General features: G+C 53.2%; 5 protein-coding genes across 7 annotated transcripts; 3 read left to right on the forward strand and 2 right to left on the reverse strand.

Moving 5' to 3' along the window:
* The first annotated feature begins 9,090 nt into the window (after positions 1-9,090).
* Positions 9,091-35,546, forward strand: EIF3L (eukaryotic translation initiation factor 3 subunit L). 2 transcript variants are annotated; one of them, XM_032836623.1, is made up of 13 exons: positions 9,091-9,201; positions 9,737-9,785; positions 11,447-11,657; positions 14,621-14,700; positions 17,652-17,713; positions 20,832-20,901; positions 21,115-21,188; positions 24,579-24,750; positions 26,762-26,916; positions 27,666-27,836; positions 28,673-29,170; positions 34,397-34,477; positions 35,340-35,546. In XM_032836623.1, the coding sequence occupies exons 1-13, from the start codon at positions 9,169-9,171 to the stop codon at positions 35,376-35,378; spliced, it is 1,695 nt and encodes a 564-aa protein (XP_032692514.1). In that variant the 5' UTR covers positions 9,091-9,168; the 3' UTR covers positions 35,379-35,546. The 2 variants fall into 2 exon arrangements, with proteins under 2 accessions (XP_032692514.1, XP_032692515.1); XM_032836624.1 differs by lacking the exons at positions 9,091-9,201; positions 9,737-9,785; positions 14,621-14,700 and having other exon boundaries at positions 11,579-11,657.
* An 11,484-nt stretch (positions 35,547-47,030) lies between these two features.
* Positions 47,031-73,877, forward strand: MICALL1 (MICAL like 1). The gene is made up of 16 exons (XM_032836627.1): positions 47,031-47,460; positions 51,422-51,470; positions 51,930-52,071; positions 56,132-56,220; positions 57,334-57,476; positions 59,071-59,516; positions 60,176-60,233; positions 61,091-61,479; positions 63,263-63,678; positions 65,753-65,887; positions 66,419-66,545; positions 66,685-66,775; positions 66,965-67,038; positions 69,592-69,706; positions 69,884-69,930; positions 71,096-73,877. Exons 1-16 carry the CDS (start codon positions 47,315-47,317, stop codon positions 71,215-71,217), a joined length of 2,589 nt encoding a protein of 862 aa, XP_032692518.1. The 5' UTR covers positions 47,031-47,314; the 3' UTR covers positions 71,218-73,877.
* Positions 73,878-74,224: 347 nt separating this feature from the next.
* On the reverse strand, positions 74,225-81,465 carry CUNH22orf23 (chromosome unknown C22orf23 homolog). 2 transcript variants are annotated; one of them, XM_032836629.1, is made up of 7 exons: positions 81,306-81,465; positions 80,865-80,976; positions 79,818-79,880; positions 75,774-75,956; positions 75,026-75,157; positions 74,725-74,825; positions 74,225-74,539 (listed from the first exon to the last, which is right to left on the reverse strand). In XM_032836629.1, the coding sequence occupies exons 2-7, from the start codon at positions 80,965-80,967 to the stop codon at positions 74,468-74,470; spliced, it is 654 nt and encodes a 217-aa protein (XP_032692520.1). In that variant the 5' UTR covers positions 80,968-80,976; positions 81,306-81,465; the 3' UTR covers positions 74,225-74,467. The 2 variants fall into 2 exon arrangements, with proteins under 2 accessions (XP_032692520.1, XP_032692519.1); XM_032836628.1 differs by lacking the exons at positions 79,818-79,880; positions 80,865-80,976; positions 81,306-81,465 and having other exon boundaries at positions 75,774-76,460.
* Positions 81,466-81,588: 123 nt separating this feature from the next.
* On the forward strand, positions 81,589-92,354 carry POLR2F (RNA polymerase II subunit F). Its single transcript, XM_032836632.1, has 5 exons — positions 81,589-81,670; positions 83,721-83,790; positions 86,661-86,791; positions 91,606-91,677; positions 92,179-92,354. The coding sequence occupies exons 1-5, from the start codon at positions 81,651-81,653 to the stop codon at positions 92,267-92,269; spliced, it is 384 nt and encodes a 127-aa protein (XP_032692523.1). The 5' UTR covers positions 81,589-81,650; the 3' UTR covers positions 92,270-92,354.
* Positions 92,355-96,008: 3,654 nt separating this feature from the next.
* SOX10 (SRY-box transcription factor 10) lies at positions 96,009-105,971 on the reverse strand. The gene is given in 5 exon segments (XM_032836631.1): positions 96,009-97,956; positions 100,136-100,404; positions 104,677-105,191; positions 105,656-105,913; positions 105,915-105,971. Coding segments are annotated over 5 exon segments (1,803 nt in total). The 3' UTR covers positions 96,009-97,252.
* Between the last annotated feature and the right edge of the window lie 32,113 nt (positions 105,972-138,084).

The raw sequence follows: 138,084 nt of genomic DNA on the forward strand, positions 1-138,084 counted from the left end.
CTACCCATTTCCCCCGCCGGCTCCTGGGAAAGATAACGGGCAGATGCTTTAACCAATCACTTTAAGACGATCTGCAGCCAATCACTAAGGAAAACGAAGAAGCCGCACTCTAGGGATAAGAACAGATACATTTTAAATCAGTGAACATAAAAAAGGACTTCCTGGTGGGAAGTGCATAGTGTGAGTAAGAAAGTGAGAATGTGTTAAAACTTGGGGCTCTGCCGCAATTTGAGGAGTAATAGCTTCCACATGCGAAAGATCCCTTTAGTTAGGGTCCTCTCGGTAACCCTGGCGTTGATCACTGACTTACGAAGAAGTGTAATTCAGCGTCATTGCCCCACAGAGACAACGAGCCAGGTGTCTATGTGTTACGTTCCGGGCGCAGCATCAGGCTCGCTCGCTGGGATGCTCGCAGCCCAACCGGAGAGGACGGAGCCGGAAACACGGAAGGGCTCCCTGAGCGGCAGATGAGCTTCGCAAACGCTCTCACAGCCCACTACCCCGTAAACACTTCTATAAGGTGGACGGGGAGGACCATCCCTACTTTACAGACGAGGAGCTGAAGCAAGAGAGGGGACTAGTTTATGGATCCCCGCTCCCTTTGGACCAGGGCTTTTGTCCAGGAAAAGTTCTTCCTTCTCACTCAACCCAGTAAAAATGTAATCTTTCTCTGACAGTTGAAAAACACTTTCAAAATTTGTAGTGCTCTCAGAACACCACTGTGAGGTTTCTCATGGTACGGTATGGAGACAAAAGCTGTGTATTTTTTTTTGTCTCCTCAGCCCCATAACCGGTAAGTACGCATATGCCAACTCCACTGGGAGCTAAAAGGAAACCGAGGAAAGAAATGAACAATGAATATGTGTCATATTCCGTATACCAAGTGCTTGATATATATTATACCATTTACTTCTCCCTTACAAGAATCTTAGCTGGTAGATTTAAAATTTTTTTTTTAATTTTTTAAAATAAATAAAACCTTAAAAAAAAAAAGAAAAGAAAACATCACCTGAGGGGCGCCTGGGTGGCTCAGTGGGTTAAGCCTCTGCCTTCAGCTCAGGTCATGATCTCAGGGTCTTGGGATCAAGTCCCGCATCCGGCTCTCTGCTTAGCAGGGAGGCTGCTTCCTCCTCTCTCTCTGCTTGCCTCCCTGCCTACTTGTGAGCTCTGTCTGTCAAATAAATAAGTAAAATCTTTTTATTTTTTTTTAATTTTAAAAATATTTTATTTATTTGACAGAGATCACAAGTACCTGAAAATAACTTCATTACTCATTCCTCATCTTTTTCCATGTAATAGCCTCCGAAGTAGTCTTCATTCCTCCAGTCTCTCTTTGTAGAATTTAAGGTGCACCTGCTGGCTAAGGCACAATTCTCTTCGTGTTTGTGGGATTTGCCTACCTACTGAGTACAGGTTTAAAGTGCAAACCCTTTATCCTAGCAGTCAGCCATTGTCTTCCTCCTCCTAGCAGGTCTGGTCCTCAGTCAAATCTAATCTACTAAATATGTGTGCATTGTCACAGTCTTTTCATCTGAACAGGATCTCTAAACGTTTAGAGGAGATAGTTCTCATTTTAAAATCAGCTTTGTTGAAGTATGAATTACATAGCCCAACCTTGTGTGTTTCAAGAACCACTTGTTATTTTGGATTAGGAGAATAGGAAGTGGGTTGAGTATGAATCCAGTTAGCCTCAGCCCCAGAGCTTTAGGACTGGAACTTGAGCCATATTCCCCCATAATGCCTGGCTCAGCATCTGGCTCCACGACCTTGTTAACTGTTTGACTGACTGACTGCCAGATTCCTTGAATGAATGAATGAGCAAAGATAGTATAGTAAAGTGGCTAAAACCATCAATTTTGGAGTCATAAATATGTGGGGATATGGCTTTGAGCAAGTGACTTTACTTTTCTAAGCCTCAATGGTGGTAATAGTAGTACCTATGTCATGTGATTATCACAAGACTAAATGATACGATGTAAGTAAAGCATAGAGCTTGGCACAGAGTTAGTGCTCAAAAAATGGTACCTCGTGCTATTATTATAATAAATAAGGGTAGAATGCAGGATGGGGCCCAAGCAAATCCTATGCAGTGGTGGGCCCATCGCACTGACTTTAACTTGACCTAGGGTACTGCAAGCTTTCATACTAGTCATTTTTATTTGGTTAATCAGCAAATAAAACATGAGGCATTTGGTGGGAGACAAAGAAAATGCTTATAATGTTTGTCTTTTGGAAAAAGCTTCTACCTGGGGATCCAGGGACTTGGGTTTAAAGTCCCATCTGGCCCAAACTCACCTCATGGTATGGGGTTAAGTGTTTCCTTTCTTTAGGCCTCAGTCTTCCTGCAAGAAGGTATTGTTCTAGATCAGATATGGGCACTGGGTCAGGCTAGATGCAGAAGGACTTTCCTTTCATTCTTTCCCTCATTCTGTCAGCCCTCACAGTATTTTAGAACAATTTGAACTGATTGCCAGCATTTAAAAGTTGAGAGCTTTCACAGACATTTTTTAAATTTCCAGATTCTCTTAAAAATGGGGAGATGCGGCAATACAGGACCAGCCCTCCCACGTGGCCGCAGATGGCTGGAGACGCCAAGCACCTTTCCCCTTTAGATGGGACATGGTTGTGGTCGGCCACAGTCCCCACCACTCCCCGTTGAGGCTTAAAAGCAGTTGCCATTTAGCCATTTGTTGCCTAATAAGGCGACTGTTGTCTTTCTTAGGCAGAGTTAACGGAAATGAATATATTTCTTGTCTTCATTAAACATGGAATAATGAAAGCTAGTGTGGAGGGAAATGATCTCGTATCTGAAAATATGCCATAGGGTGATTGCATGACTTTTTAATATCAGCCTAGAGGGTTGCTTGTAAACCCATAAGAGCCATCTGACTCTCTGAGGAAATTTAACTTTGACTAACAATTGATTAGCATCTGGTGATGTTTTCTAACTCTGTAAAGTTAGAAGTTAGCTTATAAGAAGCTGAGAAGATGTAATAATTTTTGCATATCTGATGAAGGAAATAATCCCAAAGGTTACAATTGTATTATCCTATAGGGGACCAAAGATGATCAGCAATCATAACTCAGTATTCTTTACTCCTCTCAAATTCTTTCCAAACCACCTCTGTCATACTGGTGGTTCCTTAATTAGCAATTAAATAAGCTTGCTCTTTATTGGTATGGGAGTTATTTCTTTAATTTCTTAAAGGTATTACTCTTTTGTCATCATGTAATTTCCAAAATTGTTTTGGTTAATTATTTTTTATTAATGTTAATTAAAATTTAAAAATCAAATTTATTGGGGCTCCTGGGTGGCTCAGTGGGTTAAGCCTCTGCCTACGGCTCAGGTCATGATCCCAGGGTCCTGGGATCGAGCCCCGAATCGGGCTCTCTGCTCAGCAGGAAGCCTGCTTCCCCTCCTCTCTCTCTCTCTGCCTGCCTCTCTGCCTACTTGTGATCTCTCTCTCTGTCGAATAAATAAATAAAATCTTTAAAAAGAATCAAATTTATTGAGGTATGAACTACCTACAATAAAAGCTCTACATTTTGGGGCACCTGGGTGGCTCAGGTGGTTAAGCATCTGCCCTCAGCTCAGGTTGTGATCCTGACGTCCTGGGATCCAGCCCAGCATTGGGCTCTCTGCTCAGCAGGGAGCCTGCTTCTCCCTCTCCCTCTGCCAGCCATTCTGCCTACTTATGCTCTCTCTCTGTCAAATCAATAATAAAAATCTGTTTTAAAATTATCTATAAAATTCCCAAACTTGTTTCTTTTTAAAGATTTTCTTTGTTTATTTGACAGACAAAGATCACAAGTAGGCAGAGAGGCAGGCAGAGAGAGAGAGAGAGGAGGAAGCAGGCTCCCCACTAAGCAGAGAGCCCAATGCGCGACTCGATCCCAGGACCCTGGGATCATGACATGAACCGAAGGCAGAGGCTTTAACCCACTGAGCCACCCAGGCGCCCCAGATTCCCACATTTGAAGTGTGCACGGCTGATGATTTTTGACAAATGTATATACTTAGGTAACAACCACTGCAGTCAAGATAGAGAACATGACGATGATATTTTCAACAATGTGAGAATTGCTCTTTTAGGCTAGAGATGGACCTGCATTTTCAAAAAAGTAGGTGGGGGCGCCTGGGTGGCTCAGTGGGTTAAAGCCTCTGCCTTTGGCTCAGGTCATGATCCCAGGGTCCTGGGATCGAGCCCCGAATCAGGCTCTCTGCTGGGCAGGGAGTCTGCTTCCTCCCTCTCTGTGCCTGCCTCTCTGCCTCTTTGTGATTTCTGTCTGTCAAATAAATAAATAAAATCTTAAAAAAAAAAAAAAAACGAAAAAGTAGGTGATTATTGGGGCGCCTGGGTGGCTTGATTGGTTAAGGGTCTGACTCTTGATTTCAGCTCAGGTCATGATCTGGGGGTCTGGAGATCAAGTTCCATGTCAGGCTCCATGCTCAGTGGAGGGTCTGCTTGGGGATTCTCTTTCCCTCTCCCTCTGCCTCTCCCCGCCACTCATGGTCTCTCTTTCTCTCTCTCTCAAATAAATAAATTTAAACAGAAAAGTGATTATTTATGGAGTTAAAAAAGAGACAAGAGGGGCGCCTGGGTGGCTCAGTTGGTTAAACGTCTGCCTTCGACTCAGGTTGTGATCCTAGGGTCCTGGGATCAAGTCCCACATTGGGCTCTCTGCTTAGCGGGGAGCCTGCATCTCCCTCTCCCTCTGCCTTCTACACTGCCTACTTGTCCTCTCTCTGACTCTCTATCTAATAAATAAATAAAATCTTAAAAGAGAGAGAGAGAGAGATACAACAGAACCCAAAGGGACTCACTTGTGCTAAGCCCCACATCACACACCAAAACTTAATACCTAGGGGCGCCTGGGTGGCTCAGTGGGTTAAAGCCTCTGCCTTCGGCTCAGGGGATCAAGCCCCGCGTAGGGCTCTCTGCTCAGCGGGGAGCCTGCTTCCTCCTCTCTCTCTGCCTGCCTCTCCGCCTACTTGTGATCTCTTTGTCTGTCAAATAAATAAATAAAATCTTAAAAAAAAACAAAAACAAACTTAATACCTAAACTAATTGCAGTTTCGACACCCCCCCCCGAATCTAGACTTTAACCAGTTACTATAAGGTTACCTGGTTAGCACTAGTGAAAAAATCTGCCAGAAAGAGCCCTTCCGTTCCCCTTAAGAAAGAGACTTTGCCTGCAAGTGTACATTCTCAAGCAAATAACTTTTATCTGCCCCTTAAAAATTTTTTTTAATTTATATTATTTCTCTTAAAGTTATAAATCTTACCATCTTTTTTAAAAAAGATTTTATTTATTTGAAAGAGGAGAGAGAACACAGCTGGGGGGAGGACCAGAGGAAGAGGGAGAAGCAGACTCCCCGCTAAGCAGGGAGCCTGATGGGGGGCTTGATCCTGGGGTTCCAGGATCATGACCTGAGCCGAAGGCTGATACATAACCCACTGAGCCACCCAGGAAACCCTATTTTTTTATTTTTTAAAGAGATTCATTTAAACAAGATGGGATTGGGGAGGGAGACAAACCATAAGAGACTCTTAATCTCAGGAAACAAACTGAGGGCTGCTGGGGGTGGTGGGAGGGAGGGGGTGACTGGGTGATGGACATTGGGGAGGGTATGTGCTATGGTGAGTGCTGTGAATTGTGTAAGACTGATGATTCACAGACCTGTACCCTTGAAACAAATAATACATTATATGTTAATTAAAAAATAAATTTAAAAAAGAAAAAGAAATAAAAAGATTCATTTATTTGAGAGAGAGAGTGCATGCGTGCACACACACACGTAGGTCGAGGGGGAGCAGAGGGAGAGAGAATCCTCAAGCAGACTCCTGGATTAATGTGGAGCTGACGCGGGGCCCAAACCCAGGACCCCAAGATAATGACCTGAACAGAAATCCAAAGTTAGACAGTTAACCGAGCCACCCAAGCCCCACCCCTCTCCTCTCCCTTTTAAAACCTTTCCTTGTCTACGGCTCAGCGGAGCTCTTTTCTATTGCTAGATGTATGTGTGCCCCATACATGAATTGTTGAATAAAGCCAACCTGATCCTTAAATCTACTCAGTAGTTCAATGTGATTTGTGAACAGTGGGAAAGAACAATAATCTTTTTTTAAAAGATTTTAAAAATTTATTTGACAGACAAGAGATCACAAGTAGGCAGAGAGGCAGGCAGAGAGAGAGGAGGAAGCAGGCTCCCCCGTGAGCCGAGAGCCTGATGTAGGGCTGAATCCCAGGACCCTGGGATCATGACCTGAGCTGAAGGCAGAGGCTTTAACCCACTGAGCCACCCAGGCACCAGAAGAACAATAATCTTCATGTCTATGGCGAAAAAGGGATACAACTTAGCATGTCAGGAAATAGCCTGCTACTTCGCTGTTTTTTTGTGGGTGTTTTTTTTTTTTTCTGTCTAGTGGACTCCTTGTACCAGATGACCCCTATCGAACCTGTAGTTCTGCCTTGCAGAAACTGAGCTACTGCTCTCCCAGGGCACACATACTACTGCAGTAAACGGGGCTGTCAGGGATTTGTGAGACCATGCTCAAGAGAGCAAAAGAAGCAGGACAGTAAGTGAACTACAGACAAATGAGGGTTTTTCTGGGAAGAGGAGCTTGAAATGAACCCCATTGAAGAGACAAGGCAGACTGGAAAATGGAAGTAATGGCTTTTCTGAGTCAGAGAGTTTCCTGCCTCAAATCCCAGGCAAAAGAAGATCAAGAGAATCAGGGCAGCTTTTCAACTGCTCAATCCTCTCAGTGACTCCCCCAGGTAAAATTATTCCAGGAACTTTGGTCTGTCCACAGTTTCTTTGCCTTTGAAGTACAGCTGTTCCATTAACATGGGAGTCTTGCAAAATCAAACACTCTGTGATCAGACATTTCCTAGTCTACAATGGGATTCTGGCTGCTTTCAGGTCAGGTTGCACTTCTTTCTTCCTTCCTTTATTTTTTTCAAAGTTGTGTTTCTAAGCGGGCTTAAGGGGCTGCCAAGCAATGGCCTAAGTTTCATTTCAAGTGCAGTTCAACAAATATGGGTTGAGAATTGCAAGCAGGGGAGGTAGTATTACAACATTAACGAGATGATAGTGGTTTGGACAAGAATGATAGAAACAAGATGGTGAGAATTGAGAGGGAATATTTTGAAGGCCGAGCCAGCAAAATGCAGATGCACTGACATGTGTGGTAGGAGAGTCAAGTCCACGGTGGTTCTGAAGGCTTTGGCTTGAGCAACTGAATGAATTGAAGTTGCCCTTACCTGAGAAGGGGAATACTGTGGGAGGAACAAGGGTGAGAGGAAGAAAACCAGAAGCTCCATTGGGACGTGTGAAGTTTGAGGTGCCTGCAGACATACAGGAACTTACATTGGCCACTGAGCCCACTTCCGGGGTGGGATCTGGGATGGAGATATAAATGTGGGGAGTCAACAGCATATGAGTGATATTTAAACCTGCTGGACCGGACAACCCACCCAGAAAGTAAAGGGAGACAGAGAAGAGACAAGCCCAGGGAGAAGAAGTACTCCACTAGTTAGTGATTGGAGAGAAGAGGAGGAATCAACAAAAGAATGTGAGAAAGAGTAGCCAGCGAGGAAGGTGCTCATAGAGCCTTTACTATTCTCTAAGTTGGAGTATGCACCTTAGAAGAGGTAGAAAGTAACAAACACATGTACATGAATATGTACAAGAATATATAAACTACACACACACACATACATACATGCACATAATTAGATGGTTATAAACAAGGGATCCGAGTTTTTGGTGACTGAAGCTTACCTGAGGAATAATAAAGAATCAGAAATTACAAAAACTAAACTAGGTAGGAAAGAGAATGTTTACTTAGAACAAGAAATCACAACACAAATTGTGGGAGAAATCAGCCCATTACAAATTGCAATTTCAAAAAGCTGACAGATAACACAAACATCACAAAGTCCAGAAAAGAAACATATCTGTTAGTTTTCTTAAGCACTTCCACTTTTTATTTTTTAGGTTGAATATGCTTGGATCACCTCTTTATATGACAATTTTGTATCCTCATTTTCCATAATATGAATGGAAAAATAATGTCCTCTAACATGTTAGATCAACATTTTTATTATATTTCATTATAAATTCCCAATGTAGTTAACATAGAATGTTAGATCAGCTTCAGGTGTCAAAGCAAAGCAAAAAAAGCGACCCAGGGGGCGGGGCAGGGCATGTCAATTCTAAACAGGATGCTCAGAGAACTGAAGGTGACAGAGCCAGCCTTGCAGATATCTGGGAGGGCTGCATTCTATGATCTATACCAGTAAATGTGAATGCGAAGACCACAGGCGGCCTGTGCCTCACAGGGAAAAGATGGAAGAGCTGTTTTTTGACAAGAAGCAGAGGAGACTGGGTCCTAAGATGGGTGAGACAAGTTCCTGGTCACAGCAAATCAGTAGCAGAGCAGGGACTGGAATCCAAATTTCTATTAGGTGTTGTGCATGAGCAGATGACCGTACGAAGGTCCCTGTGCCACGTGCTGGTTTCTGGTGGTTTTAACCCCATCCCTAACTCGAGGGTTCTCCGGGAGACGAACCTACCCCACCTCCCACTGCTCCTGGGCCCCACACCACAGCTGGCCGCACACTGCCTGCTCCAGCCTTGTTGTCCAAAGTTGGCAGGAGCCTTTTCTCAATGACCTCTCGCCTCAGAGGACCAGGTCTCAACTTTTACACCAATAAGTTTACTCTTCTGAGGTCGAACATTCCAAGACACTTCTTGCCGCAGGCAAACTGCTTACACCTAAAACCAACAGTAGGCCCCCATACCCGAATTTCCTTTCTCGCGAGAAATCGCCAGAAGAGGCTGCCAGCCATCTTTTGTGTGGCATTATTTCTGGTGTCTCTTTGCCCATTTGTTTTGCCGAAGTGGTTCAACGGTATTTCTGAATTTACGCAAGCGATAAAGAGTCACCCTTCCTTGTAGAGCCTCTGTTTGAAGAAGGAAGAAAAATTCAGAGGTTTGTCGTCTTCGCCCTTCTTAACGTGGCGGTCTCCTATCGCTAGAGGCTTCCTAAGGACTTCCGGCTTCCCAGCAGGCCCAGGGGCCCTGAACTTCCAGCCTCACGACGCAGGCGCGGGCCACACTTTTCGTTCTCTCTGGCTGTGTTAGTGAGCCGCGCAGCCATGTCGTATCCGGCTGATGATTACGAGTCCGAGGTAAGCGGGCCCTGCGCGTGTATTGGGCTCCGTGACGGAGGCAGCGTTCTCTGGATGCTGGGTCCCGCTGTGAGACGGTGTCCGGGCCCCTCTGGGAGCCTCCACCGGCCGCAACTAGCTACGGTCTGCCTTCCGGCGTGCGCGGCCCTCACGCTGTTCCCATTGCTTGCGTCTCCTCTCCAGCCCAATCTCTGCCCGCCCACTTCGCGTCTCCGGTCTCCTCCTCTCGTTTACCGAGATCGGAGACGGAAACTGGTCATGGGGTTTCTGTAACTTAGCTCCTGTGGGCTTGGTTCACTCTTGTCGGTCCCCGTTGGTTCCCACAGCCTCTTGTGCTTTGCTTTACCTTATCGCACCCGTAACGTTGTATTGTCATCTGCTTATTCGCCCTTCTCACGAGCATGTTAGTTTCTCAAAAGCAGAGACTCTGTTTTACCCACTTTTGTATCCTTAGTACTTTTACTTGGCACATAGGTCGAACGAGCATTTTGGGTTCACGAATTGGTGACTGTTCCTATGTCTGTTTCGTTAATAGGCTGCTTATGATCCCTACGCTTACCCTGGTGACTATGATATGCACACAGGTGAGACTACGGGCTGGCTAGCTGGTACTTCTAGGGTTTTGCAACTTTTTGAATGTCTCGGAACAGCTCTTGACGGGCATCTGTGAAGCGCTGCTTCTCCGTGGTCCAGGTTTGGAGTCAGTTATTAGTTCTCAGAAAGAGGGTGGTACAGCGCCTAATAAATGAAGCCTCTTTCATGGTCCTCCTCAAAGTCCCAGAAGGGAAGGTGTACCGTCCTGGCTGTGGTTTCCTTGTTAAACTGCTTGCTGAAGAAGAAAACCTTGTTGTGAAAAATTAGTGATTCCAACCAAGCTCAAATGAAATCTTTTTGGAAGGTTTTGAGGTTTCCTGAAATGTTATAGTGAGTTAGTTTGACTTAGCATTTTGTAAGTGCCGTGCATTGTTATAGGTACTCTGTGCGAAGTATTTCCTTTAATCCTTAAGAGAGCTCTAGGAAGTGCCTAAATTAATGTCTCCGTTTTCTCAGATGAGAAAACTGAACAGAGAGGTTTAGTAACTAGCACTGTTGTATAGGTAGTAAATGGCAGTCATTCATTCAAGAAATACTAAGTGCTGGGACACCCGGGTGGCTCAGTTGGTTAAGCGTTCAACTCTTGATCTCAGCTTGGGTCTCGATCTTGGTCTTGAGCTCAAGCCCCCTGATGGGCTGTACGTGGGGCGTGGAGCCTACTTTAAAAAAATATTTAAATGTATATATTTAAAATACATGTACAGAAGGTGCCTCCTACTTACCTACCCTTCTGACGGTCTTCCCTTCTCTTTCAACACACTTAAAACTGTTTTAGGTGCTGAGGGTGTATGAGTACAAGACAGACAAGGTTCTTGCCCTTAGAGGATTTAAGTTCTAGTGGAAGAAACCTATGATAAGCAAATATATAATTGTAAATAGTGGTAAATGTTCTGAAGAAACAGGGCGATGGGATGGAGAGTGAGTTGGGGATAATTTTATCTTTGAGTGTTTATTTGTGTTTTTTTTTAAAGATTTTATTTATTCATTTGAAAGAGAGGTAGTGAGAGCATGAGCAAGGAGAAGGTCAGAGGGAGAAGCAGACTCCCCGTGGAGCTGGGAGCCCCATGAGGGACTCGATCCCAGGACTCTGGGATTACGACCCGAGCCGAAAGCAGTCATCCAACCAACTGAGTCACCCAGGCGTCCCTGAGTGTTTATTTTTAAAGTTTATTAATTTGGGGCGGCTGGGTGGCTCAGTCGTCTGCCTTTGGCTTAGGTCATGATCCCAGCGTCCTGGGATCAAGCACCGCGGGAGGCCTGCTTCCCCCTCTCCCACTCCCCCCGCTTGTGTTCCTCTCTGTCTGTCTCTGTCAAATAAATAATCTAAAAAAAAGATTTATTAATTTATTTGACGGAGAGAGAGAGAGCATAGGTAGGGGGAATAGCAGGCAGAGGGAGAGGGAGAAGCAGGCTCCCCGTGGAGCAGGGATCCCGATGCGGGGTTCGATCCAAAGACCTGGAATAATGACCCAAGCCAAAGGCATGCTTAACCAACTGAGCCATGCAGGTGCCCCATCTTTGAGTGTTTAAAAGGGAATCGTACCCAATTTTATAGACTTGAATTTTCTTTGGGGGATGGTCTTGCCCTTCTGTTTTGTAACGTGTGAGTTTGAAAACACTTGATAAAGTATTTATTATATCTGACCTCTAGGTGATCCAAAGCAGGATCTGGCTTATGAACGTCAGTATGAACAGCAGACCTATCAGGTGATCCCTGAAGTGATCAAAAACTTCATCCAGTATTTCCACAAAACCGTCTCAGATTTGATTGACCAGAAGGTGTATGAGCTGCAGGCCAGTCGTGTGTCCAGTGATGTCATTGATCAGAAGGTGTATGAGATCCAGGACATCTATGAGAACAGGTACAGAGTGCTGACTGAAATGACCGTCTTTCTGGGTGGGACTGGTTTACTGATACAGCCCCTAAAAAAGGGGTCTGTTAGTCATTTCTCTGTAAAGAGAGTGCCCAAGGGGTTTCTGTGATTGCTCATAGGGAGACATGTTATTCTGTTGGAATATTCTGTATTCCCAGAACTCAGGGCCTAAAATAATATCATTATCAGTAGTCGTAGCAGTAACTAGTATGTCTGTCCAGTATAGATCAAACAGTGTTCAGAACGCTTTTCCTGTATTTACTCATTACTCTTCACAGTGACCTCGTGAAGTAGGTAGTATTGTTTTCTTTATTTTACAGATGAGGGAAACAAAGCCTAGAAAGGATATAGCTAGTTGAGTGCGTATGTTGAGTTTTGAACTTGCATAGTTTGACATCAGAGCCTAATTTTTTAAAAAATATTTTATCTATTTATCTGAGAAAGAGAAGGAACAGGGGGAGGGGCAGAGGGAGAGGGAGAAGCAGACTCCCCGCTGAGCAGGGACACCCCACCCCTCCACGTGGGGACATAGGGCTGGATCTGGGGTCTCCAGGATCATGACCTGAGCCAAAGGCAGACTCTTAACTGACTGAGCCACCCAGGCACCCCCAGAGCCTAACTTTTGAGTTACTGTACAAGTTAATGCGTAACAGGGTGAGCCAAGCTTTGAGTGGCTGCTTCTGTTTTGGGGGGATTGCCCTTGTTTTATTGGCATTAGAAATGAGACCAGTTTGTTAGGGTTGAGAAAGTCAGGAAAGACTTCACCAGGGATATAGAATTTAAAGAATTCCTGGGAGAGGTGCCTGGCTGGCTCATTTGGAAGAGCACATAACTCTTGATCTCAGGGTCGTGAGTTCGAGCTCCACCATTTAAAGTAGAAATTACTTTAAAATAAGTAAATAAACTTAAAGTAATAATTAGTTAATTCCTAGGAGGATGGGTGGACAAAATGAATAGCCAAAGGCTTTTTGGATTAATGAATAGAATTAATCCCTGAACTGTTTTTTTCCTGCATCTGCAGGTCTTTCTAGTAGAAATGTGTAGATCAGTGCTGTCCCATAGAAATAATAATATTAGCCACATGCGTAATTTAACTTTTTTCATCAGTTATGTTTAAGAAATGTAAAAGGAGGGGCAGCTGGGTGGCTCAATGGGTTAAGCCGCTGCCTTTGGCTTGGGTCATGATCTTGGGGTCCTGGGGTCGAGCCCCACATCGGGCTCTCTGCTCAGCAGGGAGCCTGCTTCCCCCCTCTCTCTGCCTGACTCTCTGCCTGGTTGTGATCTCTCTCTCTGTTAAATAAACAAATAAAATCTTAAAAAAAAAAAAAAAGTAAAAGGAGGGGTGCCTGGCTGTCTCAGTTGGTGGAGTGTGCGACTCTTGATCTCAGGGTTGTGAGTTTGAGCCTCATGTTGGGTGGGTGAGGTTGGATGTAGAGATTACTTAAATATAAAAATTTTTTAAAAACTGAAACAGGTGAAATTAATTTTCATGACATTTCAACATCTAAAATATTATTACCACACATAATCAGTATTAAACTGTTAATGAGTTATTTTACTTTTCTTTGGTATTAAGTCTTCTAAAACCTATCTTTTGTATTTATACCACATTTCAATTCGTGTATGTTGGAAATACCTGATCTCCATTTAGATTTCATAGCATTTACGATAGAAAAAGTAGATATCTAAGTAATTCTAAATGTAGCTGAAAGTTCGCAGTAACCAAGTATTGGGTTTTTTGGTTAAAATTAAGTAAAATTTAAAATTCAATTCTTGGGGCACCTGGGTGGCTCAGTGGGTTAAAGCCTCTGCCTTCGGCTCAGGTCATGATCCCAGGGTCCTGGGATCGAGCCCCGTGTCGGGCTCTCTGCTCAGCAGGGAGCCTGCTTCCCTTCCTCTCTCTCTGCCTGCCTCTCTGCCTCCTTGTGATCTCTGTCTGTCAAATAAATAAAATCTTTAAAAAAATAAAAAAAATAAAATTCAATTCTTTAGTCACAATAATCACATATGGCAAAAGGTTACTGTTTGTGACAGTACAGGCGGATACAGACTATAGTTGAAGCCAAACATGTGGTAGAGCTTGCTGTAGGAGAATGTGTGGTGAGAAGAATGGCTGGTGCCTTGGAAAATCCAGTGTTATTGAGATGCTTTATGTTTTATACTATGTCCTGAAGTGAGGACTTGAGCATGTTTCTATGCTGACCTGAAAAATCCGGAGAAGGGGCGCCTGGGTGACTCAGTGGGTTAAAGCACTCTGTCTTTGGCTCAGGTCATGATCTCAGGGTCCTGGGATCAAGCCCCGCATCGGGCTGTCAGCTCAGCAGGGAGCCTGCTTCCCCCTCTCTGCCTGCCTCTCTGCCTACTTGTGATCTCTCTCTCTCTCTGTCAAATAAATAAATAAAATCTTAAAAAGAAAAATCTGGAGAAGAGGAAAGGTGGGGCTTGAGGAGAGTGGAGGGCAGTTTGAAGTCGCTCCTGAGGGGATCAGGGCTGTGAGTGTTTGGGTTGGATGCCGTAGTTCTGTAGCGGCGTCAGACCGCCCCAAACAGACTGATTGGCTTCCAGATTTGGATGGGGGAGGAGGCACCGTGCTCTGGGAAAGTAGGGGGAAATTGCTAGGGGGAAAGCGTGGGTGTCTAGAAAGTAGTTATCAGATGAGGGAATAGCAAGCTGTCCTGTATGAGTAGAGTTTCATGATACAGAGGCAGGAAATGATCCTGAAGAGCATTGGCGGTTGCCTGACTGGTAGGGAGGAGTGTTCACTGGATTAAGAAAAGTTGAGGTGCAGAGTTCTGTTGAGGAGAGTTGTAGCCTTGGAAGGCTCTGGCCCTGACTTTGTTTCTGTGACCTCTCCCTCTTTGTGAGCCTGGGTCCTTACGTAAAACGTGTGGTTTGCCTCTTCTCTGTTCCTTCCTGTTTCGGAGTTTAGAATTTTTCTGCTTGGTTTTCAGCTGGACCAAGTTGACTGAAAGGTTCTTCAAGAATACACCGTGGCCTGAGGCTGAAGCCATTGCTCCACAGGTTGGCAACGGTAGGTATGAGTTCCGTGTTCTGTACGCTGGATGGGATTCTGCGAGTGACGGGTCCTGAGGAAGCTCAGAAGAGTCCGTGTGTGTTTTACTCACCATTTTGTTTCCCCAGGGTTTGGTGCATAGTAGACCCTTAGTAAAGAGCTTGCTGAGTGACAGCGGAATAAATGAAGAGGGGACAGAGACCTCTCACACGTGATGAAGCTGAAACAGATCTTTGTCCTGACTTGTTTCCATCCCCCTGTGATTTTGGGGGTCAGTACAGTCACTTGGGAATGAGCTGTCTGGCTTCCTCCCGCCTCTCACCTTACGATGGTGTTTGTTGTATATGGTGTAAAGTAGGGAGATCCAGCTTCATGCTTTTGCGTGTACATATCTAATTGTCCCAGTACCAGTTTGTGAAAAGACTATTCTTTTTCCATTGGATTGTCTTGGCACCTTTGTTGAAATTGGTGATTGTGTAAATGTCAGGATTTATGTCAGGACTCTGTTTAACTCTGTTGGTATCCGTCTATCCTGATGCTTGTGCCGCACTGTCTGAATTACTGTGGCTTTGTGGTAAGTTTTGAAACCGGGAAGCATTAAGTCCTCCAACTGTGTTGTTGTTCTTCTTGTTTTCTTTTTTTTAAAGATTTTGTTTTTTATTTGACTGAGAAAGAGATCACAAGTAGGCAGAGAGGCAGGCGGGGGGTTGGGGGGGAAGCAGGCTCCCTGCCGAGCAGAGAGCCCAATGTGGGGCTTGATCCCAGGACCCTGAGATCATGACCTGAGCCAAACGCAGAGGCTTAACCTACTTAGCCACCCAGGTTCCCCTGTGTTCTTCTTTTTCAAACTTGTTGTTGGTTCTTCTGAGTCCCTTGGATTTCCATATGAATTTCAGGATCAGTTTGTCAGTTTCTGGAAAGAAATTGGGATTTTGATAGGGATTATGTTGCATCTGAAGATAAACTAGGGGACTATCGCCATTATATTAAGCCCTCTAATTTATGGACATGTGATGTCTTTGCATTTATTTAGGTCTTTATTTTAATATCATTTTACTGTTTTCAGTGTACAAGTCTTGTACTTCTTTGATATAGCTAGTGTTTTTTGGACACTTTATTTTTAGTATTATTGGTACACAAGTTAGAACTCACTTTGTAGGAGGTGTTATTTTCTGTGTTGCTCAGACCTTATGCCCTGTTTAATATGTTGCCTATAAAGAATCATATTGTGTGTGTCAACAACAGTTGGAGTCTTGAAATATGGTTGGCCCTTGAGCACATGGGTTTGAACTGGGTGAATCCACATACACATGGATTTTTTCCGATACAGTATAATAGTGTACATGTATCTTCTCCTTGTGATGTTCTTCACAGTTCTCCTCTTTAGCTTACATATTGTATACCATGGTAACACAGTGTATAACATGTATACCACGCAAAATAAGTGTTGACTGTTATTGGTAAGGTTCCATCAACAGTAGGCTGTTAAAGTTAACAGTTAAATATGTGGGGATTCAAAAGTTAAATGTGAGGGGCACCTGGGTGGCTCAGTGGGTTAAGCCTCTGCCTTTGGCTCAGGTCATGATTTCGGTCCTGGGATCGAGCCCCGCATCGGGCTCTCTGCTCACCAGGATGTCTGCTTCCCCCTCTGTCTCTGCCTGCTGCTCTACCTGCTTGTGATCTCTCTCTTTGTCAAATAAATAAATAAATAAAATCTTAAAAAAGTTAAAGGTAGGTTTTTGACTGAATGAGGCAGGGGGGATCTGTGTCCCTAACCCCCCTCTGTTTAAATGTCAGCTGTGTATAATTTTAAACAGGTAAGTAATGACAGGGCTTAACAGTATAAAAGGAGATTTGGTGTAAAAATCCTCTTCCCTTCTTTCCTCCTCAAGCCTTAAGTTTCTCTAGAGCCATCTAGCGGTAACACTTTCTTTTTATCCCTCCCGTGATAGTCTGTGTGTACCTAAGCAAGTAGGAATGGCCTGTTTGTTTCTTTTTACATAAAGCAAATGCCATTTTCTTCCCTTTTTAAAGTTTATTATATTTTTGGAGAGTATTCTGCATCTCCAGGATTCCCAAGACCACCCCCAGGTTTGATGATTTGCTAGGAGGACTCCCAAGACGCAGGGTGAAGGGAAGGGGCACGCAGAGTGGAATCCAGAGAAAACCACGTGCATGGATGTTATCACCAGTCCTTTCTTGTGGAGTCATTTGGGATGTGCTTAATTCCTTGAGCAAAGAATTGTGATGTGTGAAAAGTCTCTCAGAGAAACCTGTACCACATCCAATGTCCAAGGATTTTATGGGGTGCTGGTCATGTGGGCACACCCCCTGCCTAGCACGAACCAAAATTTCAGACTCCCAGAAGGAAGGCAGGAGTTCAGGATAAACCGTAGTGTTGCATAGTTTAGGCTCAGCAGATCACTCTTGTCAGGATACTGGGGGACCCTCCTGAAGTTCAGGTTCCCAGATGCCAGCCAAGACCCAACTTTACTAGCCAAAGGGTAGAAGTCTCAGACCTACTTTCTTAATTCTTTTCTGTACAGCATCAGTACCCAAAGACCTTTTCTTCCCTCCTTTCTTTTTAGTGGTTGTATCATATCAATAGGATAAATTCTTTACAGTAGAATTTCTAAGTCAAAAACACCCATGTGTTCGCAATTTTGATAACGTGACATTGTCTTTTTTAGAGCTGTTACTATTTATTTATGTGTTGGTTTGTTAAGTGACTGGATGGCAAAAATCTCTAAATGTTAGCAAAGGGAAATGGGCCTGAATGGATTAAGATGAGGTTGAAAGACGAGAGATGATTTTCTTTTTGCATGTATTCTTGGGGTGTATTGGAATTTAGATGTTATTTTGTATCTTAAATCATGTTTATCCCTCTTTTCCGTTCAATGGGCTAAAACTGCCTGAAGACCCTAGTTGCTTTGTGGATTACTAAAGCAACTCTGTGCCATTTCTTTCAGATGCCGTCTTCCTGATTCTATACAAAGAATTATACTACAGGCACATATATGCCAAAGTCAGTGTGAGTATCTAACTGTTGCTAGCTCTGTGCCATTTTTGCCTTTGGAGCACAATCATTAGTTTCTGTTGGTTCAGTGTCCTGCAGTAGTTGGCATGTTTTCTGAGTGTTCAGAAATGACAGAGGGAATGCTTGACTCCAATAAGCTGCATGTCTGTCCCAGACAAACTTGCTTGGCATAGCTTGTGTGTCCTTTTCAATTTCTCCATCCCCACAGTTTTCCTGACTTGGCACTCATCACGTCGACTGGGTTTCAGGATGCCATCCTAATGGTGTGTTCCCAGGCTCCTACTGCTTCAGCTCGTGATGCCCTTACTTTTCACTTTAGTGTAGGACTGCGAGCCTTCTCTCTGAAACACGCAGGGAGTGTCCCTGTGTGCCCAGCATAATGCTTGACACCTGGCGGGCATCTCTGCTCTAATCCTCACAGTGGCCCTGCAAGGCGGGCAAACTGGGGTGCAGAGGGGTTGCTTCTTCTCAAATTTATGCAATGAGTAGGTGGCAAAACTCCTTGAACCCAGGCCTGGCTTACTGTGATGCCAGTGTTCTTTCCACTGTACTCTCCCAGCTTTGGGCACTTGTTTGATTCTTCTCTTGTTTCTGAATTTTAGAATGCCCCAAGTTGCTTAAAATAACTATCTGTACTATTTATATACACCATGACTGAAAATCTCTATCTTTAGCCCCTGTCTCTCCAAATCTGTACTTGTATATCCAGCTCCCTATTCCATTATCTCCACTTGGCTGTCTGATAGTCACCTCAGATTTGGGTGTTTTGTTTTGTTTAAGATTTTATTCTGGGGCACCTCGGTAGCTCAGTTGATTAAGCATCTGCCTTTGGCTTAGGTCCTGGTCCTGGGGTTGGGCCCCATGTCAGACTCCCTGCTTGTCAGCGAGTCTGCTGCTCTCTCTCCCCCGCCCTGCCTTGTGCTCTCTGACTTGCATGTACTCTCTCGTACAAATAAATAAAATCTTTTAAAAAAAGATTTTATTTGAGAGAAGGAGAGTATGAGCAGGGGGAGGGACAGAGGGACAAGCAGACTCCATAGTGACCAGGGAGCCCAACATGCGTCTTGATCCTAGGGCCCGGAGATTGTGACCTGAGTCGAAGGCAGATGCTTAACTGACTGAGTCACCCAGGCACCTCAAGTTTAGCATACTCCAAACGGAAGTCTTATTTTCTCTCTAAGCCTGTTCTTCTCATGTCAACCAACTCAGTAAATAATACGACCATTCAAACAAAAACCTTGGTGGTGTTCTTGACTTGACTTGACTTCCAGCCTTGTAACAAATCCTGTTCATCTCTGTCTTCAGCATGCTTTTTGAAACCACCCGCTTCTTACCTCCATCACTGCTGCTGCCCTGGTTCAAGGCGTTGTGTCATCTCTTGCCTAAGCTGAGCAGCTGCTTACCTGCTCTCAGGTTCCACTCTTCCACTTGAGTTTATTCTCAGCCTAGTAACTGGCATAGTCCCTTTGAAACAGTCTTGTCACGTCACACCCTCCCTCCCAATCCTACCCTGACTTCTCACCATCACACTTGGAAGAAAATCCCAGGTCTCAGTCATAGTCCTGTTTCATCTGGCCCCTGACTCCCTTGCCAGTCTCCTTTTCTACGACTTTCATTCCTTTCTTGGGCTTCTTGGCACTTTGGAGCACACATCACTCGCTGACATTGTGGTATTTGTTTACTTGGGCTTTGTCTGCTACTTGCACTAGAGGGTGTAAGACTCCACCAGGGCATGGACTTCGTCTTGTCGCTGCTATAATCTGGTGCCTGATCCTCAATGGTGACAAGTTAATTGTTGGAGCTCGTATGTGCATGTGTAAATGAAGGAACCTGGCACCATGATCTCTCCATAGAGTATTTCTTCTCCCAGTCAGCTCTCATCTCTAAAGACCACCTGACCTGGCTAGGGCTCCTGCCTTGCCACAGGAGCCACCGTTAGTGGTTGCTGGAGGAGTTCCTGTTGTCAATGCGGGGGGCCATGTTTTTCCGGCATCCCAGTGAGCTCTCTGTCCTCTCTGTTAGAAAGTAAAGGTTTCCTCCTACCATTGCTATTCTAGCTCACGTACTCTGTGGCCTAGGTTGAGACTCTAGCTAGCCTGTATAACATCTCTTCTTTGGGAAGACCATGGCATCACAACCCATAGTACAGTTGGTTGTACCACTTCTAATCTTCCCTTAGGTCTGTGATGAAGATTCAGCAGAAGTTTATTGACTCTATGACCTTTTTGTTAGGTACCAGACAAAGTACTTTCATATATATGACCTGTTTGGAACCTTGTCGGGCGGGGGGAGTTCTTTGAGAGAGTATTTGTTATATTGGGCACTTCAACTACATAGTCTCGTACTATGGAGAGATCAAATACCTTGTCGGAAGCTCGCAGTTAGTAAGCACTGGAGCTAAAAGTCCAGGGCCGTGTTCTTTCTAGCTATTCACAAATAGTAGCATATTCTTTCCCAGCTCAGAAATCTTCAGTGGTTCTCAGTTGCCAGCAACATCAAGTCTAGATTGGGGGGGGGGGGGCTCAGCAGCCTTCTGTGCAAAGGGCCAGATAGTTGTTTGGCTTTGAGGCCATAATGGTCTCTTTTGAATCTATTCGGCTCTGCCTTTGTAGCAGCCACAGACAATGAGTGTCTATGACTATATTCCTGTTGAGCTTTTTATTTACAAAAACCAGGTGACGGTGGACTTGCTGATCTCCGTGGCCTGGATTCCTGTTCGGCACTGAAAGACCCCTGCATTCCTAGCCTGTTGTAGTCCAGTCTGGCATAGCCTAGTGTAGCGCTACCTGCTCTCCCCATCCTTCAAGCACCGTGATTTTACTCCTTTGCTTTTGTTAGTACTTCCGTCTTTCTGCTTCACCAGATCTGCCTGTATGTTCTCGAACAGTCCGTTGAGGTTGTTGCCATAATGCCTAATCGTTGTGGTCAAGATATTCATTGTCCTTTCAAATGCTCTAGCACCTACTGTCGTGCCTCTGGCCTGAGTGCTGTTTGCATACTAAGAATGCCAGAAGAGGCATTGCTTCTCACGTGTGTTCAGCTGTCGTGGCAGACCATGAGTAAAACACATTTAAATTAACTGTCAGTCCTGATGTCTCTGTTCTCTTTCCAGGGAGGGCCTTCGTTGGAGCAGAGGTTTGAGTCCTACTACAACTACTGCAATCTCTTCAACTACATTCTTAGTGAGTTTGAGGTTTGGCCTGGGGGTGAGGCTACAGTGAGGCCTGATGTTAGCCTCCAGCTCTTTTTAGCAGGGTTATAAAAAGGGTGGGAAGGAGGGATGTCCTGTGATTCTTAGTTCTTTTAAGAGAAAAATTACAGAATGTACTCCGTATGCTTACTAAGTGAGAATAGTCATTGCTTTGCATCTGACTTTTCTGTGATCTCCTGCACAGATGCCGATGGTCCTGCTCCCCTTGAACTACCCAACCAGTGGCTCTGGGATATCATTGATGAGTTCATCTATCAGGTATCTGGCCAGCCTTGGTCTAATTTGAAATAACTAGTCTGACAAAGGATTAGCTGTTATCATTGTTTGCATTGTTTAAAACATGCTTGGGATAAAAATGTCCCATCACTGTGGGAAGGACCCCACGATGGTGGTCTTTGATGTTTCAGTTTTCTGAAGAGTCAGGCCTAAGAGCTCTGGATATGAACTTGGAAGTCAGCAGAGTTGAGCTGACTTTCACTAAGCTGTTACCTGATCTTGAGAGTTGGTCTGGTTGGAAAAAATAAAAGCATCATAAGCTTTGGAGTCGGTTATTCTGTTTTTAAGTCTACTCCGTTTCTGAAGAATAAACCTGAGGGACACCTGGGTTCTCAGTTGGTTGAGCGGCCAACTCTTAATTTTGGTTGGCTCAGGTCATTATCTCAGGGTCCTGGGATCGAGCCCCATGTCTATTCCATGCTCAGAGCGGAGCCTTCTCCCTTTGCTCTCTTGTGTGCCTCTGCACTGTCTCTCTCTTTCCAAATAAAATCTTTTAAAAAACCCACAAAAAAAAACAGAATAATTCAGTTTGGAAAAATACTTGTTTTCCATGAATTTTAGGGGGATGGTGTATCTCTCACTGGGTATTTCAGGAGAAATGAGTTTCTTAATAAAGCCGTCATTTGAGCTGCATAGACAAAACAGACCTAAGAAGTGCTGGCAGATTGTGATTGGTATGCTGAGAAAGCCCTCCTAGAGCTGGCCTGTCGAGATGGAGGCTTATGAGGGTTCAGTGCCTTTGTGCAGAGAAGGCTACAAACCACGCTGGCCATGTTTGCCTTTTCTGGCTCCTTGGTCTGTGGAAGCCCTTTCTTTGGCAAATTTTAGAAGGTTGGCGGTCCTTTCAACTCACAGCAAGCCAAAGGAGGATCATCCGTGCTAAGGTTCTTCATCCTGCTTAAGATTATCATAATCTCTTGGGTTTGGGTTTAGCTGGTGTTCTCTTAAGGGGCTTAAAGTGCTCTCACTGTAACAAAGACCGGCTGGCAAGAGCCAGGTGTGACTCCTCCCGGCCAGGTAGATGTCACATGGGGTAAGTGGGTCCCCCACCCCTCGGCTTTCGTTTATTTTTATCAGTACGGGTAATACATGATATGTCATTAGTGTTTAAACACTTTGTCTTTTTCAAATTGCAGGTGAAGTTTGTTTTTATCTCTCTTTTTTTTAAGATCATTTATTTGAGAGAGCGAGCACGCATGTGCACACACAAGCCAGGGAGGAGAGGCAGAGGGAGAGGGAGAAGCAGACTCCCCGCTGAGCAGGGAGCCTGACATGGGGCTTGATCCCAGGACCCTGGGGTCATGACCTGACCTGAAGGCAAATGCCCAACCGATTGAGCCGCCCGGGTGCCCCCAAACTACAGCTAAAGTTTAAAGTGTCTTCCTTCCTTGCCTTTGTGGCAGCATCAGTTACTGTCTGCAAAGACAGGCGTTACATTCACGCTTCTCAGGAGTTTATATAAACATGTACGTATCAAATACACCGTCTAAAAATGGCATAATACTATGTTGTGTAATTTGTTGTGATATGGAACACTTAACATGTCTGTGTAGAGATGGCTTTATTCTTCTCTGCCGTGTACACGATACGGATATACCACCCTCTTGGTGATGATATACCACCCTTGGGTGTTGAGTTTGCACTATTACACATAGTGAGTCCCTCAATAGTCTTGTGTGTGTTACACATTGGTCTGTCTCTAGAGATCCCCAGAGGTAGAATTGTTGTTTGAAGAATTTTTGCTTTTTAAGTTTTTTTGTTTGTTTTTGAGAGTAAGGGAGTGCCTGCGGGAGGAGGGAGGCAGGAGCAGTGGGAGAGAGAGAATCTGGAGCAGACTCCATGCCCAGCGTAGAATTGACGTTGGGCTTGATCTCACAACCCTGAGATCATGACCTGAGCTGAAATCAGGAGTCATGTTCGGTTGTTTTTAAAGATTTTATTTATTTATTTGATGGAGATCGTGAGAGAGGGAACACAAGCAGGGGCAGTGGGAGAGGGAGAAGCAGGCTTCCTGCTGAGCAGGGAGCCCGATGTGGGGCTCGATCCCAGGACCCGGCAATCATGACCTGAGCTGAAGGCAGACGCCTAATGACTGAGCTGCCAGGAGTCATGTTTAACTGACTGAGCCACCCAGGTTCCCCGCTTTTAAGTTTTTTCAGATCAGCTTTATAGAGTCAAAACTTGCATACCATGAGATACTGATTTTTAAGTGTGCTGTTGAAGAGATCGAACAGATGGTATCCACTCCACAGTCGATGCTGAACATTTCAGTCACTTTGGACCTTAATAAATGGTAATACATTGTCCCCTCTAAGGGCTTATCAGATTACACTGCTGTCAACAGCATTTGAGAGTTTTTCTCTGCTGTGGATGTGATTAGTCTAATTTTTGTCTGTTTGATGGGAAAGAAATGGTAATCTCATTTTAATTTGCATTTCTCTGCTATGTGAAGAGCTCAGGTATTTTCCCTGTTAATTGGCCAGTTTTGATTTTCTTCGAAGTGATCCTCATTATCCTTAGTCCATTTTTCTGATGGATTATCTTGTTCTTACTGAGTTATGGGAATTCCTTCTATATTCCTGATGCTCTTTTGTTTATTATAAATCTGGAAACTTTTTTCTGTGTTCTTAGAGGAAGGTGCTGATACGGAGTTGAAGAGCATTCTTGGGTCATGTCATCTAGGACCTAGATTTCTAGGTCACTGGTTTCCGAACCTGGTACCAGAATTGACCAAGGATCTTTTAAAAACCGGTTGAGTGGGTAGGTCTCTTGTGCTGTTCTCTGGGTGACTGATGGAGTCGGCCCATTGCTGGTCCCAGATAGAACCACTGCCTTAAGGATTACCTGTGGCATGGGCCCTAGATGTGCCTTCTACTTGGTAAGGCTCTGTGGTTGGTACGGAGGTGACCCGACTGGGTTCCTGTCCCTGGCGAACAGATGTTCGGCTCCAGTAGGCAAGACACACTTGCAGACACTACCCTGTCCCCATGTGTCTTTATTTGTTATCCTGACTCGGCATGGCACAGCCCAAGAGAAGAAGATCTGTATAAGCCATCCGGTTCTGACAGCCAGATCGACTGCATTGTGAAGCCCAGAGACGTTAAGTGACTCTAGGCTGTGTTTGGCTCCAAATTGAATTTTTTTTTCACAAACTACCTTTCATCTTCGAGATTTTTTACTTAGCTGTGGAAGAAGTGACATGCTCCATAATGAACACCATTCAGTTTAATGAGAGACGGCTTTGCAAAAATAAGTAGCGTACAGAACAGTTTAGCATGAGACGGTGCCGCGCGCCCCACCTGACCCCCGCGCCGCTCTCCCTCCATTTCAGCATCGTACGCAACTCCTGCCTCTCTCCCTTCTTCCCAACAGTTTCAGTCATTCAGTCAGTACCGCTGCAAGACTGCCAAGAAGTCAGAGGAGGAGATCGACTTCCTTCGCTCCAATCCCAAAATCTGGAACGTTCACAGTGTCCTCAATGTCCTTCACTCCCTGGTAGACAAGTCCAACATTAACCGGCAGCTGGAGGTGTATACAAGCGGAGGTGAGTGCTGCTTGCCATCTGTTCCGGGAGGGGAGAGAGGCCCGGGGAGCGCGGGGGAGCCACTGTGGCTTAGGTAATGGGCTGCTCTTCTTTGGTGCTGGGTGTGAACAGCAGCCAAGTGCGGGTGCTGAGGGCTGTCGGGCTCGGCCGTCTGTTGGCCGACACGCGGAACCAGCTGGCACTCACGAGGTCTGATTAACAGACGCTTCTACTGTGTCTCCAGGGCTTTCGTGTAGATAAGCGCTTCTCATGCTTTTTCGCGTCAGGATGGCTTTACAGTCTTTAAAGACTGAGAATCAGAGTTTGTCCATATAATAGGCGTCAATGCAAAATGAACAGGCCTTTAAAAAATGTTTAAAGGAAAGGGCACCTGCAGCAGTGCCCTTTTTGCAAATGTGCCGGGAATATACAAAGAGAGCTGAATTCTCATTCTGCTCCTGAGTTCAGTTTGTTGGAATTACAATATGCGGTTTGGGTTGAAGTATATGAGGGAGACCTGGCCTCGCCTAGACGGGGAGTTGGGAAAGGGAGGAGTGTCTTCACAGCCTTCTCAGGTAATGGGGGTTTCATACTGGTAAATTGCAGTGAGAAAATGGGGGTTTCATACTGGTAAATTGCAGTGAGAAATCTGAAACCTTAGCATTGAACTTTTTTTTTTTTTTTTAAGATTTTATTTATTTATTTGACAGAGATCACAAGTAGGCGGGAAGGGGGGAGCAGGCTCCCTGCTGAGCAGAAAGCCCAATGTGGGGCTTGATCCCAGGACCCTAGGATCATGACCTGAGCTGAAGGCAGCGGCTTAACCCACTGAGCCACCCAGCTGCCCCTTGAATGGATCTTTTTACCCCTGCACAGTTTTGTAAAATATTGGTTCATTGAGTTATAAAGATTTCCTAAATGTTGATGTATTTTATTATACAACCTAAAACACCCACTTTGATTATCAGCTTCATTAGGTAAGTCTTTATTTGGAAGCTCATAGTGGCAAATACAGGTTTTTAAAATTAGAATTTGCTTAAAAGCTCCTGTTTTCATTGGCAGTGAGCACTGTCCGTTGTCTTTATTGACATGCAACAAGCTTACCCCGTTTGTTTTTGAGAAAATGTCTGCTAAACACCCAAATCTAAGTAACCATAATTTGTGTGTCAGTCATTCAAGTAAAAATGGTGTTTTGTGAAAAAATGGGTGGTTCTTTCGCCACGTTTGGTGGGAAGGAATACAGTAATTACTGATACAGTTTGCTGCCACTGCCTGGTTTATGCTGAGTTGTCAGTTTCACCCACTGTGTTTGCACCATCAGTGCAACGTGGCATTTCGGTGAGAAAGACAAATAGCGTGTTAGTGTTACTAGGAAAGTAACTTTGACCTCATGCACTTCCTGAAAGCAGTGGCCTTGATGAGTAGCTGCTCCTGATAAAAGGGGTCATCTCAGTAATCTTGGTGTCTTGGAACCAACCAAACAAAAACCTGCCCGCCCCCCGCCCCCCACAACTCCTCTTGGTAAAAGATTAGTGTGAGGCCAAGGACACTTGGCCTGTTAGTTGGTATGGGGGTTGTGAGTTCGAGACTCATGTTAGGTGTAGGTTACCTTTTTTATTTTTTTATTTTTATTTTATTTTATTTTTAGGATTTTATTTATTTATTTGACAGAGAGACAGAACACAAGGAGGCAGAGAGGCAGGCAGAGGGAGAGGGAAGCAGGGTCCCTGCTGAGCAGAGAGCCCGATGCGGGACTCAATCCCAGGACCCTGGGATCGTGACCTGAGCCGAAGGCAGAGGCTTTAACCCACTGAGCCACCCAGATGCCCCAGGTTACCTTTTAAAAAAAAAAGGAAAAAAAAAGGTCAGGCATGCTGCTTCTGGGTAGTCCTCTGAAGGCAGTTACTCCCCATTGGCGGGAAGCTTCAGAGGCCGGTAGTAGGTGGAGAGTCAGCTGAGTGACATTCAGGGATTAGGCTCCCCTTCCTTCACGTGTCCCTGCTGGAATGGTCACAGTGTCTGTTTCTCTCAGGTGACCCCGAGAGTGTGGCTGGCGAGTACGGACGGCACTCCCTTTACAAGATGCTTGGGTATTTCAGCCTGGTGGGCCTTCTGCGTCTGCACTCCCTGTTGGGGGACTACTATCAGGCCATCAAGGTGCTGGAGAATATCGAACTGAATAAGAAGGTGATTACCTGTTTCCCCCTGCCCCCCTGCCCAGAGCCAGAGTCTGCGTTAAGAGAAACTCTGATCTCAAAGGACAAATGTTAGGGATCAGAAAGAGGAGTCTTCCCCAGGCCAGTTGAAAAATGAGACGTGGGGGAAGCACTGTAGTGAACGTCTGCGCATAGGCAAGGTGCTTTCTCTTTGTTGCTTAGTAACACTCGAAATGTTCGGCAGTCTTTGATTCTATTTTCAAGACCATGATAATGGCAGATTTTTACTATTCAGATCTCACTACTTAAGGAGTGAGACTTAGTTCTGAGGTAGTATAGACAATGACGATTAGCTGTGGTGGTTTTTTTCGGCCACAGAAAAATCGGTACTTTTTTGTTGTTCTGTGTGTGTGTCTTTTTATTTCAGTCTTGTTATCTGTTCCTTTATCGGTTTTATCTGGAGAAGGAAGGAGCAGAAAGTGAGGAAGAGTACACAGCTGAGGGGTGGAGGGATTTGGAGTGGAAAGAAATGTTAGGGTCACCTGGTCTAGTCCCTTCCTGTTACATCTAACAGTGTGGAGCTCTCTGGTCACAAGACTTAATCAGTGACTGGTGTGGTCTGCGCTCTGATCCTCTTAACTCCAGAGGACAGCACTTTCCTGCTGGGTAGTTCGGGGCCTCTGTAGAGGGCTTCTGCTCGGCTGACACTGGGCTCTGCCGGCTTGCAGATTATCTCCGGGATGACTTGGTATTGGGACTCACGGATGCTTCCATCCACAGAGCATGTACTCGCGGGTGCCCGAGTGCCAGGTGACCACGTACTACTACGTCGGTTTTGCATATCTGATGATGCGTCGTTACCAGGACGCCATCCGGGTCTTTGCCAACATCCTCCTCTATATCCAGAGGACGAAGAGCATGTTCCAGAGGACCACGTACAAGTACGAGATGGTAAGGAAGCTTCTGACCAGCTTGACCCCTTGGCACATGTGCCGACAGTTTTTGGTAAAAGCTCTCCCAAATTTTGCTTTTTGTATGTGTTTTCAGTAGGGCGATTTCTTAATGGCTGGACTACTCTTAAGTTTCTTTTGTTGTGCCTGTTACTTCAGATCATTAATTCCTTGACGATAAAGACAGTATCTTTTGTTTTACTTTCTCCCCCCAGCAGTGTCTACATTTATTCAGCAAGTTTTCTGAGTGTTTACTGGGCTCTGGGTAGTTAAAACTGAGGGAGGTGGAGGTACCACCCTCAAGCAGTTTGCCGCGGAGGAGGGGGAGGGTCCAAGACGTGCACAGAATTGGGAGGTTTCTAGGCAGAGCAAAGTTTCTAGGAAGAGACTTGGAAGCATGGAGATGTAGCAGCACAAGGAACAGTTTTGCTGGAGGGCCGTAGAGTAGTCAGATTGGGAGGCTAGGTTCTGGGGTAACCTTCACTGTCTAGCTCAAGTATTTAATCTTTATAGGCCTTACAGTGCCATCAGAATTTCTGGGTGACTCAGTCATGATGGTGTGGGAGGGTCGATCTGCCGGTGAGGATGGGGTGAACCAGGAGGAATGAGGAGGAGGCCCTAGTAAAGAATCCAGAAACCAGCTGAGGAGGCCCCGGAAGCGGGCTGGAAGTTCAATAGAGCTGGAGGGCAGATGTGGAGGGACTTCGGGAAAGTTAACTGACGGGTGCAAGACCAGGGAGAAACCAGAGGCCTATGCAGCGTGTACTTGGGAGGGTGATGGGGACCTCAGAAAGTCCATCTCGTTTGACCCTGTGCCAATTGGTCTCGCCCCTGCAGATTAACAAGCAGAACGAGCAGATGCACGCGCTGCTGGCCATCGCCCTCACCATGTACCCCATGCGCATCGACGAGAGCATTCACCTGCAGCTGCGGGAGAAGTACGGGGACAAGATGCTGCGCATGCAGAAGGGCGACCCGCAGGTCTACGAGGAACTTTTCAGCTACTCGTGCCCCAAATTCCTGTCGCCCGTGGTCCCCAACTACGACAACGTGCACCCCAACTACCACAAGGAGCCCTTCCTACAGCAGCTGAAGGTGTTCTCGGACGAGGTGCAGCAGCAGGCGCAGCTGTCCACCATCCGCAGCTTCCTCAAGCTCTACACCACCATGCCCGTGGCCAAGCTGGCCGGCTTCCTGGACCTCACGGAGCAGGAGTTCCGGATCCAGCTGCTGGTCTTCAAGCACAAGATGAAGAACCTGGTGTGGACCAGTGGCATCTCCGCCCTCGATGGCGAATTTCAGTCGGCCTCCGAGGTTGACTTCTACATCGATAAGGTACAGCTGCCTTCCAGCCTGGGCAGTTGCGGCCTCTCTCTCCATCTGTTCAGCCGTCAGGGTGTCCTCGGCACCCGCCACTCGGAGCATTTGAGACTTGTGGTGCACAAAACCAGCAGAGGTTTCTGCCCTCACACTGATCTTCTCATGTGAGAAAGTAGACAGTAAGCACTACAGTGAAGCAGACCACGTAGTAGGCGTCAGTGCAAAGTGAACAAGCCTTTATTATTTTTTTTTAAAGATTTTATTTATTCACTTGACAGAGCTCACAACTAGGCAGAGCAGCAGGCAGAGAGAGAGGGGGAAGCAGGCTCCCGGCCGAGCAGAGAGTCCTAGGTGGGGCCCGATCCCAGGACGCTGGGATCGTGACCCGAGCTGAAGGCAGAGGCCTCAACCCACTGAGCCACCCAGGTGCCCCTGAAAAAGCCTTTAAAAACACTTTTAAAGGAAAGGGCACCTGGGTGGCTCAGTCAGTTAAGTGTCTGCCTTTGGTTTGGGTCATGATCCCAGAGTCCTAGGATCAAGTCCCACATCGGGCTCTCTGCTCAGCGGGGAGCCTGTTTCTGTGTCTCCCTCTTCTCTTCTTCACTGCCCATGCTCGCTTGCGCTCTCTCCAATCTTTTAAATTTATTTTTTTATTCTTCTAAGAAAAAGAGTTTCATTCTAGTCCGAGTCAAGAGAGCTGCCTGGGGTACACAGTCCTCACAAAAAGGAGACTCCAGGGAAGGGAGGGTTGGTACAAAAGTTATATATGGTTTTGCTTTTGTTTTCGTTCTTGTTTTACGTAGAGTTACAAGTTGCGATGAAGGACTTTCCAGAAAGGCTATACGACGAATCTTATGGGAATCAGTGAGGTTTTTTTTCTTACGTTTCTGTTTGGAATGGTTTTTTTTGGTGGGTTTTGTTTGTATTTTAACGAAGCAGATGTACAGTGTGTACTTGGGGCAGGAATAGAGCCCATGTCAAAATGACTTCGCCAAGTCATTTTGACCTTGGGTAAATGTTTTACCAGGAGCGGGGCCTACAAACATGAAAAGTGGAACGTTTCCTTTATCATGGGTTAGAAATTGCCAAGTGCTGTGCAGTTAAGGGTAGGAAGGCAGAGGTGGCAGTATTGCACAGGTGCTCAGGGTAGCCTTTGTTGAGGAAGCGAAACTGCAGCTAAGACTTGAAGCAAGTGAAGAAACTAGCCAGACACGTTTGAGGGAGCAGCGTTCCAAGGAGTGGGCGCTGTAAGGACAAAGGCCCTGGGGCAGGAGTGAACCCAGTATGTTTGAGGGACAACCTCATTGTGGCTGCAGTGACCTGAAACAGGAGCCTGGGGCAGAAGAGAGGATCAGGGAAGAAAGTGGGAGGGTGTGGCCTAGAGTGTGGGATGCAGTTTAGCCAGTGAGAGCCATTGTCCTGACTTGTCTCACTCTAGATGAGTGCTGCCTACGTTTGGACCTCATGTAGCGGACTGACACAGCATGTGCTCTTTTTCTTGTGTCTGGCTTCTTTTTCTCGTGTTACATTTAAGAGCGGCACCATCCAGCATTTTTGTGCACAGCAGGAGTCGTCCCCTTCAGCACCCGGCCAGCTGCTGCTGCAGGAGTTGGCTGTGATTTTCGCGTTCTAATGCGGATGCGCTTTTCAGTGGTTTTGTGTATTACAGAAAGTGTCCGTGGTTTTGGAGAGTGGCTCTTAGCGGTTCATTGAAGTTGTTGTTGTTTTTTTTAAGTGATTCATTTATATCTGCTTGTGAATGCAGAGTTATTTCTGGAAGGAGGCCCGAGCAACATCCTAGGCTCCTCTCAGGAGGAGGGCTAGTGTTCGTTTGCATTGCTGGATTTTAAGTTCAAGTTAACATTTTGGTGTCCTAATGAGGTTTTTAAAAAGAACTAAGTTCTGTTTTGTAGGTGAGTTTTTTTCAGATGTAAAATATGCTAGACTCCTAGAATTGCTTTTTCCATGAAGTCACACCCTCTCATCATCCTTAATGTGCGCACACTCAGAGACGATATTCTGCTTAACATATGTGGAATGCTGATACGGACTTACAACAGTCTGTTAAAATGAATAGACTGATGTCTTTCTTCTGGAATGTTCTTGGCTAATATCTTTTACTTTATGTGCTCTGTTTTCCTTCTGGAGTTCTTACTTGATGTATATTAGACCTCATTCTGTTTTCTGTGTCTCTTAAACGCTTTCTCCATCTTCTTTAGTCTCTGTTCTGGGTAATTTTCTTTTGATTGATTATTCTATCCTCGTTAATCTCTTCAGCTCTGTTTTTACTTTCTCTGATTTTTCTTAAATTCATGGTGAAGTGTTTCCATAAACGTTCTTCGTTCCTTTTGTTTGTTTGTTTACTACATACAGTTTATTGTCTTTGAAAAACTTTGTTGACATTTTTTGAAGTGTAGGATGAATATTCATTCTTCTAGAAGGGATTTGCTTTTGCCTCTTCAAGGTGCCTGGGGAGATTACTGGTCTGGGACCACCATAGACTCAAAGCCTGGGGTCCCCTGGACCAACCAGGAAACAAGCCCAGGCTACGGATTGTCAGAAGAATCACCTTGTGTTTATAACGTCCGGGAATGTGTCTCTTTCCTCTTGTATGTCCCTCCCCCAACTTGGTGAGCATTGCTTAGTGTCTGGAGTGGGATGGCTGCCCAGTCCCCGTTTTGCCTTCAGCTTGAGGGTGTAGCTCAAGGGATCCAGCACTGCAGGGAGCATCTTCTGTCAGACTGACCCTGGCCTTGGCTTGTCCCTCTGTGCAAGTCTTCTGGGATTGAGGAGCAAGTGCACCCCCCGCAGAGCAGGCTTCTGTGTTTCATTTGGAATGGTTTATTTTCTCTTAAGTAGCTCTTTAATCTCTTGTCAGCTCTTCGATGCGATGAGGGGATTTTTACAAACTATTTATTTTGTATTTCTAGTTGCTTTGAGAAAGTATTGGTCTACACATAACTTTATTTTTTGGCCGTGTTTTAAAGGTATAACCGTGTAACATAAACTTCACCATTTTAAAGGATGAAATTCTGTGGTTATTGTTATATTCACAGTGTCACACAGTCGGTTTCCCCTAATTCCATGACATTTCCACAGCTCCCTACCTATGAGCAGTCATTCCCAACTCCCCTTGTCCCGTCATCCTTGGCAAACCAGTAATCTGGTCTCCATCTCTGTGGATTTGTCTGTTTTCGATATTTGCTATGATAAACATGTGGCCTTTTCGTGTTTGACTTCTTTCACTGAGCACGTTTTCAGGTCTTGTCCAGGCCGTGGCGCGTATCTCTCTGTTTTCACAGTGGCGAAGGACCGTGCTGGTAGGGGTGCGCTGCTTTGTTGACCCAGTCATTAGCTGATGGACAGTCAAGTTTCCACCTTTTGACTATCGCGGGTAACGCCGCTATCATGAATTTTTGTGTACAAGTTTTTGTGTGGATGTCTTCTCTTGGGTGTATACCTACTTGGGGAATTGCTGGGTCAGTTGGTAGTTAGTTTTGAAAGCTCATCTTGCTAACCTGAACCTTCTCACTTAGAGTATATGGCTTTTGGAAGACTTGATGTTTGGCAGAAATTGGCTGTCTCTGACACGAACGGGCTCACTGAAAGTAGAAACATGTCACTAGGGGAGTTTTCCAGTGTTGTTTTAAAAATCAGAACTGTCCCTTGTAGTATCACTTCTACTACCTAAAGTCCTTTTCGAATTTGTTCTCAGTGCCTTCCTGACATAATGTTTGGCAGTATCGGTAACCTGCTCCATCCCCTGTCATCACTTTGTAACCCCGCTGAACTGGTCCCAGTTATCTGGATGGTCTTTAACAAAATACTTCTGGGAAGCCTGGTGGGCGCAGTTGGTAGAATATGTGATTCTTTTTTTTTTTTTTAAAGATTTTTATTTATTTATTTATTTATTTGACAGAGGGAGAGAGAGATCACAGGCAGAGAGAGGGGGAGAAGCAGGCTCCCTGCTGAGCAGAGAGCCTGATGCAGGGCTCGATCCTAGGACCCTGGGATCATGACCTGAGCTGAAGGCAGAGGCTTTTACCCACTGAGCCACCTAGGCAGCCCCCCCCCCTTTTTCTTTAAGATTTTATTTATTCATTTAAGAGAGAGAGAGAGCCAGGGGCAGAGGGAGAGAGGGAGGGAGACGCAAGCTCCCCCCTAAGCAGGGAGCCCGATGTAGGGCTTGATCCCAGGACCCCGGGATCGTGACCTGAGCCAAAGGCAAACGCTTAACTGAGCCACCCAGGCGCCCCATGAAAATGTTTTTGATTGCATGTTTTGGGGGCATTTTTTTAAATTATTCCTCTTACTGGTTCACTTTTGTCTTTAGCAAAATGTTGCTTTCTGGGTAGTGGTGGTGGTTCTTTTGGTAAACATTGCATTTTTATGTAACTCCTGACCCAGGGATCCAGAGTCGCATGTTCTGCTGACTGAGCCGCCAGGCATCCCTGCTTGCTTTCTGGCTTTTTTTTTCTTTTTTTTTTTTTTTAAAGATTTTATTTATTTGACAGACAGAAATCACAAGTAGGCAGAGAGGCAGGCAGAGAGAGAGGGGAAAGCAGGCTCCCTACTGAGCAGAGAGCCTGATGCGGGCCTTGATCCCTGGACCCTGAGATCATGACCTGAGCAGAGGCTTTAACCCACTGAGCCACCCAGGCGCCCTGGCTTTTCTTTTTTCATCCTTGACTTGAAAAAGTCCTGTTAAAGAGATCCAGAAAATTCTTGGGCCTTGACCTAGATTATGCAGGAATTTACAAGTAAAATGGTGTTCAACCACATTTGAGTTAAAAAACAAAGTTTAGAATCTGGATTCACTTGTAGCCTCACACTCCTAAACAGTGTGTGAGAATAAAATGCTGTCTGAAATGTTTCTATTGCTGAAAGATGTGTGTTCGTTACAAAAGACTTGAAAATAAAAATGGTGCCTGGGTGGCTCAATGAATTAAACCCTGTCTTCAGCTCTGGTCATGATCTCAAGGTTAGGATCAAGCCCGCATCGGGCTCCATTATTGGCGGCGGGGGGAGGGTCATCTGTCCCTCTCCCCCACCTCAAATAAATGAATTAACAAGGAAGCAGAAATCGAGCATCTAGAAAGAGCGAGTTGCCGTCAGCCGGTAAGGCTCTCCCGTGGGGTGCCCCCCGCCCAACGTTTGCGTTTGCAAGGCAGTGTGGGGCTTTATGTACTAAGTGCCCCTGCCTCCCTGCTCGTCTCTGACTCTGCTTTGCTTCTCCCATAGGACATGATCCACATCGCAGACACCAAGGTTGCCAGGCGCTATGGGGATTTCTTTATCCGGCAGATCCACAAATTTGAGGAGGTGAGAAGTTGGGGAGCGGTGTTGGGTTGGAGACAGAGGTTTGGAACTGGTGGGGAGTTTTTACTTTTTTTTATTTTTCATTTCAAGAAAGCCCAGAGTTGGCCCTTTAAAAAGTTTCTGAGCAAGACTGGCTGGCTGCTTGAGGTTTGGGGAGTGGGGTTGGGCCTGTAGCAGTTGCTGTGTCAGCCTTCTCCAGAGCATCTCTTTCCAAGATCTCTCTCTGCGGGTGGCCAGCTCTCCTCTCCCTCCCTGGTATTTCCTAATATGGGTGGCTTCACTGCTTGCTCTTACCCATCCCTCCCCGTTTGGCAGTTACTCTCCGATGTAGACAGGTCTGGCCGGTTCTTGCAGGCAGAGGACAGGAAGCTGGGTTTTGATAGACTTGGTGCATTTCACATCTTGCCCTGGGAGAGGTCCTGGGAGTTTGCAGGGTGTGTGCGCGCTTTCTGTGTGTGGCCGTAGCTGGAACCGCTTCGTCCTGGTGTTCTGAGTTCTCCAGCAGAGGTCACTGCTCTGCTCTGGGCCAGCCACGGGGCTCCTCCTGCAGGAAGAGCGCAGCCCTGGCAAGTTTGGCTTCTGTGAGCCGCGTGTCTTATAAAACACGGACAGAGCAGTGTGGGTGTGGCGTGTGAAGGGCAGGTAGAACAGTCCGTGTGAATTGTGCAGGGCTGTGGGAGTGTCAGGAGGGGGGGCACCTGACTGGGGCTTTCTGCACACAAGGTGGACACCGGTGCCTGCATCAGAGAGACCCTTCCCGGACTTCAGAGCGGTGGCCTGGGGGTCCGACCGGGGGATCGTGCACACTGGAGGACAGGGGTCGGTGAGATCTCTGTATCTAACTTGGCTTTTCTTCTTCTCCTAGCTCAATCGAACCCTGAAGAAGATGGGACAGAGACCCTGAGTACCTTCACATTCTCGTTAGGAGCGGATTCTGAGGTCTCTGCAGGCGGGGCGTATTTTTGTCACCGTGAAGCCTTTATCTAGATCAGCCATCCAGCTGAGTTGAAGTTTATTTGAATTAAGGACTGGAATGTTTTAAAAAGGTCTCAGTAAAAGATCTTTGGAGCCATATTTGTCATCTCATCATTGTTGGGGGTGGGGGGGATCTGTAGTCGGGGCGACAGTACGTTACTTCCTGTGACACTTTGCTCCCGATGCAGCTGTTTTTGATGTTTCATTTGAACTTGCGGTTTGCAGGACGTTCTCACATTCAATATCTCATTCGCATCTCACAAGAGTCCTGTGAGCATTAAGTGACCTGCCATGATTTCCACGCATGTTAGCAGAGGTGCTGGGTCTCAGGCAGAAACTCGAACCCCTCCTGTGGCCATGAGCTGCGCTGGGAGGAAGCCAGGTCGCGCTGACACCTCCCGGCATGCGGTTGGCCATCGGATCCCCACTTGCTGAGGAGGATACGCGCTCAGGCTGTAAAGTGACTGCTTGAGGCCGTATAGTTCGGGGGTTTTTTGGTTTTTTTTGTTTTTTTTTTTTAAGATTTTATTTATTTGTCAGAACGAGAGAGGGTTTCTAAAAAAGCCAAGACTCGGTTTCCAACGACTACTTACTTCGGGTGCCTTCTGCTGCCCATGTCTTCAGTGCCTCACGCTGACAACTTCGCGTGACCAGTCACGACTGAGTTGTGTGCTTTCCACTCTCTGCTACTCCTTCCTTAAACGCCCTGAGGGGCTCTGCCATCTTGGGGACTTCCCTGGGAATAGCCACCTCAAAACCTAGCAAACCCACACGACATACTGTCACAGCCAATTTCTAACAACCTAACAAAGCACAGACGATCCGGATCCGTGATGCTCAAAGACGTCACTGAGGCTGGTTGCCTCAGGCATCTCACTGGTCCCACTCACGCACGTTCGCACATTTCTGGTGCCGCAGAAGCTTTGTGTGCAGAGGTACATCTTCAGCGAGGTCTGCATGAAGTTTGCGTGTTCCCGCGTTTGTTCTGGAGCCAGGTGGACTTGGTATCCTGATTTTCTGGATGAAGAAATCGAGGCTTGGGCTAATCACGTAGTTTGTCCCAGATCAAGGTAATAGTGAAAACAGTTTCCCCGACCTACTTGGACTTTAGAAGGTCCTACCCTGAGACTGGCAGGAAGAGACGAGGCAGCAGTGGATGGCCTGGACAGATCTGCACGGGCTGTGAGCCCTAGGGCGAAGGTGTATTTCCTGGAACTTGGCAGGACAGGACTGGCAAGGCTGCTCCGTGTGTCCTGGTGACAGGGTTGCTAGGAATTCTCGAGCGAGACTTTGTGCTCACCTGGTGTGCGGGGGGTTCTGTTAGAGTCTCCGGATGCCTCCCCCGGTTGTGAGGTGGGGTGGGTGTAGAAGTGCCCTTGAGGGGCCTTAGTGGGACTGGGATGGGAGGCATCTGCTGGAGCTGGGCCGCGTGGCTTCCTCCTTACCCTGGCTGTTAGGGCTGTGCCTCCCACCTGAGGTGGGCGCGGGGATGGCTCTCGGTAGAAGCCCCCCCTTGTAAGTCAGGGGTAGGAGTTAGCAATTTGAATAGGATAGTTAGGACCTGTGGTGGGTGTCATTTGGGCAGATTCCTGGGGGGATTTGGGGGGCGGGATGGCAGCCGTTGAACTACCAGGGGACGTGTTCCAGGAGGAGGAAACCCAAGTGTGCGGGCCATGAGGCAAGAGCGTGTTCCTCGAGTTAAGAGAATGTAGTGAAAAGGCCAGTTGGAGTGGAGTGAGCCAGGGAGGGAGGGAGAAAGGGGCCAGAGACGGGTGAAGCCCCCAGTCATCTGTAGGCTACAAGGACTGTGACTGAGTCTGAGTCAGGTGGGAGACCAGGCAGGTCACAGAACTTGGCCAAGAGCTAGAGTGGAGCCAGGATTGGAACCCAGGTCAGCCCAGTGTTTGAGCCCGTGCTGTCTCTGGGACAACCATCCCACGACGGTGGAGAAAACAAAAGCAGCCTCTGTTCGTATGTATTAAGCCCAAACATTCACGGAGCTCTTGGTAGCTTTCCAAGCACTTACACATCTCTTACCTTGCTGGAACCTGAGGAGTGGCAGAATCAGGATCCTGCCACACGTTTTGATTGCCAGGCCAGTGCCAACCAGACCGTGTGCCTGCGGTGCCAGTCTGTGTTTCCCCGGCCTCCCAAAGGCTGGCCTGTCCAGCACGGCTGTTAGGCTGTCCCCCCCCCACCGTGAGCCCTGAAGTTCGGCTCTGATGACCCAGGAATTTAGATCCACGTGGGCAGCCCCCTGGGCTTAACTTGTTTTAAATCCAACTCCAACGTCTCCTAGTTCATGTCAGTCTCTTGTCTCCATCATTCAAACTCTGCCAGGTCAAGGTGTGTTGTGTCTGACACAGCCTCTCAGCATCTCCTTACTGTGCCAGGAGAAAGGCCATTTCAGAAGCTCAAGGTCACACAGACCCAGTGTGTGAGCGCCTGGCTTGGGGCCACTTCCCAGTAGCTTGGTCCGGGCCCAGCAGCAGTGCTGGGCAGCCAGCAGCCCCCGGGAGGGGGCAGGCAGAGCTGAACTCTGCCTGGTACGGCTCGAGGAATGCCGGGCATTCTGCAGCTGCGGCCAGCCTGTCGGAGTTCTCGTGCAGCTTGCCTAGAATGGAAGAAGAGAGGTTACGATCCTCCCACACAGAGAGGGAGTGCAGGTTCTGTGAGGGAATGGGCAGCTCTGGCTGGTGGCCATTACCAAGTTCTGCACCCACAAGACAAGGCGGCGCAGCAGAGTGTGTGGGCTTGGGCTTGGATCTGGGTTTGAATCCAAACTCCACGTACGGGCTGTGTGATCTCGGGCCAAGTTACTTAGCACCTCACTGCCTCAAACACCTGCCTGAGGACTGTTCTGTTGATTAACTCATACAAAGTTCTTAGCACAGCACCTGGCCATAGTGTGTTTAGGGATTAGCTGGCCGTGATCTTGGAACTCAGGGTGCTAGATGACAGATGCAAAAGGTCCTGTGTCAAACAGTGTGGCTAGTTCGGGGTGGAGCTGGGACTCCCAGCCTCCAGATTCACCCCAGGACTTTCTCCACTGCCTGTTCCTCCGTGCCCTCAAGGGCAGGCCTGTGTACAGACACCCAAGAGACCGGTTCACAGAAAGGCTGAGGCATTTGTCTAGAGGAGCGGGGCCTCATGCAGGGGCAGCAGCAGGCACAGGGGTGGGGGGTGGGGGGAGTGGGAGACTTCAAGAGTGATTTGAGGAGGTCATGGATGACAGGACTTGGTAGTTGGCCGGAGGTGGAGTGGGGAGAGGTGCCCAGTCCTCTGGCTTTTGCAGCTGGGGTGATCGTGGACTCAGTTGCAGGGGTAAGTGTAGCAGGTTTGGTACAGGAGGCGCGTGCAGGTAGGTAGGGAACTGGGTTTGGACATCAGTTCAATGGTCCTGTGGGGCATCCGGGTGGAGATGTCCAAGGTGTAGGAATTTGGGCAGAGGCAGCGAACAGCTGGGGCTGACCCCTGGTCTTCAGACCCCAAGGCTCAAGCTGGTTCCTCGGTACAGACCATCCTCTGGCAGCCTCGGCTGCTTCACGGTGTCTCTGTCCGGCTTCCTCTACACTGGGCTGCAAACCAAAGATGGGGCTTCTCTTCCCAGCCCAGCCTTGACCTTGGGTGGCTACTGATCCCCTCCTCATCTGCCAGGGGAGGTAGTGAGACCAGCTGTCCGAGGGCTGAGGCATTCTGGGTAACATCCTAGAATCCACACGGGCCAGGAGCCCAGGGAACACTTGAGGCAAGAGAGGCCGCCCTCAGGCGCCGTGACCTTGGCAGTAGAGAGAACGAGCTGCATGAACAATGAGTGGCTGAGGGAGGGGAGTGAGAAATGACTGAACGAAACAATGTAAGCGTATGAATAAGTGATGGAGTGGGCCTTAAGTCCTTTCTAGAACAGAGAGGCAGAGAATGAATTAGTGATGAGTGTGTGCACTGTCTAGCTGGTGAGAGCCGTGGCTGGGCCTGGGCTGGCTCCTCACAGCGGCCTCTCAGCCCCTCCGCCAGCCAGCCCACCCCGGAGCCTGGACACGGGCTGGAGGGAGCCACACGCAGGGTCAGGGTGGCTCTGGGTCAGGAGCGCAGCGGGGGAAGGGGGGCATTCTGGAGGTCCAAAGCCTAACCAGCAATTTCCTGATGTTTTCCGGAGGGCAGGGGCTATGGGAAGCTGCAAGTCATCCTCGTTCCTGTGGCTCTACATTCCTGTCAAGCCGGCAGCTGGACGTCCCAGACTGTCCTCATGTCTGGCCCCACCCCGTTCCCATCCAGCCACTTGATCGAGATCAAGGTACCTCCTTTCTGTCCTCACCGCCACCCCCTTAGGTTCCCCTGGGGCCAGTGGGCAGGGGCTCTGGTCATGGTTCAGAAGTGGCAGGGAGCCTAGGTCCCAGTCCTGACACTGCCCCCCCCTTACAAGTGGAGACATTTCTGGCACGTCACTTAATTTTTCTGAGCCTCGACTTCCTCTTCAGCCAAGTGGAGAGAGTCACTGTCCCCCACCTGCCTCCCTGGGCAACTCTCAGTCTTAGCATATAGAGCCGGAGCGTGTGCCGGAAGTGGTGGGTGTTACTCCTGTCGCCGGGCATGCTGTGCTGTGTCACCTGGCAGAGAGGTGCACCCTCTCCAACCCCTGTTCCAGTCAGAGGAAGAAGCAACTGGTGCTCAGAGCTTCCGCGGCAAAGTCTCACTTTCTGTTTCAGACAGGAAGAGCTGCCCTGCTCGCAGTTCCGTGTAGACAGTCAGGTGAGCGGGAGACCAGCAGTCCTTCTCTAGGGTCCGGCAGCCTTGTCAAGTGGTCTGACCCCCGGCCAACCCAACTCTCTCCAGCCAACAGCGCCTCCCTTGTCGCTGGGTCCTCAGAGGAGAGGCGACCGTCCAGTGTCTGAAAGGCTCGGAGACCATTTTCTGCTCCACTTTTCATTTGCAGAGCTGGCCTGGGAGATAAAGAGGGGTCACGGGGAGGGGTTCAGCGTTCCTGTCCCCACCATAATCCCCTGTCATCCCGGGAGAGTCAGGGGATAAGCAGGGCAGGCTTTGCAGACTCAACTCTGAGTCAAGCCTTCCAGTCTCCCTCCTGCTCCTTCCTGTCCGCTTTCTGCCCCGAGCCCCTCCCACGGGCCGTTAGGATCTTGAATTCTGCATCAGCAACTGAGCATGAACCCTGCTAGAAGAACCCCAGTACCAGTCATGTTGATCGCAGCTGGAAGTGAGATGGGAAGTCACAAGTGTGGCCAGGCCGGAGGCCCTGGGGCTCCCTGTCCAGGGTGGGCCTCCAGCCTGGTGGACAGGGCCTCTGGAGGCTGCGGAGCTAAGGCCCCGGGGAGGGTTCCTGCTCACCCAGCTCATGGGGAGAGGAGGAGCGAATCCGTAGTACAAACGAGGTGTGCGGGCGTAAATGGGACACACGGCCTGCTTCAGGATACCGGTGACACATCTTTGTGGTGAGAGGTCTTTGTGAAGTCAGAGCTAGGCAGAATGGCTTCAGACAGGCTTTAACCTCGCAAAGCCTTTTCTTTATCAGTAAATGGGGATCCAGTGACCGTCCCTAGCCTACAGAGTTGCTGTGAGGAGTCAAAGAGGTAATGCACTTTAACAACAAAAATATGCGTGTTAAGGATCTCACAGTCCATTGGGGAGGGACATAGATACACAAATAAACGCCACACCACATGAGCAACTATTCAGATGCCACCTCCTCCATGCGGCCCTCCGGGATGTACCCTGAGTCCCCAAGCGGGAGATGAGAAGTTCCTTCTGGAAGTCCTTGCCCTTTGCTCATTTCTCCTTAGCATCCCTTGTCTTTCTGTGAATGTTTATTGCAATTGTTTACATACCTGTCTTCCACACTCTGCCAGTCCCTCTAGGGGAGGCATGTGGAAATTCCTTCCTGAAATCGGCAAGGATATCCCCTCTAGATTTGATCTAATGGCAAGGGTGGGATTCTGTGAGAAGGCCTAGAGTTGTGTTTCCTATCTGGACCTATCATGGAGGGCTTCAGGGAGGAGGTGATCTCTGAGCTGGGCCTTGAAGCCTGTGCAGGATTTAGAACAGCAGCCATAGGCATTTCAGGGGCAGCTGAAAAGGGTGAGGGACTGGGTAGCCACCTGTAGCACAGAGAGTGAGGATCAGGGAGATGGGGTTCAATCCGTTTCCCCTCTAAGTGCTTCTACCACCCTGAGCCAACACCTTGTCTCCCTGGGCTCTAGTCTCCCTTGTCAGTATTACGAGGGGGCTGTGCTAGCTAACCCCAACAGTCCTCACCAGCTGGGACTCCCCTCCTGGGATAGCCCCAGATGCCAAAGTAGGAGTATTTCCTGGCTCAGAGAGCACCCTCCCAGTGACAGGCAGCTTGTGGCCCTGTCCCAAACTCTGTTCGGGAGAGTTTAGTGGGAAGATTGTTTGGTTTTAGGGTAAGGATACAAGCCCTTGTGCCCAGTCCCGGATGGGTTTCGCCGTACGCGTGTACGTGGGGAGAGGCACAGCCTTTGAAGAAAGATCTGGGAGAGCTGCCTATCCTCAGACATATCTGGGATTCCAGGGAACCGTGCTCACCCTGGCAAGCCGGGGTCAGGGCTCAGGATGCTGTCCCGGCTTGCTCAGGGCGGGCTTCTGGCCCAGTGGGGATGAAGAGCAGGGAAGCAGCTGCCACTTCTGCCACCCGAGCCTCCCACACGCCTCCTGCTGCTCCCAAGCCCCAGCTCTGAGGTCCCACAATGCTCTCATTGTCCACCAGCCCTGCCAGGCTGCCCCCAGGGAGCAGCTCGGAGCCAAGGGCCTGGGCAGGGCCCTGATTCCTGGGGGCACGGTCTGGACAGAAAAGCACAGCCGACAGACCTACATGGAGCTTGGAGAATCATAGGATCTGGCAGAAAAGCTTAGAAGAAGGAAATCATAGAGTGAGAGCAGCACGGGGGCTGAGGCTCCGCGCTCAGGGAGGGATGGCCCGGTTCCATCGCCCCACTCCCTTGTGTTATTTTAGTTGTTCAACTCTAAAGGTTGACTTGCTCCATCTGACTTACCCAGATCTCTCATCTCTCCTGTGATCTACACCGTGGCCTGGTGGACAAATTTCGTCTTGCTCACGTGGGGCCTGTTTTGCTTTAAAATCCGAGTCCGATTTTCCTCTGGCAGGGTTGATCCCATGGCAAACAATGTTGTGTTGGTATGAGAAAGTTAAAGTGAGTTTTTTCAAGTGATTGGTTAATACTGTGACCAGAATAGAAGTTTAAAAATTAACCCATGTCGTATGACCCACTTATAAGAGGTACTCAGTGCAGCCAAACGCCCAGAAAGTAAAATGGAGGTCGAGTGCCAAGCGGTACAGACTTTGGGGCATGATGAAAATGTTCTAAATAGGGGCGCCTGGGTGGCTCAGTCAGTTTTTAAGCACCTGCTTTTGGCTCAGGTCATGATCTCAGGATCCTGGGATCGAGCCCCATGTCAGGCTCCCCGCTCAGTGGAGAGCCTGCTTCTCCCTCTCTCTCTGCCTGCCGCTCTGCCTACTTGTGCTCTCTCTCACTGTCAAATAAATTTAAAAAAACTTTCAAAAAAAATGTTCTAAATAGTGGTGATAATTGCACAACTCTGTGAATGTATTAAAATCCACTGAACTGTACAGTTGAAGAGAGTGGATTTTATGGTATGTGAATTCTTTTTTTTTTTTTTTAAAGATTTTATTTATTTATTTGACAGACAGAGATCACAAGTAGGCAGAGAGGCAGGCAGAGAGAGAGGAGGAAGCAGGTTCCCTGCTGAGCAGAGACCCCGATGCTGGGCTCGATCCCAGCACTCTGGGATCATGACCTGGGCCGAAGGCAGAGGCTTTAACCCACTGAGCCACCCAGGCGCCCCTGGTATGTGAATTCTATCTCAGAGCTGTTATTTTAAAGTTATACCGGCAGTTGTCATAAATTCAAACCATAATGACTTATAAAAAGTGAGTCTGCCATACCCCCAGTCTCACTCCAAGTTAATACCCCCAGCATTTGGGCTGGTACCCTCTCTTCCTGATGTTGACAAATTCCATAGGTATGCTCATGTCAATGTTTCGATACGTAAATATATACAATATGAAATATCTATCACATGCATATGAATTTTGGTTTGCAAAAATGAGACCCTTTTATACCTATTACTCTGCAGCTTGGTTTTTTCATTTCTTTCGGGGATGTATTTCCAGGACATTCTTTTTACCAGTTGTGTGGTTTCTGTCATGTAGCTGGTGCTGGAACGTAATTACCCAGTCCCTTACTAATGAATGTTTAAGATGTCTCCAGTGCTTTGTTGCTAGCAAACAAAGACCATATTTGTATGTGCATCTCAGGGCCCCTGGGATAGTATTTTGGAAGATGGAATCCTCCACCTTTTACAGATGTTGATGTTGAACTTGGGCAGATGACATCTTTGTCCAGGATCTTCTAGCAAGTCTGAGGCGGAGAGGGGTTGGGGGGTGAAATGGGGCCAGCCAGGTCTCCCGTCCCACCCCCGGGAACGCACATACATACATGGAGCTCTCTGGCTCTGAGACAGAAGCAGTCCACAGGCCTCTATCCACCGGCCTCTGAGCAGGTGCAGAATCAGATAAACTCAGCAGCCAGAGGTGCCTCGTGGTCCCCTCTAGGGCAGTCCTTCTCCTTTTTTTCCTTTTTTTTTTTTTTTTTTTTTAAATCTCTCTGTCCAACATGGGGCTCAAACTCAATCACCAAAGATCAGGAGTCTTTCCCCCTGATCCCCAACCCCTTTACCTTTTGTCTTTCTGAAACTGACCTTGAGATCTGCCTGGGAAGGCAAACGTAGACCTTAGGTCCTGGTCAGTCCCTCACTCTTTCATTCCCACCAGTGTTCACCCTCTGGTAGTTTCTCCTACCCCAGTCGGTTGTGGTTTTCCATCCAGTCTTTACCTCCGCCTCCTGCAAGACAGCTTGGCAGAAGAATGGCTAGTGGAGAAAGCAAGACTCTCTTTCCCAAAGAAGCCCGGGAGCTCCCTTGGACACCTTCCTTCCCCTTGCCCTTTATCCTGTTCACTCACCAGACTAGTCTGGCCCTACCACTGGGCCCCCTGCAGCTGTTACCCTGGATTCAATCAGAAAAGATTCCACCTCTGCCTGCAAGGACATCTCTCACCAGCTTGCATTCAATGTGCTTTCTGGCGGGATGGGTGGTTGTTTTTTTTTTTTTTTTAAGACTTTTTTTTATTTATTTGACAGAGATCACAAGTAGGCAGAGATGCAGGCAGAGAGAGAGGGGGAAGCAGGCTCCCTGCTGAGCAGAAAGCCTGATGTGGGGCTCCATGCCAGGACTCTGAGATCTTGACCTGAGCCGAAGGCAGAGGCTTAACCCACTGAGCCACCCAGGCACCCCTAGCTTTTATTTTTCAATTTTTGATGAGAATGTGATCCCTTAATTGGTAGTTAAGAAAAAAAAAAAAATAAAGAAAAACACTAAATTAAGGGCCCAGACCCCTCAGTCCTAATCCTGAAATTATGGTAGGATTTGGGGCCAGTGACTTGACTTGCCTAGCCCTCTGAGGCTTCTGACCTCACCCCACCTGTAAACACAGTCCCAACTCCCTGTCCCTTCCCTTCCCCTCCTTCCCCTCCCCTTCCTTCCCTTTTATAAAGCCCACAAATGGGCTAATGGGGACGCAGAGGGCTGTGCCGTTTAAGTTATTATTATGGCAACAGGATCAAGGTCTGATCAGGAGCTATCTTCAGGGACCTGAAGGGAGACCCTTAGGCTGTTGAGGGCAGAGGTATAATCCCTCTTGGGTTTTAAGGAAAGAGTCCTGATGGTCTTTGAAGGCCAAGATGGGTCCTGAGGCTGAGTCTCTGATTTAGTAAAAGAAACCTTCCTTTCCTGGAGTGGCTTTCACTCCAGAGACAGGCGGGTGAGGGGCCAGGAGGGCTCACTGGGCCACTTGGCCCATGGCAGCCACTTCCTAGGTGGCCGGGGAGAGTCCACATTCTGGGCCAAGAATGTGCCTTCACGCCTTGAACAGATCTAAGGTGGGAGGCTGGCCCGGTTGGGGTCATAATGGCATTCTGGGCTGGGGCTTGGTATGTCCTTTAGGAGGTGGGAAGCCCCAATTGGGCTTCTCTCCTCCATAATTTCCTCAAAAGGCCCACGTGAGAAGCCGGTACAAAATGTTTTCAATCCATTTTGCCTCATGTTTAAATACCAGGTTACCAGGTAACCAGAGTTAGAATTTGTGGGTGATGACTTCAAGGTCAGGCACATTATATCTTAATCCTCTCAGCCACTTCGTAAAGCTAGAATTATCCCTATTTTTTTAATTGGAGAATAATTAACATGCGGTGTTATATTGGTTTCAGGCGAACAACGGGTCAACAATTCTATACATTACTCAGGAAGTATCCCTATTTTTAAGGCATGGAAACTGAAGTTCAGGGAGCCACAAGATCCCACAGCTGAGGGAGTGGGGAAAGCCAGGATTCCAGCCTGGGTGCTAGGAACTCCCAAGACCCTGCTCTTTCCGACCTCCAAGGGCTGAGGGGTGACAGAGGTGACTAAGATCCTGCTACTTCCCTGGGGGGGGGGGGAGGGGGAGGGGAGAGGTGGAGCTGCAGACCCATCCAACTAACTATTCCATCGGTCAGAGTGACGTCACCACTGGGGCAGCGGAGTGGAAGGCTGATTCATCTGAGGTCAGGAGGGACCTCTGGGAGGAGCGGCTGACCCAGGTCTTGGAGAGGGGAGCAGAATGAGGCTTGGGGGTTCCAGGGCCTGATTCTCAGAGCCCCAGAAGAAAAGGGCTGCTTCCTATAGGTTCTGCCCCCAGGGGCCCCACCCACCACCATTCTGATGGGGAGATCGCTGAGCCTACGGGGGAGCAGAGAACTCTGAAAGACCAATTATCAGGCTCAACACTTCACTGGTTGCGCACCTGGACCGATGGGGGTGGGGTGAGAGCTTGAAGTCTCCCTGGCAGGCGATGGGGGGAGGGGCTGGTGGCAGAACTGTGGAGGTCAGGGGCGTTTTGGAGTGGTGAGACTGGCTCCGGGAAGCTGGTGGCCCTCTGGGGGTGCTTTGGGGTCAGCGGGGGAACTGCCCGATTGGCCTGAGGCGCGGGAAATGCCTGTCCAAAGTTTCAGGCCGAAGAGGTGAGTGGGTTTAGAGAAGTCAGGGTGGGGGATCTGGAGGTCCTTAGGCCAGAGTGGGAAGAAGGCGGCCTGGGAGAAAGAATTCCAGGTGGGCGGCGTGGTGGAGGTCGTGGGGTGGAGAAGTCATTGTGGGACCGGCGAGTTGGCGTGGGTGAGGGGTCCAGGGGCTGTCCCGAAGTTCTTTGAGGCGTTCCCGAGGGAAAGCGGTGACCGCGATCGCCCAGCAGGGGGGCTGCGGGGTGTCGGGCCCTCGGGAGGGCGGGGGCGCGTCTGGGGGCGGAGCCGCCGCTGGGTGGGGCGCCAGGCCCCCGCTCCCGGCGGCGGCGGCGGCGGCGGCGGCGGCGGCGGCGGTGGCAGCGGGCGGGGACCGAAGCCAGCGGGACGCCCGCGCCCGCGCCCGCGGCCGGCCCACAGCGAGGGGGGCGGGCGGCGGTGAGTAGGCGGCGGCCGGGCCGGGCCGGGCCACGCGGGCGGCGGCTGCTCGGGCAGGTCCGGGCAGGGCCGGGCCGGGAGCTGCGAGCCCAGCCGGGACCCCGCGCAGGAGCCCGAGCGCGGACACCGAGGCCGCGGCCCCGCCTCCTCCCCGCCCTGCGCCCGCCACCCGCCGGTCGGCGCCCACAGCTCGGAGCGGCGCCGGAGTCGGAGCTGGAGCCGCCGCCGGAAACCGGACGGAGCCGGGTCCGGGAGTGAAGCCCGATCCCGGCGGCTCCCGGAGCCGGTCCTGAGCCCCGCGCGGCTCATGGCGGGGCCGCGGGGCGCGCTGCTGGCCTGGTGCCGCCGCCAGTGCGAGGGCTACCGCGGCGTGGACATCCGCGACCTGAGCAGCTCCTTCCGGGACGGCCTGGCCTTCTGCGCCATCCTGCACCGGCACCGGCCAGACCTGCTGTGAGTGCCGGGGGTGGGAGAGAGGAGGGGGGAGGGCGGGCGAGCCGGGGCGCCGGGGGGCGCGGGCCAGAGCTGGGGACCCCCGCCCCCCTCAGTGACGCGGAGCCCGGGCCGTGGGAGGCGCCGCCCCCCGGAGACCGAGACGCCCATCCTGAGGACGAGCCCTCAACGACTCGCTTGGGTCACCGAGCACCCGTCCCCCGGGGGACCCCTCCCCCACGAGGCCCCGCCCCCGCCCACTGGGACACTGAACCTGCCCCCCATACTGGTCCTAGCACCGAGGGCCCTGGCCCCGCCCACAGGGCGCCGATTTCCGCCAAAGGGACACCTAGCCCTCCTTGGGGACCGTGGGCCTTTCCCGCACTACCGTGCTCTCAAACAGGCGCACTGAGCAGCCCCCTCCCCGCGAGGCATTGAGGCCCGTCCCTCTGTGTGCGTGGGGTGGGGGGGTCCTCTTGCTCACTTCTCTGATTCCCCCATGTGGACTTGTCTCCAGGGCCCTAGCATGGTGCCTGACACAGAGGAGATCCTAGGTTAATAGTGGTTGGATGAATGGATAGACACCCCCTGCCTACCTCCCACCCCAGTTAGGACACGAATCTGCCCCCCCAAATGTGTGCCCCACAGCCCTGCGGTCCTCAGTGGGCTACGGAGACTGAGTGAAGAGTCCCAAGGTCTGACTGACAGCCAGCGCCCCCGCCCCCGGCTCCAGGGTGTGAAATGGGCCCTTCTCAGCCCCAGCTACCCAGCGAGGTTCTCTTGGAAAATTTTATTCAGACGCCAGAGCAGTGGACTTGGGGCTTCTCTCTCAGCTCCCTCGCGGTGGGCTCTGGAGCCTCTCACTCGTTCACTCATTCATCCAACGCAGACTGAAAATTAAGCGGGGGCCCACCATTCCTTGGGTGCCTGTCTCATCTGCAACTTGAGACTCAGAGACCTGGTCCTTGCCTCTTTTGCCAACAGTGCCCCTGACAGGGCTCCCCGAGCCTGGCTGGGTCTGCGGTCTTTGGGTGTCTATACTGTATGCTAGCATGTCTGGGTGCTGGGGCGGGCCCTGTGTGGGGCCGTGGAGGAGAGGGTTTTGGAGGATGTGGCTGCAGAAGAGAAGGGGATGAGGTGGAGACGTCCCTCGGCTTCCACCTGCTGTGGGGCGGGTCACCGGCATGGGATGGGGACAGGACAGCCCCGGAGTGGGAGATGGAAGGATGGAGAAGGGTGCCCAGGTTGGACCCCTGCTTTGGAGCAGAGGGCTCAAGGGGTCTTCTGTTTCGCCTGAGGAAAGGAAGCAGGCAGTGAGGCAGGAGGCAGGGGACAGGGCCAGTGTTTGAAGGGACCTCCGTGTCCAGCTAAGGGGATCGGTGAGCCTGAGCTCGCCAGGCTGTTTGGCTTCGTGTTTCGTGTTCTAGATGTGCGACCTGGGGTCAGTCACTGGGCCCCTCCAGACATCAGTTTCCTCATCTGGACAGTGGGGTTGATAATAGGATCTAGGTCACGGAACTGTTGTGAGGGTTATATGAGGCAACGAGCATTCAATTAACCTGAGTTATTGTAAGTTGTGTGATTAGGCAGTCGGGTGTGATGAGTGTATGTTACCCTTTTCTTTATTCAGCAGTGTTTACAGAGTGGCTGCCGTGTGCTGGGCCTGGCACGGTAATGGAGAGAGCAGGAGCCGGGTGGTGCAGGAGGGGGCCACCTGAGCTGAGGCCTGGGAGGGAGCACTGCTGGGGCCCATGGCTCAGGGCAGGGAGGACTGGGAGATGCAGATGGCCTGGAGCTACTAGCCCATTGTCAGAAGACAGACTGAGGCCCAGCTGCCACAGGAGGCGTAGGGAGGCTCTCTAGGAGGGCAGGGAAGGCGGCAAGAATCATCTGAAGAGGTTCAAGCTCTTGGAGCTGGGGTCTCGCCTCTGTTGGAGGGGCGGGGTTTGCCAAGCTGGGGGGCCTGGTTCATTGTTCGATGGCCCTCCCACCCCCAATCCAGGCCTGTTTAAGCTCCCTTGAGGGCAGGGACCATATGGGTTTCATTTTTGTGTACTTCATCTCCCCCAGGGCCAAATAGAACTTCCCCGGCTTTTTGAAAACTCTCAGAAAATATCTGTGTTACCAAAGCACAGATGTCCATTAGGGACAGGGATGGGGGAGGGGAAGAAGCTGCAGGAAAAACCAGTGTCTCTGGGGTTTTTGCAGTTTTCACACTGTTTCTGGAATTTATTCATGCAATCAACATTTGTTGAGCACTTACTAAGTACCAGGAATGACATAGGGTGCTGGGGGCACAGGGCGAACAAAACGTGACACCCAGCCTTCCAGAACACTGCCGGGGAGACTGAAATTATCTGCCGAGAGAAGTTGCCTTTGTCTCTTTTGGTCTCCAAACTAGCCTTTGTTGGGGCTGGGCTTGTGTCTCCTCATCTGTTCACAGTGTCACAGACCAGGAGGCTGAGGTTTAGAGGCTAAATAACTTGCTTGTGGTCACACTCTTAGGCAGTGGCAAAGCGAGAGGGCTTAGGGACCCAGCTTCGGGTGGGGTAGGGGCGGGGGTGGCGGTGGGGGATGTGTGTGGAGTGGGGAGGGAAGCAGCTTGGCCAGAGGTGGCAAAAGGGCTCATACTTAGTCAGCTCCTCTGTCCTAGCCCACCCAGCCTTGGGGCACCTCCCTGTAGGGTTCTTAGGCTACCATTTCCTGCCTTTGCCCACTGTTCCTACCCTGACCCTTCCTGGAGCAGTGTAGGGGCAGGAGGAAGGGGGCGAGGCCTGCCCTTCCCCAAGCCCAGACTTAACCAGCCCTCCCCACCTACCTGGCGGTGGGTGCTAGAGTTTCTCCCAACTGACAGGTGGGAAAATCAAGGCAGAGAAGACTGCTGGCCTGCCCAAGGTCGCACAGCCAGGCCTGGAAGAGCAGAGGGTGAGACCCTGACCTTGGACGGGGTGCTGCCTGCTCAGGCCTCTGGGCCCGTCAACGACGTGGGAGGGTCAAGGCTGCAGTTTGCAGCCATAGAAGGGCAAGGCCTTGGCTGTGTGCACCCAGGAGGCTGCCAAGCCAGAAAGCTACCTTCAGGCGCTTGAGCAGCCTGTAGTGCTGGGGTGGGGGGAAGGGGGTAGGGGATGGGGGTTCGTGGTAAATAGAGCCAGCAGGGGGGCCAGCTATCTCTGGCTGGGGTCCCCGGAGCAGGCCCTGCTGCCTCTCACCTGTCCCAGCTTAGACACTGGGAAACCCTTTACTGCTTCCCCAAGGAAAGCGGGCCCCAGGAGCAGCCCAGCCGGTCGGCCAGAGGGTTAGTGTCCGTAGCTCTAGAATATGTACAGTTGCCAGTCGGTTTCAAACTTTTTCCTTCTGTTCTTAGCCCCATTAAACAACATTCGTCTCTGTGCTGGGTTGGGGATTGGGCAAGTCGGTAACCCAGCTTCTCTGGGTTTCTGATATGCACTGGAAGAGCCAGAAATGAGGATTCTCAGGGCTAAGTGTCTTCCCCTGTCTGGGTCTCAGTGTCCTCGTCTGTGAAATGGGGTCAGTACCTCCCAGGAGAGTTGCCATGAGAACAGACTCCCGACAGGAGCTCAGCACAGTGCCCAGCGTGAGGTCAGCAATCTGAGGCCCTCCCTGTCATTACAAACCTTAGTCCTGGTCTCAGTCTTGTCTCTGCCGCTGACTCAGGACCTGGCTTTCTGGCCGCTGGAGAGAAGGGATCTTAAACTTGAAAGCTTGGACTTGAGTCCCGCCCCTTCAGAGTGATTTCCAGCCTCTGCAAGGATGCCTCAGGGGGCCCTGAGCTCATGTTCCCCCCTGCACCTGGCAGACCCGGCTTGTTGCCTCAGTTTCCTCGTGGGCCGTCCACAGACCCCTCCCCCAAGCCTGCTGAGGCCCACGCAGGCTGGGATGAGGTCAGCTCTGTTCCTCCCAGACTCCACACCCCTGCCCCAGTCACCTCCTCAGTGCTCCTCCCTCCCTCTACCTCTTGCAGAGATTTTGACTCGCTTTCCAAGGACAATGTCTTCGAGAATAACCGTTTGGTGAGTCCCCAGACAGAGGGAAGCCTTGGAGGCTGTGAGTGTGTGTTGGGCGGGGCGAGGGGGGCAGGGGTGTTGCAGAGTAGGAGCTGAGGTGAGAAGTTGCTTTGCACTGGGGCTTTGGCTGCCCCTCTCTCCACCCCCCTCTTCCTTCTGGCCGCTTTGTGCGTGGAACACCAGCCCAGCCCTTCCCCGAGTCACCCTGTGGCAGAGCTGAGGGGAGCCCCTAGTCCTGGACCCTTCATCCCACTGCTGGAAGCTGGGCCTCTGCTGAGGGCCACTCACCCTAACCCTGCCTCCTCCTCCTCTTCCTGTTCTGACTGTTTTTGCATCCATTCCGGCACCTTCCTCACCCGTGCACCTGCTCCCCATGCCCACCCCTGCCTCTCCCCCCCCCCACCTTTCCCCACCCCCACTCCTACCCTTGCCCACCCCCCACCCCTACACCTGCCCTCACCCCAGGCCTTTGAAGTGGCCGAGAAGGAATTGGGGATCCCCGCTCTCCTGGACCCCAGTGACATGGTCTCCATGAGTGTCCCTGACTGCCTCAGCATCATGACCTACGTGTCCCAGTATTACCACCACTTCGCCAGCCCTGGCCAAGGTGAGAGGGGGCGGAGCTGTTCTGGGAGGCTGGCGCTGGGGGTGGGGCTGGGGAGGTGCCTGGCTGTGTTCTGAGCTCCCCAGCCCAGGAGGCAGCATGGCCTTTATTCGCTGGATCATTTAGTCCTCATAATACATATTGAGTAAGACAGCACTGTGCTGGGCCCCTGGGGGTGCAGCTGGGAGCCTTCGCTGCCTTTGTGCCACCCACAGTCTTACTGGCACAAAGCCCAAAACCCATCACTGAACGAAATACAAGTAGGGAGACAAAGCAGGCAAGTTCCCCTCTCTGGCGCCCACCCCCTCGCTTCCTGTGTACGGATACTTCCGTGGGGCTTTTCCCCCAAAGCCATCGAGTGGCCCTGTGGGGCTGTGGTGCAGCGGTCTTCCCCAGAAATGACCTTCAAGGTCTGAGAACTGAGAGGCTGGGGAGCGGGCGGGGGTGTTGAGGGAGCCACAGGGCGCTTCTCTGCTCCCAGTCCGGTCACTGGGTGGCTCCTGAGCCTCCCGCCTGGGGCATCCTTCTGCAGGAATCTTTCCTGGGGATCTCCTTCTGCAGAGAAGAAATGGGTCCAGAGGGGAAGCAAGAAGGTCAAGGTCACACCACAGGAAAGCTGAATGGTGGGGCCAGAATCCAGGTGTCCTGACACCTGTGCTGGGTCCCTGGGGGCCTTGCCCCTCCCCTGTCCCATTTCGGTCCTCCTCCTGCCTGGGCTCTACCTGTGGACAGTCTCTGCCTGTCTCTTTAAGAAAAAGTGTTCTACAAAGTCATTTTTTTCTTATTTAAGGGCAAAACATGCTTACTATAGAACATTTAGAACATAGCAAAGAGCATAAAAATTAAGATAATCTGTTACCTGCCCCCTCCCAGTGATACAGATCAGTATTATAGTTGAACAAATAACATTATATGTGTGGTTTTCTTTTTAAGATTTTATTAATTTATTTGTCAGAGAGAGAGAGAAAGAACACCAGCAGAGGAAGGAGCAGAGGGAGAGGGAGAAGCAGGCTCCCCACTGAGCAGGGAGCTCCATGCGGGGCTCGATCCCAAGACCTTGGAACCATGACCCGAGCCAAAGGCAGCCAATTAACTGACTGAGCCACCCAGGCGCCCCACACATTATGTGTTTTAACAGAAAACAAAAATGAAAGTATTTCCCAGTCGCCAAGTCTTTGGTGAGAGGCAGTAAGGTGGAAATTAAGAGCACAGGCTGCCGTTGACTGACTGGGTAACAGTGGGCTACCGTGGTCACCTGTCTGCCTCAGTTTCTCCTTTGCGATGCAGCAAATAACAGTGCCCACCTCTTAGCGTTGATGTGAGGCATAAGCGAGGAGATGTGAATCTGTGTCTGGCCCTTATTTGGGACTCAAGGTTAACATTATTATGACTTCTTTATTTCATTGGTTAGAGTGTAGTTTGCTTACTTAGAATCATGCTTCAGTCTTACCTTCAGGAGGGTTCCCTGTCTCCAAACCCTGATCTCTTCCAACTAAGCTCTTTTCTGGAGGGCCACCCTTCTGGGGGCCTGTGAGGTGGGAGGGTTGGGGAGGGGCCCCCACAGTACTGTTGATGGTGCCCGCTCTGTTCCTGGGTCCTTGCGGGGCACCCCGGGATGAGAGTGGTCCTGGTGGGCCCAGCTCCCCTAGCCGTGCCAGGGAGGAGGGGGCACCCCCTGGGCTTGCGGGGGTTTTTATTGATAAAGGTACGGTCTGTGCTTCTCATACAACTTGGCTTCTAAATGCGAACCGTTTGTATCCCGCCTGCTGTTCCGCCAAAGGAAACAGCAGCCGTGCGTTCCCAGCCCGGAGGCAGAGCTGGCTGTTAGACTCCCCCAGATGGTCCTGTGCTGTGCTTTCTGGGCCACTAGAAGGATTTCAAGGGCAATTTAAACCAGACTTGACTTTCCCTGGACCGGGTGGCTCTGAAGCCTGACTCTGGCTAAGACGGAGCACTATGCTGTGTTCGCTCGCGCCAGGCTCCATGGTGCCCGTGACTCTGGGCCCAGCAGCTGGCCCTGCCCTCCAGGAGCCACGGCATGGTCTGGAACCAGAGTGACTGAAGGACGCGCAGCGGCTGTGTGAAATCGGCCATCACAGGGGCAGGGCGACTGTTATCTGCATGAAGTCCAGCTTTTGTTTTTTGTTTTTGTTTTTGTTTTTGGGTAGGCTGCGTGCCCAATCTGGGGCCCAGCGTGGGGCCTGAACTCACAGCCCTGAGATCACAACCTGAGCTGAGATCAAGAGTTGGACGCTTACCCCGCCAAGTCCAGCTTCTTAGTGGGGCCCCTGAGGGTCTCTCCCCACTTAACCTTGAGCCACTCACTGCCCCAGCTGTAGGCATACTGAATTTTTTGTGTTTTGAATACATCGCATTCCTTCTCCACTCAGCCTTTCTCCCTGGTGATCCTCCAACCCCACACTCCATTTTCTGCTCCACGTCTCCCACCCACAAACATTCTTTCCTACCCATCCTCTAATCTTCACATTTTGCCTCCTCTATGCAGCCTGCCCTGATTTACCCCAGGTGTTCTGGTGGCCCCCTGCCCCGTGGTGAACACAGGTCACAGGTGTTCATATGACAGGTCATATGACAGGTGACTCTGGTCATAATATTTGGATCACTCCTCCCTTTTCCCCTGAAGACCATCTGTGTCCGGTTCCCAGCTACATAACCCCGGCACCTGGTACTTACTCATTTAACAAATATTTATTGAGCCTCTACCGTGTGCCAGGAACTGTGCTAGGTGCTGGGGAGAGAGCTGAGAATAGGAAGGAGAGGGAGCGAGCAAGCACAGATGAAGAGGTAGTATAGTTTCAAGGGAGTCCAGTGAAGGAGACAAGACAATGGTGTAAAAAGCAGCAGGAGGGTGAAGTGGTTGTTCTGGGTGAGTGGTCATGGAGGACCTCTCTGAGGAGGTGACATTTGAGCTAAACCTTGAAGGAGGAGAAGAAGGAGACCATTCGGAGATCTGGGAAGGAATGTTCCAGGCCAGGGCTAGCAGGGGGCCTGTGTGCTTCAGGGGACGGAGCAGGAAGGAGGGGATGAGGACAGAGGGATGGTGGGGAGTGGTACTTGATGAGGTCGTGAGCTTCCAAAATTTCTGGCTCTGAGTCATCACACACATTCCCATCAGAGGCCAAGTTCATGCACACGTGTGTGTCACTGAAACAAGTTTCAGGAAACGATTCTTCCCCTTACACCATGTGACACACGCAGGGGTGCCTGGCTGGCTCAGTAGGTAGAGCGTGCGACTCTTGGGGTTGTGAGTTCAAGCCCCACGTTGGGCGGAGGGCTTCCTTAAAAAAGAAGACAACACAACCCCTTGTTATGCGGGAAGATATTTTCTATTTCACCTTTTAAATGTGTTGCTTGTAACCACTAAATGGATTTCAGGGTCCATTAACTAGTTTGGTAAATGATATTTTAGACGACAGCAGGGAACTTGGATTTTATTCCTAAAGTCATCGAACAGTAATATTGATGTTTTGGGGTATACGGCTTTCTGGAGTTTCGTTTTTTAGTTTGATCACTGGGGACAGAGGAGGTGCTGCGTGAATATTTGCTGAAGTAATAAGGGAGTGGGGTCTCCGAGGGGGCTCGTGGGCTGGGGTGGCTGAGTTTCTTCTGCTGTGAGGGAGAGCAGCCACACCAGCCTGTTTTCCCGAACCTTCTGGCCAGCACCACGTGGTTCCTCTCTTTGCCTTCCCTCCCATCCCCTTACGCTAGTGGGAAGGAAGCTGCTGGTCCTGCCACATGCTGGGCACCTGCTCCTTCCGTGACTGTACTGTTGGCCTCAGCCTTTCCATCGCTCCTGTGTGGCTGGAGTCACGGCCCTACTTTGTGGAGGCTCGGGGAGGTTAAGCAGCCTTCCCTTGGTGCTTGGCTTGGAAGGGGAGGTGTCTCCTGCTCTGTGAGGAGCGGGGAGCCAGCTCTGGCCCTGGGTGTTGAGTGCTCTCCCCAAAAGCCAGAGCTGTGGAGTTCAAGTGGTAGGCCGGCTGGGGGTCTTCTGGGCCCCGGGGGTCTCCACCTTTCTTAGGGTCTCTTTCCTGTTTCTTGGCAGCTGGTGTCTCATCACCTAGAAAGGCCCAGGCACCCTCCTCCCCGCCCTCTGAAGCACGTACTCCAGCAGAACCAGGAGACAGGGCTCAGGTAGGCAGGTGCCCAGGGGCTGCGGGGGCAGGCTGTGTGGGCACCCTTGCAGTGTTCATTCTAGGTCCTTTCCCCTTGGCTTCGGAAGTAGAGCCTCAGTGGCAAGGGTGGCTGAGGGGACATGGGCCAGATTCCGGCCCCATTCTGTGGGCGGGGCGCTCCATTCTTTCTCCGGGGCTTGGGGCAAGATCAGGAGCTGCCAGGCCTGGGAAGGGGGGCATTGGACAGTCTGTCGCATTGACTTTGTCACCCTGGCCTTGACCGGATTTACACGTGGAATGTAGCAAATATTCCCCTTGATTCCTGTGCACACAGAGCTTTCAGCTTCCCAGCATGATTCTGTTCTGTCCTCTCAACAACCCTGGGAGGTGGGCGGTAGGAGTCCTGAGAGAGAGATGAGAATCCCGAGGGTCATTTGTCTAAGGGCAGCGCCCTGCCCCAAGATGCTGAGAGGACAGACACCAGCCCTTCATATCTGGGTAGTACGTCATGGGGCGCAGAGGGCTTTTCCCACCTGCTCCCCCACTTGTCCTTGCTGGAGGAGCTCCTGAGGGCTGGGGATCCTGGCCGGTGTGGGTGCCCAGTGATGTGGGGCTGACACAGGCAGGGGTCGGAGGAGTTCACCGGCAGATGGGAACCTAAGGTCCAGAGATGTGAGCAGCTTGCTCTGGGTCATGGAGCTTGGAAGTGGAGAACCTGGGATTTAAACCCACCGCAGCTCTAGGAGGGGAGGCAGAGAAGGCACATGAGGTAGGCGTAAAAGGAGGTCACCCGTCAGGGGCCAACCTGCAGGGATGGCAGAGGGGCAGGGAGGTTATACAGCCAGGAGCCGTCTCTGGCAGAGAGGGCCCCAGAAACTGGAAGTCAGGACTTTTGTTTCCATTCTGACTCAGTGACCTTGAGCAAGTCTTTCCCCTCTGCTCTGGGCTTCAGTTTCCTCATCTGCAAAGTGGCGACCGACCGTGTCCCTTCCTCTACTGCCCCGGGGCTCTGATGATGTGCATTAGCACCGTGGAGCTCGGAGAGCGGGTGCTGGAAGGGGAGGGGGCTGTTCTAGAGCAGGGAGCTTGGTGAGCACAGCCCCACGCCCCTCTGCCCACCCCGTTCCTGCAGGGCGAGGAGCTGTCGTCAGGCAGCCTGTCTGAGCAAGGCGCCCAGCAGACCCCCAGCAGCACATGCACTGCCTGCCAGCAGCATGTGCACCTGGTCCAGCGCTCCCTGGTCGAGGGCAAGCTCTACCACCGCCACTGCTTCCGGTGAGTGGCTGCGGGAGTGGGGTGGGGGGGGACAGGGGGCAAGCCCCACCTAACACCCTATTACCAAGGAAGGAGCTTCTGTGAACTCAGCATCGCAGTCTGCCAGGCACACTACGGGGCCCTTCCTGCCAGAGCATCTTGCTTATCAACCCATTTTACTGATGAGCCAACTGAGGCTTAGTGAGGGAAGAAGCCTCGTCAGTCGCGGGATCAGAGGAGCTGAGCTCAGGGGTTCTGCCTCCTGCCCAAAGCTCTCTGAGGCGAACGACCTCATGAGATTAAGGAGCTGCTTTAGAAGCCCTTGAAAATAGAAAGGATTTAAAAAAAAAAAAATCACAATAACAGCTTGCTTTCCATGTGTGGCTCCTGGAAGAAACCAGGTTTAAAGAAAATGGAATAAGAAACAGGGAAAAGACAAATAATTTAGAACATGTCTGAAAACATTTTTATAAGACATTTTATTTGTTTGAGAGAGAGAGCATGAGCAAAGAAAGAGAGTGTGAGAGAGCAGGAGCAGGGGGCAGTGACAGGGAGGAGAAGGCAGACACTTAACCGACTAATGCGCCCCTGAAAACATTTTATGTGTTGCGAAAAAGCAATCAGAAAATAAATAGTTGGAGCGCCTGGGTGGCTCAGTTGTTAAGTGTCTGTCTTCGGCTCAGGTCATGATCCCAGGGTCCTGGGATCGAGCCCCGTATCGGGCTCCCTGCTCCTCGGGAAGCCTGCTTCTCCCTCTCTCTCTGCCGCTCTCCCTGCTTGTGTTCTCTCTCTCGCTGTGTCTCTCTCTGTCAAATAAATAAATAAAATCTTTAAAAAAAAAAAAAAAAGAAAAGAAAAGAAATAGTCAAGGGAAGCCAGCAACTGAGTTCCAACATGCATCAGATTGTGGGTTAGTGTGTGTCTGTGTGTCTGTCTGTGTCTGTGTGTGTGGGTGTCTGTGGGTGTCAGTGTGTGTCTGTGGGTGTGGGTGTGAGTGCATGGTGGCCAGGCCTGGAACCCCAGGGGCCTGACTGCAGACCTGAGGGATCACAGCTCAAGCAGGGGCACCATTATACTAACACACTGACATCTGGCCACGAGGACAGCGTTTTAAGGACTTTTTCCAGGGACCCCCAGTAAAAAAATGCCCTGGACCCTGTGAGCAGTTGTGAGTACAGACCAGAATAAGGCCCCGTGGAAACAGACACACAACAGGAATTAGAATTTCCTAGAAAAACAGTATATTCTTCCTTGTGCAAGACGTTCTATTTCATAAAAAACAACACCAAAACACCTTGCTTGGTTGACAACCTGAGCCACCGGTGGCCGACCGCCTTGGCACTGGCTTGTCCTCCCCGCGCAGGGGCAAACCTTTGCTTCCTCTTGCAGCACAAACCAAAGGCATGTTTCACAATTTATGTTGCTTGATTTCATGTGATTTTATTGTTCTGTACTTCTGGCAGCTACCATTTGCCTCCTCCTGTGGGAAGGCCCGGGTGCAGGATCTGGGCGGGCAGGTGGGAGGAGGGCGGGCGGGAACAGCTGGGACTCCTTGGGGAGGAGGAGCCAGTGTCCCGGCGCCGTTGAAGCCCCCTCCCCACCTTCTCCCTGGCAGGTGTCGGCAGTGCTCCAGCACCCTGCTCCCTGGGGCTTACAAAAGTGGGCCTGAGGAAGGCACCTTCGTGTGCGCGGAGCACTGTGCCAGGCTGGGCCCCGGGGGGCGGTTGGGGGCCACGTCCGGGCCCCCCCTGCAGCCAAAGCAGCAGCAACTTGCAGAAGAGGTCAAGGATGTGGACGGAGGCGGTGTGGGTCGTAGTGCGCCCACAGGGGCTGAGGCGGATGTCCCCAAGGCCAGCCCCGAGGCCCGGCCCCAGATCCCCACCAAGCCCCGGCTTCCAAGCAAAGCACAGGAGCTGGGCAGCTCCTCAGCGGGCCGCCCCACACCTGCCCCGAGGAAGGCCCCGGAGAGCCCAGCCCTGACACCCCCCACACCCCGGCCCCGGTCCAGCCTGCAGCACGAGAACTTGGCGGAGCAGGGTGGCAGCAGCGGCCTAGTAAATGGTGAGCAGGGGTCTGAGGTGGGGGGGCACTTGCTGGGGTGCGTCTAGTGTTTAAATGTGTGTGTGGTCGGGAGTATCTGTGTGTCCGTGTTCTCTGAGCCTTGTTCAGTTCCACACCCACCGGGGAGCGGGGGCTGCTCTGAGCCCAGGCCTGAGCTGGGCCCTGGGGACAGATTCTGTTCAGGCCTGTTTGTGCCTTCGAGGCCCTGCCAGTCTAAGCGGGGAGACAAGCACAGACAGGGATGTCCATAGAATGTGGAAGTCTGTTAAGACAGGGGAAGCAGAGGCCACTGTGGGTTTCACAGAGGACACTCGGGGGGTCAGGGGAGGCTTTGAGTAGGAGGTGACACTGGGGCTGAGTTCAGGCAGTGTTTCCTGTCCACGTTGGGGAAGTGTCCAAGGGACACTTAGGTTCCCTTTCTCAGCTGAAATGCCTATGGGGTGTCCGGGTATCCTGGCCTTGCCCACATGACCATTACCTGTCACCTTTCATGCTTATCTAATTGCCCCAAGTGCTGGGAGGTACCAGGTGGGAGGGGAGTTTGCCACGGCCACCTGGAGTCCCGGCTCTGCCAGGTAGAAAGGGAGGGCACGCTGCGGCTCCCTGGTGCCCACAGCCGCCCATGAAGAAGGCCTGTCTCACTCTCCTTTCCCATCTAGGAAGGTTGCACGAACCCCCCGTCCCCAAGCCGAGAGGGACACCCAAGCTGTCAGAGAGGTAGGCTGGCTCGGAGAGGATTTCCTGTGATGGAGGCCCTCGTGCTGGGAATGGGGGTGCCGCTGGCGTCTGGCGGGTGGGCAAGGCTTCCGTGGGCACCTGACTCACCAGCACACCGTCCCAAGGTCGCACAAAGCTCATTCTGGGTGGGTGACAGCGGGGCTGAGTGCTGTGCCCACATCTCCTTCCCCGAGGCTCCCCTGGGGCCCCCACTCCTGTGGGGAGTAGTCCTGGTAGAGATAGGCCCCCTGGAGCCCCTTGACCTCTCCATGCCCCCGCTGCTCTGTGACATGGGACACCTAGGCCTCCCTCATGGAGCTGTTGTGAGAATTGGCAGCTGAGTCTAGAAAGACCCCAAAAAGCTCCGTCCGCTGTGTGCCTGACCCAGGCGCTCCAGCCTGGGACCCTGCGTCCTGCGTGTGGACATCTGTTTCCAGCTGTTCTGGAGCTGTTCTTCCCCTGTGTGGTCTCTGAGGGGGAGAGTGGGCCCCAGCTGTGACACTAGTTAACACTCCATCAGCACTAACCCTTGTGAAGATTCCTGTCCCAGTGGACGGCTATGGCGAGGGGACAGGAGACTTTCTCAGCCTCACACAGAGAGCCCCTGTGCGTCCTTTCCTGGGCCAGGCTGATGGAGGCTGAGGGTTCACTCTCTCTGGGCCTTACGGGGCCCCGCTGGGTTGTGACCATAACAGTCCACTTTAGCCTTGAGCCCAGACTGACCCCGCTGGACTCGGGGAGACGCGGGCAGTTTCTCATCCACTTCCTTTGAAATGGACTTAAAACTATCCAGGGACAGGAGGAGGCTGCTCGCCTCCCCCCGCCAATGGTGTCTGCCTCTTCCCACCTCCCTCCAGGACACCAGCCCCCAGAAAAGACCCCCCATGGATCACACTGGTGCAGGCAGAGCCCAGGAAGAAGCCGGCCCCCCTCCCCCCGAGCAGCAGCCCTGGACCTCTGAGCCGGGAAGGCAGGCGGGTGGAGAATGGTGGCATGGAGGAGAGCCAGAGCCAGGAGGAGCAGAGCCAGGTGACAGCGGGCCCGGAGCCCAAGCCCTACAACCCCTTTGAGGAGGAGGAGGAGGAGGAGTCCCCAGCGGCACCCAGTCCGGCCGTGGGCCCTGCCCTGGCCCACTCGGCGGAGGTCACCCCCAAGTCCCTGCACCCCTGGTATGGCATCACCCCCACCAGCAGCCCCAAGACGAAGAAGCGCCCCGCGCCCCGCGCACCCAGCGCATCCCCGCTCGGTGAGTGCCATCTCCTGGAGCTCTCCTGACGAGGCGCTGGGCTGGGGGGCTGGGGTCAGCCCTGGGCTGGGATGGCTCTGTGGTGGTGGTGGTGGGGGGAGTCCTGCCAGGCCAGGTGCCACGTGGGTCCTCTCAGCTAATTCGAGAGCGCACCTGCGGGCTGGGTAGCATGCGCCCATCTCATGCGTGAAGAAGCAGGCCCAGAGAGGGCAGGGGATTTGCTCGAGGCCACGGAGCACTGGAGTGGTGGAGGCAGGATTCGACAGGACAGGAAGGAGGCCGGGGACTCCACACTCTGCACTCCCAGCCCTCCGTAGCCCTCCTCACAGTGAGGTGTCGTGAGGATGTGTGTCCCACTGCTGAGGGGCTCAGCACTGCCTCGGTTTGCTTCAGGCCTGACTAGTCACTACCCTCCTGTCACCGGGCACCGTGGGCCATGACCTGCCTGTGTGTGACCTTGAGCAGGTCCTTTCATCTCTTGGCCATCAGCGTCCCCATCTGGAGGACGGTGGTGGCGGGTCAGCCTCGGGGCGCTGTGCCTCCCTCCACCTACCATGCCCTCTCATCCAGGCTCTGTGTGGTTCCTTTTTTTTAAAGATTTATTTATCTGGGTGCCTGGATGGCTGAGTGGGTTAAGCAACTGTCTTCAGCTCAGGTCACGGTCCCGGAGTCCTGGGATTGAGTCCCGCATCGGGCTCCCACCTCCACGGGGAGTCTGCTGCTCCCTCTGACCTTCTCCCCTCTCATGCTCTCTCTCACTTTCTCACTCTCAAGTAAATAAAATCTTTAAAAAAAAAAAAAAGATTTATTTATCTATTTGAGAGAGAAAGACAGGGAAAGGAAGAAAGAGAGAGAAAGGTGGGGGGAGGGGCAGAAAGAGAAGCAGCCTCCCTCCTGAGTGTGGAGCCCGATGTGGAGCTCAATCCCACCAGCCTGAGATCATGACCTGAGCTGAAATTAAGAGTCAGATGTTCACTGATTGAGCCACCGAGGCGCCCCTCATTGTAGATTTTGTCTGTCACCATCCTGGGGGCTTCTTAGGCCTCAGGGCTGGTCACCTTACAGCATGGCTGGGGTACGGCCGCCTCCAGGACCTCAGTGGGAGCCCCTCGGACAGGGGGTCTGAGAGCGCATGAGAGATGCTTGGAAGCAGGTGCTCAGGTGGCCCCCGCTGGAACCCCGGGGTCTTGTAGCTACGGCGGGTGGGCAGCTGCAGGACTCCGAGTAACGAGTCCCACAGGGCTGTGTCTGCCCCGGCCCTTCCCAGCCGGCCGAGTGCCTGCCCTCTGAGCCTGCCGCCTCATCTGGAGAACACAGACGGCGAGGCTTCGAAGCACGGTATCCGTCGCCCACACGAGGATCAAAGCAGCATACGGCGGCGCCCGGCCAGGCCCGGCGGCTGCTTCGAGGCCTTCCGGTTCCTTCTCTGTCCTGCCGGCCGAGGCCCAAGACGGGCCAGCCCGGACTCTGTGTGTCCTCCCCTCCCCTGCAGCCTCACCTCCTCCACTGGGTTTGGCATTGGGTCAGATCAGACACGGGAGGGGAAGTGGAGGCAAGGAGGGAACCCAGGACTACAGACGTGCCCCGAGGTGGCGCCCCGGGTCCTGAAGTGTGGGGGCCAAAGGCTGATGATTCGGCGGCTGCCGACCTTGGTCCCGTCATGCCCTTGCTGTTCTCTGGGCCTCGGCCTGTGGGCACATGGAAGCTCTCTGCGGAGAGGGAAGGGTGGTAGGTGAGGCTGTGCCTCCTTGCAGGGCGCTCACATGCTTACTTGTTCTTTCAGCTCTGCACACCGCCCGCCTGTCGCACTCAGAGCCGCCTTCTGCGACCCCGTCGCCGGCCCTCAGCGTGGAGAGCCTGTCCTCTGAGAGCTCCAGCCAGACCCCCTCTGGGGAGCTTCTGGAGCCACCGGTTGTGCCCAAGAGCTCCTCAGAGCCTGCAGTCCATGCCCCTGGCACCCCTGGGACCTCTGCCAGCCTCTCCACCCACTCCTCCCTGTCCTCTTCTGGGGAACTGGTGCAGCCCAGTGCAGACCAGATACCTCAGCCCGGCCCTGGCCTTGCCCCCGGCACGAGGGGCAGCCCGGGTCCCCAGCCCACCAAGCCCTGCAGTAGCGCGGCCCCCACCCCTCTCTTGCTGGTTGGAGACAAGAGCCCCGTGCCTTCCCCTGGAACCTCGTCCCCGCAGCTCCAAGTAAAGGTGAGTCCTCCCCCTTGTTAAGAACCGCTGGCCTGTCTGGTCTCAGGGCAGGAACGTCCAGGGTCTTCCGTCTTTGCTGGTGTCTGACTTGGCTGTGTCTTTCTGCCTATTTGTGACTCCACTCACTGAGGCACTCATTCATCTGTCCATCCTCCCACCCATCTAGTCACCTGCCCACCTGCTTAACCCTTCATATAGTGATGCACCTGGCCACCTGTTTACTTGCCTATCCTACATACGTGCCTTCGGGGATCCAGTCCCCCAGCCACCATCCATCTCCACGTCCTTCTGTCCACCTCTCTGTTCACGAGGCCTGTTTATGCCAGAGGCCCCCTCCCAGGCCTCCTGGCACTCTGTCTCCTCTTGGGGGCAGAGGGGACTGGGGCACCCATCTCAAGGAGCTTGTTCTCCAGGTGACCTTTGTGGCTGTTCGTGTCATTGCTTCTCAGTCCCGTGCCAGGAACCGGGGGTCGTCAGGGGTCAGGACACTCCTCTGGGCGTCTGGTTCCCCGTCTTGTAGCCACAGTCCTTTTGGGCCACCAAGTTCTGATTGTCCGCATCTGTGCACGCTCTGCAGCCCCTGAGGGCCCAGGGCTTGTGCGGCCCAGCTCAGGTGGGCTGGCTGTAGTCGCGGGCTGATGGACCTGATGGGGGATCAGTCTGGAGAGCGGGCTGAGCTATGGGTCCAGCTTCTACCTGTGCACCTTTCAGCCATCTCCCCTGCCCCGGCCTGATCTGCAGCCTCCTGTCTAGCTCTGCCACCTGCCTGCTGTGTGACCTTGAGAAGGTCCTGCCCCTTCTGGGGGCCTCAGCCTGCTCTGAGGAGGCCCAGGGTTCCCTGGTGGTGGCAGGTGGGGCAAGAGGTCAACTTTGGACACTCTGCCCTCTACCTTTAGGCAGTGCCTTTTAAACATCATCTTTCTGTCCTGGTGGTGTGTGTGAAAGGTTGGCTTGACAGAGTCTGTGGTGGAAGGCTGAGAACCCTTGGGGACCTTGGGTGCCTCGGGCTGTTTAACACCCTGCTGGGTCCCCTCTGGGTGCCACCCTGTGGGAGCCAGCCTCTGTCTCCATGCCCTGCCTGGACTCAGGCCCTCATACTTCTGCTTCAGAAACCCCAGGGCAGCCACTGCCAGCCTGAAGGAATCTTTCCATGGGCCTGTGCGGGGGAGGTGAGCAAGGGCTCCGCCAGCCTCCCTCACCTGCTTGGGAGAAAGTTGGGTGAACATTCCTGGGAGCACTGCTGGCCTCGAGTGAGACCTTTCCTTGGGGCCCATCACCACATCTCTGTGTCCGACGAGCTGGAAAATGCCGTTGGAGGACATTTTGTCCGTGTGGCTGCGAGGCCCAGTCCCAGGGCTGGGGCTATCTGGCTGTGCTTGCCTCAGAGGGGGCGGGGTCTCTGCGGAAAGCTGGACTGAAGTGGGGCTGGGGGGTGGGGCTTGCGGTGGGGGGAAGAAAGAGGGGAGGGGTCTTTCCTGGACGGGGAGGAAGGAAGCTACTCTTTTCCTCCATCTCCTGGCCAGATGGAAGGTGGGATCCCCGCTTTCACACTTCCTGGCAGGGTGACCCAGGCCAGGAGCTTCCTTTCTCTCTCTGAGCCTGAGAGTCCCTGCTTGAGAGGGGTGGTTGTGAGGCCTGAGTGAGCGAGCATAGCTGTCTGGCCCTAAACTCCACATCCTGACCACTGCCTCTGGTACTAGATGGCTGTCCTGGCCCTAGCTTGGGCTCTTAGGAAGTGCATGACCTTGAACCAATTAATTAACCTCTCTGGACTTGAGTATACTCAGCTATAAAATGGGCATTACAATACCCATTTTGCAGAGAGGTTGGGAGAACAAGAATGTCTAAAGGGATCCAGTGTAGGACGGGAGGTGGGAGGTCCTTGGAAATGGAAATGTTTGTCGAATGCCCCAGTGGACCAGAGACGGAGTGCTGGGAGGGTCTCTCTCTGCCTGGACTGCCTCCTCCTGGGCTCCAGGCCCCAGTCCCATGTAGTCAGGCTGCACGGGTGGGGTTGGGGGTGTCTCACTGCCCCCTCCCCAGACTTATCCTTTGCCATTCTCCCTGTCTTTAGTCTTCCTGCAAGGAGAACCCTTTTAACCGGAAGGCATCACCCACAGCATCCCCAACCACAAAGAAGACCACCAAGGGATCCAAGCCGGCCAGGCCGCCGGCCCCAGGACACGGCTTCCCGCTCATCAAGCGTAAGGTACTGGCTGGCAGTCCGCAGGCGCTCGGCTGCCTCAGGTGTCTTGTGGGACTCGTGAGAGGATGGGCTGTCTGGGCAGTTGCCCTCCGGGGCTGCAGAGAGGGGCCCTTGGGGGGACCAAAGGGAGGGTTTAACTTGCAGCCAGGGGGATTTTGAGCCGACTCTCATTTCACTTGTTACTAATAATAGTTCAAGCATCAAAGCACTCACATGATACACTTTGAGTTAAACAGATTAGAGTGTTTTCCAGTGATATAATTTCTGGAATGGCAGAGGAGGGGGAGGGGATGCCACAGGAGGCAGGAGGTTTATCCTCCCTCTGGGTGTGCCTTTCCGGGCTGGGGCCAGGGGCCTGGAGGGGTTGGGGCGCTCTCTACAGCGGCCCTTCCCCGCACCGGGGTCCTGCACCTGGCCGTGCTGGGGTGTGGGAATGGGCAGGCCAGTGCTGGCCCAAAGAATGGCAAAACTCCTGGCAGCGGGCAGGTGGGAGGGGTGGGCCGTTCTTCCGGTGACCGGGGCGTTGTCGGGCAGGTCCAGGCGGACCAGTACATCCCCGAGGAGGACATCCACGGAGAGATGGACACGATCGAGCGCCAGCTGGATGCCCTGGAACACCGTGGAGTCCTACTGGAGGAGAAGCTGCGGGGCGGAGTGAACGGTGTGGTGGGGGGAGCAGCTGGGAGGGCCTGGTGGGGGGGCGAGGCTTGGGGGGGCGGGAGCTTCCCTCCACCGGGGGCTTCTTTGAGGGCGGCTGCAAGCCCTGCCAGCCCTGGCCTCAGTGGGCTTCTGGCTTCCAGAGGGCCGCGAGGATGACATGCTGGTGGACTGGTTCAAGCTAATACACGAGAAGCATCTGCTGGTGCGGCGGGAGTCCGAGCTCATCTATGTGTGAGTCCAGACCCCTCAGCCGTCTGCTCCGCTCCCTGGAATCCGTAGTGTTCAACACGGAGAATCTGTCCTGCCTTCCCTCCTCTGACCGCGCGGGGCAGGGAAGCCGTGCGAGGGGCGGGCCGGCGGGCCGGGGGCGGGGCTTCCGCTGAGGGGCGGGGCTAACACCTGGCTGTTCCCACCCTCCAGTTTCAAGCAGCAGAACCTGGAGCAGCGCCAGGCGGACGTAGAGTATGAGCTCCGGTGCCTCCTTAACAAGCCAGGTGAGCGTAGCGCCACGCGCTCCTCTGGCACCTGCCAGGGGCTGTGACATTAACTAGTGGGCCCAGTTCTAACCCTCGCGGCTGGGGAGGAGACAGAACCCCAATGGGGACGCATAGGCCAGCTCTGGGAACAGGGCCCCCCTGGGGAGAGGGCCAGAAGGTGCTGTCTGGGTCATAGCAGGTGATAAATAGGCTTGAATGATGGCAGGAGCAGGAACAGCGTGGCCAGTGTGGGGGTGTGGCCTCCTGTGGCATCAGGGAAGACAGGCTTGCAGAGAGCGCCAGGCCCAGGATCAGACTGCCCTGTTTTGGCTTCTCCCTCTCTTGGAACTTGGGGGTAGACGGGTCCCCCCCAATGGGGAGAGCCTTCAGGCTCCAGGGCCCCAGGCTGCCCCAAATGAGTGAGTGACAGCAGAGGCACCTCGGGGTTCATGGCTATGAGGCCAGAGCGTGGTCAGACTTTAGCAGTGGTGGGAGGGAAGGTGGAAGGATCCCATGTACAGTGTGGCTCAGAAGGACTCTGGGGGTGCAGGGCAGGATGTGCTCAGAATGGTGGAGCTGCGGCTGGAGGGGTTGGGTGTGGAGTCGTATAGCCCTGTGTTCTGCTGGGTTCCGCCACAAATGTGTTGGAGGCAGGGGACAGGGTGGGGGTGGGGTAAGGGGGAGCTAGGCAGGTTTCTTAGCCTCACTGAGCCTTAGTGGCTTTGGGTGTAAGACAGGGCGAAGGTACCCACCCTGTAGGGAATTCCTGGAACAGGGGATAGAGGATGTGGAAGCACCTGGTGCCCCCCAAGGGGCTGGTGGTTGATGGTTATTACGTGACCGAGGTGGGGTCTGTGGCCCTGATGTGTAGTTGAGCCACAGCTGGGCAGAGAGACCACAGGAGCCAGGCTTTTGACTACTTTCTCTGGCCTAGGCAGTGGGTCTCACTGTATCCATTTCACAGATGAGGAAATGGAGAACCAGAGGTTGAGTCTTGCCCATTGGTGGTGGCACTGGGCTTCTCATCGCTGCCTCTGACTTGGCCTGTCCCAGCACACGCAGCCCCTCCTGCCTGCTGGGACAGTGGCCCTGTCTCTCCACTGACTAGGGAACTTGGGAGATGGGATAAGACCCAGAGGCAGAAGTGTCTCTGGAAGCCATTCCACTGCCCGCTGTGAGTCATTCCCACATCTGGAGGCCCGGGCACGGCCCCCATGCAGAGAGAGCCACAGCGACGCCATGTGGCTGGAGTGGGTGCAGTCCCGTGTTCCCCAGGCCAGCCTGGCCCTGGGCTTATTGTGTTGCTTCTCTCCAGCCTTCTCTGTGATGGCTGCATGTCCTGGGCTCGTTATCCTGTCCCTGGGGTTGCTTTTGCATGGTGAGGCTGGTTTATAAGGCCCCATGTCAGTTAGGGACCCATAAGATACCATAAGGGCTGTAGCTTGGGGCTGTCAGGCTACCCAGGATCAAAGGCTGGCTCCACCGTTGCTGTGTGACACTGGTTAAGGCCCTAACTTCCCTGAGCCTCAGTTTCCCCATGTAGTATAGGGATGTGACCTCCCCAGGCCCCATATTTGGGAAGTAGCCGAAGGATTTGAATTGGGATGATGACTCCCATGCTGTCCCCAGAACTGTGCTGGGCCACCTGCTCCCGAGCTCTGGCAAGGTGAGGTGTAAGGACATTGGAACATGACTGGGGGTGCTCAGAATAGGGAGGTGTGGCAAGGTGAGGTGTAAGGACATTGGAACATGACTGGGGGGGCTCAGAATAGGGAGGTGTGGCAAGGTGAGGTGTAAGGACATTGGAACATGACTGGGGGGGCTCAAGATAGGGAGGCCTGTGGTGGCAGATGGCGTGGAGGGAAGGCTGGGTGTGGACACCCTTCCCCTGGGAGCCTGTGGGCTGGGTGAAAGGGAAACGAAGGTGCACGTGGGCCCTTGGATGGTCCCTTGGGATGGCTCGGGGTCTTGAGAGGAGGCTGGTGGGGCAGCAGGTATAGGACACGTCAGGGACACCTCCTTGCTGGGCTCACCACCCCCAGTGTCCTGTCCCCTCTAATATGCCTTCCTGTATGACATTAAGGTTCCAACATACCTTGGGTTACCTTGTTTCTACTGCGTAAAGACCCCTGGGGTTCCCTATTGTCTCCCGAGCTCTGCCCCATCTGTCCAGCCCACCCTTGGGAGGCTCTCAGCAGACCTGGCCTGAATCCTGCCTCCTCCAAGAAACCACCTAGTGAACGAACATTCATTGAATCAATAAATGAATGAGCAGAAGCAGGAGCCTCTTTGGCCACAGCTGGTCTCTGTTCGCAGAACATGTGTTGTGCTTGCCCTCCTGGAGCCCCCTTGAAGAGTTTTTCAGTAGGCAGCCTAGTATCCTCGGTCTCTTAACCTTATTTCCCCCCCAAAACTTGTCACCCCCCAGGTGGTCCCTTCCTTCCTGTCCTCGCAGGATTCAGCATGGGCTGGTCCACGGCCACCTCAGCAGTCAGGCGTTGGTCCCTGGCTTCCTGGGAAGGCAGGAGGGTTTCCCCCTCGCTCAGTTCCCCAACTTTTCTCCTCGGGCAGAAAAGGACTGGACAGACGAGGACCGGGGCCGAGAGAAGGTGCTGATGCAGGAGCTCATGGCTCTCATCGAGCAGCGCAATGCCATCGTCAACTGCCTGGACGAGGACCGGCAGAGGTGAGGGAGGGGGAGGGGCTCCCCCACTCTGGGGAGTTGGGGGGGTCCTTGCAGGAGGGGCTCAGCTATCCCAGCACACCCCCCCTTAACTTGTGGGAAGGAGTCAGGCTGGAAGGGACTGAGAGAATATCCGGTCCTTTCTCCTGGGGGACACTGGGCTTCCCTTTCTCATTTCAGGGAGGAGGAGGAAGACAAGATGTTGGAAGCCATGATCAGGAGGAAAGGTGAGGCCCCTTCTGGCGCTCTGGTCCACCTGAATTTTGGGAGGGCAGCGGGGGCAGAGGGTCAGAGCGGGAGCTCCAGGGATGGTATGTGCAAGCTCTTGGCCTCTCTCTTGAAGAGAGGGCCATGTGTGGTGAGGCAGGCCAGCCTAGAGCCAGGAGTGCTGTGGCCTGGGCTGAGAGAGTGGGCTAGAGGGAGGGCTCGGTGGGCGAGGAACCCTGTACCAGGGCGGTTGCCTGAAGCCAGGAGTTCCTCCTTGACATCTGCATCTGATCTTGGAGAAGTTTGTGGGCTAGGGGTACCTGGGTGGCTGAGTCAGTGAAACCCCGGACTCTTGGTTTCAGCTCTGGTTATGATCTCATGGTGGTGGGTCGAGCCCTGCATCTGGCTCTGTGCTTAGCGGGGATTCTGCTTGGGGATTCTCTCCCTCTGCCCTTCCCCCCACCCTGGATGCTTGCACATGCTCTCTCTCTCACTCTCACTCTCAAATAAATAAATCTTTAAAAAAAAAAATTTGTGGGCTCAAATAGCCATGCCTACTGGAGATCAGACGGTGCCCAGAACAGCTAAAAGAGCACTGGCCTGGGAGTCAGGAGACCTGCTTTCATCTTGATCCCACCAGGGACTCATGTTGTGGCCATGTGGTTTGGTCTGGACTCTAGTCAGGCTGCTCGGGCCCCTCATCTGCCGCACGGGGGTGCTGAGTGTTTAGGGATGGCGCATGGAAGGCACCTCACCCCGGGCCTGGTCCCCGCAGAGAGCTCAGCTGGCCTTAAGTCCATTCCAAAGGCCCACAGTCGCCCATAGCTGCCTCGTGAAAACTGGGGGTGAGGCAGATATTTTTGGGGTTCCTTCCAGCTCTGTCAGTGTCCATGTTGTAGCACTCAGAGCTGTGAACAGTGGCCTAGGGAAGTGGGGCCTTTTCACGATAAACCTGTGCCGTGCTTCCGAGCTCCAGATTGCTTTCACGGTCGTTTATTTCTGGATCCTTGCCAAAACACCGGGACAGGGGCACAGTCCCTATCCTGCAGGCTCACAAAGCTGAGGTGACATGTCCAAGACCCCAAATGAGCTGGAGGAACGGAGCTGGACCTTCGTCACTCGCCCTGGCCTGCCCCGACGTACTCCCCTTCCCACATGCCAAGTGCTCCCCTTTCTCTTCCTCAGAGTTCCAGAAGGAGGCTGAACCCGAGGGCAAGAAGAAGGGGAAGTTCAAGACCATGAAGGTGCTGAAGCTGCTAGGAAACAAGCGGGATACCAAGAGCAAGTCCCCGGGGGACAAGAGCTAACAGCGAGGGCAGCCAGCTGGGACTTACGCTCCTCCTGGCACACACAGCCCCCGGGCTGTGCTCCGCTGCGGGGGGCACCCTGCTTCCCATTGGGATCAGTCCTGGGGAAAGATGTCAGGGGAGGGGGGCCTCTGGGTGACAGCCTCTCCCTCCTCAGGGTCCTCTGGCTGGTCTGGGCCAAAGAATTTTCTTCCCTTTCCTCGGGGCTGCAGGCAGCTGTGGCTCAGCCCTGCTCAGTCTGGTTCTGATAATTCCAGATGCTGGGATGGACCCAAGGAGCAAGGAGGGCCCTGGGTTCAGGGAGCAGCAGGGGTGTAGCACCCCTGCCTTGCGTCCCACCCACCACCTGCCAGGACGGGCTGCCCCCGGGTCCCTCTTCCCCTCTGTACCATGTCCAGATGGGATTCTTAGCAGTCAGAGTTCTGACCCGAAGGTCCTTCCACCCATGCGGTCGGCCTGTGGTGGACCTGTGGCCCAGGTCTCCTGCCTTCAGGGCCCTGCTGCTCTTGGCAGGCTGGCAAGCCTGGCTTGGCCGCACCGGCTTCTCCCACCCCAGCCCTGGCTCCGAGTCCCTATTTTCCTTTCCAGTGCAGGTGGCCCCGAATCTGTTTCTCCTCACTCAGGAGCTCTATTTATGAAGTCTGATTAAGTTTGAGCTTGTTACTCTGTCCTCAGACATGAATGGGCCTGATGGACAAATTCCTGCCTCTGTCCCTCAGACCTCTGGCAGGTGCTTCTCTCTTCTCCCCTTGGTCCATGGGAAACCTCGCCTCCCAGGAATTGGAGCTGGGTGGGTGCCCCGGTGCTGAGTCCCCAGAGAGGGCCTTTGGGTGACTGGCCCCAGGGGCAGTTCTGGTCCCCAAGCATGAGCGGAGGGAGCTGTGTGCTTCACGGAACACACCGCAGTCTGACTCCTGCTTCCAACTTGCCGCTGCCCCGGGCTGATCTTGGGTGTGGCCATCACCTTTCTGTCTCCTCACACCTGACTGTTGTCCATTCTCTCGCGACTTGTTCCCCCAAAGGACTGATGGCCACTCACCGCACTGTGATGGCCATGGGAGAGGAGGAGCCGATGGGGACAACGGGCTTGTGTCCAGCAGCCCTCAGTCACAGCACTGTTGCTATAAGCTATCTCTGGGGCTCTCTGGGGCGCTCTAGGGCCCCCTCCCTCAGTACAACTCTGGGGAAAGTACGCACTGTATTAACTCCTGAGGATTTTCCTCACCAACAATAAATGGAGACAACCTCAGTTGCCAGTGCCCCCGAGCCTTGGGCACTTTGCCCTCAGCTGGCTCTGCCTTCTTCCCTGCCTCCGCCATGTCCTGTGGTCAGGTATCTCTGGTCACCTGAGAGGGGCAAGTAGGGTATCTACAGCCAGGGACCTTGGCCCCCAGGGCCTGGTGGTGGGCAGGACTCTTCCTCAGCTGGGAGTGGCGGCTCCTGTGCCTTCGCAGCCCCTGGGGTCTCCTTCCAAACATGCCTGTTGATCAGAAGCTGGTCACCAACTCCAAAGACTTTTGGGGGCCTGGCGGGTCACATACCTGACGAGGCTGGGTGTAACCCGAGGGGTGGCTCTGTCAGGCTGTCTTGGTGTCTGAGACTCAGGTAATGGGGACTGAGGTGAACGAGGTTGTCTGTGTCCCAACTCTTAAGGGGCAAGTTCTTCCTTCCTTAAGTCAACCGTAGCCTGTGGGAATGTGGGCCCAGGTGGCCAGACCTTTCCATTTTTCAAAAGAAGCTGGAAATCCAGATTGTGTGTGTGTGATTTGTAAATATTGGCAACTAGTCTGCATTTAAATCAAGGGTAGGCTGTGTTGTCACGGGTGGGCCAAAGGTGTCCTGGGGTTCTCCAGTTTGCTGTCTCGGGGCTATGTGAGGGGGCCTTTGGGGTGGAGGACAGCTGTCCTTATTATGGTATACCCTCTGTGCTCAGGTTCTGGAGGGTATGTGGACACAGGCTTCCCAAAGAAATGTTCTAGAGCCAGCCCTTCCTTGAGCTGCCCCTTCTGCTAACCTGTCTGAGGCTGTAGGGCCATGTTTGTTCAGCTGCTGGAAACTTGGGTCATGTGGCCTGTAGGATTATACAAATCCCTCCAGATGGAAGTGTTGGTTGAATTTTCCAAACTGTTTTGATGTATGGGGACAGGAAAGTGACAAGAGTCCTGGAGAGTGCAGGGTTTGTGGTTGTCAGAAGACGTGAGGACTTTGTGTGGTCGGGTGCCTCCAAAGGCCTCTGAGGCGGGGCATCGCCCTTGAGCCGTGGGAGCTGAGGCCATGGTCCTGCTCGGGCTCCCAGTGCACAGACTGGGATCAGAGCTCCCAAGCCAGGCTCCTTTGGTCTAGCTCTCGCCCACCCTGTGTTTCTGTGGGCTGTGGGGTTCGTGGAAAGCCCGAGAACTAACATCTTATCCTGAATGACCTTGGTGACAGTGTCTTGGGGAGCCTTAGGCTTTACACAGGGAGAGCGAGCCGTCTTCGCACAGTTTTATTGAGAGAATGAACCAAGTGAAATTCAGCCCCTGACACAGTGCCCCGGCCGTGGGGTGTCCGAGAAGTGTTGGTTCTCATTTCCACTTGAGATATACAAACAGCCAAAAGGCATTTGTACTTAAAAAATTCTAACTCCTTGAACAAACAAGCCCATCCTTTTGAAAACAGAATGGTGTATGTCATGACCTATGTTAAATATGTCTTACTGGTCAATTAATCGTAGTGGTTAAACATTTGCCTAAGGCTGTGAGAAGTCAGACAAGTAGGTCCTAAGGCAGGTAGGAAGGAAGGAGTCGTATTCATTCCGCAGGTCTGAAAACTGGATGTGGAGGACTCACAGTGGGCGTTGGGGGAGGGGGAGGAAGAGGCCTGTTGGATGCCCTCGGACACACGCCCAAGGTGGTGAGATCGGGCCTTGCCTTCACTGTGTATGGGCTCTTTCCCTGAGAAAAGACTCGAAGTTGTGTGTGTGCGTGCATATGTGTGTGTGTCTGTGACTGTGGTCCACGGCCCACCTGACCTAGGCCCCCTGGGCAGAGTCTTGAGGAGAACGAGCCCATTCCCTGAGGTTGGTCCATTTTCCAGAGTGCCGTGTGTGCCCAGGGTCCCCTAGGCCAAGGCAGGGCTGCATAGCCATCCGATGTGATTGAAGGCCAGGGTAGGTGGGCTGACTTGGGCGGGGGGTGATGGCTCTGCTTGGCCAGGGGCTAGGCTCCAGTGGTCCAGGATGGGCTACCCTGCCCCTGTCTCTGGAGACAGGTCAAGGGGTGACAAGAGCCTTCCTAAGGTCCTCACTCCTCTTGTGGTCAATGTCTTCCATTTCCCGTAGTTTCTGCAAAGGGCATCAGGGAAAGCTGGGGATCAGGGATGGAACTTGAAGAGCCGCTGCTGACGTGAGGCTAGAGAAGACTCCCAGACCTGGGCCTGACCTGGGCGCTGGCCACCTCATCCACTCCCATCTCCTGCCGCACGCTCATGGTGGGCCCTCCCCCACCCCCTTCCTGTTGCTTCTCCTACCTGGGAGATCTCAGTGAGGATGATCCCTCGGTACTGTCTGCCTTGTCCCAGAGCCTCCATGCCAGCCAGGAATTCTTTCCTCTCCTGGATTTCCTTTACCACTAGATGGGGGAGAAGGGTTGTCCATGTTCAGGGCAGTAGGGAGCCCGCAGGCTCCTGGGACGGGTGGCGGGGGCAGCAGGTTGCCTCTCTCGGGGAGAGGAAGCAGTTCTGGGGTCAGACGGTGTTTCTCACTCTGGCCGCTGAAGACGGGCCCCTCCACGCCCCCCACTCCAGCATAAGTGGCCCCTCAGAGGCTTACATTCTTCAAAGCGGTCCAGCTCGGGGGCTGAGTCCTCTTGTCGCACGGGAGGGGGCTTTCTTTTCCATTCTTCTGAGTCCTTCCCAGTGGCAAAAATATTTTGGAGTCTTCGCTTCTCTTTCTCCAGATCTCCTGTAGGGCCCAGAAATGGCCTCATTAAGGCAGGCAGGGCGCCCCATTCATGGCATGCTTTGCTCCAGGGTCCTTGGCCACACGGAGGGGGCTTCTGCAAACCGGGCGCCTTCCACCCTGGGAGCCCCTGAGCTTGTGTCAAGACAGGCAGGAAAGGGAAGGGCTGGGAGAACGAAGGTCAGAACCCACACACGGCTCTGGTGCAGAGTGAGGCTAAGAAAACCATGCCTGCCGTGACGGCGGCCTGGGCAGAGAGGCTGCGTGGAGTTACATCGGACGCCAAGCAGGAAGGGGGACAAAGGCTCCTCGGAGTAGGCTGGCATGCAGAGGAGCTCTGGATTGGAGCGACTGTGTCACCTTAAGAGAGCAGTGGCCATGAGACCAGACAGCCAAACGTTCCTCAGGGACTGGTGGCCTCCAGGTAATCATTACAGAGTTCTCAGAAAATAAAAAAGGATCACCTAACCGGTTTCCCCTGGACCCTGAACACCCCAAGCGAAGGCGTGCCAAGGCTCAAGCACATTCGTATAAACAGCAGAGAATTTCCTTAGACACCTGCTTGCCTGCCCCGTGGGCTGCTTGGCCCTCCGGCCCCCCTTGAGGCCCTCTCACTTACGGGTGGCTTGAGGCTTGAATGGTTCCCGGCTGTAGGCCCCGTTGGCTTGGCACAAGCTGGCAGGCCGGAGGTGGGGCCGGGCCGCCAGGATGGGAGGCAGGTAGATGGCTGAGGCTGGCTGTTTGGAAGGCAAGACCCTCTGGCTGGATGTTGGGCTGCAATGTAGGGGCAGAGTGTCTCCTCCTGGGGAAGGAAGGTTTGGGTGAGGTGCGGGGGGTGGGGATCCCCCTGCGTTGGGTTGGGTTTCGTTTTGTGAAATTATAAAAGTAATACCACCTGTTAACAGCAAGTCGAAGAGTATAGAAGTCTTCCCTTCTGCCCTCCAACCACCCACCCCCACCCCGTAACGAGCAGTTGTTAGAATTTGGTGGTCTTGTTCCAGACTTTCTGACATTAATACAAATATGTTCAAAGATGTATGTGCGTATGTGACCTCCATGTTTCGAACACTGGCTCCTACCGTGTTATCTTCTGTAAGAGACTCTTAACAAGTTATCATGGACAAACTTCCAGATCACTCCATTTATATATAACTTATTTTTATAGCTATATACTAGTTTCTAGAATGGATACATTATTTATTTTATTCAACTAGTCTCCTAATTTCAGAAATTCAAGCTGTTCCTCTCCCCCCCTTTTTTTTACTACTTCAAACCAATGCTGCAATAAACATTCTTGTGCGTCAAGTCTCTATCCTGGTGCATTTATTTCTACAGACGGATTCCTAACACCTGCTTGGTCCACAGGCAGGGAGGGATGGTTTGGGTGGTAATACAAACCAGTCCCTCCTCCTGTCCATCCCCATAGTCTTGGCCTAGGTCTGGGGCTTCTCCCCCAGGCCAGCCAAGTGTGTCACCTCCTTTCTGGTTGTCTGGTCCCTCCTCTCAATCACACCAAAGCCCAGCTCAGAGCACGCCCTACCTGTTGCTTTGATCTGGCTCCCAACTACCTCTTCTACTTTTCCAACCTTCTATCATCCACTCAGCAAAAGATGTACTGAGCATCTGCTCTGTGCTAGGCCCTGGACACAGGGGTAAAGTAAAGTAAGATGAAGTCCTGCCCTCGGGGCACTTACATTTGGGGTTGCAGGGATATGGGTGAAACACACAGACTGACCGTAGAGGGACGGACCAGACTAGGTCAGAGCGGCATCTACAGTTTTCAATAGGGGAGGCAGGGAAGGCCCCATGAAGAGGCTAACGTTTGAGAGAAGACCCCAGAGATGAGTAGCTCTGCTGTGTAGATACTTGGGGAAGAACATTCTAGACAGAAGGAACAGCTAGGGCAAAGGCTGTGAGGTGGTAATGTGTCTGGAATGTCCGAGCAACAGCCAGGAAGCTAGGGTGGCAGGAATGGAGTAAGCAAGGTTGGGGTATAGTGGGAGTAGAGGTCAGAGGTCAGAGGTCAGGGAGGGCAAGAGAAGCATAGGGCCTTGTAGGCCTCTGGAAAGACTGGCTTTTACTTTGAGGTGGGAAGCCATCAGAGGGTTTTGGGCAGGGAAGTTACATGGTCCTTTGGCTGATGATGAAAATACAGTGTGGGGGCCAAGGGCGGAGGTGGTCAGTCAGGAATGGTTTGGAGGTCAAGCAGACCAAAGCAGATGGATTGGATGTGGGGTCTGGGAGAAAGAGAAAGAGGAGCCAAGGATGGTTCCAAGGTATCTGTCCTGAGGGCCTGGAAGGATGAAGACGCCATTACTTCCCACTAACCTTCCCCTTCCCAAGAGCCTCTTCCTAGAGCCCCAGCGCGCCTTTCCTACTCTTCTCTGAAGAGATGCTGCGCTTCCTAGAATGTCCCTCCTACTCCCTCCACGTGCTATTTCCACAGGCCCAGGGCCACGTGCTGCCTCCTGCTCGGGCCCAGCCTCAGCAGATGATTACAGCCCAAGTAATTCTGGGAGTTTGGGGGCATTTGTGGCCTGCCACAGCACTCGAATGAGGCCTCAGAACAACAAGTAGGATTTGGTTAAGAGGAGAAAAAAAGGGGGATTCCAGAAGAAAAGCCGACTCAACACCAATGGTTGGAGGCAAGTTTTTAAAAATGAAAACTAAGGGGGCACCTGGGTGGTGCAGTTGCCTGAGAGTCTGACTCTTGGTTTTGGTCTCAGGTCATGATCTCAGGGTCTGGGGATCGAGCCCCGTTTTGGGCTCTACACCAAGCGTGGAGTCTGCTTGAGATTCTCTCCCTCGGCCCTTCCCCCCAACTCTCTCTAAAATAAATAAATAAATCAGGGCGCCTGGGTGGCTCAGTGGGTAAAAGCCTCTGCCTTCAGCTCAGGTCATGATCCCAGGGTCCTGGGATCGAGCCCTGCATCAGGCTCTCTGCTCAGCGGGGAGCCTGCTTCCCCCTCTCTCTCTGCCTGCCTCTCTGCCTGCTTCTGATCTCTGTCTGTCAAATAAATAAATAAAATCTTTTAAAAAAATAAATAAATCTTTCTAAATAAATAAATAAATACATAAAAAGAAAACTTCGGAGAATAAAACTGTCTGGCAAACCTGTTCCTTACCTTGGTTTCTCCGCTAATGAAATCAGTCCTTCAGTAAACATCCAGCGTCTGGGCGCTGGGGGTACTGGGGTGAACAAGGACATAGTCCTTCATCTCCTGGAATTTACTTCTAGTGGAATTTCTAGGTCCTTCTCTTTGTAGTCATGCTGCTGGGGGGCACCAGATTATTCCTGGACTGCTGAGTGCAGAGGTGGGAGTGATGCATTGGGCATGGGTTAACACGCCAGGCTCTGACAGCCTGAGCTGTCCTCGTTCCCAGCGAGGAGGCTCTGACCCCCGTGCTGGTGTGGCAGAGCCTGCCTTGGCCACCGCTGGACCTGAACTGCCGATATTTGCCTCCCTGGCCCTCCCTTCCCTTTGCTTCTGTGGCTGCTCCGGTGCCCTCCCATGAGCATGTCTTCTGGCACATAAGGCAATCGCTTCTGGTAGACTTAGAGAAAAGATTCTGACATTCTCTCTCTTCAAGGCCACATCACAGGTCTCTGATCCATTAAATGCTGATTCAGTGGAACCTCAGGAAGCACAGTGGGGTTCAAGATCTTCGTGAGCACCTTGATCTCGTGCCCATGTACTACCATGGTTTGGTTTTCCTTCAAAACAACTAATACGTTGGGTGGCCAAAGGTGAGGTGCAGACAGCCTTTGCACACTCCTCCTATGCTGGAATTCTGCCAAGTGTTTTGCTTCTGCTAGCTAAGCTGTGACTGAATAAAACTATGACTAACACATACACACACAGTTCTTTCCTCTGGAGAGCTCCTGTGGGATGTGTGTAACGGAGAGGGACAGATGGCAGCCACGACCTCGTGGAGACTGTTTTGGCTGGGCAGCACGCCTTGATCGGGCTGTGTGATCTCTTGGAAGGCTGGCTAGAGAGAGATAGACTGCAAGAGGCTTGCTGTTATGCAAGGACCCATGTCCCGGGAAGAAGCTAAAATCCTAAAAGGTCAATTCCCCAGGAGCAAGGGTCAGAAATACTATTCATATATTTTTTGGTCTTTTTATTTTTTATTATTTTTTTAAAGATTAATTTATTGGGGCGCCTGGGTGGCTCAGTGGGTTAAGCCTCTGCCTTTGGTTCAGGTCATGATCTCAGGGTCCTGGGATCGAGCCCCGCTTTGGGCTCTCTGCTCAGCAGGAAGTCTGCTTCCCCCTCTCTCTCTGCCTACTTATGATCTCTCTCTGTCAAATAAATAAATAAAATCTTTAAAAAAATAAATAAAGATTTATTTATTTATTTTTAGAGAAAGAATGAGAGAGAGGGACGGAGGGAGGGAGCACGCACAGGAGAAGGGGCAGAGGGAGAGAATCCTTCAAGCTGACTCCGGTTGAGTGACAGCTGTCATGGGCTCAATCTCACAGCCCATGAGATCATAACCTGAGCCAAAACCAAGAGTTGGATGCTCAACCAACTGAGCCACCCAGGCGCCCTTTCTTTGATCTTTTAAAATGAGGCCCCCTACCCCTTAGTATGGAAGACCATTGAAAGTGTGGTCCGGAGTCCTTCCGCCCAGGAACCCTCAGTGGACTGCCTCTTACTTTTCATGGTGTCCATGATGTGGCGCTGTTGGAAGTTAGTCAGTTTGGATTCCTTCATCATCACTGCAAAGATAAAAGCACCTCTATGAGGCCTCCCGGGATGCAAGCAGAGCCCTTCATCTCATCCTATGCCAGTGTAAAACTGAATCACCCCCTAACCCCATTCTGTACCTGAGTACTCCTTCTCTCCCGTTCCTGCTTCATTGTCTTTTTCTGGAACACTTACTACCATCAAAATTCTTGGGGCACGTGGGTGGCTCAGTGGGTTAAGCCTCTGCCTTCAGCTCAGGTCATGGTCTCAGGGTCCTGGGATTGAGCCCTGCGTCGGGCTCTCTGCTCAGCAGGGAGCCTGCTTCCCCCTCCCTCTCTGCCTGCCTCTCCGACTACTTGTGATCTCTGTCAAATAAACAAATAAAATCTTAAAAAAAAAGAAATTCTACATATTTTACTTACTGTACCCCTCCTACTAGAAAGTTAGTTCCATGAGACAGCAAGAATGTTTGCTTTTTTTTTTTTAACTGCTGTTCCTCAGGACTTAGAGCAATGTCTAAAGCACGTTAAGTGGGTTTAAAATTTTTGTTGTTGTTGCGTGAATGAATGAATGGGTAATATTTACTAAGCATGTGCCAGGGGCTGGAGCTACAGTTGTGAGCCCAAACAGGCATAATCACTGCTCTGATGGAGTTCATGGTCTAGAGCGGTAGATGAATATTAACCCAATGGGAAAGAACTAAACATCTGACTACAGGTTGTGCCGTCCATTAAAGGAAAAGCTATTTGGTGTTGTGAAAGGGCGGAGTTGTTGGTTCCACTGTGGTGGTGGCAGGTGGGGAGGCTTCCTGGCTTCCTGGGAAAATTCAAAGTGTGGTCTACGGGGTCTACAAGAGTTTTGCAAGTTGTAGGATCCTTGAACCTTTCTGAACCCTAGGCTTTTTATCTATAAAATGACAAAAGCAATTGCTGAGCCGCAGGTCATGTAAAGGAGAACTGAGCTGCAGAGGGTTAACTGTTACCACCACTCTTCTCCTGTCCTTTACAAATACTGACCTCTGAGCAGCTCGCAGGTCCCCGGGGTGTAAGTGGCTGGCCTGGGGCAGCGCCAGAACTCTGTTCCTTTGGTCACCGTCTCCACCCTTTCCTGGGAAGCCATGGGAGGGCTCTGAGGAGAGAAAAACGCAACGGCACAACTCCTGTCTCCCAGGTCCAATCTCTGCTCGCGCACCCCACAACGCCACCCAAAGTCTGGCGGGGGCGGGGGGTGGTGGTGGCTGTCGAGCCATAGGAGAATCGTGACGTCGCCATCAGTATCGCGACAGTGCCTGATCCCCAACCTCGAACAGATACACAGGCAGACCCACATACACGAACGGAGACCTCATCCTGACCCGACGCCTGCGGCAGGGAAGCGGTCTCCGGAGGAAGGGGGCGTTAGGATAGCCGTGGTCCGGACAGTGCCCGTCGGGGGATACGCCAAAATTGAAACCTCACCCTAAAGTAAGACCCCGGCTGGCTACCCCCAGCCACAGAGAGCGGCTGGGCTCCGGAGACCGTAAACACGGCTCCGCAGCGGCACCGTGCCTGGACCCCGCACAAATACTCGCAGACCTCCGCGACCAGAGCCGCCACTAGCGACTCTGGCTACCATGGTAACGGCCACACGGCTCTCGGCGCGTGCGCACAGTTACGACTCCGGCCTGCCTCCCGGAAGTATTTGTCTCTGGGTCACGGCGCAGGCGTAGAGTACGAGGGGCACCGCGCGGAAGCCAGGCGCGGTGTTTGCGGGTCTCCTCGAGGGTCTTGAGTGCCCGGCCGCGTCGCGTCGGTGCGGGCGTCATGTCAGACAACGAGGACAAGTGAGTGCGGGAACTTCGGAAGGGGCGGGTGAAGCGGGAGCTTGGGCCGAAGGAGGCTGTGGAGCCAGGCTCCAGGGGCAGTCTCTGAGGGGACTGCTTGTGCTGAGGGGGCGCGGGGCTGGAGAGGGGAAGGGCGGGGAGCCGGGAATAAAGACCGGGCGAGAGGCTGGGCACGGAAAGGCCCGACTCGAGGGTCCAGAGAGGAGTAGTGAAAAGGACTTACAGCAGACTTTCGGTGAGCCGGGCTGTGTGGTTTGTATTGGGACTATTGAGGTGAATTAGGCATAGTCCTGCTCACCGGAGAGGGGACAGGCGCAGAAACAGTACGGGGTCGTGTGAGAGTACGCGTTAGAAGCGTGTAGCCCAGAAGTCATCGAGGGGAGAGTCTGGCGAGCCCCGGGTGTGTGTGTGTGTGTGAATGTCTGTAAGGGTTGCAGTAATCTCGGTGAAAGAAGGTAGTGGCTTGGACTGGGGTGACACTAGTAGACGTGGTGACAAGTGGTTTTGAATTCTGAATTGATTAAGATGCTAGGGCGCGAAGATTTCCGGATGTGCGTGGTGGGAGGAGAGTCTTCTCTGAAGATAAATACAGTGGAATCAGGGGTGGCTGGGTGGCTCAGTGGGTGAGAGCCTCTGTCTTCAGCTCCGGTCATGGTCCCAGGGTCCTGGGATCGAGCTCCGCATCGGGCTCTCTGCTCGGCGGGGAGCCTGCCTCTCTGCCTACTTGTGATCTCTGCCTGTCAAATAAATAAATAAGTAAATAAGTAAATAAAATAAAAATAAAACAATAAATAATAATTTGTTTTATAATAAAATTTTACAATAAAATAAATAAATAAAATCTTTTAAAAAATAGTGGAATCAGCAGCCTAAGTTTGTTAGTCAGAACTAAGAACCAGGTGAGATCACCAGGGGAGTGTCAGTAGGGAAGAGTAGATGGTTGGTGACCCAGGTGTTAGAGCATTCTAGCATTGAGTGCTCCTGGTAAAAGAGGGGAAATCAGCAGAGGAGACACGAGATGGAGCAGTCAGTGAGGTGGGGAACCCCAGGAGAGAGAGGAGGCCTTGCAGTCAAATGAGGAGAGTATATTGGGGGGGGGGGGGGCGGGGGTGTGGTCTAGTGGTCCAACTGATAGATCAAGCTAAATGAGAACAAGAATTGTCGATTGGATTTAGCAGTGTGGCAGTCATTAATGAACTTGAGAAGAGTGGTTTTGCTGGAACTGTGGGGGTGAAGGTCTTACTGGAGTGAGATTATGACAGAATGAGAAGAGAGGAATTGGAGACAGGGAAGATAGGCATCTCATGAATTTTGCTTCTAAGCGAAGCATGGAACTAGGACTCTGCGGGAGGTAAAAGAGAAGTACATTTTTTTTTTTTTAAAGATTTTATTTATTTATTTGTCAGAGAGAGAGAGAGAGCACAAGCAGGCAAAGTGGCAGGCAGAGGCAGAGAGAGAAGCAGGCTCCCGCTTGAGCAAGGAGCCCGATGCGGGACTCGATCCCAGGACCCTGGGATCATGACCCGAGCTGAAGGCAGTGGCCTAGCCAACTGAGCCACCCAGGCGCCCCAAGAGAAGTACATTTTTTGCTTTTAAAGATTATTTATTTGAGAGAGAGTGAGAGAGAGGTGGGGAAGGGCAGAGAGAGAGAGAATCTTAAGCAGACTCCGTGCTGAGCGCAGAGCTGGACATGGGGTTCCATCCCACAACCCTGAGATCATGACCTGAACCGAAACCAAGAGTCAGATGCTTAACTGACAGCCATCCAGGGACCCCTGTTTGTTTTTTAAGATGGGGAAATAACTACATGTTGATACGTTCATGGGAATGACCCAGTAGAGAGGGAAACAGTGATGGAGAATGAATGAGTCCCAGCAAAATTTGTGGGCTGATGGAATAAAGATGAAGGAGTAAAATGGAGCAGAAGTTTGATTTGCTCATTAAGTAGTTACTTATTGAGCCCTTTCTACATATCGGATGAGACACAGATCTCTTCTTTCTTTGATTCTAGTGTGATGCTCCAACTAACTGATCTCTTCTTCTTGTACAGTTTTGATGGTGACGACTTCGATGATGTGGAGGAGGATGAAGGGCTTGGTGACTTGGAGAATGCTGAGGAGGTCAGTGTTTAGCTGTGGGCTCCCTTTCTCTGCAGCCCAAGCTGCCGAATAAGCCATTTGGTGATAATTGCCTAAATGAGTGAGCGGTGTCCCAGTCCTGGGTGGTGGAAAAGTCCAACAGGGTGGGCCAGAGCCTATGGCTTTTGGGGCAGTTGGTTTGCTGATGGGTGAAATACCGCCATTCATTCAGCAAGCCTGTGTTGAATGTTTGTTATGTACTAGGTGCCCTGTGGGCAGGGTGTATGTAAGGGGCGGGGGGATGACCAGGATAAAGCTGGAGCGGTAAGGGCCCACATCAGGCAGGATTTTCTAGCCTAAAGGCACTGGAAGCCCCTGACAAGTGTTGAGGCAGAGAGTGGTCCAATCCAGTGTACATTTTAGAAAGGGCGTTCTGGCCTCAGAGTGACGAGTGAGTTGGGGAGGTCCAGGAGTAAAAGAGACCAATAGCGTCTCCATCCAGTTGAGAGACCTGTGGCTTAGGCTTGGGTGCTCATAATATAGGTGATGACAAAATGGATGAAAGATATTTTGGTGGATTGGATACAGAGCTAAGAAAGTGGGAGATGACAGGGGCGACCCCCAGGTTTCTGGCTTGCATAACTAGGTGGATGGGTTCCTAACTTCATGAAAGACATACAGCTTTCTGTCCTGTGACTAATGGAGGAAGAACTGCTTTATGGCTCCTGGAAAGGGAACGATCCCTCAATTTTTTTAGGCTTGGAAGCCAAAGCCCCCCTTTTTGGATTTTCTCTTTCTGCATGGCACTCTCTGCTCCCTGTTCACTGAGTCAGAAACCTCCTCCCCATCCTGGTCTCCCCATCCCCATTCTGTTGGTTCTGCCTCCCACATGTGGTCCAGCCCTGGTCCTCTTTCTCCGTTCTTAGTGCTTCCGCCTTCATTGCTTTCACTCACTTTGTTGTGGAAATGTTTTACTGGTTTTCCTGCCTTCAGTCTCCCTCCACGCTGCTTGATTTGCCATCCTGCTGCCAGAGTTTTCTCTCTTACCTGATTGATTACTGCTGCTGGTCTTCCTATAGGGTCTGCTGCTGCCCTTGCCCCCTACAGAATAGTGTCAACAGAGCATCCGTAGGGATACCTTTAAGTCTTTTTTTTTTTTTTAAAGAGTTATTTATTTGAGAGAGAGAGGGTCCGCTCATGTGCACAAGCAGGGAGGAGGGGTAAGGGGTGAGGGAGAAGCAGGCTCCCTGCTGAGTGGGGAGCCCGATGTGGGACTTGATCCTAGGCCCCTGAGATCATGACCTGAGCCGAAGGCAGATGCTTAAGCGACTCTGCCACCCAGGCGTCCAGGGTACCTTTAAATCTTAAGTCAAATTGTGTCTCTCCTCTATTCAGAACCCTCATCCAGGGGCTTCCCATCTCATACAGAGTAAGTGCCTTGTACAGAAGTACAAGGTCCTCCATGCTCTGGCCACCTGCTTTCTTATCTCTTCTTACTGTCCCTGTCATACTAGGTTGACTCCTGCTCAGGATCTTTGATCACCCTGTTCCCTCTTAAAGGAATGCTTTTCCTGTATGTATGTACATGACATATGGCTCACCTCCCTCAGGCCTTTGTCCAAGTGTCCCCTCAGTGAGGCTTCCGTGACCATCCTATTTAAAGTGGTAGCGTCCTTCCCCTCCTCCCACACACCCATCCTGGCACTCCCTTTTTTCACTTTCTGTTCTTAATTTTACTTATTTTTTTCTTTTGTTTTTATACTACAAATTCTATTTGTTAATTTTGTTACCTCTTCTCATAATGTCAGCTCTATAGGGGAAATAATTTTTTTTTGTCTTGCTCTTGTATTTAAAGCACTTAGAACACTATCTGACACACAGGTACTCAATAAATATTTGTTGGCTTAATTTTTTGTTGTTGTTGTTATTTAAAAGTTTCTCTTTATTTTAGTAATCTCTCCACCCAGCATAGGACTCAAAGTCCTGACCCTGAGATCAAAAGTCACATGCGCTACCCACTGAACGAGCCAAGGGCCCCTATTTTTTATAGAATTTATTCTTCTGCCTAAAACACTATGCTCACCTTTTGCTCTAATCATACTTCCTAAGTAGTACATTCTCTCTGACCCCTGTGCTTTTGTGCATGCAGCCCGGCCTGCCAGAAGTGCCCTTCTCTTCCTCTTGGCTTGGCAGCTCGTCCTCATTCTTCTAGTCTCAAGTCTCCTCTCTGGACAGTCTTCTGAACCCCCAGCAGGAGTTCGATGTCCCCCACCTTCTTGTTAACTTCGTGGCACACTTGCCTCCCTTTGTAGCACCTGCTGTCTTGTTTACTCATGTCTCCTCTGCTGGCTGACTTCTTTGAGAACAGAAACGCTTAGCTTGCTGTCTTACCACCATTGTGATGGTGTTTGGCATATGACAGACGCTTAAAGGAATTGTTGAATGCGTGTGAGTACGTGCACATTCCTGTCCTCACTTTGACTTCTTAGCCATCCGACTTGTTGATCCGGTACCCTGTCTGAAGGATGGAGTGTTTGCTCCTTGCCTCCTGCTTAGAGAGATCTGTCGTCTGTGCTCCAGGACTTGCGCACAGCTAATGTTCTGGGACCCGCCCACCCCCCACCCCCATCTCCAGGCTGTCTGAATCCCAGTCGTGGTTCTTCTCTTTCACTAGGCCTGAGCCTTTGGCTAAGTCAGCCCCTACTCTGAGCCTCTAAAATGGTCACTGTCATCCCCACCATGTGACGTCATCGTGAGGACTAAATGAGGTGTCACTACCTGTAGTGGCATGAGTGCTGGAACGTAGTAACTGGTGATGGTGGGGGTGATTGTCGTCATTGTCATCAGCATCCTCCCCCTCAACCCAGAACATACTCTCTGAGACTTTCCGTGCTTTCTGTCTTGGTGCCCAGGAGGGCCAGGAGAACGTTGAGATCCTCCCCTCTGGAGAGCGACCACAGGCCAACCAGAAGCGAATCACCACACCGTATATGACCAAGTACGAGCGAGCCCGTGTACTCGGCACCCGCGCCCTCCAGATCGCGTGAGTGTATGCCCCTTCACGGTCCTTTCTGTCAGTCAGGCCCCTGAAAACACGGTCCCTGCTCTCACCTGCTAAACAGGGCTGGTGTTGTCTCTGTGTGCCGGGCACTGTACGAGATTCCTGCCCTCAGGGAGTTTGTGATCCAGTGCGAGAAATAGAACATGAACATCTGAGAAGCCGAATAACAGTACAGTAGCAACATAAAAATACAGAACTTGAGTGCCTGTCACATTAGTGAAGCAAAACAAAGAAAAAAAAAGTGTGCCGACAGGGAGCCGTAGACTCTTGTGGCTGGTTGGTCAGGGGCACTGCGGGAACCCCCATCGGGCTTAAGGTGGTTCTTGACTTGAGGCGGACTGTGGCCAGTCCTGAGAAGAGGGGAGGCCCTCCATGTAGAGGCCAGGCCAGACCTTTCCTTTCTTCCAACTTAGGTGCCAGGTGAAGAATAACAAGATTCAGGAACTAGCCAGTAGACAGGCGAGATTAAAGCTTCCGATGATTGCGTATTCACCCTCTCAGCCGTAGGCAGCGCAGGCCTCCAGGGCCAGGGCCTGCGGGGGTAAGCCTGCCTGCCAAGGTGGTGATTGAACAGCTCTGAAAACAGCCTCCCTGTAGGCAGGTGGCTTTGGGAGAGCAGGAACTCTCGACGCTGGGCTCCAGGTAACAGCTTTTTCTCCCTGACTCCCCTCTTGGGAGTTATTATTCCTCCTTCCCAGGGACGGGTGAGTTAGGGCACAGAGAGGGGGCAGATACGTTATTGGTGACTCTAGTCGAATGTCCTCCCCAGGGAACACAGGCTGAGGGAATGAACCCCCGACCCCAAACATCTTACAAGCTAGTGTGGGAATGGTGGGTGTCTGGAGGAGTGGGAGCTGTAAATAGGGAATAGTGGGAAAATGTCTAGAAGGAAGAGCTGGGGTCAGCTTTGTGGAGTCCTGCATGCTGGAGGAGATTCTGATCTGTGTTCCCTTCTTTGTTTTCAAACAGCGTTAGGCTTTATCGCCTCCAGGTCTCTGGGTAAAGATGACCACCGTGTCCGCTTTGAGCAGGGTTTTATGGGTGGCCCACACTGTTCCTCACCTTCAAAGTAATAGACCTCTCTCTAGCCTGTTGTACTCCTGGCTGGTCTGGGTGGGATTAGTGCTGCGCTCACTATGATAATTCTGATTATCTGTGGGTCAGGATCCTCTGGGTCTGTACCATCAATTATGGTAGCCACTTGCTACATGTGGCCATTTAAGTAAAAAAAAATAATACTTTATTTATATATTTATTATATATATTTATATATAAATATATATATGTAAATATTTTATTTATATATCTATTTGTCAGAGAGCAAGTGCGAGCGCAAGCAGGGGAAGCAGCAGGCAGAGGGAGAAGCAGGCTCCCTGCAGAGCAAGGAGCCCGATGTGGGACTCAATCCCAGGACCCTGGGACCATGACCTGAGCTGAAGGCCAATACTTCACTGTTCACTGCCTAAGCCACTGAGGCATCCCTAAGTCAAGTAATATTAAGCGAAATTTAAAGTTCAGTTTTTCAGTCTAATTAGCCACATTTCAGGTGCTCAGCCACACGTGGCTAGGGTCTCCGTAACAGTGCAGATAGAGGACATTTCCATCACTGCAGAACATTCCAGTGGGCAGCGCTTGTCCAGGCTAAAAATGATCCAGCGGAAAGGATAACTTGTAAATTATTTTTCAAACAGGTAGAATGGTTCTCTGCCCGCTTACAGTCTTTCAGCACCGAGTGAGGCATTGGGCTCGCACCTGTTGGGGTGGGGAAGCTGACTGCGGATGGCCCCAGGCCCCCAGGCCTCCAGGTGTTCGCCGTCTGCTGGGGGAGATGGCTCACAAGTCACCAGAACCTGCAGCGGCCGGGTGCCGTGCTTTCCAGAAGGCACGAGGAAGGAGAGAAGGGAGTCACTGCGGGGCTGCCTGGGAGAGCCCAGGAGGATGGGGAGAGGCAGGCGGTTTTGAGGGTATCCCGGGTGCCAGAGACAGCACAAGGAAGGGCTGGCAAGCATGGATAGTGGTGGGGGAATGGCAAGTAGCTGGGGACACAAGGCTGGAAAAGGTGTCACCGGTGCCTTGAGTGACAAGTTCACAAGATCGGCATGCATTTGGTGGGCAGTGTGGGGAAAAGTTGGGAGGCGGACATTCGGTACACCGCCGGTCCCAGGGTCTTGCTTTGCTTTGGGAGAGAAGCTTGGTTCAGCTTAGTTGGGTCTACTGTGCGCCTTCTCTTTATGGGCTGGGACGCTGTCTGGTGGCTCCCTGCTTGCTGTAGGCCCTCCGACAGCCAGGGCTGTATCTTGTCACCTAGAACCAGGCATGGGACCCTGCACCTGCAAAGTGCTGAACAGTTCTTTGAATTTTTTGAAGTGTCGCTCTGGGTCATTAGCACCACCTGGTGGCCGATGTTTACCAAAGCTATTTCTTGAGGATCATTGGCAAGTTTGTGGGGTCATTGGTGCAGGACAAAATACCTAAGGGCACGCTCGTGATGCGCACGTTGTATGCACAAGGCTGGATGAGTGGACTTTAATTATTAATATCTTGAAAGGAATAAGGTGTACACGGATCAGGAAAACCATTTTGCTATATATTTTAAAGCTTTAAATTAGTGGGAAATTTGAACACTTGAGGGGGGATATAGGGAAGGTTAAACATTTGGTCTCTGCCTCTGGGAAGTTTTCAGGGAGTAACAAATCAAAGTCATAATAAAATTAGTAAATGACATTGTGTAAACTGGCGCCTCTCAGACTGGCTATGATCAGAATCACCTGGCGAGCTTTGCAAATGCAGGTTCTCAGGCTTCTTCACTAGAATTTCCATTCAGAGGGTCTGGAGCAGGCCCTGAGGGCCTGTATTTTTAGCGCATTCTAGTAATTCTGATGATTGTGGGGTTTGGGATCCATTCGTGTAAACTTGTGATGAAATCATGAATCGTGGCTTCCCAGAGGATAGAATTGGCGTTCCTCCCATTCATTTTGAGAGCCTTTGCTGCCGGCCAGGTGTTGTGTTAGGATGTGTGGTCCCAGGCCACTAGGTGCTTATGGTTTAATGCAGAAGACTCCAGATAAGCAACTACCATCCAGTGAGATCGAGAAGCTTATGGAAATGTGGCAGGGCGCCGAGCAGGGATTTCCGGGGCAGAGGATTGCCAGAGAAGAGAAATTTGAGCCTATCCCTGGCTTCTAGGGAGAGGAAGAGCTTATTGGAGGGTGCAGAAGGGAGCCCCCAGGGTGTGTCCGGGGCCCATGGGAGTTTGGTATGGCGGGAACGTGGGATGAATACAGGCAAGTAGCGTGAGAAGGTGCTCCTAGAGAGGTGAGCAGACTGGGTTCTGCTGATGGCCGAACCCAGTGTCATGGAAGGGTTGGAAAGAAGAGGGCATCTGCCTGCAGGCCCTGTGTGGAGGTTGAAGAGCAGGATCCTGAGGGGTGTTACTTGGGCAGAGAAGGAAAATGAGTTGGCTGGGCCCTGAGGCAGGCCTGAGGAGTTGGGTTAGAACTAGCCTTTGGGTGGTCGTTCCTTTGTGCTGGAACACTCTGCTGAGGGGGCGGGGCTCGGGAGTCTGTGGAAGGCCCTTGTCAAGGGAGCCGACAAGGATGTCTTATGGCCCAGTGAGGAAAGCCTACATGTGTCCTGTTCACAGTACCTTTCTTAAGTTTATGGACATGTATTTTTAAAGATTTTATTTATTTATTTGACAGATACCACAAGTAGGCAGAGGAGGGCAGAGAGAGAGGAGGAAGCCGACTCCCTGCTGAGCGGAGAGCCCGATGCGGGGCTCGATCCCAGGACTCTGGGATCATGACCTGAGCCGAAGGCAGAGGCTTTAACCCACTGAGCCACCCAGGCGCCCCCTTTTTTTTTTTTTTTTTTTAAGATTTTATTTATTTGACAGAGATAGCACAAGTAGGCAGAGCGGTAGGCAGAGGGAGAGGGAGAAGCAGGCTTTCCAGTGAGCAGGGAGCCCGATGCACACCTTGATCCCAGGACCCTGGGATCGTGACCTGAGCTGAAGGCAGACGCTTAACTGACTGAGCCACCCAAGTGCCCTATTTTTTTTAATTTTTATTTTCTAAAGATTTTATTTGATAGAGCGCAAGTATGAGAGTACAAGCAGGCAGAGTGGCAGAGGGAGAGGGAGAAGCAGGCCCCGATGGTAGGGAGCCTGATGTGAGGCCCTATCCTAGGACCCTGGGATCACGACCTGAGCTGAAGTTAGATGCTTAAATGATTAAGCCACCCAGGCGCCCCCAAGTTCATGGATCTTTAGCCTATTAATGGGAGGTGTTACAGCATAGTGGGTAGGTGTATGTGGGATTCCAGTCTTGACTTTGCCACTTACTGGCTGTGTGAGCTTGGGCAAGTCACTTATGTCTCTGTTCTTAGTTTCCTCCTCAGTAAAATGAGAATTATAGGAGTCCTCACCTCAAGTGAGATCCTCTGTGGAAAGAACGGGGAATAGCATACAGTACTAAGTTAGCCAGTAGTGTTTTTGTATCATCGTAGGCAAGTCAGGGCTCTCTGTCTCCCATGTTTGAGTGAGGATACTGAGATTTGGAGAGAAATTCAGTGTCTCTGGAGGTAGAATTTAAAGCCTGTCTCCTGGATCCCACTTGCTTATTACAGTCACTGTGGCAGTGCCTCCAAACCCCTTCCCACCCCCCATGCTTGCCTGCCTCCCTAGAAGGTGACCTTTCTTGGGGAGGACTAGGGCGCTGATCTGATCTTATTTGTGAAGTGAGCCCCCGTCTTCCTGCTGGGCCCTACTCCCCCAACACGTGTCCCTATACCTACAGGATGTGTGCCCCCGTGATGGTGGAGCTGGAGGGGGAGACAGATCCCTTGCTCATCGCTATGAAAGAGCTCAAGTAAGTCACCCAGACTGTGGTTCACTTCTTCAGAGCCCTGGGAGGCATCCCTTAGGTTCTCTGCTGCATACCCCGCCCCCCCACACCCCTGGCTCGGGAGGTGTGATTCTTGTTCCTATAGGTCCTTAGTTTGTTCAGGAGTCAGCCCTGTAGGAAGAGGGGTGGGAGGGAGCAGGCGAAGGCGGGTGGGATTAATGAGACACAGTCCTCTCCTGTCTGTCGAAATCCCCCTCTTCCTGCTGCACTTGGCCTTACCAGTATCCCCCACACTTCTTCTCTTTCTCATAAGATGGCAGACCCACTCTCATACGATTTCCAGACCCACTGTCCCCCACTCGAGAATGCAGGAAGTTTCTTTTTATTGTAATTTCTTTCCCGCAAAGTGCTCTCATAGTCCCAAAAGGATGCTGTCCAGACTTCTCTTTCGTGGCATTCTGTGCACAGTCTGTCCCATCTGCTGTAGAACCGGGACCACCAACCCTGTGACTTCCCCTGCCACAGGGCCCGAAAGATCCCCATCATCATCCGCCGTTACCTGCCGGACGGGAGCTATGAAGACTGGGGGGTGGACGAGCTCATCATCACCGACTGAGCCGGAGTCGTCTTCCTGACTGTGCCTCATCCTATTTCTCATTCTTTCTACGTGTAAATAATAAACTGTTCAGCCTTTTAGCCCGCTCTGCCTCCAGCTCTCTGATGCCCGCTTGGTCCTTCCCTGTTACTGCCCCGCTGCCTGGCGGGGACACCCATTCGTGTGGCCCCCGACCGTCCGCACTGAGGAGCACCGGGGGCCTTACTCCTCGTGGATCCCCCGCGTCCCTCCCTCCATCTCCCCGTTCCCTCGTGCAAAGGCTGCTGCGGGGAGACACCTCAGCTGCCTTCCCAGCAGACAGACGAGTCTTTGTGCCCAGGGAGCTGGTTGCCACGGAAACCCCCAGTTTCCTTTCCAGGGGGACTGGCTGCAGGGGCTTCTCCCTTCTCAGGAGTATCACAGAGCAGGTCTCATCAAGCCACCCATTGTTTCCTGAGGACCTGCCTCGAGCCTCTTATCGTGGGCTCGGATCCCCTTTCAGGAGCTAGTGCCCCAGCAGGAAGCTTAGGGATGCAGTGATCTCCCGCCCTCTCCAGGCGGAGCCCTGCTGGGCAAGGCAGCAGCTGGAGCAGGGACCGAACACCTGTCCACCCCTGTCCCCAGTCTGTCCCCACTTCTCAGGCCACTGTCCTCCATGGGCTTCTGGTCAGCCACACCCATCTCCTCTCCTTCCCCACCTCTGCAGGATGTCCCTTCCCTTCTGTGTAGGGCCCGTGCTCCTGCAAGGCCTTGACTGGGATGACGGTGGGCATGGAAGCAGGGCTCCCGGGTTCCAGGTGTGACATGAAGTCGACACTGGCGCTTCCTCTGTCCTCGGTTCTGGGTCCTGCTCTTTTCATCCTGCTTTACCCAACCTGCAGTAAGACCAATCTCACTGCTTCCTCCCTCCCTGGGGGGACAGGGAGAGGGTGTATATCGACACCCACAGAGAGGGAAAGTTGGTTCCCTGAATATTCCAGCCTTGACCTCCATTCTGCTGCCAGCTCCCCTTCCAGGAGGAAGAGTGGGCTTTCCCAACCTCTGCGAGAGGCAGAACCTTCGGGATGTATGTGCCGTGGACAGAGTGGGAGTGACAAGTGTCCCCAGGAGTGGGAGGGGTGTCTGCCTCTCCGGAGAAGGGTTAATCCAGGGAGCCCTGGACTCAGCACCCCTTTCCTCCCTCCTCCAAGCCTGTGGAGTCCTTTAATCAAGTAGGGTGCTGAAATTCCAGCTCTGAAATGCCGCCTTTGTGCTGGCGTCCAGGCGGCCGCCCCAGAGTGCGGGGTCACTTTCTCGGCCCCGATTCTCTAAATGGTTTCTTTGTTCCTGCTGGGCCGCTCAGTATCAGATGTGATTAAAGGGAGATGGGGTTTGGGCGGGGGAAAAGAGAAGGGGCTGAGAGAGGGAGTAGGGGGTTAACCCTTAGGGGATAGGGTGTAGGGGAGATGGAGGAAGGGGTGGCTTTCCTCCTGTCTTGCCCTTCCCAACCTGCTCCTGTTTCATGGAGTCAGTCCCTTGCTGCTCAGCTGGCCAGGCCTGGGCATGGCTTCTTCAGTCCCTTCCAGAAACATCTGGCCCCATCTCTCCACACACGGAAGCCACTGCCCTACTGAGGCCCAAGCACATCCAGAACCTTAGGTCTAAGGGGGTGAGCACAAGCCAGGTCTTCCCGACTTCTCCAAGGTCATTTGTCCTCTCTGGGGCCATTTTTACCTCCTTCCATATCCCCAGTGACTTCCCAGTCCATCTCCATCTCTTGAGAGGCAGGGTCCTGGAGGCGGTGGGTTCTTCTCCATGGAGCCCCCCGTCCCTTGTGCCCTACTGGCTCTGTCCACAGCTCCGCTGAGAGCAGGAGCAGTGAGCACCTGGAAATGGACTAACAACCTGCATGGCAACAGAGGGGAATGGCTGGGTCGTAAAACTTAGGAGCACCGAAGGTCGGTCCTCATCCGTCCCTGACAAAGTTTGTAGAATAGGTTGTTGCCTATTTGAGAACACAGAGGTAAATAAAGAGGAGATCCCGGAGCTAGCAGAATTTCTAAGAATGTTGCCACATGAATCCAATTTCCATTTCTCAAAGGTTAGTAGTCTGGTTGGTCTGGTAGGTTGGAGGAATGCCACAGAGCGAATCTTGATTTCAGCAAGGCATCGGGGCATCGGGTGGTCTTCCCGAATAGCTACGATGGAGAAGGTTGTACTCTTGGTGATACAGTCAGATTCAGAGTTGACTGGCCAGTTCTTCCCTCAGAGTGTTAATAATGGAACAGATGATGGAGAAGTATTTGGTGGTGGATATGGGCCTCTCTTCATGTCAACGTGTTTTATTCGTGACTTCAATAGGGACTTTCAAGTTTGCAGATACATAAAGCTCAGAAGGAGCATCAATAAGTTGGATTCAGAATTCCAGGACTGAGTATAGGTGGGAAAACAGTCAAATCCAACAAGACGAGTTCTGTCAAAACTCAGTATAAAATCCTGCCTTTCGCTACAACACAACAAAAGACACCAGAAAATAGCTTCTATACGGTTTGGGGTGATCTGACTTGGCATCCATTATGTCTGTAAGAGCAGGGCTTTCTAGTTACCGCTAAGCCTCATGGGAGCCGGTGGCTATGGCTGACGTTGCCAGAAGAACCCGAGTGACGCAGCTTCCAGGTGGGAGTGTGGCCAGCCTGGGGGACTGCGCTACTTGGCGCTCCCTGCCCCGCCCCAGGTCCCGATGAGGCGGTGAGGGGGTGAGGGGCTGGAGCCCGCAGGTGGAAGAAATGGAAAAGGGAGCTGGGGACGCTGGTCTAGAGCAGCGGGAGAAGCATCACTCCCGATGACAAGCAGAATTGGGGCCTGCAAGCCGTGGGCAGGGTCAACGTCTCATTAGCATCAACGTCTCAAAGTTTCAGCCGCCCATTTGGAAAATAAGGATAATGAGTGGACCCACTTGGTCCTAGGCCTGCATGACAAAGCACTCAGCAGAGCACTTGGTCAGGGAGCACTTAGAGCACGGGGGCTGTACTGTTGTTAGGAGCCGGGCCTAAGGAAGACCTCCAACTCCCAGAGCCATCCATCAGTGGAAGATGGCAGGAAAGAGGTTTCCCTTGTCCCTGATGTGGAATGGCTTCTGCCCCCGAGCACAGGTTGGAATTCCACCGAGGGAAGAGCTTTTAGGGAATGAGCACTGAAGGATGAGTTTGCGTGTCTGCCGTTCCGGGTTCACACACAGACCCATGCAGCTGCCATGAAGACTTGGCTAGATCGTGGAGCAGACTGAGGGTGTGTGTGTGTGCACATGCACATACGCGCTAGGGGAGGGGAGGCACAAAGGGGTGCAGTGTGAGAAAGCCCGGCGACACATCCCAAGGGACAGGCCTGCTGGCCGTAGACGGCTGGACATCAGGCTTGACCGCACCCCCCTTTCAAATACCTGTCCCTTGAATGCTTCCAGGTCCCACCCCTCTGCTGGGCAAGTAAAAGGGTCTGCTCCTGCTGAGCTCCAGCTGGAAGCACAGGTGGCCCCCCGACAGGATGAGCGCAGCAGGGCTGGGGGAGAGCTCCCAGCAGGGGCCTCCAGCCCGGGCATCAACTGACCCCACCGGGATGCCAGTTGTCCCAACACACGGCACGGCCCCCACCATCTCACGGGAGAGAGGAGACCTCTGCATTATCTGTCCTTTGCATTCTGCCCCTAGCTACTTCCAGAAAGCATCCGAGGAGGCACAGGTGCAGGGATAAGAGACCAAGAGACAGGCCAGGTCAGGCCCACCAAGCAGGTAACCGGAACCTTTAATTTTATTATGTGGAATGCTTAATGCAGAGTTAATAGGGGCTGGAATACCTAGGAGGAGGGGAGAGGGGAGAGGGGTCTACTGAGATAAATAAGAGGGGGGCAGTAATGAGTTACATGTGGACTGCGGGGGCTGCAGAACAGGAAGATAGGGGCAGACAGAGCTACATACTTTATTCAGATACCACTGGGAGGCAAAGGGCAAAAGGCCAGGGCAGAACGTACATGTCAGGAGTCTAGTGTCTTCAGCCTGCTGCCAGCAACCTGGGTCCTGGGCCCTGTCCTGTGTCTCCTCCTGGAGCTAAGGGCAAAGGTCTGAGCAGCTGTGACCCTCTGGGAAGCCCGAGGGGCTGGGGCTGATAGAGCAGGGACCACAGAGCCTGGTGAGGGGAGAGGGAGTTGGCGGGGAGCCTGGGAGGAAGGCTCTGTGAATTGTCTCTGAATCCTTTCCTAGAGCCCCTGCCTCGTCACTCCTCATCTGGGAGGTGCCTCAAGGTCTGGGGGGCTGTCATGGAGTAGGACCAGGACGCCCTGTCTCTGCGAGACAAAGAATGAGGTGGCTGGCATGGAAATGGGTCCGGAGGCCTCTGTGCCAATTCCTCCCTGTGTTCAGAAGGGGAGGGGGCCCTGCGGGGATGAGGAGTCCTCCCTCTGAGCACCCCTGCCCCGCCCAGGCTGTTCAAAGCTGTCCTCAGCCCCCGAGGGACAGACGTAGCCCACTGTAGGCACTGACGCAGGTCTCTGGCTGGCTTTGATCTTAGGCACATGGCCCAAGTGGCACGGGTTATGTCAGACCCCTCACTCTCCACAAGAAAGCCAACATGGGCACAGGCGTGGCAGGGCCTCCGATTCCCATCCGACCCTGGATGCCTCCCCGACTCCCAGAGGAGGGTGAATGGGTCTTTCTCAGGTCCTGGGATGAGGGTCATTCCTGGCGGGGAAGGTGCAGCCCCTCATCGTTCAGTCTAGGGGCGACAGTCACCTCCTTCTCCTCTGCCCAGCCTAGTAGCCCAGGGCTTTGCCTGGGCTGGAGCTGGGATAGGATGGGGTGGGGTCATCAAAGGCAGTGAGCCAGACAGAAAGCCTTCCCTCAGCTGTCAGCCTCTGCAGCCTCCTCTCCAGCCACCACCAGGCCTGAGATGGGTGAGGAACAGGGCACGAGGGCTGGGGGAAGGGGCATGCTACCCAGAGGGGCCGGGTAAGGTGGCGATGACAGGGCCCCCCCTTTAAGGCCGGGACAGCGTCGTATATACTGGCTGCTCCCAGTGTGTGGGGCTGTGGGACTGGGGCCCTGAGGGGCTGGGGTCAGAGATGGCCGTGTAGAGGGGCCGCTGCGAGGGCCCCATGTAGGAGAAGGCCGAATAGAGGCCAGAGGCCTGGCCTGAATGGCCATAATAGGGTCCTGAGGGCTGATGGTCAGAGTAGTCAAACTGGGGGCGGGAGATGGAGGGGAAGGCGGAGCCGTAGTGGGGCAGGCTGAGGGAGGTGTAGGCGATCTGCGAGGTGGACGGCTGGTCGGTGTAGTGCGGCGGGCCCTGGGGCCCTGCGGTCTCCGTCTTCACCTGGGCTTTGGCGTCCACGCCGGGTGGCGAGACTGTAGGCAGAGCCACGCCTGGTGGCTTGGAGATCCAGGCGGAGTGTCCACTGGCCACAGCCAGGGCGCTGCCCAGCCCGTAGCCGGCTGCTGAGTAGCTGCCCACGTGGCCCGGGTGCCCGTTGGGTGGCAGGTACTGGTCCAACTCAGCCACATCAAAGGTCTCCATGTTGGACATTACCTCGTGGCTGATCTCGCCGATGTCCACGTTGCCGAAGTCGATGTGAGGCTTCCCGCCCTCCCCCATGGAGCGCCCATCCCGCTTGGGGTCTGCCTTGCCCGACTGCAGCTCTGTCTTTGGGGTGGTCGGAGGGGTGGGTGGGCCATGGCTCTGGCCTGGGTGGAAGGGAGACAGAAAGAAAGTGGGAAGTGAGTCAGAGGCTTCTGGATTCTGATGGTTCACCGTCAGAAAAGATGCCTCGGGGGGCTGAGGATGGGTCACGGCGTGACCTTGTACGCTTCACGCGTTTGGGCAGCCCGAGTTGGTGCTTAATTCTCTAACAGTCTAGGGCTGGTCTCCAGCTGTTTCTGACGTGCCCCATTTGGAGGGGTGCATCTGCCTCCCCCCACCCGCGCAGGACGCTCCCTGTCACCCACCTCCCGGAGAGACTTGCTGCATCTTGAAAGACCTTCCCTGTTGGGGAAGTTGTTCCTCATGTCAGCCGAAGTCAGCTTCCTTCTCTGCCCCCACTGCCCCTTAGCTGTCCCCTCGATGGGCACTTAGCTGACTCGTTCCACCCCTCTTCCTTGGTTTTCTCATTCACACATTCATTCAGCAAATGCTTAGGGGCTGTGGTGCCAAGTAAAGGGCATACAAGTGGAAAGAAAAGGGATCCTATCTTCACAAGCTCCCAGTCTTAGGGGAGGATCCAGAGACTCACACAGAACTGGAAGGCAGCCTCAGAAGTGACAGGACGTGCAGAGGGCTCAGGAGACCAGAGGAAGAAGCCACCCACCCTGCCGTGGGGACTTGGGGAAGGTCTCTCTGGGGAAAGGAAGCTGAGCTGGGCCTTGAAGGCTGAGCAGAGGCCCAGGCCCACAGTTGTATTCCGAGGTGGCTGTTTGGTATGTGCTCTTCTGCTGTGTGTGTGTGTGTGTGTGTGTCCCTGAATATTTGAAGGTAAGGTATGTAGGTGTGTGGGAGAGACGGCTGGACTGGGGATCCCATTGGAGAGAGAACATGCCCATGGTCTATGAGACTGGGGCCTCCTTGGGGGCCGGCCCATGTCTCCCCCATCAGGCCAGAGGCAATGCCAGGTCCAGAACTGGCCAAGTGCTCTGGAGTTTGAGAGGCCCACCCGGGTTTGAATCCTGGCTCTATCACTTACTGTGTGATCCTGGAAAAAATGCCCATCTTCTCTAACCTGCTTTCTTATCAGTAAAACAGAGATGATACTGGAGCGCCTGGGTGGCTCAGTGGGTTAAAACCTCTGCCTTCGGCTCAGGTCATGGTCCCAGGGTCCTGGGATTGAGCCCCACATCGGGCTCTCTGCTCAGCGGGGAGCCTGCTTCCCTCTCTCTCTGCCTGCCTCTCTGCCTACTTGTGATCTCTGTCTGTCCAATAAATAAATTTTTAAAAATCTTAAAATAAAACCCAAAGATGATACTAAGCGGCTCAGACATGGCCTCCTTCTGGAAGGTGCAGGCTTCATGCACACTTGTTTTGGATTCGCTCATTTGTTTTCATCCCTGCTCCTCCCTCTACACTGTGGACCTCGTAGACCAGGGAGCTTCTTTTGTTGGTGCCTCTGGTGTCTGCTCCAGGGTCTGGCACAAAGGAGGACTTGGGCATGTCTCCTGAGGGCAGAGCTGTGCCAACAGAGACTTCCCATATGCCTGACCCCACATATGGCCTTCTACACGTTGTACAAACAGAAGCAAGGCAGCACTAGTGTCATCAGGGGCCCTGGAATCCAGCTGCCTGGGCTCAGACTCAACTGTGTCCGTTTACTCATCTGTGACATGGGCGTCATTTGCCGCACAGCTGAAGTCGGAGCCCAGGCAGTGTGGCTGCCACATCACAGCTCAGAGTAATTGAATGATAATACACATAAGGTAATTCGGGTGCCTGTACACAGTAGGTGCTCAATTAATGTTAGCTGGTATTTTCATTAATAAAAATGCAACAAGATGCTATGTCTGGCCTCTCCATGACACTTGCTCAAGATCCCATGCCGTGGCTCCCCCATCAGACTAGGAGGCGGGAAGGAGGCAATGATCTCTCCTGATCTGATCTCCCATCTCTCAAAATCATCCTGTCTCTGCTTTCCCTGTTGTAACTCACCCCTCGGCCTCCATGGCCTCCACAGCCTCCTTAACTGGCCTCTTCACTCAGTAGCTGCGCCCGCTTCCATCCACCAGAGCCATCTTGCCCAGCTACTTCCTCAGGGGCCTGAGTTCCCACCGAGCTCCCTCCAGGACCCTGCACCCCAGCTGGGGCGACTGTGCAGCCCGGTGAGCCTCCCCAGCGCCCTGGCTCTCCCCACCCGCAGCTCGTCATCAGCCCAGCGCTCACCTGAGGGGTGCTCGGGGTTCCCGTCTGACATGGGGGAGCCCTCTCCTGGGTGCCGGTGGTCCAGGTGGGCACTCTTGTAGTGGGCCTGGATGGCAGCAGCGCCGCCCTGCTCGGCCTCCCCGCCGGGACACTCTGACTCCCCCTGGGCCGCCTTTCCGTTCTTCCGCCTCCGGGGTTGGTACTTGTAGTCCGGGTGGTCCTTCTTGTGCTGCATTCGGAGCCGCTCAGCCTCCTCGATGAAGGGGCGCTTGTCACTCTCGTTCAGCAGCCTGGGGCGGTACAGTTGGGGGAGACAGCCCAGTGGCCAGTGTGAGTCTCTGACCTCAGACAAATGAGGCCTGGGGATGGGGGGCAGGGGTGGCAAGTGCAGAGGGTGGGCGGGGTCCAGGGCAGGGGGAGTTGGGGGGGTTTGCTCTTTGAGTCACAAACTAGGAAGTGAGGCCGGAGGAGCCACAGGCTCAGAAGGCTGTGATCGTCCCTAAACTCTCAGGGGCTCCTGGCAACCCTGAGGATGGAGTTAGATGTATGGATAGAGCTTTTTTTTTTTTTTATTTAAGATTTATTCATTTATCCTAGAGGGAGAGAGAGCGTGAGTATGAGCACACAAACAATGGTGGGGGCGGGGGGTGGGGGAGGGGGTTTGAGGGGAATGGGGAGGGACAAGCAGATTCTGTTTGAGGTCAAGGCAGGGCTTGACCCCAGGAGCCAGGAGAAGCTCACAACCTGAGACAAAACCAACGGTCAGATGCTCAACCGACTGAGCCACCCAGGTGCCCCAGGAATAGGGCTTTTGAGGGACACGGAACTTCATTTCAAGGAAAGAAAAAGCTTTTTCATCATCAGATCTGTCTGGAGGTAGAGCTGGCTGCCTGGGACAGAGGCAGATAGACCCTCTCCCCAGCCTGAGACCAGCTCTGAAGGCAGTGCCCAGGGCCCACTCAAGTCCAGCCTCAGGCCAGGGCTGGAGGACAGTGGAGGGGGTGATGTTTAAGGCTCGGCTGTCCCCAGGGCAAGGAGGGCAGAAGAGAGTGCCTCCTGGAGTGGGCTAAGGGGAAAGAACAGACTCAGAGAGTCCTAGACATGAGGGACTCTGGGGGTGTGACTCTGCTGCCCAAAGGGCCTCTCTCCGCTGCCCTCTTCCCCCAGCCAGCAGAAGGCCTAGCCCTCCTGTCCAGGATGGGAGGGGGTGGTCATACCAGGCACCTCCTAGCCGGAGGCAGCATTCCTGTGCAGCTTAGCCTGCCCGCCCCCCCCCCCCCCGGGCTGCCAGAACCCAGCCCTAATGTAGCTTTCTCCAAGGATCCCTCCAGCTGAGGGATGGGTTGAAAACCCCAGATCAGCACCTCCTCTGGGACGAGGGAGTGGGCTGCCCCCTTTCTCTCCCAGCCATGAAGGTTATCCCCCCAGCCAGGCCTCAGGGAGGCTGGGCCACAGATGTGTGTGTGTGTGTGTGTGTGTGTGTGTGTGTGTGTTGAGGGCGGAGAGAGAGAGGCACTAGAGGACTCAGCCACTTCCAAGGGCTCCAGCTCAGAGGCTCTGGAATGGCTGGGGACACTGAGCTTCCTCTCCTACCCAGAACTTTGCTTATGCCCTCTATCCAGCTGGCAACTGGGTGTGAATCAGCAAGAACACAGTAGGGGCCATGGAGTGGGGGCAGAGGCCACAAGACAGGGAAGAATCCAACACGACACACTGTCGCCTCCCTGCTAGTTCCCAGCAGTACCCTAATCTTGACAGGATCCTGACCTCTGGTCCCCCCACCCCCAGCCCCCACCCCAGCCCAGCTGGCTAACGAGCCTCCAAGCCCCGACCCCAGCCTTACTCCAACCTCAGCTCTGTTCATCTTGACCCCCGCACCAGCCTTGCTCAGCATTGTCCCCCAGACCCCCCCCACGTACCCACAGCTCTAACTGCAAACCCGATCCTCATTTACACTCCACCTGGCCTCTGTCCTCTAGATCTCCAGGGTCTGGAATAGGGGCCAGGAGAGGGTAGGCTGCTTCCCCCTGCAAATTGGAAATCCCGACTTGGTGGGGGGAGCTCCTAAGGTGGGGCACGGGCTGCTGCTCCGTCTGCTCTTTCTGTCAGGGAAGGGGCCTGTGGACTTGGGGGTCAAGAGAGGCTCCAGCCTGTGACCCCCTTTCCAGTCTCTGGGGTCTAATTACTCTTTCCAGCAAGTCAACCAATGTACAACGATCCGCATGTGACTGTCAGAGCTCACACAGCCACTTAGGAGCCGGGACCTGGACGCTGGGTGTCCGACCCCAACCTACTTCCAGCACCCTAAGCAGTCTGTCCTCATGTCTTCCTCTCTTTAGGTTTAGGGCCCTGTTTTCTAGTCCTACCTGTTTAGCCCATCCCCCTCCCTGGTGGCCTGGGAATTATGAACCGGGGAGGGATTTCAGTAGGGGCCCCCACCCAGGATCCAAGGTGGCTTGCCCACCTGTGGGGATAGCCTTTGATCCTTGTCCTTGTCCTGCCACCCTCCTACCCTGGGCTTGGGTCCTGAGCAAGCAGTGCCCACTTTCCTGATGGCCCTATGCTAGATTGGCCCTTGGGGCCAATCATGGATGGCCAGGAACTAGTCCTCTGGAGGGAGCCCAAGCCCAGGGTTCTGGGCTGGAGGAACAAGAACAGGGACAATGGAGGGTCTGGTCTTAAATCCCTCACAGTGGGTTGAGGGACAAGTGGGGGTCCATCCTTGTGTTGATGCTGTCATTGAGCTGGTGCTGTGGTCTGTTCCTGATCCCCAGGACCTGCTCCTTCTGCCTGTCTCCCTCCTGGTTGTCTGTCTCTCATTTGCTCTTCTCTGTCCCACGACACCAAGGGTACTGGCCTGGGCTGTGCCCTACCCAGTGCAGATGGACCTTGGGCGGACGAGCTAGTTTTGACCCTGCTCTTGGGCAGACCTGGAGCCTCTGAGTCGACCCAGCAGTCTGGTCACTAAGCCCAAGGCCTGCCTGCCCGGGATGAGCAGAGCGCTACACGCCAAGACGGGGATGTGAAGGGGCACCAGGCCATCAGCAAACACGTGGGGCCGTGGGGCTAGATGCGAATCCCTCTTGGTCTCTTGGGGGGGCCTTCTAGCTTCTTGTACCACCCTAAACCTTTGGCCTTCTAGGCCCCATCTCCATTACGCTGGGGCCCACCAGGGGAGGGCAGCAGCAGGAGGGAAGCCGGCTCCTCTGAGAAGTGCCGACTTTCTGGAACTCAGGTGTGCTGTACTTCCACTCTCCCCTTCTCTGTCCCCCCACCTCCTGACCACGCTTTAGAGCCAAGGGGTGACCTGCCACTGTCACCAAGGACAGTGTGGAGGACGACGAGTAGACCTGGATTTGATCCTGCTCTGCCACCAGCTGGGACGTGGCCTTTGAGGTCCCTTTTCCTTTCTGGGCCTGTCTCTTGGGCAGTCTCGTGGGGGGATCAGGGGGCCTCTGCAGGCTTGCATCTCCTGGATCGCCTGTTCTTTTTCTGAGCTGCCCAGGACGCCTGAGGTGGGAGGTGGTTACCCTGCTCAACATATCCCAAGGGGCCAGGCCGAGCCCCAGACCTGAGGGGAGGGGTGGCTGGCTTCCTTGTTGGGGGGCATGTTTTCCCCCAGAGGTTTGGGCTGGCCCCAGGGAACCAAGGACTCTGAGGCACCCTGGGTAGGAAGAGGGGCCAAGGTTTCCTCCTGGCCAGGGCACTCGGCTCCAGCTCTGGGGCTGGAGGGGTAGGAGGTTACTCAACGCTGGGTGGGGCCCTGGAAAAGAAGATGGCGCCCGACCACGGGAGGGAGGGAGAGAGGGGCAGGCCTGGAAGCTCTGGCACAGGGGGGGAGAGGATACTTCTTTCTGTGCGTCCCTTACCCTAGAGGATAAAGACAAGAGCCCCCCCTCCCCCAACCCGGAAGGAGGGGAGGATAAGGAGGGCACGATGAAGGTAGTTGGGACAAGACAGGATCCTGCAGGGACAGATTTGCCCTTGGCGGTTCTCCATCCCGCACGCTTTCAAAGGCTCCTGTCTAAGTTCCTTATTTTCCTTGAATTGCCCCCCAATTCTCCATCTGGCTGCCTTAGTTTCCCCTTGCCAGCCAGGCCTTCCGTTCTGTCCCAAGCATTTCTCGGGCATACCCCTGACTAGTGGGGCCGGTGGCAGTGGCACCCTCGAGTGCGCCGGGCCAGCGGAAGACGTTAGTGAAGGTCTTTGGTGTGGGCCCCTCGGGATCCTACCCCCTCCCTCTCCTTTACCACCCCCCCTGCCAGGAAGAAGCTCAGGCCCTTCGCCTGCCACCGACGGAATTCCAACCACGAGGGGGCGCCCTCCTGCCCGCTGCCCGGGGTGGGGAGCCTTGCCTAGGCCACTGGAGTTCTAAGGCGGCGCAACCTCAAGGGGGTACTTGTGGGGGAAGGGCGGGCCCGAACCCCACACCTGGTCTTCCAGTCCCATCAGAGCGGTGGCTGCCCCCGCGAGAAGGGCCCGGGCAGCGCGCGTCTGGCCTGAATCCACCCGCAGCTGGGGGGCCCGCGGGAGCTCCCCGGAGGCGAGTCGGGGTCGCTCACCTCCAGAGCTTGCCCAGCGTCTTGCTGAGCTCGGCGTTGTGCAGGTGCGGGTACTGGTCGGCCAGCTTCCTGCGCGCCGCCTGCGCCCACACCATGAAGGCGTTCATGGGCCGCTTGACGTGCGGCTTGCTCTTGCTGGCGCCGTTGACGCGCACGGGCATGGGCACCAGCGTCCAGTCGTAGCCGCTCAGCACCTGGCTGACCGCCTCGCGGATGCACACGGGGAACTTGTCATCGTCCGCCTCGCCGTCCTGCTGCTCCTTCTTGACCTTGCCCAGCTCGCCGGGCCCTGGGCTGGCTCGCAGGCCCGATCCGCCGCCGCCGCCGCCACCGCCGTCGGGCCCCAGTGAGGGCGCGCTCCCCGGGGACAGGCAGCGGGGCTCCTCAGAGCCCACGGGGCTCAGCTCCACCTCGGATAGGTCCTGCTCCTCCGCCATGTCGCCCCCGGCCGCCGCCGCCTCGGCCGCCTCCCCGGGGCCCGCCGCCGGGGTCCTCGCGAAGAGTCCAACGCTCACCTGGACGGGAAGAAGGGCGCGACGGAGCGGCGGTGAGCGCAGCCCCGACGGCAGCCCGAGCCACGCGACACGGGCGCAGCCCCGAGGTGGGGCCCGCGCACATGCCAGACCCGGGCTCGGCCTCTGAGCGCCCGCCTCCGCGTTTTCCCACCACCTGGTCCCAACCGTCTCTTGGTGTGGGTGGGTTTGGGTTTTTTTAAACCTCTTTTTGGGTGGAGGTTTGTTGATGGAAAGGAAGAAAAACGGACTCTTTATTCTACTCTAATCCTGACTCCTGGAATTTCCCACCTTTTCTCTCACCTTTCCGTCTTCTCTTCTGCCTGCCCCCCATGGAGTCTAGAGGAGCTGGCGGGGGCGGGGGACAGATGCTGGTGTCATTTTCTCTCCACCCACGCCCCACCGCGGGGTCCCAGGCCCGGGCTCAGGAAGGCAGGAGCCGAGGAGCGGACTGCGCACTCACTCACCTCCTCGGACCTCTCCTCCAGTCTGGGGCTCGTCCTTAGGAAGTGGAAAACCGTGTCCCAAGGTGTGCGGTCCAGCTCGGGGCTGGGGGGTGACGCTGGTGGGCTGGGAGGGAGGGGCTGGGGGGCCCTGAGCCTCAGGCCACGGCCTCGTCCCGACGGAGCCTGAAACCTCACCACCAACCACGCCGGCCGGACAGCCCGAGACTGACTGAGCGCTGAGCTGCTGCAGAGGGCTGGGAAGGAAGGAGGGGGAGAGGGGAAGGGGGAGGGGAGGGAGGGAAGGGCAGAAGGTGGAGCCTCCAGCGCTGTCCTTCATCCCCAACACTCAGGGCTCCTCCGCCAGGCCCCCCCACCCCAGCTCCAGGCGAGGCTGTCCCAGGCCCGTCTTGGGGCCTGGGCTTAGTCAGGGAGGTGTAGGAGTGGGCGTGGTTAGGCCGGAAAGCCAAAGGATGCAGGTGGGCAGGGTCAGAACCTGTCGCCTGCAGGAAAATTGGGCCCAACTGGGACCCCCAGCCTCTGCCTCAGGTGGCGGGATGGGCAGGTGGCAAAGGATTGGGGCTGGATGAAGAGAACACAGGGGAAGGTTCTGTGGACATCTGAGGGCGCCCGGCCTGCGCTGCTGGTTTAAGACACTCAGGGAGGGCCTACTGTGATCCGAGAGACCCTGCTTCTCAGCCTGCCTCACCCGCCTCCCATCCTGACCCCGGCTACCCTCTGCCTCCGCTCATACGGGAGAGAAAGCACACGCGGGTCCGTACCTGGAGAGGCAGGGCTGGCTGGATACCCCCTGCCCAGGCCAGAAGCCCTAGCTCCAGCCCTGGGCCCTTTTCACCAGACACGCAGCGCTTGGAAGGGCTGGCCTGGCTCGGGGTAGAGGGAGGTAGGACTGAAGATCCTAGGGGGCCGGCCGCGGGGCTGGGCAGGGGGGTCCTCTTCAGCTAGGTCTGAAAGGCTCCTGGGACCCCAACTCCCTCCACACTGGGTTCATGCTCTCTTGGTCTGCGGGGGGATTCTCATTCAGGGTTGTCGTGAAGTCCTGCCCTCCCCCACCCTTTCCGGGTGTCTCCCTGCCTGCCTGCCCCCCTCTCCCACCTCTCTGCCCACTTCTGTCCTCGGCCACCTCCCCAGTGGGGTGACCTCTCTCCTTTTTCTTTCCCGCCCATCACCCAAGGCTCCTTTCCCTCTCCCCTTTCCTAGGTCTCTCCCCCAGAGGTCACAGCCCCTCTCTCTTCCCAGGGGGTGGGTGTCAAGGCAGAGGTGCGGGTGGGCGTGGAGGGGCACGTGGAGCCTGGGCCCGCGCTGGCGACCACGTACACTCCCGAGCTCAGCGGATGGGCAAGGCCTTAGGCCCAGCCCAAGGGAGTCTTGTCTGGAGTGGGGCTGCTAAGGGGGTCTAGGCAAGGCCTCATGCTTGGGAAAGGCCAAGGGGGTGGAGGGGGGTGGGTAATGGGACACAATGAGGTAGTCACACGAGGCAAAGGCATGTTGGGGGTGGGGGGGAGCGGACATTGGAACACACACACACACACATGCTCGCACACACAACCAGTCAGACAATCGGGCCAGTGTGTCTGGGGCCTCGGAGCCCAGTGAATTAGGAGTTTGATAAGGGTTTTCTCTTTCTCTCGCTTGCCGGCCTTGGACAATCTCCCCCCAGTTTTCCTCGACGCCACCCCCGGCGCTGCCAACCCTCCTCCCCCCGCCTCCCTTCTCTTCCCTGTGCCCAGACTCTTGTTCGGGGCCTTGAAACAGTGAGCTGTCTTTGTTCGAAATACAGGTGAACGGCAATCATGTGATTAACACACACACACATAAAAAGCTTTTTAACAGCGCCCGCCCGGCCTCAGAACCGCCCAGAGAGGAGCCGCCCTGGATGGACAGAGGGACGGAGGGACGCGCATCCAGCCGGTTGTGTCCAGCTGCCCGCAGCAGTCTCCGACACCCGCTGCTGTCCGCCCGCAGCCCGCCTGCCCGGCATCTCTCGATCCTGGTGGGTCCCCACTCGTCCTCCCATCCCTTGGTTCCTCCTCTTGGACAGAACGACTTCCCTGCTCCCTGTGGTGTCTGAGACCCCGCTGGGGTGGGAGGGGTGGCCCTAGAGGGAGAGGGCCCAGGGTAAGAAGCCTGGGCGTGGGGTCCCACAGCGCCCCTCTCCGGCTCCCTTCCTTCTCCCTCACCCTCCTGGGCCCAGCTGTGCCAGGGTGGGGTGGGTGCGGCGGGTCCACAGAGAAGCCATGCTGGACAGAGGGGACCTCTCTCTTCCCCTCCCTCTGTCTGTCTCTCTGTCTCCCCCTCTCTCCTGTTTCCTCATTGCCGTGCTTGGGCTTTCTTCTGAGAGGTTGCTGAATGAGACAGGTGGGCCTTCAGGGGTGTGGGGAGGGGCTGCCTGATGCCCTGAGGTGTGGGCACAGGGGCGGGGGCAGGGGGGACCCCTGCTGTGACACCCCCCCCACTGTAATCCCCTCCATCCCATCCCAGGCCCTGGGGGCCCCAGCTTCCTCCAGCAGAGAGGGCAAAGGCCCCAGGCATCCCTGGAGTGCAGTGAGTTGGGAGGGGGGGCAGGGGTGCCGGAGGAAGGTACCCTGGGCTCTACCCTTAGCAGAACAGCCACACCCCCATCCAGCCTGCCCCTCCTCACTGAGATGTGGCGGCCATGGACCCCATGGCCTGCCCTCTCTCCCCAGCAGAGAGGGGCCCACCTTGTGAGCGTGAGCGTAATGGTGGAGAGTCAGGCTTCCCTCCCCGGGTGGAGAGGCCTTTCAGGAGCTGCAGACTTTTCCTGGGACCTCCCCCCACCCCACCTGGGTTCTGTTGCTGCCCGTTCCAGCCTTACTGCTCAGATGGCCCTGACAGTGAATGATGGCTCCTGGCAGTCAGAGGTAGAGTCCACTGAGGACCCCGCCTGGCAGAACTGCTTCCGTCAGCAGTGACCCTTAACCCCTTAGCTCCCTGAGTCCTCTTCCTAGGGCACTGGGCCCATTCTGTGGAAGGCTCCGCCCTTGGTTCCCTGCCCTGGGTCTCAGTCCCTTATCTGTCACCCAGGCAGGGACCCCCAGTGCCTCCCTGCCTGCCTCCTAGGATGCACTGAGCTAAGATGGGGGGGGGTGTCTGCTTTTCAGCGGAGCAGGGGCTGTGCCAGGGCGAGGGGTGGTGATGGTCAGGTTGGGCCTCTGCTCCAGCCTCAGTTTCCCCAGCTGGGCATGAGACTGACTTCCTGACTGAGGACCAGATGAGGGGACACTGGGAAAGCACTTTAGCACCTCGAGGCACCTGTCTGGTCTAGGCTGTCACTCCCTCATTCCCTGGGGCCTGTTGCCCCTCTCAGTGCTTCAGACCCTCACCTGTCCACCTCCAGCGCCCCAGGGGTCAGGGGGAGGGGATTGGCTTTCCTCCCTACCTGCTGGTTTGTGCAGAAGGGGGCTTGGCCGAGGGCAGTACTTTTCAGCATAAAGGTGTGCAGAACACTGGCTGGCATTCTTCGGGTCTGGGATGAGACCTGTGGTTCTGCATTTCTCACCAGCTCCTAGGCAGGTGTCTGGAGGGTTGGTTCTAATTCTTGCTGAACTTCAGAATCACATGCGAAGTTTTTAAAAATATACCGAAGCCTGGATCCCACCACAGACTGGCTGATTCTGCTTCAGGGGTGGGGGTCCAGATGTGTTTACTTTTTGAGCTCTCTGGGCCCTGCTTTCCATCACTGGGGGCCTGGAGCCCACAGGCTGTGACGAGCCCCCGCAGAGCCCCGCATCTCTGGGGAGAGGGCAGGGGGCCAGGGCTCTGGAGCTCAGAGCTGGAGGTCAGAATTGCAGTCACACTGGGGTGTCTGGGCAGTGGGGGCATGTGGCAGGGGAGTGGCTGCACGCTGGGGTGAGGGAGGGCTCAGGAGCACAGGTCAGGGGTCAAGGGTAGGGTAGTGACCGCTGCAGAAGCTTAGTCTAGGTGAGCGTATGGGGAGTGTGAGCACTCCCTCGAACATTTCCTAGGCCTCCGCTGCCTCTGGACAGGCTGTGTTGTTTGTCGTTCAGAGGTCAGTAGAAGGAGCACTGGACTTGGAGTCAGAAAGTCCTGCCATTAGCATCCACGTGGCCTTGGGCAGTTTGTGCTCTTAGCTTCTTAGGACTTGGTTTTTGCATGTGTAAAATGCTGATAATATACATCACTGCATGTGGGAGTGGATGGGAGAATTAAGTCAGAAACCGCACGCACTCACACGCACACACAAGCGCCTAGCTCAGCGTTTGGTTCCTCGTAGTAATTTACGTGCTGGGAGGTGGAAATGCTCACATCAGTTCAAGTGCACAAGTGTTTACTGAGTAGCCAGTGTGGACCCGCCTTTAGGAGTTTTACGTCTGCTCGCCGAATCCCAGCATCAGACCAGGCTGGTGCGTGATAAGCCCCTCGGCACTGGGCCTCCCCTCCCCGGGCCCCCTCAGTAGCAGAGGCCCACACTGCCAGAGCCTCCAGTGGGCTCTGAGTGCTTCTGTCCTCTCGGCAACCCAGCGAGTGGGTGCTGTTGTTATTCTCCTTCTCGGGAGGAAACTGAGGCACAAGAGGTTCAGGGACAGGCCCGAGCTCAGTGATAGGTGGGAATGCATCTGCGCCTGCAGTTTACCTCCGGAGCCGGACGTCTGACCACTCTGCCCCCTGCCACAAGACCCCAGGGGCTGCCATGGGCCAGTCCCCTCCTCCACCCACCCCATGGGCCTTTGCACTTTCCTTGTGCTCCCCATCACTGCTCAGCTCTGAGGCCCTCTCTTCAGGGATGCACTCCCGGACATGAACTCCGCTGGAATTCTCTCCCTGTATTACTTTCTCATGGAGTTGGAGATGGCCTTGTACCTCTCTTCCTCACACAGCGTGGTGTCTGGGCCAATCTCTACCTCCTACTTGGAGCCCCCTGAGGGTAGGGCCATGCCTTCCTTCTTGGTGTTGGCCCTCCTCAGGGCCCAGCATGACCTCAGGGAGTCTTTCCTGAGTTGAACTGCTGTCAGGGTTCCAGAGCGGAAAAGACGGCGAGGCTGGAGCAGGCAGGACTGGCTTCCTGGAGGTGGAGGGCCTGAGCACTTGTGGAGGATGGAGGACCGCTGCGTTCCAGGGCTTGTCCCAACAAGGGCTCTCACCTGCCCTTGTTTCTGGTCCAAGCCGAGGGTCCCACCCCAAGCCAGGAAGACAGCTCCGGGGGCTGGAGTCTTCCTTCCCTGGCCCGCCCCACCCTCTCTGACCACAAGGAGGCTGGGCCAGTGCCTAGGGCAGCCTCGGGGCAGCTGGCCTCTGCCCTCTTCTCAGAAGCCCTCCCAGGAGGGGACTGCTTGTTCTTGTTCTCCAGACCCTGCTGCTAGAAACCCCTTCCGGGTGTCTGCCCCGAATCTCTCACGCTGAGCTGAACTTTCGGGAATGTACTCTTTATGGGACACAGGAGCTCAGAGTTTGAGGGGTGAGGCCTACATGGATACCCAGCGCCTTGGGCTGTGTGGACCAGGGGGACCCCGAGGGCTGGGCTTGTGTCCCGGCTGGGCTGTGGAGGCCCTTTGTTGCCCCGGCTACCTCTACCTTCCCCTGGCCTCAGTTTCCCCATCCCCTAAAATGAGGGGCAGCCTAGGTTATCTCTGAGGGTGTTTCCAGGTCGGATAGCCCATGAATTATATTTCAAAATGAGGGTCCAATGCCTGTGCTAATGTTTCCAAGCCATGGTGTTGCTCAGACATGGAGCGACGTCTCTTGAAAAGGCAGTTTTTGGGCAAATAAGTTACGGAAACCCTGCTTTCCACTTCCTCTTTCTAGAGACGCAGGGCCTGTCAAGAGCTCTAAGTTCTGCAGTTAAAAAATGGACCTTTGTTTAAATACTTATCCCCAACTCCTCCTCGGCTGTGAGCACTCTCCCTGCCCCCACTCTGCAGGCCCAGCCTTGCTCGGGACACCTTGCCTGGTGGCTGGGCCTGGAGCCTCGTCAGGCTCCTGTGTCCCTCGCCTTTCCAGCAGGACCTGGTCCCCGCAAGGCGGGTCTTTCCGACCTTCCGACATATGCTTGGTACTTGGAAGGTGCCCAGCGGTGCCGATGAATGAAGGAGTCCCGAGGAGATGAGCTTGCAGGCAGCAAGGTGTGCTGCTCGAGTCAGACAGCTCCGGGGTTGAATCCTGGCACCCCCACTTACTAGCATGTGTCCTCAGCAAAGGACGTGAGGTCTGAGTCTCCCTTTCCTTCTACGTTGTGGGGAGGATGAATCCGGATGTAGTACGTAAGCACTCAGGATGGTTCCTGGCACGTTACAGGACTCGGTCAATGGCCGCTGTTGATCTCGGCATCTAGGGGTTGGCCCCCGGAGGGTGGCTGTCAGCTGACCTTGGGTTTGATAGTCATCCTTATTTCTTTCCCTGTCCAAGTGCTGTTGCTGTCAGTGGACGTTCTCTGTCCGCCCCTCGTAGCCTGGAGCTGGCAGAACGCAGGCAGGACCGTCCCATGGAACAAGAGCAGGAAGGGGGGCGACTAACTGGCTGAGGTCACATGACTGTTTAGTCTCAGAACTTGACCTCTGTGCCCTGACTTTTTGCCCCAGGTTTCCCGAGGACCCACTCCTAGGCAAGGCTCTGCTGTCTGTGGGGTCATGAAGAGGGACAAACAGTCGGCTTATCTTCGAGGAGCTTGTCGATGAGTGGGGAGTTGGGTCATTCATTCATACATTCCCACGCACTTATTAGGGCAGTGGTGCTGACGGGTGTGAGGGTGGCGAGAGCGGTGTGCGGAAGGTGGAGGAGAGAAAGAAGGGGAGAGGAGGGCCGAGGGTGGCTTTTCTCAGAGGGGACCCTGGTTTTGACCGGGTTGGGGCTGCTACTGTCACAGCTGGGTGGGCTGCGTGTGGCTAGCAAGAGCCTCTGAGCCTCCATTACCTGGGCAGCTTGGAGCAAGGGGCTTGTTCAGGTGGCCCGGTGTAGGGGTGGCTGGAAAAACCCTGGATCTGCCCACACCAGATACCCTGTCATTTCACCCCCATCATCCGGGGCATGACCAGGGACCAGGGCTGTGGATGCTGAAGGGGACTGGGCTGGGCATGAAGGCAGTCACGGTCACCCATTCAGGCTTGGCGTTGTGAGCGCATCTCTGCTCTTGCAAAGTTTCCCCTCTGTCCCCTGAAAGTGAACACGGCGTGATCTGGTGGAATTTCAGTGTTTGTATGAGCTCGAAGGGGCTGCTCCACAAGAAGGTTACCGTGTTCTGTGATGGTGTCACTTTATAAGGACAAGGGAGCCGAGTGGTGAGCCTGAGATCCAGAGCCAGAGAGACCAGGGTTCAAATCCTGTCCTGCCCCCACTAATCTGTGGGATTGGGCCGCTTACTTATCTTCGTAACAAATTACTTCATCGGTAAGATGATGATAGCAACACTTGGCTCCTGGGAATGTCACAAAAATGAAAAAGCAGAGAGAAACAGTACGTGCCCGGCAGATTGCCGGAAACAAAAGGTAGACATGACCGTTCGCTTCTCTTGTCGGTGTCCAGCGTTTTCCAGGCAGGGCGGCCCACGTATCGGGTATGATAATATCTTGGCTATAATACACCCAGGAAAATCTCTTCCCTTTGCAGGGGGAGGAGGCGCACTTACCGCGATAAGACCAAGGGACTCAGGCACAACCCTGGGGGGGTGTGCTCACGCATCCGGGTGCTCCGGTCCAAGGAGAAGTGAAATGTACCCATGAGGCTGCCAGACACGAGGATTTCACATGTCTCACCTCACCCCACCCCCACCAGGTGGCAGGTAGGGATGTCAGAGAGTTTGAATGTCTCCCCTTTGGGGCTAGAAGCCTAAGCGGAAATCTCAGGTACAGTGGGAGGAGCTATTCCCAACGCTGCCAAAGTCCAGACTCTTGCTGTGTGATCTTGGGGCAGTCGGCTGCCCTCTCGGGGTTTGCTCAGCCATTCATCTGTACGATGAGAGAGTTGGCCTCTGATCTCGGGGGAGGGGGGCTCCTTCAGATTTACTAGCAGGGGTTTCAGGGTTCTGTGGGAAAAGGCCCACACCTGGTTTTGTCTCCCCGACTCGGCTGCTCAGGGCTGGACATGGGAGTACGCAGCAGGTGCTCAACGAGTACTTGTCCAACCTCGATGACCAGAGAGAGAACCCACTAAGAACCTTGGGCTGCTTCTCCGCTCCCCAGGCCTGATCACATCATTTCTATCAGCCCCTCTGGGGCAAGACCCACGAGTTCATGCCACAGTCAGCTGCTTGCTCACTCGGTGAGCAAACGCACGGATGTGGCAGACACACGTGCCCATTATGGAAATAACACTTCACATCAGAGACAGACCAGATACAACATAGTTCCTTCTCACGGCTCTCGGGATCAAAATCCCAAATCTTCAGCCTGGCCCTCACGTCCTTGCCCCACTCTCATCCCGAAACTCCAAGCTCCACGGAGTTTGGCTGCCAAGCTCCACGAATGCCATCCTTCCACTGAATGCGCTTTCCGCGGTCACCTCGCCGGCCTCTCCTGTGGGCTCAGCCTTGAGGTAGTGTCTGCAGACACCGCCTGATTCTCTAGCATCGGTTATGCCCTGGGACCGCACTCTGGCCTTCTTCACAGCGCTCACGTCGATTCACGACTTTGTTTGTTGTGAGATGAGTTATTCGTTGTCCGTCTTCCCACAAGGATGTCAGCTCCGTGAATCCTTGGGGATCCGCGGAATGCCTGGCATGCTGGAGGTGCCCGATGAACGAATGAGTGAATGAATGAATGAAGGGGGGGAACCAGTGGAGGAAGGGGCGGGAGGCCTGGAGAGGTGAAGGGAGCAAGGAAGGAGGCTGAGTCTGAGGGCCAGAGGGAGGAGATGGGTCCGAGGTCTGTCATGTGATGGAGGCAGGTGCCTTGACCCCTAGTCCCGTATTCTTCCTTCTAATGCAGCCGGGGCCCCTGGAGCGACAGGCTGGGTTTAGTGAGACGCCAAGGCCCTGAGGACCTAGGGAAGGGGGATCTGAGCCAGCTCCCCAGCCAGCCCCACCCCTTCCCCCAGCAGGCAGGAAGGACGGGGCAGATCTGTCAGCTTCAGAAACACCGCCCCAGGGGACCCAGCCCTGAGTCCAAGGAGGCCAAGGGAAAGAGGGGGGGCACAGGAAGCACCCAGGTCTCCCCCTCCTCCCTCCTGCCCCACCCTCCGCCCCCATCTCTGGCTAGAGCTCGCAGCCCCAGGCCTTGGCACTCGGGGGACGGGGGCGGGGAAGTGGGGGACAGAAATCCTCTTCTGGCCCAATGCCTTCCTTTCCCCCATTTGATTTCTGGGCCTCAGGATGGTGACTGACCTGGCAGCCCCCGAAGAGCTGGGCCCTGGCCTCGAGGCTGGAGAGATGGAGGGAGAGGGAGGTGGCACTGCCCACTTAGGCCCTTCCTGTGTGCCACCCGGGGCTGGGACCTGGGAGGCCTCACTGTAAGACTTTGCAGGGAACCCTTGTGTGGCCGTCAGTGGCCCCCTCATTGGTTAGCCTGGTTCACCCCAGAGCCACACGTGGCTACAAGCTCGCTGGAGAGCTTGTTGTTGGTGCTGGTTCCCAGGTCCCATTCCACTCATAGATTTAGGTGGGAATCTCTCTCTCTTTTTTTAAAAACTTTTTTTCTTTTTCTTTTTCTTTTTTTTTTTTTTTTTTAAGATTTTATTCATTCATTTGACACAGAGAGAGAGCATAAGCAGGGAAAGAGGCAGAGGGAGAAGCAGGCTCCTGCTTAGCAGGGAGTCCAATGTGGGGCTCGATCCTAGGACCCTGGGATCATGACCTGAGCTGAAGGCAGACCCTGAACTGGCTGAGCCACCCACGCGCCCCTGGATGGGAATCTCTTTTTAAAAGCTCCTCTGTGTCTATGGTGCGGCTAATGGGGAAACTACTGGACTGGGTGGTCTCTCGGTTCCCCTCCCCAGCCTCCAACGCCCACTCTGGGGCAGACCATCCCTCCGGGCTTCCATGATGCCCTCCTCATTGCTGTGCGCTGAGCTGTGGGATCTCCGGGTCCTCCTCCTGTATGCTGCTGGAGCGCCGTGTACGTGTGCCCCGCGGCGCAGGGTGCTGCGAGGGGGCTGCGGGGACCTGCCTGGGAGGCCCCCTTTCTCCTCCCTCCTCCGCCACCTCATCTTCCTCCAGACCTTTGCCTTCGGTCTTCTTTTCCACGCCTGGCTCTGCCTGATTTCCTACTCTCTGCCCATTGCTTCCTCTTCCCCCTCTTTCTGTCTGCAGCCTCCTCTCTCTGGGAGGCTCTGTAATTTTGATCCCATAGCTGGTTGCTTCCATCTCCCCGCGTCCGTCCTCTTCTGGCCCGCTCTGTCTCTGGCTGGCTGTCTCTGTCCTTGTTCTCCCCCTGTCTCCAGCCCGGGCTCTGCTTGCAAGGCCTCCATCTCTCTCGGTCTCTCTCCTCAAATTTCTCTGTCTTCGCCCTCCCCCTGCCCCTGCTGCTCCCCTGGCCATCCTTCACCTGCCCTGGCCCCATCTACCTGGAAACCTGGGGAGGCTGCCAGGGTGTGGAGGGCCCCAGGAAGGTGAGAGAGACGGCAGAGGTGACAAGGTAGAGCAGCCAAGATGTGTGCACATGATTGCCAAGCAGCTCTCGGGGCTGAGCGCCCAGTGCCGCCTGTCCTGACCTTCCAGGTCCTCCCAGCCTGGCTCTGGTCCACATTTCAGCTTGCTGCTCCCTAGGCTGTCCTGCCCCGGCCACCTCCACGCGCTGGCTGCACTGCTGTTGCCTCAGGCCTGTGCCCCGCACCCCACCTCCTTCTGCCTCTTCCCGGCTTAACTGCCACGGCCTCTGGGGCCTTCTCCCTGAGCTCCCACAGCGCTGTCTGTGATGGCAAGAGGCAAGGTGGGAGGGTGGGTTCAAGTCTTTCTGGAATGGTCCTCACTGAGCTGCAGACGGAAGGATGTGTGCCTTGTCCTGGGGCAAGAGGCAAAGGCGGCTGATGTTGACTGTGGGGCAGGGGTTCATGTCCCCTTCAAGCACGAGCTCTCCGCCACCTAGGGAGCCAAGGTGATGGGCTCAAGGTCGCACAGCAGGCTTGCAGAGTTGGGTCGGTGGCAGGGAGAGGGTGGAAAGTGGAAAAGGAAGGGATGGAGAAGGAAAGTGTCTTGGTTTAGAATCTGGGTCCCCGGGCTGTGCCACCAACTTGCCCGGAGGGATGGAGGCCACACTGTCCCCCTCTCATTTTCCCCATCTGAGCAGGGAGGGCCCGGCCTAGATGGCCTCGGAAGCTCTTCTCACTCCCATTGTCTAAGTTGGAGGGGTGGGGACAGGCGAAGAAGGGATGGTGTCCTTTGACTCAACAGACCAGTTCCTCCTCTGTCTCCAGACTGCAAAGGCTACGCACCTCTTGTCTCTCGTCCGTGACCTACCTGGACAGGTGGCTGTTGCCTCCGGTCCTATTAACCCCCTCAGGACCGGGTAGGGCTGAGAGCCCCAGCCCGCCAAGTGTCCCCTGAAGGACCACCCTGGGGGTCTGAGGCATCAGGCTGGCCCTGGCAAGGCTGTAGGCCCTGGGCCTCCTGCACGTAGTGGTGAGGCCTTCTGGCCACCAGGGCTTGGCTGAGAGAGCCTTAGGCAAGGAGCCAGGCTCAGGATCCCTGGGAAGTTTGGGTGGTCCTGCTGTCCTATCCTGGGGATTTTGTTCCAGAAGCTCTGGGCTGGAGGAGTCCCTGTTTTTCCCAGACTCCCTCTTTGCATCCCACCTCCTGCTGGCCCTGTGGCCCTGGGTCTGGGGACATGCAGACGAGCAGCCGGGAGAAGGGTTAAGTCGGGAACTCTTGGGATGGCTTTGGCCACGGCGATTCCTCCGGGAGAGGAGAACAAGGGGCCCATTCTGTGTGTGGGAATTAATAGCAAAGAGTCATCTGGGGTGTCATTCAAGCCCTGATCAGCTCCCAGAGGAATGCAGGAGAGAGAGAGAGAGAGAGAGAGAAAGAGTTGCTGGTGGGGGTGGCGCGGGGAGAGGCCCGAGGCAGAGATGTCAAAGGAAGGGCATCAGGGTCTGGCTGGTAATGGAGCCTGTCCTGGCAGGTGGGCCCACAGCCCTAAGATTGGAGGTATGCTTTTCATCACAGATGGACCGTTCCCACTTGGGATGGGGACCCCATCCTGACATTCCTTCACCAAGGGTCTCCTCCTTCCGTCTTCCCTCTTTCCCAGGATGGCGACACCCTCCAGTCCCATGTGATTGTCTCCCCTGAGGCCTGGAGCCCAGCCCAGGCTATGGGCCTGTCCGGGCGGGCCCATGGGCCTGCTCTTCTGGGTGCCCCGAGTCTGTCACCATCTTTGCCTAGGGGTCCTTGCCGTTCCCCTAGAGAGCAGCCCTGAGGCTGGCACCGTAGAGTGCCAGCGCGGGCTCCTGAGTTGGACACTCTGTCCCCGGGTCTGTGGCTTGGCTCCAGGTCCAGCTCCGACACATTCCTGCCAGGGGACCACAGACAGCTTCAGCTCCCGTCATGTGGGAGGCACTGGAGCACTCGGGCCCCCACTGGGGCACGGCCCCCATGGGTGTCAGCCTCAGCTGCAGGCCCTGCTGGGGAGGTCTGCAGGCCTCCAGAGACATCCTAGATGTCACAGGCTGAGGAAGGGCCTTGGCGAAGCTCTCGGTCAAATTCCTGGTTTTGCAGACGTGCTGGCTGAGGCCCCTGGCAGGCGCCCACCTGCCCCTGGCTCGTTTGCCTCTCAGCCCTGTGCCCCGACTCTGGTCCCGCCAGCCCCCCGCCGGCCCCGGCCACTGAGCGGTAAGGCACCTCCACCGTGGGGGGCAGACAGAACGGGGATGACGGGGTGGGTCGAAGGATGAGGGCTTCAAGGCTGACAGAGCAGCGTGCCCTACTTCCCCCCTCTGTGACCTATGGCCAAGTGAGAGCCAGGGAGCGGGGGATTCTCTCTGTAAAATGAGAGGAGCTGCTTGGCAGGGGAATGCGGGGGGTGGGCAGGGAAGGTCTGACACCTCAGGGAACCCTGGAGGGTGCTGTTATTTTGATTGTGTTGCTCATTGTTACCGGAGGTCTGGGCGCTCCCGCCAGCCCCCGGCTGAGAGGCGGACCGTACGGTACGTACCACTTGGCAGTCTGAATCTGTGCCCAGCAGCCTGTGCCCGCTCTGGTGGCTTTCAGGAACCTGATGGCTGGTTTTGGTGGGGGTGAGCTCCCCGGCCCCCCATCCCCTTCGGTGCCAACAGTGTTTCCACACTGTCTGACTCCTCCTGCCGGTCCTGGTGGAAGGTGGCATGTTTCTCCCTGACACAGCAGTTCCAGGGGCCGCCGCGCACCACCTATCGGGGTTCTGGAAATCTCGGGCCCTTAGTGCCCTCCTGTGTCCCAGGGCCAGCCTTCCTTCCCCATTGTGGACTCTGGGCATGTTGAAGCCCGAAGGGATCTCAGAGGTTGTCCAGCTGAGGCCCCTCAGAGCCCAGATGGGGAGGTGAGTTTTAGGAAGGAGAGGGGACTTTCTGAGGACCAAGGGACTCCGGGGTCACAGCCCAAACTCTGCCTTGAGGAGCCAAGTGGACCTGGAGGACTGCTTACCTGTAGGCAAGACGGGGACAGGATCGACTGAAGGAAAGCCGGTGGAGGCTTCTGCCAACCCAAAAACGCTCTACATTTAGGGGGGTTTGAAGAGGGTCCATTTGGGACCCCTTGTGAACGTGCCAATCCTCTGGAGAGGCTCTGGGGAGAGGGAGGCCGGGGGGCCAGACCTGTCTCTGTGCCATGTGGTGGGGGAGGGTGGCTGGTGCCCCCGGGGCATGGCTACCCCACCCAGGGGAGCAGACTCAACACGGCTGAGACATGGGACAACCCAGGGGTTCCCTGCCTGGCTTGAGAGGCGACAGGTGCATGAAAGCGACATTCTCCAACATCCTCGAAGTAGAGGATGGGCTGGCGAGGGCCTGCTATCTCTCTGCTCTGGGCTCGGTCCCTGGCCTGCAGGACCTGGTAGCCAGGTGACCTTGGCGTTCTTCATTTTAGCTCTGGTTCCCTGCACAGGGCTTGGCACGCGGTAGGTCGGTGGGATTGAAAGGAGCGATGGTGTTGAGACAGCCCACTGCTGGCAAGACGGCGCGTTTGGGCGCAGGTGAGGTCCACGTCTTGCCTGGAAGCAGAGGAATGGACGAGGAGCAGGCGGGGAGGGACGGCTGGCGGTGGGACCCGTGGGTGGCAGGAGAAGGATGTTGAGGGGGTCTGGGGGACTGGGAATGGGACAGTCCTTCGTTCTCTTCCTCACGCTGCAACCTCTTACTTGCAAGCTCGTTCCCTACTCTGAACCTCAGTGTCATTCTCTGTGAACTGGTGATAACTGGATCTACTTCGTGAAGTTGTCAGGAGGCTCAGAAGAGGTAACCTGGGGGCTCCTGACCGCCTACATGTGATGTGAGCAGAGATCTTTGGATAAATTGTAGAAGTATTTTATAGAGGGGTGCTGGGGTGGCTCAGTCGGTTAAGTGTCTGCCTTGGGCTCAGGTCAGGATCCCGGGGTCCTGGGATCGAGCCCTACATCGGGCTCTCTGCTCAGTGGGGAGCCTGCTTCTCCCTCTCCCTCTGTACCTCCCCCTGCTCATGTGCTCACTCTCTCTCTCTCTTTCTCAAATAAATAAAATCTTAAAAAAAAAGAAATATAGAGACACAGTTGACAGATACAGGAATAAATACGAGTTGCATTTTATTAGATTCATAGAGAAGAAAGATTCTGTGGGCACACTGCCTGAGCACTGCACTGTGCTGGCCGGCTGTTGGCCACCAGGGGCACAGAGAGGAGGTGGACTCTGATTCTTGAGGTCCCCTGGTCCCTCAGAGGAGACAGGTCGATAAACGCCTGATTTGCTACACCCAACAGTGGTCAGCTCTGAGTGCAGTCTTCTTTTTTTTTTTTTTAAACATTTTATTTATTTATTTGACACACAGAGAGATCACAAGTAGGCAGAGAGGCAGGCGGGGGGGGGGGCGGCGAAGCAGGCTTCCTGCCGAGCAGAGAACCCGATGTGGGGCTCGATCCCAGGACCCCGAGACCATGACCCGAGCTGAAGGCAGAGGCTTAACCCTCTGAGCCACCCAGGCGCCCCTGGGTGCAGTCTTCTTAACCTTTGGCAGGGGGAGCTCAGGGCTCAGGGTCTAAAGGCTTTTCATCACCCCACAAAGATGTTTGAGAATGAAACACAAAAGCACTAGCTGCGAAAAAAATTTTTCTTTAAGATTTCATTTATTTATTTATTTTAGAGAGAGAGCAAGATGGCAAATATGGGGAGGAGGAGAGGGAGAAGGGGAGAGAGAGAATCTCAAGCGGACTCCGTGCTGAGCATGGAACCCCATGTGGGGCTTGATCTCATGACTCTGAGATCATCACTTGAGCCAAAATCAAGAGTCAGACACTTAACTGACTGAGCCACCCAGGCGCCCAAATATGCATACTTTTTTTTTTTTAAATTTATTTGACAGACAGAGATCTCAAGTAAGTGGAGAAGCAGGCAGAGAGAGAGAGGAGGAGGAAGCAGGCTTCTCGCTGAGCAGAGAGCCTGATGCGGGGCTCCATCCCAGGACTGTGGGACCATGACCCGAGCCGAAGGCAGAGGCTGTAACCCACTGAGCCACCCAGGCGCCCCAATATGGGTACTTTTTAATATGCTTGATAGGATGTAGGGTCAGTATGGTACTTACAAGGATCTTAGGAAACGATCCTGAGCACCAGGGGCTGAAGGTGCTCAGCAAAGGGAACTGCACTGGGGCAATCAAGGAGGTCTTCCCAGTGGAGGAGATATTTGGGACAAACCTTAGAGAAAAGGGTCTGAACAGAGGGAAAAGTGGCCTCATGGTAACTGAGGAAGAAGATATACGAACAAAGTTAAGGGGAAAGCAAGCATCTGGAGAATTTGGAAGAAGTGCCAGATATGTGGAATGCAAGCTATTTTGGACTTAGGGTATGGAGAACGGGAGGGATCAGAGTGACACTAGAGAGGTTGGCAGGGGACTTTATCCTAAGGACAATGAGGAGCCATGGAGAAACTTTAAGAAGGACGAAGTGTGGCAACATGGTCAAACTTTATGGCAGATGTATTCGGGGCTTGGAGGAAGGGAGGTGCTGGGAGAGACTGGAGGTAGGGAGGCCAGTTAGGAAGCTGAGATAGTAATCTCAGTAAAAGATGGTGGGACCTGGGCTGGGACAAGGTCAGAGGGGAGAGAGGAAGAGGAGAGGCTTGAGAACCCGTCTGGCAGTGGCTGCGTTGAAAGACCTGGAGGCAGGTGGGAATACCAACACAGCGCAGGCCCCTGGGTGCTCACTGTGGCCTCTGCACGCTCTGTGATGTGTCTTCTGGATGATGCGTCTTCTAGATGAATCTTCATCACCTCCCTCATGCAGGGAGAGACGGGAGGCAGGCTTCGCTATCCGGAAGTCTGTGTCAGTGAAGCCTGTGTCATGGGAACTTTCAACTAATCAGTCCTCTGTGCTCTGCATTGAAAAAACAATGTGGAAAATGACATACATTCATTGTAGACAAATTAAAAACATAGAGAAACAAAAACAAAGTAAAAATTCCTAATATCATTGCCCAGAGAGTGGCAACAGTTTGGTGAAATGTTCCAGAATTTTATCTGTAAGCGTGCGCATCTGAATGTGTTTGTCTGAGCCCTGAAATGCGTAGCAGATGAATTTGTCTCTAGGTGGAGAGCAGGGTAGATGTTTGGGGTGAGTCCGAGTACATATCTGAGCGTTGGGTTTATGGCAGCTTCACGGTTCTAGATTCTTCTGCTCATTTGATCTGAGAGAAGAGGGTTCAGTTCTCCTGTCCCCCACGCGCTTCAGTTCTCCCGAAATCACCTGTTTTCTGCTTTATGGTTGTTGATGCTGTTATTTGGTGCATATATATTTATATTTTAAAATCTCTTTTTGATGTTTTGCTTTATAAAGTCCACATCCTCATAATTTTTAATGCTTTTGGCCTGAATGTAATCTTGTCCTATTACAGAGTTGCAAGTACTGACTCTCTGGGTTTGCTTGGTGTGACTTTACCATCAGCAGAGAGATATATTTCATGTAGCTGTTTAGGTAAACATTCGAACTCCAGAGGCCAGCATAACCGAGTTAGAATCCCTATCCTGATAGTCTCTGGGTGTGTGGCTTTGAGCGAGTCCCAAATCTCCACTGTTGAAGAAAGAGACTAATAAACCACTCTACAGAGATGTTGATGATTAAGAGTCTTGCTTTAAAAATGAAAGATGGAAGCGCCTGGGTGGCTCAGTGGGTTAAGCCTCTGCCTTCGGCTTGGATCATGATCTCGGGGTCCTGGGATCGAGCCCTAGATCAGGCTCTCTGCTCAGTGGGGAGCCTTCTCTCCCTCCCCCCATTTCTGCCTGCCTCTCTGCCTACTTGTGATCTCTCTCTCTGTCAAATAAATAAACAAAATCTTTAAAAAAAAATGAAAGATGGATACGAGTGGGCACCCACATCCACCCAGGGGAGGATGAAGAAGTCTGCACACTCACTTAAAGGGTCTATGGAGGGAGAGCACGTTCGTGTGCAGAACTGGTAACAGTGCCAGGTGGGGTACCGGTTCTTTCTGTGTGGCTGGGAGAGAGGCCGCTGGAGCATGGAGGATGGAGGCAGGAAGCCCACGGGTCTTCCTGGAGAGCTTCTGAGGGAGGAGAAGCTGGGACTGAGAGCATGGGGAGGACAGAGCTGGCTGAAGAGGAGCTAGGGCCTGCGTGTTCCCAGCAGGAGAGAGTCCTGATGTACACAGTGTATGCAGACCAGCAGTCCGTGTGGATCCCAGGTTTGCGGGAAGGGCATAGGAAGTGATGGGGCAGGGGTGTGTGTGAAAATCTAGCTTGTAGAGGGAATGTTAGGTTCGAGAGCTTGGGTCCTAAAGGGGAACCACAAAGGATTTCAGTTCATAAGGGACACACGTCAGTTCCAAAGCTCACCCGGGGTGGTGTTGGGGGGCCAAGACCGAAGGTGGGAGAGTGGGATTCTGGTCTGGGGTGCCACAGATGAAGGGTCCCACCAACGAGACATTAGGATGGAAAGAAGTTCATGACCAACTGGTCTGCGTAGGTGGCAGGGTGAGGGGTTGTCAGGCACAGTGGGGATGGGACGGGTGCTACTGTTACTGAAATGAGGAAATTCAGAGCAGCGCTCCTGCAAGTGAGGTCCATGGACGGGAGCCTTCCCTGAAGGGGTAAGTGCAGACTTTAGACACTCCTGCAACAGCTTGGCATAGCTAGCTGCAGTTTCCAAGGGAGGGCTCAGCATTTAATCATTTATTTGTATTGTAATTTACAAAAGTACTGGTCCACAAAGGATTGGATTTTAAAAAAAAATTGTTTGTCCTCCCGTCCAGTGCGCTGAAGCACTGACCTAGATGGACAGCTGGTGTCCAGGGAGGGTAGCGAGCCGTCAGAGGAGCCAGTCAGCGGGCCTTGGGGAGGCTCCACGCACGCCCGAGGAACCTTGGGATTATTCGCAGTGTCCGAGGGCCAGGGTGATCAGCGGTAGCAGACCGCAGCTGGCTATCCCACAGTGAGGGATGACAGTGCCACAACGACTGTTTATAGAGCACAGGACAGGTGCCATAGCATTTAAATGCAGAGCAGAGGGAGCCCGATCAGTCCTTGTCCACTTGGAGTTGACACCCACTTACTCCAGTCCCAACTTAGCGGGTTCAGCCCAGCTTTCAACTCAGCGGAGAGGACAGTGGGCTGCCTTGGGATCCCTGTTGGAGCTCCCGGGGTGCACCCTGCGCCTGGCTTCTGGGTGTTCTGGGAAGCTGCAGGCTCACAAAATCTGAAAAGAACCGGATTTTACTGGTTATAAGGGCTCCATTTTCAGTGAATAAAACTAAGAGGTCCAAAGAGGGCAAACTGCGTGGAAACTTGACCCTGATTCCTGACTTGAGGTCCAGCCCACGGTGCCGGGCACCCTGGGAGCCTGCGGGGGGCAGAGGGGCGGGCAGGATGGGTGCCCACCTGTAGGGAGGTATGTTAGGAACCGCTCTGCTGACCTGTGAGGATGAGCCGGAAACAGGAAGCCCTTGGCTCAGAGGAGGGGCCAAAGGGTACAGGAGCCGTGGGAGTCTGCGGGTCTGGGGGCGCAGGAAGTAAGTGGAAGCTGGAGAATCTGCTGGCCAACAGAGGCCGGAGGCCGGGCTCAAACCAAGCCCTGCCCCCTTTTGAAAGAAGCCATTTGTGTTTTATGTACTCTTCTCCTCTTCACATGCCTTTTGGACCAAGGCAGCAAGAACACCTAGAGGAAACCAGGATGGGTTTTTGTTCCTGTTGCTGTTGTAAGATCGGTATCGGGGACCTGCCAGGAGGAATCTGGTTGGAGATGCCAGGTGTGACCAGAAGCTGTGATCAGGGGACCCAGGCACTGGGGAGATGGTAGAGCATACTGGCTAAGAGCACAGGGTCTGGAATAACCTTGGGCATGCTTTAAAAAAAAAAAAAAAATCTCTGCATGCCTCAATTTTCTCATCTGTAAAGTGGGCAGAATTATAGCACTGCTTCTGGGGACTACACTATGATCTATGAAAAGCAGTCACAACAATGCCGGTACGCATCGAACATTATTTTATTTCTTTTAAAGATTTTATTTTTTTATTTGACAAGAGAGACACAGCGAGAGCAGGAACAGAAGCAGAGGGAGTGGGAGAGGGAGAAGCAGGCTTCCTGCCAAGCAGGGAGCCCGATGCGGGGCTCGATCCCAGGACCCTGGGATCATGACCTGAGCTGAAGGCAGATGCTTAAGGACTGAGCCACCCAGGCGCCCCTTAAACATTCCTTTAACAACATTTATGGACACCTACCTGGGGCCCCCAGACTACAACACTGAATTATAACAAAAGTACAAATTCCAACTGAGGGAAACAAACAAAACCCAAAGGAAGTTGATTTTATTTGGTGTGGTATGGGAGGGGGGATGAAGTTGAGCAGGGAAAGGGGTGTCAGGACCGGAGAGAAGCGTGGCTCCCAGTTTGAAGTGCGGTGGCGAAGGCTGGTCTCCCTGAGAAGGCGAGAAGGTGCCACGGGGCGAAGGCCTGAGATTGTTGAAGTGATGAGGCACAGGGATATCTGGGAAAGAACATTCCACACAGAAGGAGCAGCCGGAACCCAGGCCCTAAGGTGAGAGCATGCCTGGAGGCTCAAGGGACAGGAGCAGTGAGCAAGAGAGATCTGGGAGGAGAAGCCACTGAATTCGAGCCCAGGTGGTGTGGATAGTGGCCCCAGGTGGCCCCAGTGTGACAGCCAGGAGTACCTGGTTGTGTTGCTGACATACAATAAATTTAAGATGTGCATTTTATTTTATTTTTTAAATTTAAATTAATTTATTTTAAAAATAAATTAAAAATTTTAAAATAATTTAATAATCATTTTAATAACAATAAAACAACGAATTATTTATTATCCCATATAATAAATAATAAATATATATTAATATATAATTATATAATAATTATATAATATTTCTATATTTCTATATAATAAATAATAATAATTTAATTTAATTTAAAAATTTTTTATTAACATATAATGTTTTATTTGCCCCAGGGGTACTGGTCTGTGAATTGTCAGGCTTACACATTTCACAGCACTCACCATAGCACATACCCTCCCCAATATCCATAACCCCACCACCCTACCCCTAACCCCCCACCCTGCCCCCAGCAACCCTCGGTTTGTTTTCTGAGATTAAGAGTCTCTTATCGTTTGTCTTCCTCCCCGATCCCATCGTTTCATTTTTTCCTTCCCTACCCCCCAAACCCCCCACTGTGCCTCTCAAATTCCTCATATCAGGGAGATCATATGATAATTGTCTTTCTCTGATTGACTTATTTCCCTCAGCATAATACCCTCTAGTTCCATCCACGTCATTGCAAATGGAAAGATTTCATTTCTTTTGATGGCTACATAGTATTCCATTGTATATATATACCACGCCTTCTTTATCCATTCATAAGATGTGCATTTTATTTTATTTTTTTAAAAGATTTTATTTATCTATTTGACAGAGAGAGAGATCACAAGTAGGCAGAGAGGCAAGCAGAGAGAGAGGGGGAAGCAGGCTCCCTGCTGAGCAGAGACCCCCATGTGGGGCTTGATCCCAGGACCCTGAGATCATGACCTGAGCCAAAGGGAGAGGCTTTAACCCACTGAGCCACCCAGGCACCCCAAGATGTGCATTTTAAAATTAACATTTTAAATCTTCAAATTAAGATGCGGATTTAAGATGTGCATTTTGTTGAGGGTTGACCCATCTGTAACCACCACGGCAATCGAGAGAACGAACACCTCCATCGCCCCCCAAACTTCCCTCCTGCCCCTTGGTCATCCCTCCCCGAGCCTCACCCCTTTCCCCGGGCAACCACTGACCTGCTCTGTGTCACCGCAGATTAATTCGCATTTTCTGGAGTTGCAGCTAGATGGAATCGTACGGTGGACAGTGCTTTTTGGTTTGTCTTTTTTCGTTCAGAAGACTTGCTCTGAGACTGATTCATGTCATTGGGCATATTAGTAGCTTATCCTTCTTACTACCAGAGAACATTCTATCGTACGGATAGCCAACAATTTGTTTATCCATTTGCCTGCTGCTGGACGTTGGGGTTGTTTCCGGATTTGGACTGTTGCAAATAAAGCTGCTGTGAACATTCGTGTCCAAGGCGTTGTGTGGACCTGTGTTCTCATTTCTGCAGGTCAGTGTTTAGGTGTGAAATGGCTGGGCTGAATGCAAGGTGTGTATTTCACTTTTTAAGAACCCATCTCGCTCTTCTTGGACCATTTTGCATTCTCACCAGCAGCACACAAGAGCCTGCTTCCTCCACGGGCTGGACAACACTTGGTAGGGTCAGTCTTTGTGATGATAACCATCAGACAGATGAATAGTGGTTTGAATTTGCACTGCCCCAATGACCAGTCATCCCGAGCATTCCACCACGGGCTTCTTTGCCATCTGCATATCTTCTCTGGTGAAGTGTCTCTTCAAATTCTTTGCCCATTTAAAAAACTAGATTGTGTTCTTATTGAGTACTGAGAATTTTTCATGTATCCTGATTACAGTCCTTTCATTAAATAGACCCTTGGCAAATATTTTCTCCTAGTCTCTGGCTCGTCTTTTCATTCTCTTGCTTGTGTCTTTTGAAGAGCGAATTTTAAAAATTCCGATGAAGTCTGATTTATTAATTTGTTCTTTTTAAAAGATTTTATTTATTTGACAGAGATCACAAGTAGGCAGAGAGGCAGGCAGAGAGAGGGGAAGGGAAGCAGGCTCCCCACTGAGCAGAGAGCCTGATGCGGGGCTCGATCCCAGGACCCTGAGATCATGACCTGAGCCAAAGGGAGAGGCTTTAACCCACTGAGCCACCCAGGTGCCCCTTAATTTGTTCTTCTATGGGTTGTGCATTTTATGTCGTATCTAGGGAATCCCTGCTTAACTAGGGCCCCCATGATGTTCTCTTCTAGTTTCTTCTAGAGGCTTGTTTGTTTGTTTTAAGATTTATATATTTAGGGCATCTGGGTGGCTCAGTAGTTTAAGGATTCCCCTTCAACTCAGGTCATGATCCCACATCCGGGGAAGGAGTTCCAGGTCAGGATCTCTGCTCAAAGGGGAATCTGTTTCTCTCTCTCCCTCTGCCCCTCCCCCTGCTCATGATCTTGCTCTCTCGTGTGTGCTCTCTCAAATAAATAAATAAAATCTTTTTAAAAAGATTTATTTGTTAATTTGAGAAAGAGAGGGAGAGGACGAGAGAGAGGATGAGTGAGTGGGTGGGCAGGGGCAGAGGGACAGTCACAAGCGGACTCTGGCTCAGCGCAGAGCTTGATGGGCTCTCTACTTTTTTTTTTTTTAAGATTTTATTTATTTATTTGTGTGTGAAAGAGAGCACAAGCAAGAGTTGGGGAAGGGGGAGAGGGAGAAGCAGACTCCCTCCTGAGCAGGGATCCAGGTTTGGGGCTCGATCCCAGGACCCCATGGTCATGACCTGAGCAGAAAGCAGATGCTTAACTGGCTGAGCCACCCAGGACCCCCCCTACTTCTCTATTGATCTTTATGTCTGTCTTTATGCTAATGCCATGCTGTCTTGATTATTATAGCCTTATCATAAGTCTTGAGATTAGGTAGTATAATTCTTCTGACTTTATTCCTTTTCAAAATCGCTTTGAGTATTCTAGATCCTTTGCATTTCCCTGTAAATTTTATTTTTTTAATTTAAAAAAAAAGATTTGTTTATTTATTTAAGAGAGAGAAAGCGTATGTGACTGGGAGCGGGGAGGGACAGAGGGAGAGAGAGAATCTCAAGGAGACTTTGGACTTAGCACAGAGCCCAACAGGGGCCTTGATCCCAGGACCCTGAGATCATGACCTAAGCCGAAACCAAGAGTTGGATGCTTAACCCACTGAGCTACTGGGTGCTCCAAATTTTATTTATTTTAATTTTTAAATTTGTTACTGAAGTATAGTTGACATAAAGTGTTCTATTAGTCTCAAGTGTCCAACATTGCGATGTGATAATTCCATACATTACTCAATGCTTACCATTCATGCAAAATTTTAAAATCAGCTTGTCAGTGTCTCCCAAATAGCTTGCTGAAATTCTTATTAGGGCAGGATTCAATCTATAGAACAATTTGGGGGAGAACTGATATCCTAACAATATTGGCTTTCAGTCAATGAATGGGTTTCATCTCTACACGGATGTCTTCCTTAATCGCTCTCAACAGTGTTTTATGGTTTTCATCTTTTGTCCAATCTTCCCCTAAGTATTTGTGTTTTTATGCTATATTAAGTGATAGGCCTTTTTTTTTTTTAACTTTTTAGTTTGACATAATTTTAGACTGACAGAAGGGTTGTAAGGACAGTACAAAGAGTCCCTGTATACCCTTCACCCAGCTTCCTCTAATGTTCTTTTTTTGTCCCAGGATCCAAGCCAGGCTCCCAAATTGCCCTCATTTGTCATCCTTAGACTCCTCCCCTCTGTGACAGCTCCTAGTCATCTTCCCTTCTGTTTCATGACCTTGACATTTTTGAATGGTGTGGGTCAGGCATTTTATAGAATGTCCCTCAGTTTGGGTTTTTCTGGTGTTTTCTCATCACTAGACTGTAGGTCTGGATTTGGGGGAGGAGCACCACAGAGAGGATGTGCCCTTCTCACCGCATCATATTAGGGGCATGTGATATTGATATCCCTTCACACTGGCGTCAACCTTGACTACTTACTTGGCTCAGGTGGTGTTGGCCAGAGTCCCCCACTGTAAAGATACTATATTCCCTTTTCATTCCCTGTTGGAAATGAGTCCGCGCACAATCAAGAAACATTCAAGGGAATGAAGGTCTACCTCCAGCCCCAGGGGGTCCATTCTAGCCTCCCCCCATTGCTTCTTTGTGATTTCTTTCTCTGACAGTGAGAAACCCGGCTCGCATTATCTACAGTGTATTTACCTATTTGTTCACATTTAGGATAGATGTAAAATGGCCTCAGAGTTGCTAAGCCACGCCTTGTGGGAAACACAGGCCAAAATACAGCATTTGTACGTGGTCTATGCCTCTAGCTTTACAGCAGCTAGTAAAAACACCACTGTGCAAAGTTACTTAGGTTGGGTCCTTTCTTCTCCCTCTCCCCAGCATCCTTATGTTGTGCATTTGTAATCCAAATTTATCCTTAAGTGTTTCAGATTTTGTGGTTTTGTTTTAAATGAAATGGAACATTTTAAATTTCTGATTGTTTTGGCACGTATACGGAAATAGAATTGATTTTTTGTATTTATTCATTTTTTTAAAAAGATTTATTTATTTATTTGACAGACAGATCACAAGTAGGCAGAGAGGCAGGCAGAGAGAGAGAGAGGGGAGGCAGGCTCCCTGCTGAGCAGAGAGCCCGATGTGGGGCTCGATCCCAGGACCCTGGGATCATGACCTGGGCCGAAGGCAGAGGCTTTAACCCACTGAGCCAACCAGGCACCCCTATTCATTTTTTTAAAAAAGATTTTATTTATTTATTTGACAGACAGAGATCACAAGTAGGCAGAGAGGCAGGCAGAGAGAGAGGGGGAGGCAGGCTCCCTGCTGAGCAGAGAGCCTGATGCCTGGCTAGATCCCAGGATCCTGGGATCATGACCTGAGCTGAAGGCAGAGGTTTTAACCCACTGAGCCACCCAGGTGCCCCATGTATTTATTCATTTTTTAAAAGTGTATCTTGCAAACTTGTTAAACTCACTTATTTTTCATTATATATATATATATATATATATATATATATTATTTTTTTTTTTTTTTTTTTTTTGTAGATTAAGGAGGATTTTCTATATAGATGACTATGTTGTCTGTGCTATAAAGATAGGGTTGCTTCTTCCTTTCCAATCTTTATGGCTTTTATTTCGTTTTCTTGCCTTATTGCACTGGCAAGGATTTCCAGTAAAAAGTAGAGAAAAAGTGAGATGGGACATTCTGGATATGTTTTAAAGATAAAGTTAATAGGACTTTCTAAAGGGATTGGAGTTTAGTGATTATTGTGAATGCTGACTTTCCTTAGCTGGAGAGAGAGTTGGTGGTCACAGAAGGGGCCTGGGGCTTCAGCAGGGACAGTGGGGATGGTCTGCAGGTGGTGGGAGTCAGAATGTTGTCAGGAGGCCCTTGCTCAGTAGAGGGGCGGGGGCGGGGGGACAAGGAGACTTTGCTCTGCATCTTCCTTCTTCCAGTTGGGCTTAAATGTGAAAAGACTCAGGATTTCATGTGATTTTCTTTTTTGAGGAAGGGAGACAGTCTAATGGCGATTTGCGGACCAGCCCCACAAAAGGGGGGTTAGCACTCCTCTGTTGCTCAGAGCTAGATTCCTAGTTTCTGGTGTCTATCCCAGAGCAGTTGAGTAGGCAAGAAAGAGTCCTGGATTTGGAGTATGGAGCCCGGGTTGGAATCCTGGCTCTGGAAATGCTGTGTGATCAGAGGGGAGACCCCAGGTGGGCCTGAAGCTCCAGCACCACAACGATCGCCACCTCGATCACCACCACCACCATAATAATAAAATCGGCCATAGCTCTCAAACCCAACAAAACTGTGTGTCAGGCTCTAAGTACCTTATTTGTCGCATCTTGTCTTCCCGAGTACCTGTGAGGTAGGCATCACCATTATTCTCATTTTAATGATGAAGACTTCGTGGTGAGATGGGGGAGGGGGTCTGACCCCCACCTCTGCCAGAACGGTCTGTCCTGTTTTTCTGCTTGTGCTACCTGCCCCCAGAACTGTCCCCACCACCCTTCCCACCACCTGCCCTGCACCAGCAGCATCAGGCCCACTGCCTGGGCTCCCCCATCCCCATCCCCCATGCTCTCCCAAATTAGGGACCATGTCTCCCTCATACCCTCAGCCCAGCATCTAGCGAGGACTCAGCGGCCACCGGGAGCATCGGGCCACAGCCTGGTTCCAGATTGTAGACGTAACTGTGGGCGCTGGCCACACCCTTGGGGGTCGCCAAGAAGGCCTCCTGCCATGAGACCTGCCCTCGGACGAAGCCCCGGGCCTGAAGGCATTCCGGAGCCCGCTCGTCCCTCCGCGGCTCCTCCCTCCGCGGCTCCTCCCTCCGCGCCGCCACCAGCCGGCCCCAGGTCGCTCCAGGAAGTGCTGTGCGCGACACCCGCCCCCGCCACCACCTCCCAGAGAAGGGACCATTGTGTCCGAAGGGTTAACAAGGGATGAGGGATGCGAGGCAGGGGCCCTTTAGCCATGATGCCCTCTGACCTTTCATAAATCAGAGGGGCTGGGGGCGAGGGGGCTGCTTGGCAGGACTTGGTGGGGCGGGGGCTTCGAAGCAGCTGCGCGCGACGTTGACATTGTTCCCACCATTCTAAGTGCAACAAATCCCTCTATTGTGTTCCTGGTTTATCTGGTTCCTCTTGTTTATTAGCTGGGCTCCTTTGGCCGCGGTTCCAGCCCTGGGCGGGTGGAAAGAGTGCTGGCACGCACGGCGGGGGGAGGGGGCCGGGAGGGGGCCGCCGTCAATGCCCGCATTGTTCCCGCGCTTTTTGTTTCTACTGTAATGACATGTTGGAAGAGAGAGAGGAGAAAAAAAAAGACGTGAGTTGGGGAGGGAAGAGGAGGGCAGAAAAGAAAGAGGGAGAGGGCCCTGGTGTGGATTGATGTCTGGGCCTGGGCGGATGTGCCGGCAGCTGGGGAGTCAGTTGGGTGCTCGGAGCCAGGCCGGGGTGCAGGCGGTGGGGGGGAGGGGGAGGCCGCGTGAGGGGCCATCAGCCCCCCCCTCAGCCTCTGCTGCCTGGCACCAGGTCCCCCCACCACCCTCCAGCCCTCCTTAGGCATCTGCGGGCTGTGCCAGAGTGGGACAGGTGCCGGGATCTGGGGCCCTCCTCCCTATGTGCCCCTGCCTGGCTGTGCCACCCAAGGCAGGCCGCTTAGCCTCTCTGGGTCTTGGTGTCCAAGGTCTGCCAAATGGGGGTATCGAGGGAGAAAGGCTCTGCTGGCATTTTGGCGATGGTGGCATGTCCTCCCCAGTTCTGGGTCTATACTTCTGAGCCTGGGGCAGAGTGGACACGCACTCACACCAGACGCAGGGCCCAGCACTGCTCCCAGAAAGACAGTGCCTAGGACCAGCTCGGCAAGGCCGGTCTCCTCTCCCATTTGGGTCTAGTCTGGACAGCGAGGGGGGTGCAGTGAGAGCACTGAGCCAGGGAGGATTGGAGCTCCGGTCCCACCTGGCCGGGGCGAGTCTCTCCCTTGGTGGCAGGACTCTGGGGCCCTTCCAGTGGCTGCTGGGTTGAGGGGGGAGAGCGCAGGGACCTGAAGGAGGCATGGTGCGCCCTGGACATCTCGAAGTGGGCAGAGTCCTCTGAGCTCGTGGGCCTCTCCCTGCCACTTCCTGTAGGCCTCCCTGTGGCACCAGGCAGAGAGTCCCCCCCCCCCCCCCCCCCCCCGCCAACGGGCACACTCCACATGTAGCTCCTTCTGTCCTTGCCCAGCCCTGACTTTGGGGAATTTCTTCCTAAAATCTGCCTCCCTGTAGCTTCTAGACTTTGGTCCCGGCGCTAGTCGTTGGAACCCCGTGGAACAAGGGAAGCCTCCCTGGGAACCAGTTTCCTCACCTATAAAAAGGGAATGATAGGTCCCTTCCTGCCACGTAGCAAAGGCCATCATGTGGATTGTGTGGAAAGTTCTCCAGATCTTCTCAGACTTCAGCTAGGGCTTTCTGTGCTTTAGAAAGGAGTGAGAACCATTCCTCATGTGAATAAAGGCAGAGTGTTTTGAGATTGGCTTAGGGCTCGGGCTCGGGCTGGGATCAGGACACTCAGTCTGGGGGCAAGACCAGCGCTCAGACTGGGGCCAGTGTCTGGGCTCAAGCTATAGCCATGGTAGAAGTTTATTCAGGAAGAGGGTAAGGGCTTAGTTTGGGGTCAAGATCAGGGGTCAAGATCAAGGGTCAAACTCGGGCCAGGATAAATGTTCAGTCTGGGATCAGGATTAGGGTTGTCTAGGTTTGGAACAGGGCTCAGTTTATAGACAGTGTCAGAGATTGTTTATTCTGGAATTAGGGTAATGGCTCAGTCTGGGGTCAGGGCTCAGGCTACAACCAGGGTGTGTATTTTTGGGGTCAAGATCAGGGTCCAATCTGTGGCCAAGATCATTTTGGGTTTAGGATCAGGCTGCTGGCTGGGGTCAGGGTCAGGGACAGGCCTTAGGCCCAGGCTGGGGTCTAAGGTCTGGGCTATTACCCAGGTTTGATGGACAATGTGCAGCTAGGGTCGAGGCTCCCTCTGCAGCTGGGCTGGGGTCGAGGCTCAACAGTGATGTGGGTCAGGACTCGGTTTGAGACTCTGTCTTAGACTGTTCATTGACCTGGGCTGGTTTTTGCATCTTGCTCCCTAGTAGCTCAGTCCATCAAGGTTTTCCTGGCTGACTCCAGTCTCTGGAAGTCTGCTGTGGACCTGGCAACATCGGCGTGTGCCAGGAGAGCATAGCAGGGAGAGGATGAAGAGGAAGGGGTCCTCTCTCTAGCTAGCCCACAGAGGAGGCCAGGGAGTGCTGTGTGTGAGAGGGACTGGAGGTTGGCCACAGGGGACAGGTTGGCCTCTGGGGGACCAGGCTGGCCTGGGAAGGTGAAATCCTGACTTTCCAGGGGGCGTGAGAACCAGGCCACTGGTCGGGGGATTGCCAACAGACTTCTGGGGGTGGGATGAGGTGGAGGAGGGTAGAACGGGAGAGAAAGAGCGGTCTTGGGGGCGTCTGGCCCTTCCTCCCGTGCAGACATGCTTTGTAGGGTGACAGGTGCCATGCGTGCTGGGAAGGTGACTGTGGGCGTGGCTGTATGGAAGGACTTGTGTCTGGGGGTGAGCTGGTGATTGCACGTGAATTCAAGGGCACGTGTTTGGCTGGGGGCAGGGCCAGGATGGGGGCAGGCTGACGCCAGGCTTCATCCTCTCCATCCCTCCATCCCCCGAGCTGCTGGCGCTTCTTCTTCAGCCCCCAGCCTCCGCATCCCGTGAGGGTCCTGGCCATCCCACATGACTGGCATCCGAGCCTTGGATCAGCCATCAGCGGAGAGCCTGGGACCCAGCAGGAGGCACGCAGGGCCAGCCCTTTCTGGAACTGTTCCTCACCAGGGACTTGTTCAGGAGGCGACGGGGCAGGGAGACTCTCCGCTCCAGTCAGGGTCATAACCACACACCTTCCCTCCCAGATGGTTCAAACACAGCTAATACTGACACTCCCTGCGGGAACCTGCCCGGGAAGGAGAGCAGCCCCAGGCAAGCAGAGAGGGAGCCCAGGGGAGGACCATGGTGGGCAAAGAGCGGAGACTCCAGCTAAAGTCAGGCCACTGTCAGGGAGGAAGTGGCACCCCTCTTGTGGGAGGTGGGGGGCAGTCACCTTGGTCTCCAGCGGCCTTTTAAGAAGGTTGGGGCCAGATCTACAGGATTCCTGCTACCCCCTCCCTGCAGGCCCCTTGCCCCGGCTAAAGAGGGGGAGGATGCCCCTTGGAAGTCTCTACCCCCATCCTCTGGGTCGCTCTGTGTCTCCTCCTCCCAGCACCCCCAACCCCTGGGCATTCTTTCGGGTCTGCACATTGGCTGCGTACTCACAAACCCGGGAGTCAGGGTCATTGTAGGGTGTCAGGGCCAGAAGGGGCCCGAGTCCCACACTGGCACGTGCAGCCAAGTGAGGGCTCCTTGGGGTGTGTCCGGGCCTGCCCTGCGCTCGCGACTGTGCCCTGAGCCCCACTGTGTACCAGGCCACAGAGGAGAGACCTCAGGGAACCCTCTGTCACCCAGGGGGAGGCCAGGCTAGGGGACCCCCGGCTGCAGAAAGGGACCTTGAACTAGGTCTGTAGATAGGAGGAATGGACTAGGTGCGGTGTGTGTGTATCGTGGGGGTGGCTCCGAACTTGCTGACAAAGAGGGAACTTGGCTGTGGGGCCGCCTTTGCCAAGCTCTTCCTCATGGTTTGGCAAGAGGCTCTCCAGTAGAAACAGCACAGTTGTCGGGTTAGACCAGGGGTGGTGAGTCTTGGCTCTGATGCTTTCTAGCCCCGTAACCTGGAGAAGCTCTCGGACCCCTCTGAGCCTTGTTTTATCCCCTATAAAAGCACGGTGCTGGCTGCTGTCTCCTGGAGCCACGTGCACACGATTGCCTCACTTGTCCCATCTGTTAAGTGGGGTCATAGGACTTTACTCCTCTCGTGGTCTAAGCAGCTAACTCGGACACATGGGCACAAAAGTCCCAAACTACACAGAGATACTCTTCACATCAGAGTTCGTTTGGGTTCTGAATCTGGATGGCAAGAATCAGATGCCAGGTTCGGCTCCTGAGGCCATCAGTGAAATATGTGTGGTTCCTGAGTTTTGGACGGTGAAAGATATAAAAAAGATTTCTCAGAGTCTAGTTAGTTCTTAAAGCAGACCTCGAGGCATATCTGTTTGTTTACAAGTTACATACAAGTACTATGATATTAAATATAAGTTAAGTTGAAGTTTCAAAATCACGAGGTTAAGAATAAACATGGAAAGCGATGCTGACATTTTCTTCTCGCACCTTGCTGGGTCCTTCTGTGTTTCTCCCCCGATGCCCCACCCTTCCAGAACATTCTTGGTCTGAGGCTGGAGGTGCTGACGGGTTCCCCTGGAGGGCAGGAGGACCCTGGGGGAACCTAGTCAGAGGAACACCATTTGCCTCTGTCCAGCTCACCCCAGCTCTGGGGCTGGACACGAAGGAGAGGTTGACATCTGCCTGAAGGAAGTCGGTGATGTCTGTGCGGCTGTTTCTCTTACTCACAACCGGGTCTGCAAAAGACCAAACTTTCTTAAAATCTAATGAGATCTTCCTCAAAAAACTCTGCCTGGTGCTTTTCTCCCCCCAACAGTAAAATCAACACAACACGACATTTACCATTTTGACCACTTTCAAGTGCGCCGTTCAGTGGCGTCAAGCACGTTCACGGCGTTGTACAACCAGCATCGCTGTCTGACTCTAGAACTTTCTCATCTTCCCAGACTGAAACTGCCTGTCCTGCCCCCCACTGCAGCCCCTGGCAACTACTGTCCTCTTTCGTCTCTCTGAGTTGAACCCCTCTGGACACCGCATCTCAGTGGAGTCTCACAGAGTCTGCGTTTTTGTGTCTGGCTCCCTTTGCTGAGCGTCAGGTCCCTGGGGTTCGTCCGTGGTGTGGCAGGCGTCCGAATTCCTTTCCATTTTATGGCTGAGTGATATCCCACTGTCGGTATGTACCACATTTGGTTTGTCCGTTCACCTGTCGGTGGGCGCTTGGGTCCTTGTCACCTGTTAGCTGTGGGCAGCGATACTGCTATGAGCACAGGTGTACAAAGATCTCTTCCAGGCCCTGCTTTCCATTCCTGGTGACTTTTATAGACAGAAGTTTTTGACAACTTCTCCCGTGGCTTGGCGCCTAGTTGATCCCGGTTTTGTAAACGTCAGCAGGTCACCAGGACTGTCAGAACCGTATGTGAGAGCGCAAGACGTTATGGGGCTGCGGGGAGAGGAGGCTGCAGGAAGGGACAGACGGGGGACGACTTGGTGGCTGTCTCCGAGTTCCCCAGACAGACTCGTCGTGGAGGGCAAAGCATGAAGGGTGGTGGAGGGTGGTGCAGCTGAGCAGGTGATTTGGTCTGGCTGAGGAGCGGGCATGGAGGAGAGGGGCTGTGGGAGAGAAGCAGGGAGATCGGGGCAAGGACCAGCCCCTGGAGGGCGTGGCTGACCCCGCTGAAGAATGCGGGTTTCTCCTGGAGGGAAGAGGAGGGCTCCAAGACCCTCCGACAAGTGTGGGAGAAGCACTAGGTAGGACTTCTCCCCGGGGTCGGGTTCCGCTGCAGGTGCCTCCTTGGACCAGCCCCAGCGGAGGCCTCCACCCCACAGCACATTTGTCTCTTCTCGGGGTCTCCTGGCCCCTTGGAGGCCCCCGGTCTCTTCCCGGACCCTCCGGCCACACGTGAGCACGTTCTCCGGGGTG

This window comes from Lontra canadensis, unplaced genomic scaffold, assembly GCF_010015895.1.
Source record: "Lontra canadensis isolate GAN:19392208 unplaced genomic scaffold, GSC_riverotter_1.0 scaffold93, whole genome shotgun sequence".
NCBI classification, from domain to species: domain Eukaryota; kingdom Metazoa; phylum Chordata; class Mammalia; order Carnivora; family Mustelidae; genus Lontra; species Lontra canadensis.

Bases quoted from the DNA above. Each gene is read 5' to 3' on its own strand.
- EIF3L (XM_032836623.1), top strand. From the start codon at position 9,169: ATGTCGTATCCGGCTGATGATTACGAGTCCGAG. The intron at 17,714-20,831 runs GTGAGTATCTAA...TTCTCTTTCCAG, and splicing joins ACATATATGCCAAAGTCAGT to GGAGGGCCTTCGTTGGAGCA. The intron at 20,902-21,114 runs GTGAGTTTGAGG...TCTCCTGCACAG, and splicing joins TCTCTTCAACTACATTCTTA to ATGCCGATGGTCCTGCTCCC.
- POLR2F (XM_032836632.1), top strand. From the start codon at position 81,651: ATGTCAGACAACGAGGACAA. The intron at 83,791-86,660 runs GTCAGTGTTTAG...CTTGGTGCCCAG, and splicing joins ACTTGGAGAATGCTGAGGAG to GAGGGCCAGGAGAACGTTGA. The intron at 86,792-91,605 runs GTGAGTGTATGC...CTATACCTACAG, and splicing joins ACCCGCGCCCTCCAGATCGC to GATGTGTGCCCCCGTGATGG.
- MICALL1 (XM_032836627.1), top strand. From the start codon at position 47,315: ATGGCGGGGCCGCGGGGCGCGCTGCTGGCCTGGTGCCGCCGCCAGTGC. The intron at 51,471-51,929 runs GTGAGTCCCCAG...CCCTCACCCCAG, and splicing joins TCTTCGAGAATAACCGTTTG to GCCTTTGAAGTGGCCGAGAA. The intron at 63,679-65,752 runs GTGAGTCCTCCC...CCCTGTCTTTAG, and splicing joins CCCCGCAGCTCCAAGTAAAG to TCTTCCTGCAAGGAGAACCC.
- CUNH22orf23 (XM_032836628.1), bottom strand. From the start codon at position 76,212: ATGGAGGTCACATACGCACATACATCTTTGAACATATTTGTATTAATG. The intron at 75,158-75,773 runs GTAAGTGAGAGG...TGGGCCCTACAG, and splicing joins ATTCAAGCCTCAAGCCACCC to GAGATCTGGAGAAAGAGAAG. The intron at 74,826-75,025 runs GTAAGCCTCTGA...TCCCCCATCTAG, and splicing joins GCTGGACCGCTTTGAAGAAT to TGGTAAAGGAAATCCAGGAG.